The 144,179-nt window shown below is 45.2% G+C and overlaps 1 protein-coding gene across 2 annotated transcripts; it reads right to left on the bottom strand.

Annotated features, from left to right (window-relative positions):
- Positions 1-13,387: 13,387 nt before the first annotated feature.
- SNX18 (sorting nexin 18) lies at positions 13,388-84,584 on the bottom strand. 2 transcript variants are annotated; one of them, XM_069748474.1, is made up of 2 exons: positions 82,886-84,584; positions 13,388-13,646 (listed from the first exon to the last, which is right to left on the bottom strand). In XM_069748474.1, the coding sequence occupies exons 1-2, from the start codon at positions 84,339-84,341 to the stop codon at positions 13,633-13,635; spliced, it is 1,470 nt and encodes a 489-aa protein (XP_069604575.1). In that variant the 5' UTR covers positions 84,342-84,584; the 3' UTR covers positions 13,388-13,632. The 2 variants fall into 2 exon arrangements, with proteins under 2 accessions (XP_069604575.1, XP_069604567.1); XM_069748466.1 differs by lacking the exon at positions 13,388-13,646 and adding an exon at positions 46,258-52,164 and having other exon boundaries at positions 82,886-84,579.
- Between the last annotated feature and the right edge of the window lie 59,595 nt (positions 84,585-144,179).

Below are 144,179 nucleotides of genomic sequence, written 5' to 3' on the forward strand. Positions count from 1 at the left end.
CTCCTTAGGTTACTTGGCATCATTTATGCTAATAATGTAGGGTTTACCTGGAGCGCCCACTAGATATGACGTTTGCATGTCATAGCTGCTAGTTTGCCGGGTATGCGTTCCAAATACTCGATATGGGGTTCGTCATCCGGAAGTGGCATCACACGCTGGGGGAGGAATGCAGTAAATATAAAACGTGATCTCTCAATGCTCTGTCAGCAGTTCTATATTATCATTATATCATCAGACTGCTCTAAGATGCGATAAGAGGAAACACATCCTTGAGACGAAACGCGTCAGTAGTCGGGGCAGAGAGGAACCTCAGATAAATAAATATAATATATATAGATAGATATAAATAAATAATAATAATAATAAAAAGATAAACCCATACACCCAGACTGGATTGTGGATATACAGACAAGCCACAAAGAAATGGATGAGATTGTTCCTTACATATTTCTTGATGAAATTGATGGCTTACGTGGTAGAGTAATCCTTAGATAGGACACTAATTGTGTGTAACTAGGTACTTGTCATTTTTAGCTAAACTCATCTGCCTGGGTTATACATAATTGGATCATTTCTCCAGATGGATATCTGATTATTGCTGCAGTTACAATGTATAAACGTCACACACATATGGCAATACCACTTTTCTGGGTCTAATTTGGGTCATTTGGAGTTGACCATGTGTTCTAGATGGACACTGATGTATACTGCAATTCTCATAAAAAGGTCCCATCGTACGACAGTGCTAGTTTTTGGATATTAGGTGGAATGACTTTTTTCTGTATATCTAAATGAACTTAGAGTGGCATTTATTATGGTTCTGGAATATGATGCCTAAAGTATATCCTTTGAGTGTTTGGTCACGCTACCCAGCGGCAGATTATTAAGTTGGTGTTATAAACCTGGAGTAACATGATGAGAATATCTAGCTGTAATAATTTTTGTTGGGTTGGTGCTGCTATTTTTCTATATGTATACCACTCACTTTGCACGTGGTTTTTAATATATCGACTCTGCATGTGGTTAATATTTGAATTTATTAATAAAAGTTATTTTTCAACATCCTCTATTTTACTACCCAATAGTTAGTAAAGTGGGCCATACACATGAGATAACTGTTGGCCATATACTACAATCTCTCCCGACTTCCTGTACATACAAGTATGGCGAGAAAGGAAAACGCCACTACTGTACAGCTTTGGTAGGGGCTTATTTCCTGTGAAAAACAAATGTATAGTCATCTGACATAATCTGTTGCAAGATAGTTGGGAGGTCCCCATACATATCAGATGGTCATCCCTTTTCACTGAAATAAGCGGGCTCACGTGACTTTCATCCAATGTATATGGGTGTCATGCTGTGACAGAAGGTAAATAGGGAGAAGTGCCATGCACTGTCCATAGGGATGGGACCCTAAGTATCCCTGCTTCCCAAGGTATCTCTAAAAGTGAGGAAATTTGGGCCACCAGCCTTACTGTTCCACTGTTATACCCTAAGCTGTCCCCTCCTCATCTTCTGGGGGCCCGAGACAGACATTTTTGTGTATAAACACATAAGACAAACAGAGATAATAAAAGCAACTAATAAACACCAAAGGTAGAGCGGTATGTAGGGGAGGGGAGAAAAGTACAAACCAAATAGGAACAGGACAACGAGGAAAGCATACACCCAAAACAGCATGCAACAATCTCCAGCAGCAACAATAATTGCTGCACCGTGACTCCATAGAGCTAGGAAGTAAAATTATAATTGGCAAGGAAGAAGTCTGGCCAGGTTTTATAGGGAGAGGTAATGACCAGATAAGAAGCAGCTGAAATGGAGCTGCATGTTTCTTTCCAGCAGTTAAAGGGTCATTAACCTCTTCAGCACCAAAGGAAACAAAATCCATTTACTATGGGACACAAACGCATAGACTAAATGGAAGACCTATTATTCACAATACTTAGCGATATTCTAACCCCAGATCTCCCAGGCAGACGTGACACACTCGTGAGGCTTAAAGCTTTCTTTCACCTGGGGCAAAGATTCAGTTTGCTGCTTTCATATATTATCAATATTGGGCAGCACGGTGGCTCAGTGGTTAGCATTGCAGCCTTGCAGCGATGGAGTCCGGGTTCAAATCCCACCAAAGACAACATCTGCCAGCAGTTTATGTTCTCTCCGTGTTTTGTGTGGGTTTCCTCTGGGTACTCCGGTGTCCTCCCGCATTCCAAAAACATACTGATAGGCACTTTAGATTGTGAGCCCAATTGGGGACAGCGATGATAATGTATGTAGAGCGCTGCAGAATATGTTAGCGCTATATAAAAATAAAGATTATTTATTATTATTATATACCTTAGACAAGGCACAGAGGCTTATTTGGGCATCTTCACCCCATGGCACCAAGCACATGTCCTATCGCACCCTGCAGCCATGCCCTTTAATAATACTATCAAGTGCATAAAAGTGGACATAGGAAAAATACTCTGGAAGAAAGTATTAGATATGCCTGTAGCTACTGCTGATCCTCACCTTTCATATCTTGGTAGCACAATTTATCATTTGATCCATCTAAATGTTATGTTTGTCTACATATTATATGAAGCCGCTTAAAGATCATTAACATCCATTATAACAGCTGTCATAAAATAAGTGACACTCCTGCAGCCTGGCCGCATTCCCAGAACCAAAATGCATTGTGATGATTGTCGATTGGCGAATCCATTTGATATGATTTTAGCTGTGACTTTTTTTTTTCCAGGCAAATCATATTACTAGCCCGTAATAGAGAAAATGCTACTCACATGAAATGTATCGGATAAATTACATGTCCATTTGTTGCACTCATTCCTAGGTAATAGATTTATAATTAAGAAAAGATGTCGTTAAGGGTGAATTATTCTAGATCAAAGGCTTGTTAATGGAATTGTCTTTCATGATCTATTAGCAGAGTGCACTCAAGAACCAACGCTCATGGATTTAATTGACTCTTATCTCGGCTAAAACTAAGACGTTCCGAGTCACGTTGCAATGTCGAAAATAGAAAATCTCATAAAATCTATTTTTTTTAATCTGTATATAGAGCAAAGGTTGGAGATTAGCAGTGTTAATATCAGTGTTATAGCCAGAAAGCTTTCAAGAAATCTAAGCACTATGATTTTCTCCATATTAGTAAAGAGATATTTCAAGGAAAATCATGAAAAAGTTATCCTCATAAGATTATGTTGCATTTCTCTCCAAAATACGGTCTGCAAAATTTCAAAAATCAATAATGGACTAGTTAAGCCATTGTGTTTTTTACGTTGAATGAATGTTGCTCACCTTTATGGTTTTTACTATCAGTTGTAAATTATAAAACTGCAGCCCCCTGCTATCAGATTTATATTGGTTTTTTTAATCAAAAATAGAGAGGTCCCCAAGCCGTATATTTTTAATTATTTAAATCATTTTAAAAAAAATAGCATGTGGTCCCCCTCATTTTTGACAACTAGCCAAGCCAAAGCAGACAGCTGGGGGCTGGTATTCTCAAACTAGGAAGTAGCCTAGGCTTAAAATAGCAGCCCGCAGCCTCCCCAGAAAAGACGCACCTATTGTATGCGCCATTTCTGGTGCTTTTCCCTGCTCTTCCCACTTGCCCTCGAGCGGCGGCAAGTGGCGTAAGAGTATTGGGTTTGATGTCAGCTGTTTTATGGCCACTGACATCAAGCCTAGGGTTTAGTAATGACACCCCCATTACTAACCCCATAGTCATATTGTAATAAAGACACAGCCAGAATAAAGTCCTTTATTTGAAATAAACACTCCCCACCTTCTTTTACACATTCATTATTGTAAAATAGAAAATAATAAAACACCATTGTCCACAATAATCCGTTATGCAATCGCTCTCCACACCAGGTGGAAGACACCTCTCTATTACTAACCTGTGGGCTTGATGTCAGCTGACATTACAAAGCTGACAACAACCCACAACAATTACCTCACTTGCCACCGCACCAGGGCATGTGGGAAGAGTGGGGCTAAGCGACAGAATTGGCGCATCTAATGGATGCGCCATTTTTGGGGCGGCTGAGAGATGATGTTCTTACTCTGGGAGTGGGCCAATATTCATGGTCCTTTCCTAGTCTATTAATATCAGCCTGCAGCAGTCTGTTGAGCCTTTGCTGGTTATTAAATATATGGGGGCCCAAATCATTTTTGGGGGTCTCACCTATAATTGCCAGTAAAGACTAAGAAAACTGCTGTGGGCTGATATTAATAGCCTGGGATCCTTTATGGCTATAGGCTCCTTCCCAGAATATTAACCTCAGCTCCCAGCCGTCGGCTTTCCTTCTGCTGTTTATGAAAATTAAGGGGGACAGCACGCCATTACAGATTGGTGCACCACAACACTAATGTTCAGAGTTCGTACTGGACACCCTGTGCTGTGTGTGGTGCCGAACTCCGAACACGGACTTTAAACTGGAACTGCATCGGTTGCGCCTAATAAAGCTTGGTGAAAGGCTGCATTGCAGCCAATCCCCAAGCTTTGAGTGTGGGCACTTCCTGCTCAATCACAGCTATGACAAGTATTGGCATGGCTGTTATTGGGTTGTGCAGCATGTGAGACAACCTGTATAAAGGCAGGATCGCGTGTTGCCCCACCATTTTCAGCGTTGCCAGAAAGGAGAAAAGAGTGCAGTACAGCCCCTATTAATCTACTCTTTACTATCAATTACAGCATTCCAGAATTATTCACCTTCTCAGTTCTTTCATTCTGGTCAGGAGGAGACAAACAGCTTAAAAATCTGATTGCAGTGGCTATCCCACAGTAGGTTGTTCCCAGCCGCTACTACTTTTCCAGGCAGGCTATCCCTGCCCTGCATACACATATAGCAGACAAAATCAGGTGTGCACTGCACAATGCCATCAGTGGCAAGGTCCACATAATGACTGATACATGGACCAGTAAGCACAGGAGAGAGAGGACGCTGCTCAGCATAAGAACTTACACTCTGCTCTGCATAAGTGAGAGAGAGGACCCCGCTGACCATAAGAGTTTACACTTTACAGAAGAGAGAGTCTTACCCAGTGACTCTGGACATGGAAAATGACTCTGCTGTACAATCTGTGCTCCGCTGGCAACCGCTGAACTGTGATAGCTCGGTACTGACCACAACTGTACAAGGTATGATAATCCGTAATATTTCATAACTGTGTAGGAGTGGAGGAGCTGATGGTCTGCTCCCTGATACTCTAAGGGAGTTAAATGTATTTTATATTCATGCATGTTGTCAGTTGTAAAAAAAACCACTGAGGCTACAGTCTAGACTAGGCAGGGTTAACTGTAATGGCCGGCCCAGTTTCCTTCCATGTGATTGCGTGTACCAGTCTGAGAAACCTCGAGATGTACAGTACAGACCAAAAGTTTGGACACACCTTCTCATTGAAAGATTTTTCTGTATTTTCATGACTATGAAAATTATAAATTCACACTGAAGGCATCAAAACCATAAATTAACACATGTGGAATTATATACTTAACAAAAAAGTGTGAAACAACTGAAAATATGTCTTATATTCTAGGTTCTTCAAAGTAGCCACCTTTTGCTTTGATGACTGGTTTGCACACTCTTGGCATTCTCTTGATGAGCTTCAAGAGGTAGTCACCGGGAATGGTTTTCACTTCACAGGTGTGCCCTGTCAGGTTTAATAAGTGGGATTTCTTGCCTTATAAATGGGGTTGGGACCATCAGTTGTGTTGTGCAGAAGTCTGGTGGATACACAGCTGATAGTCCTACTGAATAGACTGTTAGAATTTGTGTTATGGCAAGAAAAAAGCAGCTAAGTAAAGAAAAACGAGTGGCCATCATTACTTTAAGAAATGAAGGTCAGTCAGTCTGAAAAATTGGGAAAACTTTGAAAGTGTCCCCAAGTGCAGTGGCAAAAACAATCAAGCGCTACAAAGAAACTGGCTCACATGAGGACTGCCCAAGGAAAGGAAGACCAAGAGTCACCACTGCTTCTGAGGATAAGTTTATCCGAGTCACCAGCCTCAGAAATCGTAGGTTAACAGCAGCTCAGATTAGAGACCAGGTCAATGCCACACAGAGTTCTAGCAGCACACACATCTCTATAACAACTGTTAAGAGGAGACTTTGTGCAGCAGGGCTTCTGTTATGACCTGGTGGTTAGGACAATAATGGACCAGGTGGTAAAGAGCACATGGAAAGACCTGATAGTTAATAATAATAATACAGGACAAGCTCTCGGACGTGGGAACTCTGCTGACCGCAATCCCTAATCCTATCACACACACTAGAAATAGCCGTGGATTGCTCCTAACGTTCCCTATGCAACTCGTCACAGCCTAAGGAACTAGCTAGCCCTAAAGACAGAAAAATAAAGCCTACCTTGCCTCAGAGAAATTCCCCAAAGGAAAAGGCAGCCCCCCACATATAATGACTGTGAGTTAAGATGAAAATCACAAACACAGAGATGAAATAGATTTAGCAAAGAGAGGCCCGACTTACTGAACAGACAGAGGATAGGAAAGGTGACTTTGCGGTCAGCACAAAAACTACAAAAAAAAACACGCAGAGGGCGCAAAGACCCTCCGCACCGACTCACGGTGCGGAGGCGCTCCCTCTGCGTCCCAGAGCTTCCAGCAAGCAAGACAAAAATCAAAATAGCAAGCTGGACAGAAAAATAGCAAACAAGAGAAAAACAAGCAGGAACTTAGCTTCTGTTGGAGAAGACAGGTCACAAGAACGATCCAGGAGCGAACAGACCAATACTGGAACATTGACAGGTGGCCTGGAGCAATGATCTAAGTGGAGTTAAATAGAGCAGCCAGCTAACGAATTAACCTTGTCACCTGTGGAAGGAAACTCAGAAGCCGCAGCCCCACTCACAACCACCAGAGGAAGCCCATGGACAGAACCAGCCGAACTACCATTCATGACCACAGGAGGGAGCTTGACAACAGAATTCACAACAGTACACCCCCCTTGAGGAGGGGTCACCGAACCCTCACCAGAGCCCCCAGGCCGACCAGGACGAGCCAAATGAAAGGCACGAACCAGATCGGCAGCATGAACATCAGAGGCAAAGACCCAGGAATTATCTTCCTGACCATAACCCTTTCACTTGACCAGGTACTGGAGTTTCCGTCTCGAAATACGAGAATCCAAAATCTTCTCCACCACATACTCCAACTCCCCCTCAACCAACACCGGGGCAGGAGGATCAACGGATGGAACCACAGGCGCCACGTATCTCTGCAACAACGACCTATGGAATACATTATGGATGGCAAAAGAAGCTGGAAGGGTAAAACGAAATTACACAGGATTGAGAACCTCAGAAATCTTATACGGACCAATGAAACGAGGCTTAAACTTAGGAGAGGAAAGCTTCATAGGAACATAACGAGACGACAACCAAACCAAATCCCCAACACGAAGTCGGGGACCCACACAGCGCCGGCGGTTAGCGAAACGTTGAGCCTTCTCCTGGGACAATGTCAAATTGTCCACCACATGAGTCCAAATCTGCTGCAACCTATCCACCACAGTATCTACACCAGGACAGTCCGAAGACTCAACCTGCCCTGAAGAGAAACGAGGATGGAAACCAGAATTGCAGAAAAACGGCGAAACCAAAGTAGCCGAGCTGGCCCGATTATTAAGGGCGAACTCAGCCAAAGGCAAAAAGGACACCCAATCATCCTGATCAGCAGAAACAAAGCATCTCAGATATGTTTCCAAAGTCTGATTAGTTCGTTCGGTTTGGCCATTTGTCTGAGGATGGAAAGCCGAGGAAAAAGACAAATCAATGCCCATCCTAGCGCAAAAGGATCGCCAAAACCTCGAAACAAACTGGGAACCTCTGTCCGAAACGATGTTCTCCGGAATGCCATGTAAACGAACCACATGCTGGAAAAACAACGGCACCAAATCAGAGGAGGAAGGCAATTTAGACAAGGGTACCAAATGGACCATCTTAGAGAAGCGATCACAAACCACCCAAATGACCGACATCTTTTGAGAGACAGGGAGATCCAAAATAAAATCCATAGAAATATGCGTCCAGGGCCTCTTCGGGACCGGCAAGGGCAAAAGCAACCCACTGGCACGAGAACAGCAGGGCTTAGCCCGAGCACGAGTCCCACAGGACTGCACAAAAGAACGCACATCCCGTGACAAAGACGGCCACCAAAAGGATCTAGCCACCAAATCTCTGGTACCAAAGATTCCAGGATGACCAGCCAACACCGAACAATGAACCTCAGAGATAATTCTACTAGTCCATTTATCAGGGACAAACAGTTTCTCCGCTGGGCAACGGTCAGGTCTATCAGCCTGAAATTTTTGCAGCACCCGCCGCAAATCAGGGGAGATGGCAGACAAAATTACCCCCTCTTTGAGAATACCCGCCGGCTCAGGAACACCCGGAGAGTCGGGCACAAAACTCCTTCACAGGGCATCAGCCTTTACATTCTTAGAGCCCGGAAGGTACGAAACCACAAAATCAAAACGGGAGAAAAATAGCGACCAACGAGCCTGTCTAGGATTCAACCGTTTGGCAGACTCGAGATAAGTCAAATTCTTGTGATCCGTCAAGACCACAACGCGATGCTTGGCTCCTTCAAGCCAATGACGCCACTCCTCGAATGCCCACTTCATGGCCAACAACTCTCGATTGCCAACATCATAATTGCGCTCAGCAGGCGAAAACTTTCTAGAAAAGAAGGCACATGGTTTCATCACCGAGCCATCAGAACTTCTTTGCGACAAAACAGCCCCTGCTCCAATCTCAGAAGCATCAACCTCGACCTGAAACGGGAGCGAAACATCTGGCTGGCACAACACAGGGGCAGAGGAAAAACGACGCTTCAACTCCTGAAAAGCTTCCACAGCCGCAGAAGACCAATTGACCACATCAGCACCCTTCTTGGTCAAATCAGTCAATGGTTTAGCAACACTAGAAATATTACTGATGAAGCGACGATAAAAATTAGCAAAGCCCAGGAACTTTTGCAGACTCTTCACAGATGTCGGCTGAGTCCAATCATAAATGGCCTGGACTTTAACAGGGTCCATCTCGATAGTAGAAGGGGAAAAAATGAAACCCAAAAATGAAACCTTCTGAACTCCAAAGAGACACTTTGACCCCTTCACGAACAAAGAATTAGCACGAAGGACCTGGAACACCATTCTGACCTGCTTCACGTGAGACTCCCAATCATCCGAGAAGACCAAAATATCATCCAAATATACAATCAGGAATTTATCCAGGTACTCTCGGAAGATGTCATGCATAAAGGACTGAAATACTGATGGAGCATTGGAAAGCCCGAATGGCATAACCAGGTACTCAAAATGGCCCTCGGGCGTATTAAATGCTGTTTTCCATTCATTGCCCTGTTTAATACGCACAAGATTATACGCCCCTCGAAGATCTATCTTGGCGAACCAACTAGCCCCTTTAATACGAGCAAACAAATCAGACAGCAGCGGCAAAGGATACTGAAACCTGACTGTAATTTTATTAAGAAGGCGGTAATCAATACAAGGTCTCAAAGAACCATCCTTCTTGGCCACAAAAAAGAACCCTGCTCCTAACGGTGATGACGACGGGCGAATATGACCTTTCTCCAAGGATTCCTTTATATAACTCCGCATAGCGGCGTGTTCTGGCACAGATAAATTGAACAGTCGGCCCTTAGGAAACTTACTACCAGGAATCAAATTAATAGCACAATCGTAATCCCTATGAGGAGGTAGGGCACTGGATTTGGGCTCATCAAATACATCCCGGTAATCCGACAAAAACTCCGGGACTTCAGAAGGGGTGGATGACGAAATAGACAAAAATGGAACATCACCATGTACCCCCTGACAACCCCAGCTGGACACAGACATAGATTTCCAATCCAATACTGGATTATGGACCTGTAGCCATGGCAACCCCAAAACGACCACATCATGCAGATTATGCAACACCAAAAAGCGAATATCCTCCTGATCTGCAGGAGCCATGCACATGGTCAATTGGGTCCAGTACTGAGGCTTATTCTTGGCCAAAGGCGTAGCATCAATTCCTCTCAATGGAATAGGATACTGCAAGGGCTCCAAGAAAAAACCACAGCGCCTAGCAAACTCCAAGTCCATCAAATTCAGGGCAGCGCCTGAATCCACAAATGCCATAACAGAATAGGATGACAAAGAGCAAATCAGAGTAACGGACAAAAGAAATTTCGACTGTACCGAACCAATGGTGGCAGACCTAGCGAACCGCTTAGTGCGCTTAGGACAATCGGAGATAGCATGAGTGGAATCACCATAGTAAAAACACAGCCCATTCCGACGTCTGTGTTCTTGCCGTTCAGCTTTGGTCAAAGTCCTATCACATTGCATAGGCTCAGGTCTATGCTCAGATAATACCGCCAAATGGTGCACAGCTTTACGCTCACGCAAGCGTCGATCGATCTGAATGGCCAAAGACATAGACTCATTCAGACCAGCAGGCATGGGAAATCCCACCATGACATCCTTAAGGGCTTCAGAGAGACCCTTTCTGAAAATTGCTGCCAGGGCACATTCATTCCACTGAGTGAGTACAGACCACTTCCTAAACTTCTGACAATATATCTCTACCTCATCCTGACCCTGACACAGAGCCAGCAAGATTTTCTCTGCCTGGTTCATCATAAAGCAATTCAAGCGCCAGAAAAAACGCATCAACATCACGCAATGCCGGATCTCCTGGCGCAAGGGAAAATGCCCAGTCTTGAGGGTCGCCACGTAACAAAGAAATAATGATTTTCACCTGTTGAACAGGGTCACCTGAGGAGCGAGGTTTCAAAGCAAGAAACAATTTACAATTATTTTTGAAATTCAGAAACTTAGATCTATCCCCAAAAAACAAATCAGGAATTGGAATCCTAGGCTCTGACATCGGATTCTGAACCATAAAATCTTGAATGTTTTGTACCCTTGCAGTGAGATTATCCATCCAAGAGGACAGACCTTGAATGTCCATATCCACACCTGTATCCTGAACCACCCAGAGGTCTAGGGGAAAAGAAAGGCAAAACACAGTGCAAAGAAAAAAAAATGGTCTCAGAACTTCTCTTATCCCTCTATTGAGATGCATTAATACTTTTGGCCACCTGTACTGTTATGACCTGGTGGTTAGGACAATAATGGACCAGGTGGTAAAGAGCACACGGAAAGACCTGATAGTTAATAATAATAATACAGGACAAGCTCTTGGACGTGGGAACTCTGCTGACCGCAATCCCTAATCCTATCACACACACTAGAAATAGCCGTGGATTGCTCCTAACGTTCCCTATGCAACTCGTCACAGCCTAAGGAACTAGCTAGCCCTAAAGACAGAAAAATAAAGCCTACCTTGCTTTAGAAAAATTCCCCAAAGGAAAAGGCAGCCCCCCACATATAATGACTGTGAGTTAAGATGAAAATCACAAACACAGAGATGAAATAGATTTAGCAAAGAGAGGCCCGACTTACTGAACAGACAGAGGATAGGAAAGGTGACTTTGCGGTCAGCACAAAAACTACAAAAAAAACCACGCAGAGGGTGCAAAGACCCTCCGCACCGACTCACGGTGCCGCGCAGGGCCGCGCTTAGTAACCCGATGTTTACCCTGGTTACCAGTGTAAATGTAAAAAAAAAACAAACACTACATACTTACATTCCGGTGTCTGTCCCCCGGCACTGTGCTTCTCTGCACTGTGTATAAGAGCCGGCCGGAAAGCACAGCGGTGACGTCACCGCTGTGCTCTGCTTTCCGGCTGGCGCTTACACAGTGCAGAGAAGCACAGCAGCGGGAGACAGACACCGGAATGTAAGTATGTAGTGTTTGGTTTTTTTACGTTTACGCTGGTAACCAGGATAAACATCGGGTTACTAAGCGCGGCCCTGCGCTTAGTAACCCAATGTTTACCCTGGTTACCAGGGGACTTCAGGATCATTGGTTGCTGGAGAGCTGTCTGTGTGACAGCTCTCCAGTGACCACACAGCGACGCTGCAGCGATCGGGATCGTTGTCTAGATCGCTGCAGCGTCGCTAAATGTGACGGTACCTTTAGACTCTATGAGGCAGAAAGTGATGCAATCCAGGTGCACTGCTAGTGGTGGAGAAGACTTCCTAGTGCTAGAGAAGATAGCAAGAGGGACACCCTACCAGAACCAGGGCTGAAGCTGTGTCTGGTGCCTGTGGGAAGGACAACAACCCATTGTGCCTTATCCTATATGCCCATTTGTAAAGACTGCCAACCGTCCAGCGAAAGTTTGATTGATTTAACAAAACCTGTGTTCCCTGGATTGATTGCTGTCAAGGTTCCAGAAGAGGAAAACCTTGAGTCAACGGAGGCCTGTGGGCCAGAAGTAAACACACCGGGATGGACACACGTGTTGTCTGTAGAGGGCCAGATCGAGTGGGCGCAGGATCTTGCCCAAAACTACCTCACTTGGGCACTTTACAGCTGTAGGGCATTCTAGGGAGGCCACCTGGCAATGCAAAATTATTTTTGCTCACTCTCTAATGCTTCTGCAGTGTTGGAAATAGTGCTGGGCAAGTTTTTATTTTGCAAGTCGCGAATCAAATCATAAAATGTTTGAATTTGGGTGAAACTACAAATTACAGAAAATTCAATGCAAACTCGAGCCTACGTGGATCGATCCGCTCATCTTTAGCTGAGAGTGAATAAAGTTTGTTCTAGCCTCTTTTAATTTTATTGTACTGTACCTTGTTGCAGATTGTCCGTGTGGATTCTGTAATTGAAATATTCTAACTAGTGATGAGCGAGTGTACTCGTTGCTCGGGTTTTCCCGAGCACGGTCGGGTGGTCTCCAAGTATTTATGACTGCTCGGAGATTTAGTTTTCATTGCTGCAGCTGCATGATTTACAGCTATTAGCCTGCTTGAATACATATGGGGATTCCCAAGCAACCAGGCAACCCCCACATGTACTCAGGCTGGCTAGTAGCTGTAAATCATTCAGCTGCGGTAATGAAAACTAAATCTTCGAACACTAACAAATACTCGGACACCACTCGAGCGTGCTCGGGAAAACCTGAGCAACGAGTATACTCGTTCATCACTAATTGTAACAACTCAGTGATGTGTAAATCCGGCCAAATGGAATACCGGTCTTGTGTCATCATTATCGTATGTTTTCACACTTTTTAATTTATACCTTTCATGACAGTTTTGACAAATGCCTAGAAAAATTGGTGTAAGTTAGAGAAATGTAAAAGTCGACAGTCGGTATGTGTGTGTTGTTAGTAGAAATACACATTTACACTTTTCATGAGGTGGTGTTGAGGACAGAAATATGTCTTACATTCACAGTAAATTTGACAGTTTAGCAAATTTAGCTCAATTTTTTTCCTGAATTCATGGATCTAAAGATAAATCCCCCAATCTATTTACAGTTTTCTTGCACTGGATTGGTTCTTGGATTCATAATATACCTAGAAAAGCGATGTGCACAGTCAGGAGTGTTCTGCAAAGTATCAAGAAAATCAGCTGATCAGAGCACATTCTCAGTCAGCAGGTTTCCCTTCCGTAAGAGAACCGCCCTAGATCTCAGCCAGCAGTCTCCCGTTGCTCGAGTTCAGGATGTTGATGTCATTCCTACATTGAAAGAGCTGAAAAAGAGCAAAACAAATTTGTGAATACACAAAGTTATTCTCAGAAGAAAAACACGACACGGTCTCTGACCGAGGAAATTAACCACTTCCCGGCCGGACAATTTTCCAATTTGCGCTTTCGTTATTCCTCTCCTTTTTTGAAATGGCAAAACTTTTTTATTTTCCTGTAGACAGAGTCATATGAGGGCTTGTTTTTTTGCATTGTACTTTTTGAATGTCAACATGTATTTTTTATTACGCACTGTACTGGAAAACAGGAAGAAAAATTTCCAATTGTGGCAAGATCTAAAAAAAAAAGTGAAATTCTGCAATAGTTTTGGGAGTTTTGTTTTCTCAAAGTTCATTATGCAGTAAATTAGACCTGGCAATACAATTCTATAAATAAAATATAATACATAGTTGTTTTTTTTAATTTAAGTTATGAAAACTTTTTGGGGAAATTAATAAAAAAATTATATATATATATTTGCGCTTGTATCGCAATTTTCCACCCAAAATGTTTTCAATCAATGGAGCTATGTGGGGGCTAGTTTTTTCACTTCCCTGAACTGACATTTTTATTAAAACCATTTTCAAGTATAGAGTGTTTTGCAAAAATATTCACCCCTGGTGACTTTTTACTTATTTTATTACATTGCAACCTGCGTTTAAATATTATTGTAATCCAATTTGTCAGTGATGCATCAGTACTAAATAGCATAAGTTGGTGAAGTGAAGTGAGAAAAATCTAGGCGCAAATTACATTTATGGGATAAAATAACTAAAAATTGTCACGTGCATATGTATTCACCCCTTTTGCTATGAAGCCACTATAAATTTCTGGTGCAAGCAATTATCTTCATAAGTCACATGTTTAGTAAAAGGAAGTCCACCTTTGTGCAATCTAAGTGTCACGTGGTCTGTCAGTATAGACACACATTTTCTGAAAGGCCACAGAGGCTGCAACACCAGCAAGAGGCACCACTAACCAAACAACATCATGAAGACCAAGGAGATCTCCAAACAAGTCAAGGACAAAGTTGTTGGGAAAAAGTCAGGGTTGGGTTATAAAAAAAATAAATCCCAATCTCTGATGATTCCCCGGAGCACCGTCAAAACCATTATCATCAAATGGAAAGAAATGGTACCACAACAACCCTGCCAAGAGATGGCCGCCCACCAAAACTTTCAGCCCGTGCAAGAGAGGTAACACAGAGACCAAAGGTAACCCTGAAGGAGCGGAAGAGTTCCCAAGCAGAGACTGGAGTCTCTGTCCATACAACCACAATAAGCCATACACTCCATAGAGGTGGCCTTTATGGAAGAGTGGGCAGAAGAGATCTTTTACTTACACACAAAAATTGTGCTCAGTTTCAACTGCGCATGTGTTGTGAGAAATTGTCCATGGACATATCATCATTATGAATACACATATATTGGAGAAAAGCCTGAGCAGGAAAATCATATGCATGATCTTTGGCTTGTGATCGAGTAGACAACTGGAAGAAGGAGCAAAGTGTGATGCGATCCTCCAAGAAAACAACAATCACAGGAACTGAAGTCTGAGGGGGTCCAAAAAAATTATCTGCCATATCAAGACAGAAGACCCAGTAATATAAGTGGCACATGGTAGGTGAGAGTCAGGGGAGTAACTACAATAGGTGCGGGGGTTGAAATCACACTGGGGCGCTGGAGCATAAGGGGGTCCAAAAAGTCAATTTTGCCTATAAAAAGACCAATACTATTACAGATTTGCAATACTTGTGAGCCCTGTTGGAGCTTCTGCATTTGGACCCATTAGCTTCAAGTTACGCCACTGTTGAGAGTCCTTTTACAGGTCTATCTATGGGTCCCAGAATATGCTCCAAGAAACACGAATCTGACACTGCATATTCATGACTTCACTTATCACAAAAGATGAGTGAACCCAAACTTAAAAGTTCTGAGTTCATACTGGACACTTAGTGTCCGGTGCTAAACTCCAAACACGGACTTCTCAAGAAAGTTTGTTTTGAGGTTCAGAGTTCCAACGGAAGTCCGGACAGTGAGAGACAACACTGTCAGACGACAGGAGTCAGAAAGAGAGATATTATTCAGCTCCAAAATTTGGGTCCCCATTGTTTTTATTGGGGTTCGGGTTCAGCTTCAATTTTGGGTAGAGTTCTGAACTTTAAACTAACGTTTGGGTCGCTTCCAGACCCCGAACTTCCATGGGTCTGCTCATCCCAACTTATTACGTTACAATCATAGACTTGTCTGTCACTATTGAAAAGTTTAGAAGCCCTTTCCAATGTGACACCATCATACTGTATACATGCATAGTTACCATATCTACTTATATGTGCTGGTAAATTAGGAACTTTTTTCCTGCCTTTGGCTCCTCTCCATACCTGCCAAAATGCTTATTTGTGGGTGGATTTCTAAAAACCATCCCCTTTTTGGGTCAGGATTAAACAAATATGTTGGTATTGTTTCCAGAAAAACAAAGTCCCGGCAAATCCAGGACAGTTGCGTACATAAGCCACCAACATTAGCTTTGGTAATTTAGAAATATTTTAGTCCCACCCCTGTTCTGCCAGAACACCACCAGGACCACCCATTTCTAGTCAGTGATTGAGAAACCCCAGACATTTTGGGCACCTTTGTGGCAGTTGTCATAGATGTACATGTGGACAAGTCATGGGATCAGTAGATGGACACAGATATATTGGTATGTGTGCCAAAAGCCAATACAGTCACCCCTCCATTATTTTTTATAAAAAAAATGATGAGGACCCCAAATTTGTGCAAGCAAGCAAATTAGAAAAAAATGAAAAAATAACCTCACTTCTATGTTTATTACAATTTCTCATTTCATGTCAGTGGTGACACAGTAAGGTTGTTCCTGGTCTTCTCTGGTTAATAATATGCCGTACACACTGCACTTTCTGCATGTGTACATTGAAAGCATTATGATAATTGTCCCACGTTGCATCTGACTGCACTACATGGTGATTACTCTCTTCCATTTCATACCATAATGGAATTGTCGCAATCAATCATCATGAAAGATCTGCTGCAACATAGAAGAAGCTTTAATAATTAAAGTGATCTTCCAGCCCATTGGGGGATACGTTCCATATTTTCTGGATATATGTACACTAAATGTCAGAAGCCTCTGGTTCAGAGGTTGTATACATATTATATGATATTACGGCATAAAAAGAAGTTTCCGATATGTATATATTTAATGCTAATACCTAGAAAACCTGTCCTTTCATCCTGATGGCAACCTGCAACATCTCGATTATGGTATTCAGATCGATCCAACTAATGTCTCCATCCCTCAGCCCATAGGACACAAGTACAGTGCTCAGCATAAATGAGTACATCCCATTTGAAAAGTAAAATTTTAATCAATATTCACTGAACACAAGGGCATTTTCAAAAATTTTGACAAGACTGAATTTCATAGAACTTTAAAGATGAAAGTAAGGTTAGTAATAAAACTTAATTACAAAATCTCCAGTTTTACTCAAACTAGTTGATACAAAAATGAGTACACCTCCCATCAAAAACTACTACATCTAGTATTTTCTATGTCCTCCATGACTTTTAAGGACAGCACCATGTCTTTTAGGCATGGAATTAACAAGTTGGTGACCTATTGCAACATCTATCTTTTTCCATTCTTCAAGAACGACCTCTTTTAGAGGCGGGATGGAGAGTGATGGCAACTTGTCTCTTCAGAATTCCCCATAGGAGTTAAGGTTTGGTTCAGATCAGGAGACATTTGACCACTGAATCACTTTCATCGTGTTATTCTTCAGAAATGCAACAGATGTGTTTTGGATCAATGTCATGATGGAAAAGTGCAAGTTTACCAAGGGCACGGAGTGATGGCAGCATCTTCTCTTTCACTATAGAGTAGTACATCTGTGATTTCATGATACCATTAGTGACATGTAGCCCCATGACAACAGCAGTACTCATGCAGCTCCACAAAAGGACACCGCCACCACCATGTTTCACTGTAGGCACCACGGAGGAAGCCAATACCAACTACATTTGGCAGCGACTTATCGACCAGGAGAACAAAAGGATCAGGCATTAAAATTCAATTGCCAGATCCTTACTTTCCCTGATATAATCTGTCATGGTCATGCCGACTTCAACTCAAAAATATTTCCCGGATCCGTACATTCGTCAACCAAGAATCTGCAAAAACCCTAGTTCATGCACTCATCTCCCGCCTTGACTACTGTAACCTCCTGCTCTGTGGCCTCCATTCTAACACTCTTGCACCCTTCCAATCAATTCTAAACTCTGCCGCCTGACTAATCCACTTATCCACCCTCTGTTCCCCGGCCTCTCCCCTCTGTCAATCCCTTCACTGGCTCCTCATTGCCCAGAGACTCCAGTTCAAAACCCTAACCATGGCATACAACACCGACCACAACCTGTCTCCTCCATACATCTGTGACCTCATCTCCCGGTACTTACCTACCCGCAACCTCCGATCCTCACAAGATCTCCTTCTCCTCTCATCTCCTCTTTCCACAATCGCGTACAAGATTTCTCCCACGCATGCCCCTACTCTGGAACTCTCTATTCCAACATATCAGACTCGCACGTACCGTGGAAACCTTCAAAAGGAACCTGAAGACCTACAGCCGACTCCCTGTAGTTACGTAGTGGGGAGCTTTCAATCAGCATGGCAATAGCAGAGATGCCCCGTCAACAGAGAAGAAGAGAAGATGTTACTCTTTCAACAGATCAGTTGAAGAAGGGGAGTCATCGGCCAGATCTGGGACACCACTCTGAGCTGGCAGAACAGGCAGATAGTTAGCAACTACCTGCCTGTTAGTTCTTATCCCATAAGTAAAACTAATAAAAGTCCCGGCTAACCTGTTCAGGTTGAGTCTATTGTTTTAGATTATAGAAACCTGCTTAAAGGGACAGTGTCATCAGAAAGTAATTATTATTTAAATCAGATTTTTCTATTAAATGTATTGGTAAAAAAACATTTTTACAGTGTCTTTTTTTTCAATATCATCTGTATTAAAAAACAAAATGAATATTCTTGCAAATTTCACACAGGCCACTGGGTCTATTTTAGACTCATACTTTCTGTCCTTTCTGGAAGAGTATACACTGATAACACTGAATGCACTATTCACAAAAAGTAATGTTACAGCTGTCCCTGCTCTCTTTAGGCTATGTGCCCACATTGCAGAAATGCTGCGGAAATGTCCGCAGCATTTCCGCAACTCCCTGCCCTGCAAGCGTTTTTAGCTTGCAGAATGCTTGCGTTTTCCAAGCGATTTCAAACATCGCTTGGAATAGTGATTGACAGGTTGGTCACACTTGTCAAGCATAGTGCTTGACAAGTGTGACCAACTTTTTACTATTGATGGCTATGCAGCATCAATAGTAAAAGATAGAATGTTAAAAATTATTAAAAAAATAAAATATATGGTTATTGTCACCTTCCGATGGCCCCCGATCTACTCAGCGGCGCTCCCGGTACGCTCCGTTCCCAGGGATGCTTTGTGTGAAGGAACTTTGTGACGTCACAGTCATGTGACCACAACGTCATCTCAGGTGATTCGTGCAATGCATCCCTGGGAACGGAAGTTGCCGCGTGCACCGCTGAGAGGCGGGAGGACTCTGGGGGCCATCGGAAGGTAAGTATAATCCTATTATTTATTTTAATTCTTTTTTTTAACATAAATATGGATCCCAGGGCCTGAAGGAGAGTCTCCTCTCCTCCAGATACTGGGTACCATCCGCACATGAAGCGCTCACTTTACGCATGGTGGGCATAGTCACATGCGTAAAGTGAGCATTTCAATGCAATCCTATGGCTGCAGAATTGCCGCGAATTCAGCAGAAATAATGAACATGCTGCAGATTTTACTGCTATGCGATTCCGCAGTGGGAAAATCCGCAGCATGGGCACAGCAACTGCGGAATCCCATAGGATTGCATGGGAATGCGTTTTTTAAGCGTTTTTATGCGTTTCCGCTGTGGCAAAAAAAGCGGCATAAAAAACGCAACGTGAGCACACAGCCTCAGAATGACTTTTGCACACACTCCTGAGATGCCTCAGTACAAATAGGGTCAGAATCCATCTATTGCTGCTAATGTACAGTACAAGTGAATTTCCTGAAATAACAGGAAGTTAGAGTCTAAAATAGCCCCGTGTGAAAGTGTCGAGATTTTTCATCTTTATTTTTAATGCATATAGTCATATAGGAAAAAAAATGTTGACAATTTTTTTTTAAATACATTTAACGTAAAAATCTGATTTTAACGATTGGTTCTTTTCTGATGACATATTCCCTTTAAGCGAATAATATAGAGAAGTAAAGTTAAGTGCCCATGTGCTGAACAATCCTTTTATTAGTCATTGAAATGAATTTTCAGTTTACACATTGGTGTCGGCAAGCTTCCATTTTGATTTCCAGCCACTTGGCAGGGAAGAATACACCGCTTCTGAGATATGAGCCTACTGTGTGCAGGGTGTGTAAAGAATTAAGCCAAGGAGACACATTTCCTGTTATATCCTAAAATAAATCTGCATAAGAAGAAGTGATTTAGTCATGGTCTGAATAAGTGCATCATTTCCCACATCATGGTGCCACACGTAACCACTTTTCACGCACCTCACATAGAAAATTCACATCATTATTAACATATTTATAATTTTATCTAATAAGTGTAAAAGAGATGTAACTGTGAACGAGCAAGTAACCTGGTCCTAGACATAAAGTAAAGATTGTCTCATATACAGTGCCTTGAAAAAGTATTCATACCCTGTGAATTTTTCTACATTTTTTTCACGTTACATCCACAAACTTAAATGTATTTTATTGGTATTTTATGCGACACCAATAAAAAGTAGCAAATATTCATGAAGTGAAAAGGAAATGATGCATGCTATTCTAATTATTTTAAAAATATAAATCTGCAATTTGTGATGTGCATTTGTATTCAGCCACCCTAAGTCAATATTTTGCAGGACCACCTTTCGATGAAATTACTGCTGCAAGTCTTTTGGGCTATGCCTGTATCAGCTTTGCACATATAGAGGATGACATTTTTGCCCATTCTTCTTTGCAAACTTGCTCTAACTCATTGAGATTGGATGGAGATGTTCGTGAACAGCAATTTTCAAGTCTTGCACAAATTCTCAATGGGATTTAGGTCTGGACTTTGACTGGCTGATACAAACACATGAATATGCATGAATAAAGATTATTATTATTATTATTATTATTATAGGTCATTTTCTTGTTGGAAGATGAAACTACCCAGCCTTTTGTAGCTTCTAACAGGTTTTCTTCAAGGATTGCCCTATGTTTATCTCCATGCATCTTCCATCAACTCTGACCAGCTTCTCTGTCTCTGCTGAAGAAAAGCATCCCCACAGCATGATGCTGCCGTCATCATGTTTGATGGTGGGGATGATGTTTTCAGGGTGATCTGCAATGTTAGCTTTCTCCTTTGGTTTCATCTGACCAGAGCACCTTCTTCCACATGCTAGCTGTCCCCTACATGAAATTTTGCAAATGGGACTTCTTATGGCATTGTTTCACTGTCAGATGTCAGTTTAGGTGGATGGCAATGTCTTTTTAGGTTTGCAGTTGTGCCATACTCCTTCCATAAACATGATTAAGGATTTCGCTACTTGAAACTAGTTGTTTTATCATCTATTATGGGATTTTAATTCAGCGACTAGAGTGTTTGCTATTCACACAAATAAAGAAGAGTTTGGGGATTTTCATGGAGCTGGATATTTCTTTCTTTGCAATTATTCACGTCAAAGGCACAAATGGTTCCTTTCTTCCAGGTCTTCAAATAGTACATGCGGATGAGCTGGACTCTATCTTGCTCTGTACAGTCCCTGGCACATTAGAAGTGGTATGGTCAGGAAGAGATGATGTGGGCATCAGCATTTGAGGTTAATGGCGATAGGTTGATAAGGTACTTTCATTTGATCTATCCAGATAAACCTGGCCCTTCGTAGAAGGAGGGGTACTGTCAAGAGTGGGTCATGTCAAGTGGGTCAAAAAACATCTCCAGAATCCGACCTTTTCTCACCTTTGAAACTGCTAAGACTCTTACTGTCGCTCTTATTCATTCTTGTCTGGACTACTGCAACTCTCTTCTGATCGGTCTTTCTCTTTCCAAACTTTCTCCTCTCCAATCCATCTTGAATGCGGCAGCCAGGGTCATATTTCTGTCCAGCCGCTTCACCGATGCCTCCATCTTGTGCCAGTCATTACACTGGCTACCCATTCACTACAGGGTCCAGTATAAACTCATCTCTCTCATCCACAAAGCTCTCCATAGTTCTGCACCGCCTTATATCTCCTCTCTCATCTCCATCTATCGCCCTACACGTGACCTCCATTCTACAAATGACCTAAGACTAACATCCCCCGTAATCCGAACCTCGCACCTCCATCTCCAAGACTTCTATCGTGCTGCGCCAGCTCTCTGGAATGCACTTCCCCAGACGATCAGACTGATACCTAGCCCCGACCTATTCAAGCGCGCTTTAAAAACCAATCTCTTCAAACAAGCCTACCACATCAACTACTCAGTAAACTAACTTTGCCCTGTTCCCTCCTTCCAAATATTATCTGCATGTGAATCTGCACCCTACTATTCATCTGTCTCCACACCCTCCATGCACACGATAACTGCACTTGATACTTGACTATTGCACTTAAACACACGGGCTGATGACCGGATTATGAAGCTTTATATGAAAATCCCTATTTCTTATAATTGCCAGACCTGAAATAACAAGCACTTTTCACCTATTGTGTCCCCCCATTTCCTTGTAGATTGTAAGCTTGCGAGCAGGGACCTCACTCCTAATGTCACTGTTTAAATTGTCTTAACTTGTACTGAGTTTATTGCCTGTACATGTCCCTGCTTAATTGTAAAGTGCTGCGGAATATGTTGGCGCTATATAAATAAAAATTATAATTATTATTATTAATATGTCTTCCTTGGAGATTTGGGATTAGAAAATCACTACATATTGTGGATCGCAGATCTTCCATTTAGCCTGTGTGCTTGTGTTTTAATTAAATGGATTTTATTTCATTTGATGCTGAAGAGATTAACAACCCTTTCTATGCTGGTTAGAAACTTGCAGCTCCATTTCGCAGCTGTTCCTGACCTGGTCATTTCCTCTCCCTATAAAATTGGGCCAGACCTTCTCTTCTTCGCCAGTGAAAGTTCTACTTCCTGGCTCCTTGGAGGCGCTGTGCTGAGTTGGAGATCGCTGTTGCTACTGGAGATTGTTGCATGCTGTTTTTGGGTGTATACTTTCCTCATTGTCCTATTCCCATGTGGTTTGTACTTTCCTACCCTTCCCTATATACCTCTTTACCTTTGGTGAGTGTTTTGTATGTTAGTTGCTTTTTTGCTATCCCCGTTTGTCTTTCGTGTTTATACACTAGCATTTCTGTCCCATGCCTCACAGCATGACAGAGCCCCAACTTACAGTATATATTCACCCCTGGAGGTTTCAGGTGATAGATATTGTCTACATGCTTCTTATCATGATTTTATCTTGTATAGCATTATCTATCAGATGTGAGTGAATGCGCTCTGTATTTTCCTTTGATACCATGCAGAAAATATATCTTCCATAAATATTGAATAGATGCAAACCCCAATATTCATATCTAGACAACGGAGACAGAGCGTCTAACTGCAATTGTCCATTTTTTCTTAAAGAGAGGAAGATCTTTCATTTGGAAGCGTGTACTTCCCCACCTCTGCATAAAACAATCTCAGCCTTGGTGTCTCTTTCCAGCAAATCTCCCTGCTGTTACTACCTGGTCACTGCAGGAGGCTCCTACTTGAATGAGGGTAGAAGTATCAGCTATCTTCGTAAAGTGTGCAGTCACTTTATGTAACTGTAGACTTGTGGATCCTCATACACTTTCGGCAACATTCCTATTAGACATGCATGGCATCGCTCAATACAAGTGGATTGCTACTGTAACCTCCTGCTCTGTGGCCTCCCATTTAACACTCTCGCACCCCTCCAATCTATTCTAAACTCTGCTGCCCGACTTATCCACCTGTCCCCCCTGCTATTCCTCGGCCTCTCCCCTCTGTCAATCCCTTCATTAGCTCCCCATTACCCAGAGACTCCAGTACAAAAGCCTAACCATGACATACAAAGCCATCCACAACCTGTGTCCTCCATACATCTGTGACCTCGGCTCCCGTTACTTTCCTGCATCCAACCTCCGATCCTCACAAGATCTCCTTCTCTTATCTCCTCTTCCCACAATCGCATACAAGATTTCTCTCGCGCATCACCCCAACTCTGGAATTCTCTACCACAAAATATCAGACTCTCACCTACCATCAAAACCTTCAAAAAGAACCTGAAGACTCACCTCTTCCACCAAGCCTACAACCCGCAGTAACCACCGATCGACCAAGCCACTGCATGACCAGCTCTATCCTCACCTACTGTATCCTCACCCATCCCTTGTAGATTGTGAGCCCTCGCGGGCAGGGTCCTCTCTCCTTCTGTACCAGTTGTGACTTGTATTGTTCAAGATTATTGTACCTGTTTTTATTATGTACACCCCTCCTCATGTAAAGCGCCATGGAATAAATGGCGCTATAATAATAAATAATAATAATTGCATGAGGCATTGCTCATCTACTCGGAATTTAGTCAGGAGTAGGCATATCGCATACTTGCGGCCACATGACCGCTCAATCTCACCACCATCATTGGAGAATACTTACAGCGTTTCGCTTGTTTGTCCCTTCTACTTTCAATGATGATTGGGTTATTTATTTTCACTTTTTTTTCACTGACAATGTAAAGTATGCAAACAGTCACCAACGAAAATTCAGAGTGTAACTAACTTGAATTGGGTCCTCTTTTGCCAAGGACACCATAGCATACTTATCCAGAAATGTGCTTTAGCTGCACTTTAATTAGTGACAAATTGTCAATGGTCCTTCTGGGTATTCATGCTTCTTAAGACAGGAGATAAAACAATGAATTGAAAAAAAAAAAATAAACTTACCATAATTTTAAAAGAAAGGAAAAAAGATTTTTGTTAACTTGATTAGAGCTGTAGCTCATTTTCTGACAATACGTTCGCTTTACTAAGTCTCTGAATATGTATTGTTTTATAGCGTCCATATTGTCAGTTCTGCAGATGATTGTGTTCGTAGTCACCTCAAACTTAAGAGCTTTGGAGGAATGGAATGCAATGATGAAGGAATACTTTTACCCGGCAGAATAAGAGGATATGGTGGAAGTCATATCTGCCACAGAGACGATTCACATCTTGTTTTGTTTCCACAAGCTGTTCCTGTGTGCCCTGCTCCACAAAGACTGATGACCCTGAAGAATGCCAAAAATGCTTGTAAAGTAGATTCAAGAAAACAATTACCCTAAACCCAGAAATCACTCTGTAAACTATGGTTCTAACTAGCGATCATTTAGAAAATATGAAAACCACATGTAACATATATAAAGTATAAAACCATAGAAATATAATCATATAACAAAAATCTTGGTTAACAATTGTGACCATTTAACAACATAGTAGTTATATTTTCTTTCTTGATGTCAGGCAGGGCAGGTCTATAGTATGCTGTGCATACGGATGTACAGTCTTTTAATGTTGCCACAATAATCTAGCAGAAGGAGGTCAGGCCCCTTGAGGGTGAGGGGAGGATAGAAGCGGTTTCTAACTGCTTCTGTCTTCTCCTTTTAAGTCAACACAGAACTTAAAGGGAATCTGACAGGTGAGACATGATGCCTGATCCATGGGCAGCAGATATCAGGCACTGGCTGTACGTCATGTACTTGTATGATTGACTCTGGGACCGAGCTGCACAGCAGACGAGTCAGAAATGTGGATCCTCATCAGCTTCTCCCCTGGTCATGTCATGTCCACAGAGAGAGGCCAGTCACTCACGGGGAGCGGGCAGGGAGAGACCACTGGTAACCTGCCTTTCTGACCAGCCTCCCATGTGGCTCAGTTTTCATGGATCTGGCAGCATTTGGCAGCTGCCATGATCCCCTCAATGTTAACTATGTAGTGAATAGTGGCATCAACAATGCCAGTAGTTCGATTAAACCAGTGTTTCCCAAATTTGCATCCAACAAAGCCCCAGAAAACAGTGATGTGGGGTAGCGATCATCTAACTAAAATTCTTGTCATAAGAGCTAATTATTGCTTTTTGTTAAAAAATTCTGACCAAGTATGTAATTTAGCACCTATTAATCAGACAACTTATTAATGACTGAGACCCCACAGATGCTGAGGACGCGGCTCCGCAGAGACCTGCTACAATTGGTGGAGGTTGTGCAGGAACATACTAACCCTTTGCTCAAGTATTGGGTCCCTGTGGTCAGACCTCCAGCGATCAATAAGTTATCCCCTATGGATTTGTTTCCAAACCAATTAATAAGTACAAGGTTATGCAAAAACTTTCTAAACACAGCTGCTTTGTGGGACTCAATGTAAGGAGAATCCTGAAGACATCACCTGTTTTTGGTTAGTTGAGAACAGACTGAAAACCATTACTTTATAAATCAGCTAATCCCAAAGCATGGTCTAGAGAGGTAGCAAATCCATGAATCTTTGAACTGGTTATGTCCATTATCTTTACTAACTTCACTGGGAAGAAAGTAGTGATAGGTGTAATGAAAAGTCTGACGTTATCTTTGAATACACAGTCAATATCAAAGTCAACAGTGTCCGAATTAGATAATTGAGTAAAGACATATAGACATATTAGCAAATTACTACATATAATATATGGTATCATGCACACAGCCATGCCACGTCTATAGATCCAATGATTCACATCCATTTTTAATAGTATCTTAAGGTTTGTAGTTGTCACTGCACATACGTGGCATATCAGTAAGGTCCGAAAGGTTGTGACTTATCCCTCTAGAAAAAGATCCTGGCAGTAAGTGATTGGCTCCAAAGTCACCTCCAAAAATGTCTATCTGTAGCTGGACATGCGGACCATTATTATATAAGCCTAAGCCCACCTGAGTATCCTCTCTTACTTAGATGAGCCACTTCAATCTTGCCTATAGTATGACAAATGTATCTGAATCACAGAATTGTAGGGACTTCATGTGCCACTTACGGTGCTTTTGCGCATCACTGTATTACAGAGATATTTTCCCTTAGAAATCATAGCACATACCACAGAATGAGACTAGTGCGCATTTAGACCTCAATGAAGAGGGTAACATTCAAGAGTGTCCACCTCTCCATTGACTTCACTAGGAGAGCGGTCAACCAGAATGTAGGTCACAAGATCCCTTCTCCAAATACCTGAGTAATTGACTATCTGGAATTTGAACCATATTGTTTAGATATGCTACATTTTTAAGATGGAAATACTCCTTGATGGAGTTGTGCAATCCATAGGACAGGTGACAACTTATAGATCGGTGACATCCGACCACTGGCATTTTTATCACTGTTAGAACTGGGTGACAGTGTACATGGTCGTCCATTGCCCCATTCTAATGGGGATGAAAGTGTTTCATTCGGTCTATACCAGCTGTGGATAGGTAATAGCATATCTTCACTGGACAATCCCTTCAAATTAAAAACTTTCCCTGAAAAACCTGAATGAAAAAATGGTGGTCTCAGAAAGACAACCCTTTTCCTTATCCCTTATTAGGGGCCTCTATGAGCCAGAACAGATAGGTCGATAAACACCATAGATGTCAAAAGAGTGTCCTCCTATGCATGTATACCATGAGTGTGCTGAGGACAAATCCAGGAACCGCAGATAGCACTGAGCAGTGTAGAAGCAGGAGGTGCGGGGATCTCCGAAGTAGAGACTAGAGGTAACCACAACCCTAACACAACCCTAACCATAACTCTAACCCCAACCTCATCCCTAACTGCAAAGAATGGAAAAAATAAAAAAAATCCTGGAAAAGACCATGTTGGGGGTCTGTGCCTGAACAGTAGGTGTTCAGTACAGACCCTGAACTTTACTGTTCGGGTTCGCCCATCACTAAAAATCCATAACTGTTCACAACTTTGCAATAAATGGAAATTACTTTTGTAGACATTATCTTTCACTTTTGTATTGAAAAGTCTTTTTTTTTATCTAATTATTATTTAATTGACTTTTATACATAAGACACTTAAAAAGTCCAAAGGTGAATAGTTTAGTGCAATACAGCATATGATGGTGTAAAAAGACAGACCTGATATGAAATTTATATGCGAAATCAAGGTGAAAGAATGTGAAGCTCTCCAGAACAGAGATAGCGCCTCACTGAAAAGGAAGTTATCAATAAAAATATGTGTCAGGGAAAACACAAACCTTTTTTATTATACTATCAGGTTAAACATTAGTGGACACATTGAACTAGAATTGTTATATGTATTACAGTGTCTTGAAAAAGTATTCACACCCCATGAACATTTCCATTTTTTCACATTACACCCACAAACTTAAATGTACAGTATTTTGTTTGGATTTTAGATGATATCAACAGAAAGCAGCAAGTATTTGTGAGTGAAGAATAAAGGAAATTATACATGTTTTTTTTATTTTAGTCTGAAAATTGTTACGTGCTTGTACTCAGCCTCCCTGTGTCAATATTTTGTAGGACCAACTTTCGCTGAAATTCCTGCTTAAAGTATTTTGGGGTATGTCTCTACCAGCTTTGCACATCGAAAAGATGAATTTTTTGCCCATTCTTTACAAACTAGCTCTATCTCAGTGAGATTGAAAGAACGTCTGAACAGCGATTTTCAAGTCTTGTCAAAAATGTTCAATGGGGTTAGGTCTGGACTTTGACATTCACACACATGAATGTGCTTTAATTTGCACTATTCCATTGTAGCTCTCGCGGTAAGTTGAGGGTTGTTCCATGCCTCAGTCTCAAGTCTTTTGCAGCCGCTAGCAAGTTTTCCTCCAGGATTGCCCTGTATTTAGATCCATGCATCTTCCCATCAACTCCAACCAGCTTCCCTGATCCTGCTGAAGAAAAGTATCCCCATGCATGATGTTGCCACATTGTTTTACAGTAGGGATGGTGTCTTCAGGGTGATGTTCAGTTTTAGTTTTTTGACACACAGTGTTTTACATTTGGCAAACATTCTACTTTGGTCTCATCTGACCAGAGCACCTTCTCTTACATGCTAGTTGCAAACCCTATATGGCTTTTGTAAACTGCAGACGGGACATCTTATGGCTTGATGTTAAAACTGTCTTTCTTCTGATAAATTTATATCTTCCATTTTTGCATTATACTCAGACCCAAACGCCAAAGTTTATACCAATAACCATCTTTCTAAATTGTTCACCATAACAAATGGCACAAGACAGGGGTGCCCCTTATCACCTTTGCTCTTTGCCCTGGCAATGGAGCCATTGGCTGAAAAGGTTCGATTAAATAATTCAATTACGGGATTTAATACTCCACACCGCCAGCATAAAATTACCTTATTAGCTGATGATATCTTTTTAACAATTAAGGACCCTTTAAAATCAATTACTGCCCTTAAATCAGATTTGAACTCCTTTTTGAAATTTTCATACTTTAAAATCAATCCTCAGAAATCTAAAATCCTACCTTTTTTCCTCAACCATAACTTGACCCAAAAAATTAAACAGCATACTAATTATCTATGGGATGATAAAGAGATCGCGTATTTAGGAATCACACTACCAAATAAATTCCACTTGTTAATCCCTACGAATATAGACAACCTGACTAAAACCATATCCAAAGACTTTGCCCACTTTAAATTCTTAAACTTGTCTCTATTAGGTAAAATCCTGGTGGTGAAATCCATCATTTTGCCAAAAATTCTATACTTATTTCGAACCCTTCCTCTGATGATCCATTCCTCCTCCTTAATAAAGATACAAAACTTAATAAAATCCTTTATTTGGAATAACAGAAAGGCGAGGGTAGCTAACGACGTCCTTTATAAATAGAAAAGCAGGGGAGGCATTGCCTTGCCAAATATCCTGGCCTATTACCAGGCTTCTATGATTAGGCATAGCCAAAACTGGTTTTGTGACAATTCCAGGTAGCCTGGCTGGACCTAGAAATAACTCAAAACAATAATACATCTTTACAAGACTCAATTTTTAGATATTTACTAGGACCAGCTCAAAAGGAACATCATCAACCCATTTTTCAAGCGGTCTTGTCAGCATGGAAGTCACTGACTAGGCCGGGGAGGGGAGGTTTGAGGTTAAGTCAAATTAAGAACTGTCCCATATCTTTAATAGCTATAATTTATAAAATTTCGATCCCATCTATTTGGTCAGAAGCTGGAATAAACACTGTAGGCAACATTTACAACGGTGAATCATTCTATTCACATAGCGAAATCAAACGTATTTATAACCTGCCTTCCTCCCAATTTTTATTTTATTTAATCTTAAAAGAAAATATCCAAAAATTATCATCAAGTAGATCCCTAAACTTAGACATAATTTCTTCCCTATTCGAAAACACTAACCATAAAAACAGATGGAGTCTTAAAAACATCTACAGCCACTTCAATAAAGATATTAATGAGACTAAAAATATTTATCTTCGAAGATGGGAATCTGACTTGAATAGAGTTTTTTCAACGGAAACATGGTAAAATGCTATCAAGCACACTTATGCGTCAAATATTTCCATTCCCCTCCATGAGTCCTTTTATAAACTGATCACAAGGTGGTATTTCACACCGATTCGACTTTCACACATCAATGGAGGTAACTCCCCCCTTTGTTGGAGAGGATGTGGATCACCTGCTAACTTATATCTCATTTTCTGGACGTGCCAAAAAATAAAGAAACTCTGGAAAGACGCTACACTACATATTAATTCTCTTACACATATCAAACTCATAGTTAGGCCACAAATGGCGCTCTTCTCGATAGGACTCGAGAGTGTTGACCCTTAAATTAAATATATAATTATTCATATCTTCCTGGTGGTTAAAAATTGAATTGCATTGTGGTGGAAAAAATCCCAAACACCAACATTTTCGGATATTATTAATACAATTCAACTCCACAGCGCCATTGAAAAAAGGTTCGCTTTGAACAACAATTTCCTCCATAAATACCATATAAAATGGTATTTGTGGAACGCCAAATATCTTGCATTGTAGAAAGAATTTGACCTCTGGACTCAGTCATTTTAGACTTGTAATAAATTTTCAGCTTTATATATTTATTTTGTAACATTACACTTGTTATAATTACTAATGTTCATATATGGTTATTCTTAGGCTAAATATCTAAGTAAATTGTCTGAATTCTCTATTTTTTTCTTTTAAGATACCCTGCCCTTGTCTTTCCTCTCCTTTTCCCATACTTGCCATCCTTCTATGTAACGGTTTGAAAAGTTAATAAAAATGTTTGAAAAGAAAACGGTCTTTCTTCTTGCCACTGTTCCATAAAGGCCAGATTTAATAGTTGTCTTGTGGACAGATACTCCAACCTGAGCTGAGGATCTCTGCAGCTCTTCAAGTGACCATGAGCCTCTTGGTTGCTTAGCTAATTAGTGCTCCCATTGCCTCAGATGTCAGTTTAGGTGGACGGCCAAATCTTGGTAGGTTTGCAGTTGTGCTATACTCCTTCCATTTGTAGATGATGGGTCGAACAGTACTATGTGAGATGCTTAGAGTTTGTGCTATTTTTTGTTTTATAACCTAAGGCTGCTTTACTCATCTCTACAACTTTATCCCTGACCTGTCTGGAGTGTTCCTTGGTTTTCATGATGCTGTTTTATCCCTAATGTTCTCAAACAAACATTTGAGACCTTCACAAAGCAGATGCAGTTATACTAAGAATAAATGTCATACAAGTGGACTTTATTTACTAATTTTCTGCAGGCAGTTGGACACTCAAGGTTTTTGTTAGGGTTGTTATACTACACGGGGTTGAATAGAACTGCGCATTACAATTTTTAGATTTTTTAAAAAAATAGTAAACCATGTGTCATTTACTTTGCAGTTCACAAACACTTGTGACTGTGTTGATATATCACATAAAATCATAATAAAATACATTTAAGTTTGTGAGTGTAACGTGAAAAAGGTGGAAAAGTTCACAGGTAATGAAAACTTTTTCAAGGCACTGAACATATGAATTACTTCTTGGCACTACTACGTACGTCGTTACACGTGAGAAGGTCAATTTTCGCTTGCACAACATTTATGGACAATTTGACAATACTTCTCCAAAAATAATTTTGCTGAGATTACATATCATCGGTTTCCTGGGTTATGAGATTACGGGAACTTGCTTTGTCAAAATAATGCTACCATTTCCTCCCAAGTTTTCATGACAAGAAGAGGAAGAAACAAGATAATAAGAAGTCTCTTCAGGTTGACCTTCGTTATACATAGAAAGTACAATTGTTCTATGTGACCTCTGCTACGATAACTCTTCTTGTATCACCATTTTTAGCATCACTAAACCTAAATTTTATTCATATGTATATCTTCTGTTAGGCCACATTGGTTAATATAAGCAAGTCCTCTCTTGTCAAGTTGTGGAAGAGGTTGTCTCAGAATTTCACAAATCCTTGCCGATCAATGTTTTAAGCCCTTAATTCCCCCAGCAGTGGTCACTACAGGTGGAAAATTGCATTGAATGGTCATAAACACATGGCTGGCCGAGAATGCCGGTGTGGAAGCTATTTCCGTTTAGGGATTCTTTGCTTTGACTCAGAGAAGTCTAGTGAGATTTGCTCGGTATTACTGTATGTTATTATGTCTAATACGGTCTTCATGCCCTTAGCTAGTTTTAGAAAACCACTCCCGTTTTGATGTAACACTACCAAGCTTTCCTACAATATTAAACGGCAAAACCATTTAAAGGGGTGAAAAGTAGTGATCATCTATCCACAGGATAGGTGAACACTTGTTGATTGGTTTGATTCCGGTTGCTGTGACTCACACCAATCGGCAGAACAGGGTATCTTTATCCCCATTAGAATGGAGGGGCAGTGCTTATACTTGACTGCTCCTCCATTCATTCCTAATAGGAAATTTGCACATAGGTCCATAGAGAATGAAAGGAGTGGCAGCTGGACATCGGACCTGCTGATATATTTCGTAAAAGGATCAGGTCCCTATCGATCATAAAGTTATCATCAAACTTGTGGATAGGTGATATATGCAGCAAATTGCTACCTATGTGAGGGCAAGATGTCCACCTGCTCTGTGCTTCAGTTTTAGCATAAATGGCTTTTCCATGCCTCCTCTCATCAACCACTGTCCAAACATCTTAGACTCCTCAATACACATTTATGTTCCCTCAGCTTCGCCAAGCATTCATGTGTTCTCTTACGGGAGATCGGAGTCACTGCCAGACTCAAATGGCAGCGAGACAAAAAAAGATCAGGTGCAAAAATTAAAACATCCTGATAATTCCTCTATGATATCATCTGGTTTGTGGAAAGTCAGAAAACCCTTGTGTATGTAACGCCTTAAGGACACAGCCAAGTAATTAGCATGTAAACCACTATGGTAGTGGTTGGTGAATGTCAGGGGACCTGAAACGTTCCCATTATACCATGTTCAAAATTATTATGAACATTGGACAGACGTGTGATAAAGATTTACTTTTTTGTTTTTCAAATAAACTCGTAGATGGTTTGTGTCTCAGGGATCTTTGGTTCACTGAAATAAATCTATCACATCTGTGATATTAAGCTTACCAGTTGAGCCCAATTAAATGAAAACTACTTAAGGACTTACCCGATTATTACGCAGGCCACAAGTTTCAAGCAATATGGGAAAGAAAAAGGATCTCTCTGCTGATGAAAAGCGTCAAATAGTGCAATGCCTTGGATAAGATATTAAAACATTAGATATTTCAAGAAAACTTAAGATTCATCATCGTACTGTAAAGAGATTTCTTTGATACAAAGCACAGATGGGTTTGTGCAGATAAAGGCATAATGAGGAAGGTTTCTGTCAGGCAAACTAATCGGTTTAAGGATGCAGCTGTTAAAATACAAACTAGCAAACATGTGTTTGAAGCTACTGGTGAATCTGGAGTCCAACAAACCTCAAGGTGTAGGAGCCCCCAGAGTACTGCAGTGGTGCATAATCTTACTAACTGGCCACCGTTAAACAGTGCTCACAAGCAGAAATGGATGCATTGGTCCCAGACAAATGAAGACAAACTTTAAAACAGTCTTGTTACTGCCAAGTGTCGTGCAACCCTGGATGGTGCAGATGGATGAAGTGGTGGATGGCTGCCAGTTCCCAACAAGGCTGTGATGTCAGCAAGGAAGTGGTGGAGTTATGTTTTGGGCCAGAATCATGGGGAGAGCTGATGGACGCATCAAAGTAGCAGATTTGGGAGGCTATTCTGACATCCTGCAAAGAAATTCAAGCATAAAACTATCCAAAAACTCATGAGTTCAATGGATACAAGAATTGTAAAGGCGATATCAAAGAAGGGGTCCTATGTTACATGCAACGTTACCTGTTAAGATATTTTTGATTGGTCAAGCTGTTGAATTCAGTATATGTGACCTCAATGCTGCAAATTCAACAAATAACCTTTTTCAGTTGTTTACAACCTATAAAATGTTTGGAAACTCCATTGTACATAATAATTTGGAACAACTAAATCGCGTTATCATTGGAAGGTTCATCCAATAAAATTTGATTTATACTTTAATGATTGATCATTTGAACATTACACTAACTCATTTGCATTAACTATTTAGGAAAATCAGAGAAATATAGCATTTGCATAATATTTTGGAATGTGGTATAAGGCTGAGGCTATACAGCAACACAATAGATTGTTTCAGACGACTTCTCCTACGGAAAATATTTACATGCACACAACCTGTATTAATGACATAGGCATGCATCTTGCAATTAAAAGTCAACAATGCTAGTTTTTTTTTTCCACAAAAGTTGCTGTGTGAACGCCACAGCTTGCAAGCAACCCCATTGGCAAACATGAGATGTGACACTGTGATTGTTATGTTGTGCAATTAGTGGTGTCCTATGGATGTAGCCTTAAAGGATCGTTCACCAACTTTTTCATGCTGAACTGGACAAACGATGTATTAATGGCTGCAGAGCAGAATAAAGTAAATAGGAGATATTAATCAAACAGGAGGTTAGACCAGGAGATCAGAACTCTACCCTTACATTTCACACACTGAAAAACCTAAGCTGTGGTGCGGGCGTGTTCTTTTTCTGCTGTGTTGCTATCTGCTTATGATTGGGCAATTCATACAGGGAGAATAAGTACACGCCCCCAGTGAAAAGTATCTGTTACACACCCACTTGGACGTAACAAAAGTCATTAGACGCCAAACAATTTGCTAATATCAATACAATAGAAAGGGGAAAATTTTAAAAATATATATATTTACATCTAATATATAAAGCTGAATGTGTATGTGTGTATGTATGTCCGGGATTGGCATCTGTACCGTCGCAGCTACAGCCACAAAATTTTGCACAGTCACACGTCTGGACCCCGAGAGCGTCATAGGCTATGTTGTGAGGCGAAATTTTAACCCCGCGTGTTCCAATTCACCAAACAATTTTGCCCCTATCTACATAATGAGGAAAAAAGTTAAAGGAAAAGTGTTGGAGGCGTCGCAGCTACAGCCACAACATTTTGCACAGTTACACATCTGGACCCTGAGAGCATCATAGGCTATGTTGTGAGGTGAAATTTTAACCCCGCGCTTTCCAATTCACCAAACAATTTTGCCCCTATCTACATAATGGGGAAAAGTGAAAGGAAAAGTGTTGGAGGCAAATTGACAGCTGCCAGATGTGAACAAGGGGGACTTAAAGAATGAGAGCGATGGCGCCAAAGAGTATATACCGTACAGTTGCTAAGGTGGGGCCCCGACGTGGGATACTCACCACACACGGGGATATGAACACACACACAAAATGCGCCACACACTACCACGTGCTTGAACACATATTACCCTCAGCACACATTTCACCATACATACACCAACCTCGCCACATAAAAGTCGAAACACAAAAGTCGCCGGTCAAAACTCGCCACGCGCTAAACTCGCCACATGCAAAAACTAGGCACACGCAAAACTCGCCACAAGTGCAAGACTCACCTCATGGAAAACTCGCCACACGCAAAACTTGCACACGTGGAAAAATTGCCACATGCACAAAAGTTGCAACACATGCAAAAGTTGCCTCACACAAAATTTGCACATACTCAAAAGGCACCACACATAAAACTCGCCACGCGCAAAACTCGCCATGCGCAAAACTTGCTGCACACAACTTGCTACACTAACCTGTCACATGCAACTCGACACACAAAAAGTTGCTACACGCATATTGCCACACAAAACTCATCTCACAAAAGTCGCTACATGCATGTCGCCACACGCAACTCAACACACACAACTTGACAAACGAAACTCGCCCTAAAACACACACAAGTCTGGTATTATCCTTCAAAAATAAAAATCTGATTAATAAGCAGACAAACTACAAGAGCAACAAATGTACCATATAGGAAATACGGCAGCTGTCAGTCACATGACCTGCCTATTATGTGTATGTGCGAGCTAATATATACTGCCAGGGGGGAGGGCTTCCTGTTGGCTGGGGATTTATCAGGCTGCCAATTTAGCTTACAAATACTGAGGTAAAAATACTGAGCAAATAACGTGTGAACGAGGTCTAATACAGGAGGAGATGACTTACAGATATATACTATATACAGTGGAGATGACACAGGTATATATTATATACAGGGGCGATGACACACAGGTATATACTATATACAGGAGAGATGACACACAGGTATATACTATATAGAGGAGATGACATACAGGTACATACTATATACAGGAGCAGATTACCTACAGGTATATACTATATACAGATGACATACAGGTATATGCTATATATAGATGACATACAGGTATATACTATACACAGGGGAGATGACATACAGGTATATACTATATATAGGAGATGACATACAGGTATATACTATATACAGGGGAGATGACACAGCAGGTATACACTATATACAGGGGAGATGACATACAGGTATATACTATATACAGGAGATGACATACAGGTGTATACTATATATAAGGGAGATGACAAACATGTATATACTGAGGTGAAAATGAGAGGTGTGAGGTGAAAATGAAAAGGTGTGAGTGCAAAATGAGAGGAGTGAGGGAAAATAGTGGAGTGATCGGAAAATGACAGATGTGAGGTCGAAATGACAAGTGTTAGGGGGGAATGAGAGGAGTGAGGGGGGAATGAGAGGAGTGAGGGAGAAAATGAGAGGTGTGAGGGAGAAAAAGAGATGTGAGGGGGAAAATGAAAGATGTGATTGGGAAAATGAGAGGCGTGATGGGAAAATAAGAGAAGTGAGGTGCTATAACTAACCACAGATATTTACTATGCCCAGGCAACGCCGGGCTCTTCAGCTAGTACATATATATATATATATATCTAATACTAGATGGTTGCCCGATTCTAACGCATCGGGTATTCTAGAATATGTATGTCCACGTAATATATTGCCCTGCCACGTAGTATATTGCCCATCGACGTAGTATATTGCCCAGACACGTAGTATATTGCCCAGCCACGTAGTATATTGCGCAATGACACAGTATATTGCCCATCGACGTAGTATATTGCCCAGTCACATCGTATATTGCCCAGCCACGTAGTATATTGCCCAGTGACGTAGTATATTGCCCAGCCACGTAGTAGATTGCTCAGCCACGTAGTAGATTGCCCAGTTACATTGTATGTTGCCCAGTGACGTAGTATCCAGCAGAGCCACATAGTATATTGCCCAGTTACGTAGTATATTACCCAGTGACGTAGTATATTGCTCAGTGACGTAGTATACAGCAGAGCCACGTAGCATATTGCCCAGCTATGTAGTATATTGCCCAGTCACGTATGACACAGGTTAAAAAAATAAAAAATAAACATATACTCACCTTCCGCAGGCGCGTTGTAGCTCTGTCGCCTGTGTGGGGTGCAGGCGACATCTTTCGGTCCCAGGGTGTGCTGACGTTGTGGTCACATGACCGTGTCGCGGTTACATGACCGTGACGTCACGGCAGGTCCTTGTCGTGCAGGACCTGTCATGACGTCGCGGTCACATGACCGTGACGTCACGGCAGGTCCTTTCCGCGCAGGCCTTGTGAGGACGTCGCGGTCACATGACCGTGACATCATGGCAGGTCCTTCTGCCAGACCATCCGTGCGACTGGAACGTGCCGGTTGCATCGCGAGGAGCGGGAAAGGCGGCATGGGTGAGTATATAATCATTTTTTATTATTTTTAACATTCGATGTTTTTACTATTGACGCTGCATAGGCTGCGTCAATAGTAAAAAACGTGGTCACACAGGGTTAATAGCAGCTAGAACAGACTGCATTACACCGCGGCATAACGCGGTCTGTTACCGCTGCCATTAACCCTGTGTGAGGGCAGACTGGAGGGGTGTATGCGGGCGCCGGGCAGTGACTGCGGGGAGTAGAGGGCGGCCATTTTTTTCCGGACTGTGCACGTCGCTAATTGGTCGCGGCAGCCATGACGGGCAGCTGCCGAGACCAATCAGCGAACGAATAACCGTGACAGGACAGACAGAAGGACAGACGGAAGTGACCCTTAGACAATTATGTATATAGATATTTTGTTGTGCTCTGCAGCCACTATCACTTTGTATGTACAACATAAATGTACAACATAAACATTTGGCAAAACATCGTCTTTACACATAATACAATAAAGACATCAAAAGTCCAGATTTATGAGAGGAAATAAAATGAAAAACTGCTGAACAAAGGGATAATAAATGACTGTGTCTTTGTAAGCAAAGCTGTTAAAAATAGACAGAATGATGGAAAATTCCCTTCTATAGTGTTTGCTGTTTTGTAATAAATTCATTCCTGTACATTTATAGACTCAGGATTTTTTCAGATTTTATGTTGAGGCATCACGTTTAATATGTTCCCAGAAGTTGTATACGTTCCATGGCTCTTTGCCTTACTGTGACATTCTGCTATTAGCTTATTTTAGACGCCCGTAACCATTCAAAACGTAGTTGTAAAAAGCAAATATCCTTTTAAATCGTGACGAGAGAGATCCGCTGCCTCGATTTGAGATTTTGTCTATAGAGTTATGATTTTGCCCTGCACGTGTTGGCACACATGGTCTTGGCCACTGCAGGAGCCTCTTGAGGACTTTTAATGTGCTGAACTTCTTAAGCACAACCTCCACATAAAGACTGCCAAAAGAACATACATGTGTACTATATTGTAAGGAATTCAAGACAACATTTTTGCAAATAGATCAGGAAGGAGCCTGCCAGGTAAAGCGGGCAGCCTCCAGCACCCCAACTGATTCTGTGCACTGCCCACTCAACATTTTGATGCTGATAGAACATTGGTAGCTTGTGCCCCCCTAAAGAGTGTGGGCCCCATGCTTCGGTGATAGTTACACTACTGGGCACAGTTGGAATTGGGCTGATGGTTCACTGCTTCACCATATCTGCATCTTGAAGACGTAGTTGAAATGAGTACATTTCAAAAACCTGACCGGCACATCCAAACATAGACTCAGTGTGAACAGGTGCTGAACCTAGAGTCGCCAACTCGTATATAGTTAAGTAAATAAGGCAGCACACTGCAGCGCTAAAACATACAAACTTGAAAAACGAAATTTGAACTGCATTACTGCACTAGAAATATGAAAAATGAGAGCTTTTAGCGCATAAAATTTTTTCATATTTCTAGTGCAGTAATGCAGTTCAAATTTCGTTTTTCAAGTTTGCATGTTTTAGCGCTGCAGTGTGCTGCCTTATTTACTTAACTATATACGAGTTGGCGACTCTGGGTTCAGCACCTGTTCACACTGAGTCTATGTTTGGATGTGCAGGTCAGGTTTTTGAAATGTATTCTTTAGCCTTCTGATCGTGCACTTCGCCTCCTAGCTTCAGGTGTTTTAATTACAGCAGGTCCAATACCCCTCCACAGAGATTGAGAATTTTAGTCTAGTTTTCACATGTACCCATTCAGATGGAGACGTTTATTCTCAGCGAGGTAAGGCAAGTGTAGGACCTGGTATAAGAGAGATGCTGTAAAGGGGCTACACATAAAATTGGCCATTTTTATGCGCTAAAAGCTCTCATTTTTCATATTTCTAGTGCAGTAATGCAGTTCAAATTTCGTTTTTCAAGTTTGAATGTTCTAGCGCTGTAGTTGAAATGAAGACATACCCCTGACCTCCTGGAACAGTCCAATCCAGGGATGTCTCACTGCTTATAGGACATGCAGTAGATAAGCTACATGTCTCCATTTTGGAGAAAACCATTCCTCATCTAGTAGGTGGCAGAGGAAGCCTACAGTGGCTTGCGAAAGTATACAACCCCATTGGCATTTTTGTGCTTTGCTAAGGTAAGGCAGCCTGGAATTAAAAAATTTTTTTGATGGTTTGCATCAGTTCATGTAAAGAACATAACTACAGCTGTGAACATTTTGTTTTCCAAGTCTAAAATCACAGGCTGAAACAGGTTTTGCTCAAGAATATCCCTGTATTTCGCACCATCCATCTTCCCCTCAACTCAGATCATTTTCTTTTTCTGTGTTGCCAAAAAACATTCTCACAGCCTAATGCTGCCACCATGTTTCACTGTGGGGATGGTGTTTTTGGGATGATCAGCTGTGTTGGTTTGGCGCCAGACATAGCATTTACCTTGGTGGCCAATAGGTTCAATTTTGGTCCCATCTTACCACATCACCTTCCTCCCTACAATTGGGGAGTCTCCCACACGTCTTTTAGCAAACTCAAAACGAGCCTTATAATATTTGTGTGTAAGTAAAGGCTTTTTATCCACACTCATCTATATAGGCCATCTCTACAGAGTGTATGGCTTATTGTGGTGATATGGACAGATATTCCATTTTCTGCTTGAGAACACTGCAGTTCCTTCAGGGTTATCTTTGGTCTCTGTGCTGCCTCTCTCATTAATGCCCTCCTTGAGAGTTTTGGTAGGCAGCCCTGTCTTGGCCGGTTTGTTGTGGTACCATATTCTTTCCATTTGATGATAATGGATGTGATGGTGCTCTGGGGGGTCACCAGACATTGGGATATTTTTTTACAACTCAATCATGACTTCTACTTCTCAACAGCTTTGTCCTTGACATGTTTGGATATCTCTTTGGTCTTCATGGTGGTGTTTGGTTAGTGGTGCCTCTTGCTTAATGCTGTTGAAGCCTCTAAAGGTAGAGTGTATATACTGACAGACCATGTGACAGTTAAGAAGTCCACCTGTGTGCAATCTTTCACTATGCATGTGACTTATGAAGGTAAATGCTTGCACCAGAATATGTTAGGGGCTTCATAACAAAAGGGGTGTATATGCAAATGCCAATTTTTAGCTATTAGATCCCATAAATTTATTTTCTGCCTTTATTTTTCTCATAAAAAGGCGGAGCTGACCAGAGGAGGTGCGGCGGTGGGCGGAGCTTCACTGAGGACATACGCAGCCCTCCGCAGCACCTCCATCTGCAAATGTGAAACCAGCCTAAGGCTATTTAGTGCTGAGGCATCACACACAAATCACATTACAAACATTTTTAAACACAGGTTGCAATGAAAGAAAATAGGTAAAAAAGCCAAGGGGGTGAATACTTTTTAAAGCCACTATAAGCAGTCATCATAAAAAAGCCACCATATAATACAAGCAGCTCACCTCAAAATGCTCCTAATGTTCTTTCAGCCAGATATTCAGGTGTAAAGTCCTCCATGCAACCGTACAGCTGAAGCTCTTCAAAACATGCTAAAGCCAAGTACACAAATAAAAAATGGTCCATTTTTCATCCATATTGGCAGCCATGTGCTATCTGTATGGCATTCATTTTTAAAACATCAATAGAGAATAAAATGTACAAAACCAAAACATGTTAATAATGGGTGAACAGGCCTGATGAATAACATTGGTCGGGACTACGGTCTGTTCTTTTCCACGGACAGCACTCTGACCGAAAATATGGTCGTGTGAGCGTAGCCTAAGTGTGTGTTCAGAATGTGCTTTTTGCTGCATTTACACAGCAGAAACTCTCCAAAACCACAAGTAGATCATAAACCACTCTTCTTTCTGCTCCAAAAACACAGCACAAAACTCAGCCCTGTGATACATTATTTATGCCGTTTAATCCCTTCACGACCTTATACATATCATACATCCTGGTTGGGAAATTTTGCGCACACAGGAGCTGTGCGCGATGCCGGAAAGTCGGCAAACATGACAGCCGATAACAGACTCTCACTGCCAGGACTGGTTCCTGCACCGCTCCCGGCAGTTTAACCTCCTAAATGCTGCAATCGTTATCTCGCAGCACTTACAAAGACCATGGTAACACAAGGTGGTCATGAAGTAAAAAACAATTATAAAAATATTTTTTTTTTAAAAAAAGGTCACAAAATAAAAAAAAAACCTATTGCACCCATAGATAAGTATTTTTATATTTAAAATATATATTTACATTGCAAAATTCTGTCAAGCACCTGTGGATTCAAAGTGCTCACAACTAGGGTTGAGCGAAACGGGTCGAAAATTTTCAAAAGTCGCCGACTTTTGGCAAGGTCGGGTCTCATGAAACCCGACCCGACCGCTGTGTGGGGTCGGCCATGAAGTCGGCGATCTTTTGAATCTGGAATCGGAATTCCGATACCGATTCCCGATATGTTTAAGATATCGGGAATTGGTATCGGAATTCAGATTTAAGTGTAAAATAAAGAATTAAAATAAAAAATATCGCAATACTTACCCTCTGACGCGCCCTGGTACTAACCGGGAACCTTCCTTCCTTAGAATCAGCCTTCCAGGACCTTGCGGTGACGTCGCGGCTTGTGATTGGCCGCGCGGCCGCCCATGTGACCGCTCGCGCGACCAATCACAAGCCGCGACGTCACCGAAGGTCCTGGAAGGGCTGATTCTTAGGAAGGAAGGCTGCCGGAAAGAAGCAGGGCGGGTCCGAGGGTGAGTATATACCTAACAGGAATATACTCACCCTCGGACGCGCCCTGCTTCTTTCCGGCAGCCTTCCTTCCTAAGAATCAGCCCTTCCAGGACCTTCGGTGACGTCGCGGCTTGTGATTGGTCGCGCGAGCGGTCACATGGGCGGCCAATCACAAGCCGCGACGTCACCGCAAGGTCCTGGAAGGCTGATTCTAAGGAAGGAAGGTTCCCGGTTAGTACCAGGGCGCGTCAGAGGGTAAGTATTGCGATATTTTTTATTTTCTTTATTTTACACTAAAATATGGATCGCAGGGCCTGAAGGAGAGTTTCCGCTCCTTCAGACCCTGGGAACCATGGAGACCCAATGCACTGCATTGGGTTTCAGGTTTCGAGCGACCCCGACTTTTTTATAGGATCGGCCGATTTCACTCGACCCGACTTTTGAAAAAGTCGGGTTTCGTGAAACCCGACCCGATCCTATAAAAGTAAAGGTCGCTCAACCCTACTCACAACACATCTAGATAAATTCCTTGAGGGGTCTAGTTTCCAAAATGGTGTCACTTGTGGGGGCTTTCCACTGCTTAGGCACATTTTGGGCTCTATAAATGCGAAATTATCATCCGCTCTCGATTCCAGTCATTTTTGCATTAAAAAAGTCAAACTGTGCTAATTCCCTTCCGAGCCCTACCATGCGCCCAAGCAGTAGTTTTCCCCCCACATATGGGATATCTGTGTACTCAGGAGAGATTGCACAACAAATTTTGGGGTCCAGTTACTTTTGTTACCCTTGTGAAAATAAAAAAAGATTTGCCTCAAAGTAAAATTTTTGTGAAGAAAGGTTAAACGTTCATTTTTTTCCGCATTCCATTAATTCCTGTGCAGCACTTGAAGGATTAATAAACTTCTTGAATGTGGTTTTAAGGACCTTGATGGGTGCAGTTTTTAGAACAGTGTCACTTTTGGATATTTTCTGTCATATAGGCCCTTCAAATGGGATATGGTCCCAAAAATTAAAAAAAAAAATGGTTTTGTAAATTTTGCTGGAAGAATGAGAAATTGCCGATCAACTTTTAACCCTTCTAAACTTCCTAAAAAATATATACCGTATATATTTTTCAAAATCATGAATACATAAAGTAGACATGTGGGAAATATTATGTAGTAACTATTTTGTGTGACATAACTCCCTGGTATAAGGTCATAAAAATTGAAAATTGCTCAATTTTCGTTATATTTATTTTCACAAACAAACAAGTCATATCGGACAAATTACATCAATGTCTTGAAGTACAATATATCACGAAAGAAAAACACTCAGTGGGATCCGTTTATGTGGTAATAACTCTGGAACGCTTAAAGTGACACTGGTCAGAATTGCAAAATTTGGCTTGGTCGTGCAGGTAAAAACTGGCTTATTAATAAATGTATAAGAAAACGACCCTCAAATACTAAACAAAAAAATTGAAGGCTAAATGTTGAAAATCGCATTTTTTTTTTGCATTTTTGTTACCTAAATGCCAAGGTTGGAGAAAGACGATTAAAAGAACAGTCTAGAAAATGCATAGTTGGAAATATGAGTAAAATTTCACGTGTAATGTTCAAGTTCTTTTTATCAACATTCTATGAGAACATCAATATTTCCTGTGTGAAATTTAGCTGTGAATGCAGCAATAATACTGGTACTGAGCCTATTATTTTTCGGGTAACAGTGACTATTGAGTTTGCACCGTATTCATTATGCAATGTGAGATTTTTTAATTTTTTTTCATTACCTTTACATGGCTATTTTTTTTTTTTTATTGTTTGAAAATATGGGCACAGTTTTACTTCTGCAAATATTTTAGCCTAATTCATCATTTGCAACTTTTCGAAATATAGCAAACTCTTGAGCACAAGATATGCCTAATTTTATCTCTGCCCAGAGGAGAACACATGTGCAACATTTCAAAGGATTATGTAACTTTTTTCTCCAAAGAAAGAAATAAAGTGAATCTTTGATTTTATGCGGAAAACATATCCCGTGTGTGCTATTTTGAAGAATATGACGCAAAAAAAAAATCACTTAAAAAAATGCTAATGATGAATCAGGGCTATAGGTACAGAGTCATTGGTCTTTTTCACATTTTTATATATGCACCAAATTCACTATGTGCTTGAGTCATTTTTACAAACTTTTTTTCAGCCTTTGTCTTTTTTTTTTTTGTTTACGCCACAATGTCGGTATAGTTTTTATTCTATAGATATTTTTCGGCTAATTAATTTGTTTCACATTTTTACACAATTTAATTCCAGTACCCTAGAAGTGCAAAGTTTGTCTTTTTTTTGTGCCGTTGAAGACTAACAGGCAACATTTTGAAGGGTTAAAGGGAACCGGTCACCTGATTTTGGCGGGACAGATTTGTGGTCATAGGGCGGGGTTTTCGGGTGTTTGATTCACCCTTTCCTTACCCGCTGGCCGCAATATTGGGTTGAAGTTCATGCTGAGTCCTCCGTAGTACACGCCTGCGCAAGGCAAGATTACCTTGCGCAGGCGTGTACTACGGAGGACACAGCATGAACTTCAACCCAATATTGCGGCCAGCATGCAGCCAGTGGGTAAGGAAAGGGTGAATCAAACACCCGAAAACCCCGCCCATATGACCACAAACCTGTCCCGCCAAATTCAGGTGACAGGTTCCCTTTAAGTTACACCCAATCTGTCAAACATTGTGAAACATTTTTATGTATTTGGGGCAAAATTTTTAGATACTTCAATCCCCTTGTCAATAAGTTCAGAAATTGCTGCCAAAATTATTAAAGGAGTTATCACCTATCCACTACATAGCTGACAGATCGTGGGGGTCTGACTGCTGGGGCCCCACCAATCGGCAGTACAGGGCACTTTAATGATGGTTACACATGACGGAGCAGTGCAGATGCTCGACTGCTGTTTCATTCACTCCCTTTGGTGCTGCCAGAAAACTTTTGAATGCAGCCTCAACAGCCCCGTAGACAATGAATGGATCTGTGGTCGAGCATGTGCACTGTCCCTCCATTTTAACGGCAATAAAAGTGCCCCGTTCTGCAATCGCTGGTGGTTCAAACACTCGGACTCCATCGATCTACAAGTTGTCACCAGTGATGAGTGAACATGCTGGGATAAGGTGTTATCCGAAGATGATCGGCTGCTAATCAAGTGACTTCGGCGTGCTCGAATATGTTCGAGTCCCCGAGGTTGGATGTCTCGTGGCTGTTAGGCAATCCCTGCACGTGTTGTGGCTGTCGAACAGCCGTGAGACATGCAGTGGCGGGGACTTGAACATATTTTTCGAGCACGCCAAAGACTTTCAGTTAGCACCTGAGCACGCTCGCTCATCACTAGTTGTCACCCATCTTACAGAGACGATAACTTCTTTGCACCCGAGAACTCCTTCAAGGTGTTGAATGCATCTAAGACTACGTTAAAGCTTTACCTGCAGTCCTATGTAAAATAACATCACTTATCACCATAACTTGTGCGGTAGGACAAGCTCAGCCCTGCTATATCGGTATGTAAGACAAATGAATAAGGGGGAATTTAAAAAAAAATTGTAAAAAGACACAGGGTAAGGTGCAGGAATAGGAAATTTTTTTTTTTTAATTTTCAAGAGAAATGTTATAACATGAATATATTACAAAGAGCAATGACAGATGGACATGTCAGACAGCGGACATAGACACATGCACATAGGTCATCAAGATCCCCGCTACATCCTTCTTCACATTATCAGTGGAGTCAGCCATACTAACCGGCCCGCATTCAGTACCACATCCCCTCCTGTCACTACTTTGCAGGGAATTAATGGACTGAACACACAAAATTGCCCTCAGATAGCTTAAAGGGATGTTACAGTCATCAAATAATTTTGAATTACTGACTCCTTTCCCTTTTGGGACACATTGGAGCCGATGAAATTGTCTGAGATAATGGCTGCCTGTGTTGCCCATAGCAACCAATCACATAGCTGCTTTAATTTTTTTCAAGAGAACATAAAATGAAAGCTACATTCTGGTTGGTTGCTATGGGCAACAGTGAGGTCTTTTTTACATCTTTACCAGCCTTAGAGGGGGTGTAATAAATAGTTTAATAAATGTTAGGGACACGATTATGTAACTTACTAATACCAGTATGGCAGGTTCTCCTCCTGCACTTGTTAGTGGCGCCTTCCTCACAGACGGCACCGCTCTCGTGTTGTCAAAAAGGCTACTGATGGAGGAGCATGTGACCAGACCTGGTCTAGTCACATGCTCCTCCGGTAGCAGCCATTTTTAGAGCTGGGCAGTCTGTGAGGAGGTCGTCACTAACAAGTAAAGGAGAACCTATAATATTTATAGGTTAGCAATATATTAGTAAGTGCCACAAAATCATGTCTCCGGCATACTATTTAAAAAAAAAAAAAAAGATAAGGTGGACAATACCTGTGTGTGCACTTACCCACTTCTTTATAAGTAGAGGGAATACACACAATCACTCAACTGAAAATTACTGACCCATATGTATTAATGAGATGGCTGTCGGCCAACTGATGGTTCGGTCAGCAGCCCACATACGAGAGCTCATCTGGCAGAGAGCTCCTGTACCCTCTATGAGAGGGCTGCCGCCAGCCATGTTTGGTGACGGTGCATCTCTGGGAGAACAAAAGGATCGGCAGTCCAGAATCTGGCATGCCGGATCAATAGCTCCCCCAATCAGATTGTCAGGCACCTCCATACACATTCGACTGGTGTCCAAACCCTTCAATATTGGTGGATCCGGCCATTATTAGTTTAAAGTATATGGCGGGCTTAATAATCGCACAGTCCGGGCAGTCTGAAGATATGCCAAAATGATCACACCGCTGCACGTTGTAAATTAGGGGTATTTTGCTGGACCTTGGACACTTGGTCACGTTTTTAGTCCATTAGCTTGAGTCTCACATCTTGAGCATGCCACTGATAAACGTGGCACATTTTCAGACTCACCAAATCCAATGATTGTATATAGTGTACAGACACCGGCAGAACAAACTGTATGCGTACTGGAATGTTCCTTTAAGTCTTACTGTAATCTTTGGTCTATTATCATTCAATACTAGAACTGGGAATGTGAAGAAAATGACCCCAGTGTATTTAGCAATACATTAAAGAGGTTATCTGGGACTTTTCTATTTTTTTTTTTTCTTATGGGCAAATCGTTGCCATCTACTTGTCCGACGTTGAACAACGCCAGTTGTCCTCTCATTTGACCCCACGGCAACAGAGGAGCTCTTCTTCTTCCTCTTCTGCTCTGTCGACAGGGTGTCACTGCTAACGTCCTGCTGATTGACAGCCAGCTCCCAGTAGTTAGGCAGCAGAGAGACGACTGTCAATGACAAGGACTTCGGCAGTGATGCCCCATCAACAGAGCAGAGTGAAAGAGAAGACGTTACTCTGTCAACATGACTTCACCGGAAACCACATAATTCTTGGCAGGAGCAATCTGTGACTGCTCTGATCTGGCAGAGATTGGCGCCAAGGAGGTAGGTAGCAACACCCTGATTGTAAGTTCTTAGCCCCGTAAAAAAAAAATACGAATGTCCCAGATAACCTCTAAGTGCATTCCCATCATATAACCATTGGGGGAAACTATAGATACCCACTGGCAATGGTGTTAATTTACCGACTACATTTGGTGGCTACATCTGTCCTACAAAATTCGGGGTATGAGGTTTACATTCCAATAGACGTAAATGGAAATTTACACAGCTGCTCAAAACTCGCACTTTAGCCACGGGTGAATGTCACACTGTGGTGTTGTGCAAAATTCACAGCTGCGTCAGATCACACTCACTGACTGACCCACTCGCTGTACGGCCATTCTTAACTGTATGATGTCCCTGAAGAGCTAAAGTTCTCATCTTCTAATTATGGACAGGTGTAGAAAAAAAGGCTACTTTTGCTTGGCTATCGCCCCGAAGGCCCTCGAAAGGGAGAAAACGCGATAAGATGTGTATGGTTTAAAGATCTGATTAAACAAAACTCCTCTAACATTATTACAACTTTAGTCTACGCTTTGCTTCTTGGTCAAGTGGAGGTCCAAGCCAAAATGAGTAGGTCAGAACAGACCATGGAAAGTGTAAAGGATGATACTTATAATATCTATGATAATTCTCATATTGGATGATGCTTATAATCAGTTCTGACAAATGTAGAATTATAACACTTAAGGCCCCACGGGACAACAAATCATTGGTGAGAGTCCTGTGTGAGCACCAGTTACCTTCATGTATATCAAAATGTAGAAAAATCTACAAAACTAGGTTATTCTCCCGATATTTATCCCATATATCTTGGCTTTTGACTTTGGTAATTTTTTAATCACTTACCATAAATATGGAATATTTTACTAGGCGTGGATGCCACTATTCTTCTAATTCTGGTGTACTTTTTCTTTTATTCCCGTGCCTCCTCATTTCTAAGATATAGTGCCTTCTTCCCTGTATATAAATCTAATCTTTTTTGTCAAGCAAGGCTTGGTCTTAAACTCTTCACGAAGGGAATTTTGAGGTCCACACTCACTTGGTTAAAAAGACTAGCTTTATAGACAGTGGAAGAGGAGACCATTCTAGTGCACGGAGAGGCGCAAGAACAAACAAGAAAAAAATTGGCCATATTGAATTTCAGCATACTCAACCCTGTGTCTGTAGGGGAGGTGTCGGATAGCGGTTTGGGTACTTTATTTTTACAGAGGCAAATTATCTCCTCGAAACGTAACAACTGACAATATAGAAGGTCAATTGGTGCTGGTTTAGCTTCATTTACATGGAGGAATCGTTAGCACTGTGGAAGATCATTTGTTACTATGATTTTTGATCTCAAAGTTTGCGTCATTGTCAGCAACACATCCCACTATGCAGGAGAGGGCGTATCGCCAGTAACTGATTATTATGCCAGCATACAAGATGCAATCTGCTGACATAGGAGCAGTTCCTTGAGTGAGGAAACATGGGTGAAGAAGGGGAAAGAGTGTCCATCTTCTAATTATGGGCCAGTCTAAGACTGGGCTTCAGTCTCCTTCCAATTAACATGTAGGGCATGTGTTTAGAGAGGTCAGGAGGATTCGCGGTCAACCGGTTACTGTTGACGGTGTGTGGCTAACATAAGTTACAGTCTATCTATGGACAGGAATGGCACTTTCCAAAAAAAATATAAAATATATAATTTTGGGATCTTTCTGTGCAAGAAAGTTCTTTCTTGGCATTTCACAGGACTGCATTGACCCATATGCCCAGGAGATACTGGAGATCTTGGTCTATATCTGCTCCTAGAGTCGGGTGCTGTTTAGGCTACTCTTCCTCTCTTTCGGTTCCATAATCTTCAGCCTTGGCACAGACAGTAACTCTTTCAGTAAAGTATTGTTGAACACTCTTTTTTTCATCTTTGCTCTCATTAGTCTCAGTCTGTTTCTCCTAAACCTAATCCTCTCCTAATCTTCCAGATTAGTCCTTGAAGTTGTGATGAATAATAGGCGACATCAAATGCCATAAAAAGACGTAACGGGAACAGGATACGTTTTGGCTGGAACCTCTACGAGACAGACATGTGGTATTTCAGTGACTCAATGCTTTATTCACTTGTCACACGGTTGTAAAAACCACAAAAAAAAGCCATATTCACAAATTGTGCTGTCTGAAGGGAAGGAAGTGGTAGAAAACATGCGATAGAATACTAAAATGTTCTTCTAGAAAAAAGTACTAAAAAACGCAATCATTGCAGAAGTGCAGAATAGAAAACCAACTCTGGAAACACGTCCTAAAATGTCGAGCACGGAGAAGATCTAACACTGCAAGGAAAATACTCAAGATGTAGCATCTGAACGGGATGTGGCTACATAGTAGTCAACGGGGTTGTACAAAACCTATTCACACACCGACAGGTTATCCCGAGCACTTTTATGGCTCAATCAACATATGAGGAGAAGAGAAATAAACCAGCTCACCCGTAATGCATTAGTTGAACTTCGGGAGCACGGAACCGCTGTGTCCAAACGTGTAAAGTCCAAAAGAAAAATGTCCAGCTCCACCGAATCCGTGAAGAAAAAACTTGTAACAGAGGGTACAAACTTCAGCACAAACCATGTGGGTGTTTCTGGAGACTAAGCTCCCTTAATCATGACATGTCATCATGTCATGTCATGATTAAAAGAGTTTAGTTTCCAGAAATGCGTTGAGATTCACACCCACATGGTTTGTGCTGAAGTTTGTACCCTCTATGTTACAAGTTTGTGAATAAAATTTTTTTATCTTGACGGATTCGGTGGAGCCTGGACATTTTTCTTCTTTCAATCAACATATGACCATTAGAATTGAGCTGTAATATGAGTTCACTAGTAGAGTTAGAATAACCAGACCTCAAATCAAAGGGGGTGTTCTCAAATTCGAGTGACTGCAGACTTGTAGCCTAAGGCCCAAGAACGGACAATCCCTTCAGTAACTATGGCTAAATAATAATGAAAACAGATTGATCCTTTAAGTGAAGGAGTATCCTACTGGTAATTCTACCATCAAACAAAAAAAAAGGCCTCCTTATTACCACCGAGAGGGTGACTATCTCAACCACAACCATTCCTTACTTGCTTTCCCAGTACAGATCCTTCCATATAAATACGCCTAAATGTGCCCAAACTACAGTGCTGATAGGAACAAAACAACAACGTGAGCTTAAACACAACCCTACATTTACATCAGATGCATTCCCTCCGGTGACTAAATATGAATTTATTACTATTTAAAAAAAAAAAAAAAAAAAAGATTGGGAAGGCACAAGGATTGAAGAATTGCTCAAGTAAAAAGTTCTGTAAACTGAGGATTTTTTTGTTAAATCCAAAATGTGAGAAAAAGCAAAAAAGGCAACTGATGATGTCATCTTGAAAGTTACGTAGTCCACCCGGAGTATGCGCCGTGATCTAGTTCAATGGTAAGGCAAACGGCATACTCCAGGACAAAAAGGTACAATGGTAGTGTAAGCATCGATAATATAATTAAATACAATTGCGCTATGATGGATCTATGAGTCCATTTTTTTTCTTTCTTTTTTTTTATTAATCACAGTATACTAAAAAATAAATGTACGACCATTCGTGTACCACCGCCAATTATTGGCAACAGGATCTTCCTTTTCTTAGGAGTTGTTACTAAAAAGAAAAAAAAAACCTAAAAAGTTTTAAACCTCCTTAAAACGAGGAGAACGAGTTCCGGGTTCTTGGATGGGGAGAACTAGGCTGTGTCGTATTTCTGTAGCGCCTCATCCAACTTTAGCGTCACTTTTTGGAAGAAGGTTATTTGTTGCTGCAAGAAATGTTGCATTTGTGACTTGAAGTCCCGCACACGGATTTTGTGAAAATGTTGGATTTCGGCCAAGGTGGCGTAAGATATGATGTTACAGCGTTCTTGGATTTCATTAGCCTTTTGTAGCTCCATCTTGCCCTCTTCGATGTGCTTCTTGCTCTCGCGAACTTTGGTTAGTGCCCCTGTGGAAGACCAGAGAGGAGGGTTAGTGGTCCATGTCTCAATATAGAACTTCCATTAGTGGGAAAATAAGTGTGCAGCCTGTGAAACACATTTCAAGACAAATTTCCCCTAAAATATGTACATAAGTTTCTGAGCTACTAAACGTGTTACCTGGTCTCCCAGGAACACCGTGATGATGGCCAATTTCTATGGGGTCTCCATACACATTACAATAAAATCGGCTGATCCCGCCGATATTGACAGATTCAGCCGAGGGTTTAATGTGTAATGTGGGCACCGGCCTACTGATGGTCCGGGGAGCTGTCGAATGGACATGTCTGATTTCGGACTGACGATTGCATTGTTGTCTCAGAGATAAGCCACCCAACGACGTGTCACTCAGTGGCTTTCTTGTAGAGAAGACAGAATCGTCCAAACCATCCTTTGGCAAACCACTGTCCAATGTGTATAGCCAGCTTAACAGCCCTTCAATATCAGATCTCAAGAGGTCTTACCTGACTCTTGGCACCCCCACTAGGCAGCCGATTGCAGGGTCTGGAGCACGGTTACCCTTAGCAAAGTCACTTGGTAGGCAAGCAACTTAAGACTGATAATGGTGCAGGGCTCACAACATCACTATGGCCCCAGCAAACAGCTGATGGGACCTTCATGATCAATACTGAAGTCCTAACTATAAGTTGACCATACATACAAGACGGCTATCGGCTGAATGCTCGCTTGGCAGACAGTTATGTCCACACATACACACAAATGGCCATATGACTGGATTGGTATTGACAATTGACTGATCCTGCTCTCCCAGACATGCTCTGTTGGGAGAAGCATCAAAAGGCATTACCAGAATTCGAGGGTCCAGCTGACACATCCAATGAGCCTACAATTGCACATTTCCTCCCGTCGTGCAGTGGTACATTTATAATATCAGATTACTACGCAAGACAGATATGGTTTTTGGCATTCAGATCATTGTGGGAGATCTTATGTTATGGTGACCATGTATGTTGTCACCTCTGAAAAAAAAATAGATATGACCAAAGGTGGACAAAGACACAAAAGTGCAGTTTAGGTGCTAATAATACTACAAAAATTACCACCGCGGACTCAGGATGACCTTTTTGACAGTGAGGGTGATAAATGAGTGGCACAGGCTGCCAAGTAAAGTGGTGAGTTCTCCATCAATGGAAGTCTTCAAACAGAGTCTGGACAGACATCTGTCTGAGATGGTTTAGTGACTCCTGCATTGAGCAGGGGGTTGGACACGATGACGCTGGAGGTCCCTTCCAACTCTGACATTACATGATTCTATGATATGTAATAAAATGCTGATAATCTGACATAGTCCTCAGGTTGGGAAGTATTGAACTTTAGATGGGCTGGATGGTCACACAGGAACCTACTGGATATTAACGGTTATAGATCCACACTGTCTTACAGTCATTCTACAAATAGAAGGTACAGCATGGATTCTGTTACAATTACATATTAGTCTAGGCGTCAGGGTTCTCCTTTATCGATGATACTCACATTCATTTCTCCTGGTGTAAAAGTGAATTACTATATTACTAGTGTAATGAAGACTGCAAAATGGGAAAGGCTGTAACACTCCCTCGCTGAGACATAATTTCCTTTATAGCCACAGACCTCGGATGCCCGGAATCATTGCTGAGCATAACTCCATTTAGAACACAGCAAATTGAATGAAGAACGAAAAGTCACCGAAAGCAGCGACATCAGTACGTCCGTTTGTATACAGGAGGAGGGCAATATTCTTTTTAGGGTAAATTCATGAATTTTGATCAATACAGAAAAGTCTGTAGGCAATTTTTTTCTATGTTAGTAAATCTGCAAAATTTATGAAAATATCCTAATATGAAAAAAAAGACCCCTGTATACCACCATGTTTTCATCTAAAAGCCAGCATGGCCTCAATAAAATCTATCAAGGCTGCGACCCCCATCAGGAGTTACAGTACAAGTCGTCATAATGTGGTGTTTCTACAGTGTAAATCAGAGGACTCTAGAGAGTCTGAAATGGTCAGAGTATTTTTAATTGTTTTTAGTCCTTTGGTTCTTGTATACTGACTTAGCATGCTTCACCTCACCCTCCGCCTAAACTAGATGCGCCGCACACAACGCCGCCTCTGCTTAAACGAGACTCACCTCACGCAACGCCACCTCCACCTAAACAAGACGCACCGCACACAACACCACCTCTGCTAAAACAAGACATGCCTCACACAACGCCACCTCCGCCTAAACAAGACGCACAACACACAACGCCACCTCCGCCTAAACAAGACGCGCCTCAAATGCCACCTCCACCTACACAAGACGTGAATTACACAACGCCACATCCGCCTACACAAGACGCGCCTCACACAACGCCACCTCCGCCTACACAAGACGCGCCTCACACAACGTCTCCTCCGCCTAAACAAGACGCACCACACACGCCACCTCCGCCTAAACAAGACGCGCCTCAAATGCCACCTCCAGAAGACGTGAATTACACAACGTCACCTCCGCCTACACAAGACGCGCCTCACACAACGTCACCTCCGCCTAAACAAAGATGCACCACAAACGCCACCTCCGCCTACAGAAGACGTGCCTCACACTACGCCACCTCCGCCTACACAAGACGCGCCTCACACAACGCCACCTCCGCCTACACAAGACGCGCCTCACACAACGCCACCTCCGCCTACACAAGACGCGCCTCACACGTCTCCTCCGCCTAAACAAAGACGCGCCACAAACGCCACCTCCGCCTACACAAGACGCGCCTCACACAACGCCACCTCCGCCTACACAAGACGCGTCTCACACAACGTCACCTCCGCCTAAACAAAGACGCGCCACAAACGCCACCTCCGCCTACACAAGACGCGCCTCACACAACGCCACCTCCGCCTACACAAGACGCGTCTCACACAACGTCACCTCCGCCTAAACAAAGACGCGCCACAAACGCCACCTCCGCCTACACAAGACGCGCCTCACTCAACACCACCTCGGGATCATTACTTTTCTAATAAGTAGGGTGGTAGATCTGCTCGGGATCACCGATCACCGAGACTGTGGGAAGAAGAAAGTGCAAATAGTCTTGACCTAGACAATAAGTAACAGAGTCAGATTCATCATCGTCAGCCAAGAAACGAGAAAAATAAATTGTTTTACACTTATCACAAGGGACGGAGAGCCTGGATGGCTTTCCAATGACCTGAGGACAAGATACCCATTATTGGGTCTAAAATTGACAAATCTCTTAAGAAGCACTTTCTGTATTTTTTAAAACAAAAGCCACATTTTTCCCTTACAGGGGAATTCCGGCGTCACGCACGTTCATATTGTGCAGGGTAAATGCACCCTCTCTATGCTTCCAAAACACGTCCCTTCATCAAGAATGCATGTAATCCACACATGACTACCAAAGTTTCCACAAAGCCGAATACTAGGAAGTATCAGAAACATAGCAGCTTTGTTTATAAACATGACGTACTAACAACAGACAAAAACTGCAGCAACAAAAACAAAAATAAAATGTAAAAAAAAAAAAAAATGCAATGAAAAACCCATGAGTTCCTAATTTACTTATTAGGTGCAGAAAATCTGAAACATCAAAAACTCATCGGGAGAACAGAGCCTAAAGATGTTGGCTCGAGTTTGGAGCCCCGGGTACTGTCCTATTCATTAGTTTGGCACCTAAACAATCAGTAAACTTTCGTCTAGATTTTCATACTTAACAGGCACTTGATTTACCTGCAGATTGGTGGGGGGGCCGAGACCCCTGAGAAGTGCGCAGCTCAGCAGACAGGAGGGTACAGCCCAAAACAGAGAGTACGCCAAAGACTATGATTTGTATAGAAACCATACTACTGTCTGCTGAGCTGCAGGATCGATGGCTCGGGATAGTCCCAGCATAGTAAATGAGATTTCTGAAATGCTTTTTTTTTTTTTTTTCTTGCAAATCTAGGGGGAAAAAAAAAATGTATGCAGCGTTTTTGCTGCTAAAAGTTTTTTTCATGCAGAAATGTCTGCAGCAAATCCTTATTGTGTGCACGTACCCTTACTGTAACGGACACGTCCCATCAGGGCAACCCGGACAGGATACAGATCATGGATGGCAGATTCGAGCAGTTCCGCACGTTGGAAAAATCCCTGCAGGAACAAGCCATTTTTATGTCGGTGTTGTGAAGTTCTATCTTGTGAGGGGAAAGTGTCCATGAAGACGCGTGCGGATATATTACTGATATAATGGCTATGGTACCAGCACAGTCCGCGCAGGGGCACCCGGTCTGTAAGGCTATGGTCACACGTTGCGTTTTTTCTGCTTTTTTAAATGGAAATTGCCCTATTCGTTGTACAGTATCAGCAAAGACTATGAGACTCCAGAACTCATGCGCACACCTTGGGTTTTTTGTCCTCAGTATTTTGTGAAAAGCCTTAGGTTTTGCAGAATGGAGCAGGTGACTTCTTTCAGCGTTTTTTACCCATTGAAAGCAATGGGTGGTGGAAAAAAAAAGCTGCAAAAACGCAAATAGCAGTTTTTGCGGCAAAACCTGATGAAGTGGAATCAGAATTTTTTTTTTTGCAAGATATCAGCATGCTCAAGAAACAAATGTACCTTGGCAAAAAAAAGCAACAAAAACTATGCAAAAACCTGCAAGTTTCTTACTGCCAAGAGAGCAGGTTTTGTCGTAGGGAAAAAAACGCAACGTGTGAACATAGCCTTAGACTCCCAACGTAACAGCGGATGATCACCTATGACCCCGGCTACGTCAGCCAGGTCCCATGCCATTTCCGTGGTAGTTGTCAGGGCCACGCAACAATCCGGAACACAGTTGTCGCTCATACTGATAATTAACCCCTTTCTGACATTGGACGTAATATTCCTCCCATGTAACCTGGGCCTATATGACCAAGGACGGACTATTACGTCATTGCGATCGCCCACATACACAGGGGGTGTGCGGGCGATAGTCACCGGGTGTCAGCTGATTCTGACAGCTGACACCCGCCACTAGCTGCAGGGTGCACTTTAACCACCGATATGCTGCGATAGAACACGATCGCAGCATTCCAGAGGCTGACAGCCCCTCTGCCTTTGGATCGGAGACCCCGCGGCGTTACGTGGGGTCCTGATTGTTGCCATGGTGACCCAATGTCGTCATGGTGACATCCGGGTCACTAGAGCTAGGAAACTTGGTGATCATGCCCAGTGCATGTCAGGTAGTCTCTCTGTCAGTGCAGCGCTGACAGTCTCTATAGCATCGGGCGGCGAGTACAAAGGGCAGGGACTCAACGCGAGCTTATGACCCGCACTTACTGGGAATTCCTCGTTCACGGGGAAGAATTGCCCATCACGAACGGGGTTCAGCGGGTTACCCGAACCTGTCAGCATACTATAGAAACAATCAGCCTGAAAAAAAAAAATTATTGTCCCATAGTGGGACAAAGAAAAAAAAAGTTAGAAAAAAATAAAAAAGAAAAGGAAAAAAAAAAATCAATATATATTGTATCTCTAAATAAATATTTGAATGAAAAAAAAAAATATAAACAATAAAAGTACACATACGGTATTTGGTATCACCGCATCTGCAACAACCTGACCTATGAAATGGTCCCACTAGTTAACCCCTTTAGTGAACACCATGAAAAAATATAAAATAAAAAACAACGCTTAATCATACCGCCGAACAAAAAGTGGAATAACACGCAATCAAAAAGACGGATATAAACATGGTACCGCTGAAAACATCATCTTGTCCCGTAAAAAACAAGCCGCCATACAGCATCATCAGCGGAAAAATAAAAAAAAGTTATAGCTATCAGAGTACAGTGATGCAAAAATAATTTTTTCTATAAAATAGTTTTTATTGTATAAAAGCATCAAACATAAAAAAATATATATAAATGAAGTATCAGTGTAATCGTACTAACCGAAGAATAAAACTGCCTGATCAATTTTACCACACGCGGACCACCCCTCCAAAAGAAATTCATGAATTGCTGGTTTTTGTTCATTCTGCCTCCCAAAATTCAGAATAGAAAGCGATCAAAAAAATTTCATGTGCCCGAAAATGGTACCAATAAATCCCCGCTAGCTCACAGAGCACTGTGATCTAGCGGGGACCTCACCGCCGCTCAGCCCGGCTGGGAACGGAGCTGCAGTGACCGGAGGTAACTTCTGTGATGTCACCACCGGTCACTGACGCTGCGCTCGCAGCAGCTCAGTCACGGATAGGTGATGGATACTGTTGTTTTTTATTTTTGGTTTATTACAGGAGAACGAGGGCTTTGGTGGAATAGGCGTTGAGTATAACTTACTTTTTTATTTAAAAATAACAAAACACAAAGTGTGTTTTGTTTTATTTCTAATAAAAGACTTTATTCTGGCTGTGTCTTAATTTACAATAAAACTATAGGATTAGTAATGGATAGGTGTCTTATAGACGCTTCTCGATTACTAAGACATGGGCTTGATGTCACCTGACAATACAAAGGTGACATCAACCCCACAAATATGAACCCCACTTGCCACCGCTACAGGGCAAGTGGGAAGAGGCGGGCAAAGCGTCAGAATTGATGCATCTAATAGATGTGCCTTTACTGGGTGGCTGCGGGCTGCTACTTTTAGGCTGGAGGGGTCAATATCCATGGCCCCTTACCAGCCTGAGAATACCAGCTCCCAGCTGTCAGCTTTAGCAAGGCTGGTTGTCAAAAATGGGGGGACCCCACGTCGGGTTTTTTTTTTTTAATTATTTATTTTAAATAATTTAAAAAAACCGCTGGGGACCCCTCTATTCTTGATAACCAACCTTGCTGAAGTTGACAGCTGGGGGTTGCAGCCCCCAGCTATGAGTTTTGCCTGGCTGGTTGCAGAAAATACAAATAAACGCAAGTCATCTCAAATAAATTTTACCACTATCATGAAGTACAATATGTCACGAGAAAACAAACTCAGAATCACCAGGATCTATGGAAGCGTTCCAGAGTTATTACCTCATAAAGGACAGTGGTGAGTGGCCCGGTGATTAACGTCCAAACCACCTTCGGGGTAAAGGGGTTAAAGGGATGGAGTCAGAAGGATTATAAAAGTCTCCTTAGTATCCATCTGCATCTACCAAGAGATCTCTTTTTTACAGGTTATCATGGAGACCATGTGTAGATAGAATCACCGCTCCCATCATGTGCACTCGCCCCCATCACCACGTATTGTATAGATCCGCAACGTCTCCAGGAAAACAATGAACATGACACAAGCCAGAACAGGAAATATCTGGACGGCTCAGCGGTGCGGCCTCGGGGGTCTTGGCCTATAAGGGCAAATGATCAGGTGTCAAAAAAAAAAAAAAGAGAGAGAATATCACATTGTTAACCCTGGATTGTGTTCGCTTCTTTCATCATCTTCTCTACCTCCTGAGCAGAGTTGGTCGGCAAATAAATCATGCGACAACCAAGCCCAAATCGGACTGCAAACACACAATCATCCCTGGCCCGGCGCAGCAAAAAACCCCCCCAAAACTAAACATTTCTTGTCTTCTCCCCAGACACTGCTGGATTAGCAGACTTTCATATGTCTGTGATCTGACAAACAATGATAACAGCAAAGTATAAGGGAGAGAAGCCACAGATCTGGCGGCCAGATGGACGCTCGGCACATGAGTAGAGCGGCCAGAGACCATGATCCGGGGGGACGCAGATAGAAGGCCGCAGCTCCATGCGTCAGCGGAAGAGGAGCTGTATGACGGGGTGTGGAAATTAAAGACGATCTGTCACTTGCCATAAATATGTATTTTTCCTTTACCTGGTGTAAATGTCACTTTTCTCCTGAATACGGCGTTTTGCTTTTGTTCCTGCTCCTTTCCTTTCCTGAGATATGGCCTCATCTTCCCTGTATATAAATCTAGTCTTATTTGGCAAGTGGGCGTGGTTGTCTGTAGGTTGCCCGCAGAGCGGTGATGAGGACACGCCCACTTAGCTAACAAGTCTAGACTTCCATGCAAGGAAGAGGCGGCCATATCTAATAGAGAGGGTCAGGAACAGACGAAAAGCATCGCCGGATTCAGGAGAACAGCAACATGGAAATTACATGTCATAGAGCAAAAGAAGGCGGTGGGCTTGAGGTCTACGGATACAGGCCGATAACCCTTGCACGCCCCTTTCGATCACCGCAACACATGCACATTGAGCACATGGCCGGGCGCAGCACTTTACACCAAGGTTTTGTCATGTCGGATATTTCTAGTCGCAGCCTTACAAATATAATGGGGAGACGCACAAAAGGCATGAATGTCACAGCGATGACTGGGAGACTATGGCGCTGGCACACTGATACACTGAAAACCCCTCAGGCTATGTTCACACGTTCCTGATTTCCCTCCTTTTTTTTTCAGGACTAAAAACCGCAGCTCTTGGCAGAAAACGCAGGTCCTTTTTTTGGTGCTTTTTTGGTGCGTTTTTTTATGCGTTTTTTTATGCAGTTTTCTATGCAGAGTCTGTGTTTTCTAGGAAGTTTTTTAGGGTTAAAATGGCTGAAAATACTCTAACCCTACCCCTAACCCTATTCTAACCTTAGTGGAAAAAAAAAAAATTCTTAATTTTTTTTATTGTCCCTACCTATGGGGGTGACAAAGGGGGGGGGGGTCATTTACTATTTTTTTTATTTTGATCACCGAGATATAACCCATCTCAGTGATCAAAATGCACTTTGTAATGAATCTGCCGGCCGGCAGATTCGGCGGGCGCACTTCGCATGCGCCCGCCATTTTGCAAGATGGCGGCGCCCAGGGAGAAGACGGCCAGACGGACACCGGGAGGCCGGGTAAGTATAAGGGGGGGGAGATGAGGGCACGGGGGGGGCGTCGGAGCACGGGGGGGTGGCATCGGGGCACGGGGGGGGCAGCCACACTGCAGCGGTTCTGCACCACAAACCGCAGAAAACCCGCAGATATTTTTTTCATCTGCGGGTTTTACTGCGGGTTTGACCTCACAATGGAGGTCTATGGGTGCAGAACCGCTGCAGTTCCGCAAAAAGAAGTGACATGGTACTTCTTTTTTACCGCGGCTATTCAGTGCGGCTTTTTTCGCGATTTTCCGCAATGTGGGCACAGCAGTTCCTGTTTTCCATAGGGTACATTGTAATGTACCCTGCATGGAAAACAGCTGCGGACCGCAGCGGGAAAATCGCGGCGATTCCGCATGAAAAAAAGGATGGTGTGAACATGGCCTCACACCTTCCTCCTGTCAGAGCCTGACATAAACAGAGGCTAAGGGTATGTTCACACGTTCAGGATTTCCATCCTTTTTTTTTCCTGACTGTTTTTTAAAAAACTGCAGCTCTTGGCAGAAAACGCAGGTCCTTTTTTTGGTCCTTTTTTGGTCCGTTTTTGATGCGTTTTTTGATGCGTTTTTTTGATGCAGTTTTCTAGCCAGAGTCTGTGTGTTTTCTAGGAATTTTTTTAGGGTTAAAATGGCTGAAAATACCCTAACCCTACCCCTACCCCTAACCCTACCCCTAACCCTACCCCTAACCCTAACCCTACCCCTAACCCTACCCCTAACCCTAACCCTAACCCTAACCCTAACCCTATTCTAACCTTAGTGAAAAAAAAAAAAAAAAATTCTTTATTTTTTTTATTGTCCCTACCTATGGGGGTGACAAAGGGGGGGGGGTGTCATTTACTATTTTTTTATTTTGATCACTGAGATAGGTTATATCTCAGTGATCAAAATGCACTTTGGAGCGAATCTGCCGGCCGGCAGATTCGGCGGGCGCACTGCGCATGCGCCCGCCATTTTGCAAGATGGCGGCGCCCAGGGAGAAGACGGCCGGACGGACACCGGGACGCCGGGTGAGTATAAGGGGGGGGAGATTAGGGCACGGGGGGGGCATCAGAGCACTGGGGGGGGCATCGGAGCACTGGGGGGGGCATCGGAGCACGGGGGGGCGGGATCGGAACACGGGGGGGGCAGCCACACTCCGCCCACGCACTTCCGCCCGCTCCCCGCACTTCCTGCTGCAGCGGTTCTGCACATCAAATCGCAGTAAAACCCGCAGATATATTTTTGATCTGCGGGTTTTACTGCGGTTTGGACCTCACAATGGAGGTCTATGGGTGCAGAACCGCTGCGGCTCCGGAAAAAGAATTGACATGCTCCTTCTTTTTTCCGGGAGCTATTCAGCGCGTCTTTTTTTTAACAATTTCCGGACCATGTGCACAGTGTGTCCTGTTTTCCATAGGGTACAGTGTACTGTACCCTGCATGGAAAACAGCTGCGGAACCGCAGCGGCAAAACCGCCGCGGTTCCGCGGTAAAAAACGCACTGTGTGAACATGGCCTAAACAGTCTGCAGCATGGAAAGGGCACAGAAAAGTCCGGGCCTCGTCCTCTGCTGTCAGATGTAAGTGTGCGACTGCATGGTGGTCACCCACTGATGGCCGGGATCCAACCTTTCCACACTGACCGCTTTTCCTCTTAGGGCAGTCCCACACGTCCAGATAATTCCGGTACCGGACAAATAGGTACCGGAATTATCAGTGTCCGTGTGCCCGTGCGTTTCTGTGGCACATCAGTGTGGCACACGTGCGGCACACGTGTGCCCACTGGGTACCACACGCACCGTGCAGGAGACAGCGCTACAGTAAGCGCTGTCCCCCCCCCACTGGTGCTGAAGCCGCGATTCATATCTTCTCTGCAGCAGCGTTCGCTGTAAAGAAGATATGAATAATCCTTTTTTTTTTTGTTTCTCGTGTTTAAAATAAAGGTCCATGTCCCCATGATAGACATATGGATAGTTAGGCTACTTTCACACATCAGGTTTTTGCCGCCAGGCATAATCCGGCGAGTTTTGAAAAAAACAGATCCATTTTTTTTTTGCCGTATCCGTTTTTTTCACATAGAGTTGTATTAGCGCCAGACTGTGTCTGATGGCCACACATTTCATCCGTTTTTTGGCAGATCCATAAAAAAAAATGTTTCCGGCGGACGGAGAAAACGCACAGAGGAACGTTTCTTCTGTCCAGTGAAAAAACGCACAGCGACTGATCTGGCGAAAAACGTATGAAACCGAGATGTGAAATGATGAATCCGGTTTTTTTATGCATTTTTTCCATTGAAATCATGCACATTTTCCATTCTCTCTCCCTCTCAAAAAAACGATCCGTTGCAAATAGTGAAAAACTGATGCAAATGATCTGATTTTTAGAGAGAGAGAGAGAGAACAGAAAATGAGTTCAATGGAAAAAATGAATGAAAAACCAGATTCATCATTTCACATCTCAGTTTCATACGTTTTTCGCCGGATCAGTCGCTGTGTGTTTTTTCGCCGGACAGAAGAAATGTTCCTCTGTACGTTTTCTCCGTCCGCCGTAAACAGCTTTTCTGACGGATCCGGCAAAAAACGGATGAAACGTGTGGGCCATAAGGCGCAATCCTGCGCTAGTACAACTCTAGGAGAGAAAAAACGGATCCGGCAGAAAAAAAAAGGACCCGTTTTTTTTTTCAAAACTTGCTGGATTGTGTCTGACGGCAAAAACCTGATGTGTGAAGGTAGCCAGATATATGGATAGATATATCTATGCATATGTAGATATATCTATCTATAAATATATCTATAGATAGATATAGCCATAGTTATCCATCTATAGATATAAAGATTTATCTATGGATATATCCATAGATATATCCATAGATATATAATAGCAAGGCCCATGTTTATTAATGAACGTTAAATAAAAAAAAAAAAAATGAAAAAAATGGAGTGGGCTCCTGCACAATTTTCTGCGTCAGAGGGGGAAAGCAGACGGCCGGGGGCCAATATTTGTAGCCTAGGAAGGGGGTAATACCCATGGCCCCTCCCAGGCTATGAATATCAGCCCACAGCTGTCTGCGTGGCCTTTACTGGCTATTAAAATAGGGGGACCCCCCCCAAAAAAAATGACGTGTGGTCCCCCTATATTTCATAGCCAGAAAAGCTACGCAGACAGCTGAGGGCTGATATAGTCTAGAGAGGGGCCATGGATATTGCCCCCCCCCCCCCCCCGGCTACAAATACCAGCCCCCAGCCGCCCCAGAAATGGCGCATCTTACAGATGGCACTTAGCTCCTCTCTTCCCACTCCCGAGTAGCGGTGGGATATGGGGTAATAAGGGGTTAATGTCACCTTGCTAATGTAAGGTGACATTAAGCCCGGTTAATAATGGAGAGGCATCAATAAGACACCTATCCATTACTAATCCTATAGTAGTGAAAGGGGGGAGGGAAAGAGAAAAAAAAAAAAAAAAAAAAAAAAAAAAAAAAATCGACAGCCAGAAAGAAGTATTTTAATATTCTTAATTTCACCATACTTACCTTACTCGATCGCCTCCAAAAAATTAAAATAAACCGTATACTCACTTGCTGCCGTAGTCCAATTAATAACGAGTGTCCCACGACGATCTCCCCTATAGAATAGTGACATCGGGTGATGTCACCGCTCTATAGGTCCTCCAGTGACACACTGACAGGAGACAATGGCTCTTGCAGTGCATCACTGAGGTTACATTTGTCCAGGGTCTCACTTTATGGCAATGCTGCGTGGGAATTTTCCCACAGGGCAGTGCCACAAGAGAGATTAGGGACTATTTTTTAAATTGGCGGAGGAATACATTGCGGAAGGATACCTTCCGTCATTGTATTCCTGGAGTCCCTGGAGAGCGGTCACATCAGCTGATGTGGCCGCTCTCCACGGGAGATCGTCGTGGGACACTCGTTTTAATTGGATATATGCGGATCAGGGAGTATATTGTTTGTTATTTTAATATTTTTTACAGGTGACAATGGCTTCGGAGATCAAGGTGATGGTATGTACTCTATGCTGCATGTACTGTTATATGCTGCATTTACTGTTATATGCTGCATGTACTGTTATATGCTGCATGTACTGTTATATGCTGTATGTTTTTGGTTTTTTTTCACATTCAACACATTAGCCGGATGATGGGACTACTACTGTCCCATCATTGGCTAATGTGTCAATCACTGTCACTGTAGCAGGCAGAACCTGATGGGACTTGTAGTCCCATTGGACGATGCCTGCACACACATACACACACACCCCCAAGAGCCACGCACAGACCCCCGACAGCGCCCCGGCAGCCCGCACAGAGTCCAGACAATCCGACACAGACCGACAGCCCCCCCACACAGAGTCCCGACAGCCCCGCCCAGACCCCGCCCGCACACACAGACACGCACAGTGTCCGCCCACACACTCCCTCCTCCCAATCTGCAGCGTCTCACCACAGCTAAACCGCAGATCTTTGTTATATCTGTGGTCTTGCAGCAGATGTGCCCGACTCAATGCAAATCAATGGGTGCAGAAACGCTGCAGATCCGCACAAAGAATTGACATGCTGCGGAGAAAGCAACGCTCCGTTTCCACGCGGTTTTTTTCCACAGCATGTGCACAGTGGATTGGATTTTCCGTAGGTTTACATGGTACTGTACACCGAATGGGAAACTGCTGCAGATCAGCAGGCTCAAAAACGCTACGGATCCACGGTAAAATCCGCAACGTGTGAACATGGCCTAAGCCTTTTTTTTTTTTTTAACTATAATTTAAAGGGATTGTTTTGTTGCACATCTCCCCTTTTTTCAGCTGGCCTAGTGGCCTTCATAGTATAAAATGATTTATAGCCACGGTTGGTACAGAACATACCAGACGGTGTTGCAATAAGCGAGCAGAACATTTTTGTTTGGTCTCAGAATGATTTTACGCAGGATGTAAAACATAACTTTTACACTGTCCGCTCCCTCAGATCGGGTCACAATTCAGTACTAAAGACCCCACTATGTTCCAGCATTACATCTTCACCTCTTCTAAGGTTACTCTGTCTTAAGGCGCCCATACACCTTAAAGGAAATCTGTCACCAGGTTTTTGCCAACTAAGGGTATGTGCACACAATGCGGAAAACGCAGCAGTTTCCCATAAGTTTACAGTACAATGCAAACCTATGGGAAACCAAAAACGCTGTGCACATGCTTCGGAAAAAAACGTGCGGAAACGCAGCGGTTTACATTCCGCAGCATGTCACTTCTTTCTGCGGATTCCACAGCGGTTTTACAGCTGCCCCTATAGAAAACCGCAGTTGTAAAACCGCAGAAAAACCGCGGTAAAACCGCGATAAATCCACAGCGGTTTTCCACTGCGGATTTATCAAATCCGTTGCAGAAAAATCCGCAGTGGACCTAGAATACGTGTGCACATAGCCTAAATCTGAAACCAGCGTAAAGGAAGAGACCCGGATTCCAGCGATGTGTCACTTACTGGGCTGCCTGCTGTAATTTTGATAAAATCCTAGTTTTCTCTGCTGCACATTTAGCAGTTCTCTGAATGCTGAGCTCTTTATAACCCCGCCTACACGACTGATTGGCCGCTTTCTGTCTATACTGTGCATAGGCAGAAAGCGGCAAATTAGTGGTGGGGGTGGGGGTTATACATATTGTTCTTTTGACAACTCTCTTTACAAAAATCCTGTTTTTTCAATGAGGAGAAAGCAGCTACCATACAACTGACAACCAAGTATCTGGAGAGAACAAAAGGACCGGGTGTCTGAATCAAAGATGTCGGTTCCTTCTCTTCCCCAACCATCCAATGTGTACGGGGGCCTGTGGCTTTAGTTACACACGGCGATCGGGTCACAGGTTTTTTCTTATGATTATGGCAAAATACATTTTTTTCTGCTAAGAAAGTGCCATGAGCTGCTGTGCTGCCTGAACATATGCTAGAGAGGGTCAGAAAGAGCAAAGAAATCCTGGGAACGCAGACCGCACATCTGTCACTCCTGAATGGATCTGTCAGCACGGGCATCTCCCATTACACCGCTGTAGTGTCCCTCATATAAGGCAAGAGAGGAGGAAATCTGTACAAAACCAAGGAAAAACGTCAGTCATCTCCACCCAGATCATTCCCTGGCAGATTTCAACAACCCTGCGCAGGGTGGGCGGCAGCTTCTTGGATGTGTGGTACAGACAGAAATATGCATCATCCTCCCAGCAGGGATGTAATCCAAGGACACGGACAAGAAGAAGTGAGATCCATCCGCCACACAAAGGATCGGCATCTAGTGCGTTACTGCGGACGTCAGACCAAGGGAGAGGCTGCATGGCTGCACCGCAAACTACTCCCAGACCAGGGCAGCCCAGGACATCACAGCACCTTACCAGGCAAAACCACAGGCTGGGAGACAGCCGAAATCACAAACATGACTACACAAGAAGCCATAACTAAATAGATTTATCCTGTACGGATCTGCGTTACATCCTGGAGTGGTTTCAAGTGTTTATTTCTGTTAATGTTGATGATTATGGCTTATAGCCAATGAAAACCCAAAAGTCATCTCAGTAAATAATTAACAAAAACCACCTGCAAAGGCTTCCTAAGCGTCTATAAAGGTCCCTTAGTCTGTTTCAGTAGCTCCACAATCATGGGGAAGACTGCTGACTTGACAGATGTCCAGAAGGCAGTCACTGACACACTCCACAAGGAGGGTAAGCCACAAAGGGTCATTGCTAAAGAAGCTGGCTGTTCAGAGTGCTGTATCCAAGCATATTAATGGAAAGTTGAGTGCAAGAAAAAGTGTGGTAGAAAAAGGTGCACAAGCAACCGGGATAACCGCAGCCTTGAAAGGATTGTTAAGAAAAGGCCATTAAAAAATTTGGGGGAGATTCACAAGGAGTAGACTGCTGCTGGGGTCATTGCTTCAAGAGCCACCACACAGAGACGTATCCAGGAGATGGGCTACAAGTGTCGCATTCCTTTTGTCAATCCACTCATGACCAATAGACAACGCCAGAAGCGTCTTACCTGGGCCAAGGAGAAAAAGAACTGGACTGTTGCTCAGTGGTCCAAGGTGTTGTTTTGAGATGAAAGTAAATTTTCCCATTTCATTTGGAAATCAAGGTCTCAGAGTCTGGAGGAGGAGTGGAGAGGCCACAATCCAAGCTGCTTGAGGTCTAGTGTGAAAACGCGCCTTACCTTAACCCATAGAGAATCTATGGAGTGTTGTCAAGAGGAAGATGAGAGACACCAGACCCAACAATGCAGACGAGCTGAAGGCTGCTATCAAAGCAACCTGGGCTTCCATAACCCCTCAGCAGTGCCACAGACTGATTGCCTCCATGGCACACCGCATTGATGCAGTAACTGATGCAAAAGGAGCCCCGACCAAGGACTGAGTGCATTTACTGAACATACATTTCAGTAGGCCAACATTTTGGATTTTAAAATCATTTTTCAAGCTGGTGTTGTAAAGTATTCAAATTTACTGAGATGACTTTTGGCTGTAAGCCATAATCATCAACATTATCAGAAATAAACACATGAAATAGATCACTCTGTGTAATGACTCCATATAATATATGAATTTCACTTTTTGTATTGAAGAACTGAAATTAACTTTTCATGATATTCTAATTTAGTGAGAAGCACCTGTACATCCTGCATTATACCCCAGAGCTGCACTCACTATTCTGCTGGTGCAGACACTGTGTACATACATTACTTATCCTGTACTGATCCCGAGTTACACCCTGTGTTATACCCCTTATAACGGTCTGACGCCTCTCACTCAGCCAAACCAGATCTCCGCTTTGCACTAATGAGGGGCAGTACCCCGAAACACAGCATCTGGAAATTGAGATACTGGTTTGGATTTTATCCTAAGTCATGTGACAAGGCTCGTTAAAGGGTCAACATTGACTTGTAGGATTGCAACCTTCCAATAGGTGGCACTAGAGTTCTAGCTCTCTTCCTCTCTGAAGAGGCAATTTGCATAATTAGCCTATTACCCAGAGGAGCATTGCGGCTTTAAGTCTCCTCATCTCGTCATGCTTAGCATGTCGATCTCCGCAAGGAGAAACGACACTTCTTGGACCCCAGAGCTGCACTTACTATTCTGCTGATGGAGTCACTGGGTACAGACATTACTAATCTGTACTGATCCAGTGGGTCAAGGTTTTCCTGATATACGATCTATACTCCCAGAATTTATATATCACTAGACAGAGATCTCTGCAGGCAATGAGCCAGCAGGGACTGCCAGGAGACTGGAGCTGTGGAACCTGCAGAATTGTGAATGCAGCTCCAACCCCCATTCCATGCAGTTACCCTGCACAGCTTGGCTGCCAGGGCCCACAGTGGTCCCATTATTCTCAGAATTGGTGGGGTCCCAGATGCTGGATCACATGTAAGTGTATAATGCTGGATCCTCCATGAGCCAACATCACCAATTATGATTTCTAGGCACAGAAGAGGCCGGAGGTCACCGAGGTGGAGCGTCGGGTAACCGCTGTCATTAGTCTAATAGGTGCCATCATATTACCGCTGATTGCCTGTAATACCATCCACAGCTCAGCGAGAGCGAAACTCAGCCCCAGGCAGTCATATAATCCAGGGCAGCACGAGGGGAAACATCACAGCTCCCTGCGAAGACTGGAGCTAATGCTGGACTGCTAGAATAACCATGCCCTATACAGAACTAGGCTTAGCTGCAGCTCACTCCAATTGTTAGGATTACATGCCCCCCTCATATGACTCAATTGTAGAAAGTACTGCACATGCTGCAGAAACAGCAGCATACTCCTGTAATGGACGGACGTCTGCAGCGTGTGAATATAGCCCCATCACTGCTGGCTGGCTGCAGACACTTCTAGATCAGCCTGGATTCCTTAGGTTATGTTCTCACGCTGCATTTTTTTAATGCAAATTTTAAGCACCATGTCACGTCTTTCAGAGTTTTTCACCCATAGAAAGCAATGACATCACCTAAGAATGGCTGTAAAGATTAGTACAGTTTAATTAAATTAGTGATGTACAACGTAAACATTGGCCGACCAAGGTGTGATATTGAACAATACCTGACCAACTCAAGGGCTGACCAAAGTGTGAAAGTAAACCATGTACTACAAACTCAATGCTCTGCCAAAGTCTTAGGTAAACTATTCCCGACCAATTAATCTCCCCCTACTATTATTACATTTGTAATTGTGTATTTTTTTTCATGAATTCGTGAACTTTTTTTGTTCAGAATAGTCACGATTTTTTTCAGACAAAGATCTTTTTCCAAAAAATTTGATCTAATTGCCTTTTTTTCCCAAAAAAATGTTTTATGGTTTCACATATGTCGTGCATTGCTGATCTGTGTTCTTGTTTCTATAGTGGAAGCAAAGCTGAAAAACTTAGCAAAAAAAAAAAAAACACGCAGCAAAACTAGCTCTTTGTAAGCAGGTTCTTTACTGCCAAGAAAGTAGGGTTTGCCTGCAGGGAAAAAAACGCAACGTGTGAACATAAAGCCTAAAGGGGTTTAGTTTTCCCCAAATTGAATATTATCCACTATCAATAGGATTGGAGATAACATATTGATTGCTGGGAATCCACACTCCCGAAAACGCAGTTCTGAAATGGAGCAGTGGTCGTGTACGCTCGGCCTCCACTCCACTGACTATGGGACTGCCAGATATTGGCGAATACAGCCAGCCCCATAGATAACGTATGGGGGTGCATGTATGACCTCCACTACATTTACACGGGCTCTGGAGATAGCTTGGGTCAGCCCCATCCTGGGAATACTCTGGATTCTAAAAACAAAGTACAAGGGGCCAGTCGGTGATGCGCCCTCTGCTGGATGTCCTCATATGAACTCGAGCGTGGGAAAATATTCTGAAAAGTTCCCAGGCTCGAGTTCATATGAGAACATCCAGCAGAGGGCGCATCACGGCAACTGAAGGCAACTACAGGTCATTGACCTACATTCCATTCATTCCCCGGGGTTTTACAGGCAGGAGCACAGCTGCATTAGCAGAGCATCTGCTTGTAAAATTAGTTAACCCCTTCAGAAGGATTTACAGCGTGGGACGAGACTGATCATCGGAAGGTATGGGATATTGTTGTTTTTTTATTTTACCTTTTTTACAGAACGAGGGTCTTCAGGTGGATTACCAGGATAATAAAATATTACAAAAACCTGTGTCTTTATTTCATTAAAATATTTTGTAATAATGTGTGTGTGTTTTTTAAGCATTTCATACAATTGGATTAATAATGGATAGGTGTCATAATTGACACCTCTCCATTATTAATCTGGCTTAATGTCACCTTACAATAGCAAGGTGGCATTAACCCTTCATTACCCCTATTCCACCGCTACACGGGAACGGGAAGAGAGTGGCCAAGTGCCAGAATAGGCGCATCTTCCAGATGTGCCTTTTCTGGGGTGGCTGGGGGCAGATGTTTTTAGCCGGGGGGGGGGGGGGGGGGGGGGCAATAACCATGGACCCTCTCCAGGCTATTAATATCTACCCTCAGTCACTTATATAGGGATAATGGTGTGCACTCAGGTCAGGGACAAGCAGGTGCTGGTAAAAATGGACCGTGTGGTCCAGTTAATCCAAATAGAAAAAAATTACCGCACACAATACTGGTATGATGCGAAAAAAGGTATATGCCAGGTTTTATTTAAACAAAGAATTTCAAAGTTGCCACAGATTTTGTAGACAGAAATATATACAGACAGAGACCCAACGTTTCGACCCTCCTGGGTCTTATTCATGGGGTTTTACTCTGATCCTATGATACAAATAGACAAGAGTGGCAATAGTAGAAGGTAGGCGACCAATTCCTCTAAAGCATAACCTTGTAGTAGGGCCAGTATAAGGCCTATGTGTCCAGGGTGGAGGAAGGTTGGTAACAGGAGCCGTCACACTTAAGGATGGCCTGTAAGTCCTGTATATAGGTGTGTGATCAGCGGCGCTCCCGCGCCCTGCTGCAGCGATGAACAGGAGAGTCACTGGCTTTACCGCTCTGGTGGAGAAAATTGCGCGGGAGCCCACGACAATTTTTTCCGCGATTTAACCCTTAAATATAATAGCTAGAGCGCCCAAATATTGCTAACATTAGTAGTGTGGAATATGCAAAAAAAAAAAAAGGGGGATATGAGATGGTTTACTGTATGTAATCCATGTCTCATATCATGTCGGGTTTAGGAAGGAGATAGCAAAAGCCGGCAATTGAATTACCGGCTTTTAAAGCTATCTAGCGCTGGATGAAATATTAATATATATACATATATGTGTCATATATATATATATATATACCTATATATATATATACCTATTCTATGTGTATATATCTACTCTAACCTGTCAGCGTGATTTTACTGTACACTGCACTGAATTGCCGGATTTTCAAAGGACACCGGTGCGTAAAAATCGGACAGTGTGCGTTTTTTCTCTCTCACCCATTGACTTGCATTGGCGAGTCGTCAGCAATACGCAGCATGCTGCAATTTTTCTCTCAGTCCGATTTCGGCTGATTAAAAAAAAAAATCGCAAATGGAATGTCACCTATTTATTGAATAACATTGGGCCAAGTGCAATCCGATTTTTTATCGGATTGCACTCGTCCGTTTACCTCGCAAGTGGAAAGGAGCCCTTTATAGGGATAGACCTGAAGATTTCGGCACGGCCCCCAGCTTCTCCCCACCAGCTTTAGTTGACGGAGAGGTCTTGTCAGGTCTCTGCCTATAGTCCAAAGCCGAATCTTCAAACTATGTATTTTCTGAAACGCCAGAACGTTCAGATAAGAGCAGCTGGGATCAGAGTCATGACACTCGTGGTTCGAGGAGCCAGGATCAAAGTCAAGACGCTCGTGGTTCGCAGAGCGAGAATGTAAGGACAGTTTCCCTTCTAAGCCCTACTGTAGTCATTTCATGTGGTAGAATCAAACATGTCCCTTAGACAAAGGGTAGATTAAGAGTATAGCAGAAAACCATGGCTCGGCAATGACATGCCTGGAATATAAAGTCATGAAGAATAAATACATACATATATTACACACACAACTCATACGAGTACACGTTCAGTAAGGACATGCAGCGTACACACTTGCAGAAAAGAACACCACAAGGGTCCATCTAAAAAAACATGATGTTCTTGAGATAACCACAGAAGATGGCATCCAAAAAATAGGGCTGTACCCCTTCATGAAGAAGAAATGGGGCAGACAGCAAGAAAATAAAAAAATTGGGGGGCAATGATAACACTGGGGAACACAATTTTTTAGGAGTTAGGTCAGACAACTGTTCTTAACTACCCGTATATACTCGAGTATAAGCCGACCCGAGTATAAGCCGACCCCCCTAATTTTGCCACAAAAAAGTGGGAAAACTTATTGACTCGAGTATAAGCCTAGGGTGGCAAATGCAGCAGCTACCGGTGAATTTCAAAAATAAAAATAGATGCTCCATACTGTTCATTATGGCCCCATAGCTGTGCCATATAGTGCTCTGCACCATTCATTATTTCCCCATAGATGTAACATAGAAAGCTGTGCCATATAGTGCTCTGCACCGTTCATTATTGCCCCATAGCTGTGCCATATAGTGCTCTGCACCGTTCATTATTGCCCCATAGCTGTGCCATATAGTGCTCTGCACCGTTCATTATTGCCCCATAGCTGTGCCATATAGTGCTCTGCACCGTTCATTATTGCCCCACAGCTGTACCATATAGTGCTCTGCACCGTTCATTATTGCCCCATAGCTGTGCCATATAGTGCTTTGCACCGTTCATTATTGCCCCATAGCTGTGCCATATAGTGCTTTGCACCGTTCATTATTGCCCCATAGCTGTGCCATATAGTGCTCTGCACCGTTCATTATTGCCCCATAGCTGTGCCATATAAAGCTGTGCCATTGCTGCTGCAATAAAAAAAAAAAAATGCCATACTCACCTCTCTTGCTTGCAGCTCCCCAGCGTCTCTCCGCACTGACTGATCAGGCAGAGGGCGCCGCGCACACTATATGCGTCATCGCGCCCTCTGACCTGAACAGTCAGAGCAAGAGGACGCGAAGACAGAGCGGCGCCCGGCGTGTGGAACGCGGACAGGTGAATATGCGATACTTACCTGCTCCCGACGTCCCGCTCCCTCTGCCTGTCACACGGTCTTCGGTGCCGCAGCTTCTTCCTCTATCAGCGGTCACCGGCACCGCTGATTAGAGAAATGAATATGCGGCTCCACTCCTATGGAAGGTGGAGCCGCATATTCATTTCTCTAATCAGCGGTCCCACGTGACCACTGAAGAGGGGAAGAGCTGCAGCACCGAAGACCGTGGGACGGCAGGGGGAGCGCCAGGATCGCCGGGACTAGGTGAGTATGCCTCAGCGCCCTCTCCCCCTCACCCGCCGACCCTGCTGCCCACCTTGACTCGAGTATAAGCCGAGAGGGGCACTTTCAGCCCAAAATTTTGGGCTGAAAATCTCGGCTTATACTCGAGTATATACGGTAATTTTTGGATGCTGAATCCAGAAATGATCTCAGTTTTTCTCTATCACGTCAAGTTTTTAAACTATAGGATTTTTGTCTTCTGAAAAATATGTAAACTACTGTACCTAAAAAGTGTTTTTTTTTAAAATAGTAAAAAAAGGCATTTACGACGACAGGAAGAAGGAGCAGACATGATCTGAAACAAAGGAAATATGTACATATGTAAATAAAACACTGAGATGGAAAATTACAAGCTTTGAAAACTAACATAGAAAAAAAATCATGAAAGATATATAAATTACAACTAAGGCTACGTTCACACTAGCGTTGCGCCGCCCTGCGTCGGCGACGCAACGCGCGACGCGCGCAAAAACGCGCGCGTTTTGCGACGCGTGCGTCGTTTTTTGACCAAAATCGGACGCACAGAAAAGGCAACTTGTTGCATTTTCTTGCGTCCGACGCTAGCGTCGGAAACGACGCAAGTGTCGAAAAACTCCACCCTAAAAACGCACGTGTCCCCTATGTTAAACATAGGGGCGCGTCGCCGCTGCGTCGCCGGCGCAACAGCGACGCACATTGGCGGAACGCCAATATGAACGTAGCCTAAGCGCCCAATGTAAAGAGAAAAGCTATCAGAAATCCTATTTATTCCTACTATGATAAATTTTTTGTGTAAAGATATTGATAATTATGACGTATTGGGAGCTGCACACACCTCTCACCACACTGTCTCAGTTGTGACTACTCTTACAAGTTGCCACGTAGCTCTATATGAGTCGAATTGTAATCAGATAACAAGTCTTATTACAGATATCAGTGCAATTGTGCTTCTCTGGCAGGTAAGTTGTGGAGGAAAAACTTGATGTGCTAGAAAAAAACTGACTACATTTTTGGAATCAGCATGCCAATTTTAGTATAAATCAGCTCAAAAACCTAACTCAACAGAAATTTTTTTTCAAATTGTTCCCCAGTGTAATCAGATAAACCGGTCACTAGAGCTGGCAGCCCAAGCCCAGATCTTCATCACTGCACAACAGACCTATCAAGATTACGATGCACGGCGAACTTCTCGGCTCCTGGAGTTTATCTTTAGCACAAAGTTAAAAAAAAAAAAAAAAAAATCAATATGAAGCTATATTAGTGCACACATCACCTGGGTATCTCGGCCAAGATTGTGCTGCAGCTGTGTGGCTTCCTTCAGAGAATCCGTCGTACACATACATGTTATCCACACACGACTGCGAGCAGTCACACATACAATTACATAACCTAAGCTGGAAAATTAGGGCAGCAATTCCCATGCAGACGAGTGCTCTCCGAAGCAATCAAATATTCAAGGAAAAAAAAAAAAATACAAAATGCAGGTCATCCGAACGTTAACGATTCACTACATTGTTGACCGGTGCAAGTTTGGGGGTTTTTTTGAACCGTAAAAAAAATGATAATTTCAATTTGGATTGTTTATACATTTCAGACATATTACTAGTGATGAGCGAATATACTCATTACTCGAGATTTCCCGAGCACGCTCGGGAGTCTTCCGAGTATTTTTTAGTGCTCGGAGATTTTATTTTTTATTGGGGCAGCTGAATGATTTACATCTGTTAGCCAGCATAAGTACATGTGGGGGTTGCCTGGTTGCTAGGGAATCCCCACATGTAAAGGTACCTTCACACATAACGATATAGTTAATGATATCGCTGCTTTTTGTGACGTAGCAACGATATCGTTAATGAAATCGTTCTGTGTGACAGCGACCAACGATCAGGCCCCTGCTGTGCCATCGTTGGTCGCTGAACAAAGTCCAGAACTTTATTTCGTCGCTGGATCTCCCGCGGACATCGCTGGATTGGCGTGTGTGACACCGAACCAGCGATGTTTTCACTGGTAACCAGGGTAAACATCGGGTAACTAAGCGCAGGGCCGCGCTTAGTAACCCGATGTTTACCCTGGTTACCAGCGTAAAAGTAAAAAAAACAAACACTACATACTTACATAACGCTGTCTGTCCCCGGCGCTCTACTTCTCTGCACTCCTCCTGCACTGGCTGTGAGCGTCGGTCAGCCGGAAAGCACAGCGGTGACGTCACCGCTCTGCTTTCCGGCCGCTGTGCTCAGTCAGTGCAGGAGGAGTGCAGAGAAGCAGAGCGCCGGGGACAGACAGCGTTAGGTAAGTATGTAGTGTTTGTTTTTTTTACTTTTAGGATGGTAACCAGGGTAAACATCGGGTTACTAAGCGCGGCCCTGCGCTTAGTAACCCGATGTTTACCCTGGTTACCGGCATCGTTGGTCGCTGGAGAGCTGTCTGTGTGACACCTCTCCAGCGACCAAACAGCGACGCTGCAGCGATCCGGATCGTTGTCGGTATCGCTGCAGCGTCGCTTAATGTGAAAGGGCCTTAATCAAGCTGGCTAATAGCTGTAAATCATTCAGCTGCGGTGATGAAAATGACATCTCCGAGCACTAAAAAATACTCGGAGGACACCCGAGCATGCTCGGGAAATCTCGAGTAATGAGTATATTCGCTCATCACTACATATTACATTTTAGACACATATACATGCATTATCAGAATCACTTTCCTTACGAGAGGTCTGATAAAGGCAGCACAAGAAGGATCAAGGCCATCAGCAGCCACACAGAGACCACAGAATACAATAGTATGGGTGACATGAAATGCTGCCGTACCCTTAAGGCCCTTTCACATTAAGCGACGCTGCAGCGATACCGACAACGATCCGGATCGCTGCAGCGTCGCTGTTTGGTCGCTGGAGAGCTGTCACACAGACCGCTCTCCAGCGACCAACGATGCCGGTAACCAGGGTAAACATCGGGTAACTAAGCGCAGGGCCGCTCTTAGTAACCCGATGTTTACCCTGGTTACCATCCTAAAAGTAAAAAAAACAAACAGTACATACTTACCTAACGCTGTCTGTCCTCCAGCGCTGTGCTCTGCACTCCTCCTGTACTGGCTGTGAGCACAGCGGCCGGAAAGCAGAGCGGTGACGTCACCGCTGTGCTTTCCGGCTGACCGACGCTCACAGCCAGTACAGGAGGAGTGCAGAGCACAGCGCTGGAGGACAGACAGCGGTAGGTAAGTATGTAGTGGTTGTTTTTTTTTACTTTTAGGATGGTAACCAGGGTAAACATCGGGTTACTAAGCGCGGCCCTGCGCTTAGTTACCCGATGTTTACCAGTGAAGACATCGCTGGATTGGTGTCACACACGCCGATCCAGCGATGTCCACGGGAGATCCAGCGACGAAATAAAGTTCTGGACTTTCTTCAGCGACCAACGATCTCCCAGCAGGGGCCTGATCGTTGGTCGCTGTCACACATAACGATTTTATTAACGATATCGTTGCTACGTCACAAAAAGCAACGATATCGTTAACAATATCGTTATGTGTGAAGGTACCTTTAGACCCCTCAGTGCTCACGTTTTAGAGGAACAAATGGTAAAAAGTGTTAACAAGTAATAGTGTAATGTGTGGCTGGGTGAGGTCACTCCCCGATCACATGAGGCTGCGAGAATATTTGGACAGATAACAGCAGCGCAGTGTGAAGCCATCAAAGGAATTTCACTGACCGCTGTGATCTCCGCCGCCTGCCATTGTTCAGAGACCTCTCTATGTAAAGAAATAAAACACACTGTAGTGTAACCAGACAGACCTCACATGGAAAACAAAAAGTACACAAGATTACCTTTATATCAGGGGTGTAGCTACAGGGGGTGCAGAGGTGGCCACCTCTCTACTCAGAAGGCTCCATTTGTAAGGTAGATGTGGGTCTGAGAGGTGGGACCTCCATCCATAGCACATGAACATGTCCAGGATGACAATGCCCCTTTAAGACGACGTTCACACATTCAGTACTGGTATTTGGTCGGTATTTCACAGATTTGTAAGCCAAAACCAGGAAAGGAACAATCAGAGAAAAAAGTATAATAGAAATACGTCACCGCTTCTGCTTTTATCACCCACTGCTGGTTTGGCTTACAAATACTGAGGTAAAAAAACTGACCAAATACTGAATGTGTGAACTCGACATAGTAGAAGTGAGGGCTGATGCTAGAGGGGAAAAAACCCTTTAAGGCCTCATTCACACGTAGTTATAGTTGAGGCAAACAACCACTTTTAGGAAAACGTGGTTCCTGGGGGAGAAAGCAACAGCCAGAAACAGTATTCTCCATTGCCCCCACACCCACCGGCCCCTGTGGATCCCGTCACACCAACGTTGTGATATTTGACATCTAACGACATCACATGACTGCGGACGTCAGTAGGAGGCAAGAGCTGCCACAGTGAAGCGACATCCTGATGTATGGCCAAGATGGCAATGGTGGAACAGAGGGGACGTGCGAGAATATGAAAGGAGGGTGTATTATAGAGTAATGTTTTCGGAGATAAGACCCTTTAATGCAGCCATCCAAAATACAACCTTAGGATCACATTCACATATACTTTTTTGTTGCACAGTGTAGCCAGCATATTCCATCCCAATTAAGACCAAAGAGATTTTTTTTTTGGAGAGAGGGACGACTACAATTTATTTTAAAGACGCAGAAAACTACATCTGTCTATTATTGCAGTAGTAAAGAGTCTCCACGTCACACAGAAGGGAACCTGCAGCGGTGGAAAAACAATGGGCCTGCGATTCATAAAAAATCGTTTAGCGTGCCAGTCGTGACAAAATGTGCACCAAATACCAATAAGCATAAGGCCATGTTCAAACGTTGAGTATTTGGTCAGTTTTTTACCTCAGTATTTGGAAGCCAAAACCAGGAGCGGGTGATAAATACAGAAGTGGTGCATATGTTTCTATTATACTTTTCCTCTGATTGTTCCACTTCCTGGTTTTGGCTTACAAATACTGAGGTAAAATACTGACAAAATAATGAACAAGCGAATGTGGCCTTTGCTTCTTAAATAATTTGGCGTTCTCTTTTAGCAGTCGCGCGCCACCACAAAAATGCCCTCCGATGAGGGACTTGTGGTGTAAATTACGATTCATTTGTGGGGTGCACTTTGCCATGCCTCCTCCTGGTTGAATTCCAAGCTCCTTTATAAAAAAAAAAAGGTCTGAAATGGTGAAAAACACGCTAAAAGTCACTAGAGTTTTGCGCAAAAAAATGTCCATGATTTCAAGCAGTTTTATGCCAGAAAACTGGGAGTAATCCACCTGATGTGTAACACTTCTGCATAGAAGAAGTGCACCATCGTAACCTTCCGCACACGGAGAAAGGATCTTGTTGCTACGTAGCCGGCAATGGTTTACACCTAATTCTTACTCTTCCTTGGTCAGGTCTCATCTGAAATAGTGTCCAGTTCTGGGCATCACTTTTTATAAAAGACATTGAAAAACTGGAGCAAGTTCAGAGAAGAGCGACCAGGATGGTGAGCAGACTGCAAACTATGTCCTACGAGGAACGGTTACAGGATCTGGGAATGTTTGGCTTGCAAAAAAGACTAAGAGGAGACTTAATAGCTGTCTACAAATATCTGAATGGCTGTCACAGTGTAGAAGGATCATCTTTATTCTGATTTGCACATGGAAACACGAGAAGCAATGGGAGGAAACTGAATTGAGAGGAGACACAGATTAGATATTAGAAAAACCTCTGACAGTGAGGTGATCAATGAGTGGAGCAGGCTGCCAGGAGAGGTGGTGAGTTCTCCTTCAATGGAAGCCTTCAGACAGAGGCTGGACAGACATCTGTCTGGGATGATTTTGTGAATCCTGCATTGAGCAGGGGGTTGGACACAATGACCCTGGAGGGCCCATTCTATGGGCACCATTTTTTTTTAACATACCGGCCTATATAAAACTGCCAAATATTAGACAATCGGGAGTTACCAAAAACAACAAAAATACAAGTTGTACCAAACATACACCAATTACTACTACATGTTGTCTACCTGCAAGCAGAGGAAAACTTGAGCACTATCGCAACCTCAAGGTTTCCCCGGTAAGATCACATTTCTTGTGATCTTCAAGCGACCCATTAATTGCTATGATTTTTACCACAACTCTCGAGTGACTTATTCTCACCATGGAGCCCCAAACCTTTAAAGGTATAAAACGGGGTTAAAAACTGGCTGACTATACTTGCAATAAAACAAAAACATCAAATTTCGACTCTCGACAGCCCTGGCGATCAGTTGAATATTTAGCCCACACCCCTTTCTAGAGCGCCGGAGCTCATACAATCAGCTGGGGTCCCAGGAGTTGGACTATCTAGTCTAAGAATAGGCAATTTTGTTTAAGTCGTGGCAAAATCTAATTATATGGTCCGATTAGCACATGGCATAGATTTTCCACTCTTTTTTTTCTTTATAATGCAGTGTGGCACAACTTCTCGAAATTTGTTACATACATATGTGCCTATAGATGTGTACATGTGCCAGTGATATACCATGGGGTGTGGGTGGGTTGTCCCCATTGTTTTACCAGTTACATGCACACATATACTGCAGTCTGCTAGCCGCACCACAAGGTCACAAACAAAACTGAGCCAAGTCACTTTGAGACATAAAGCTGCTGATAAGAAGAGAATAGGAGTGGAGGTGCCATAACAGCCCCCAGTGCTGGAGCTTCCTGGTGGCCTTTGCCCCATTGTTTCCCATATACGTCGGTGCCACCATTACAGCTCCCTTGGGGAAACCCTAGCTGGTGGCTGACAACTCCCCAAATGAACCAACATAATGGTTTTCACCCAGCTTACCAAGAATCAGATGATTAGGAAATAATGTCATCAGTGTGGCAAGAAGAATGCCCCAATACTTACTGACAATGTTAGGATTCGGGACAAAGAAATTATAGAACCTAAAAATGAAAAGGTCTTACCACCAAATCACCGAGGGGCTCACAACTAAAACAAAACATGACACAATCATAAAGGGTAGACTTGTGGTAAATCAACTAGAAAGGCTATAGAGGTGTAAGAAGAGGGTGCCCTAGACAGAGTTGGTGCAAATCGATTATCAGGACCCAGTCAAAATGCCATGTCAGTCATTTGTGGCCACGGGATGGTAGCCCCAAGAATGGCCCCCAACCTCCAGCCATCAGAGGCCAAGCTGGTAAATCAAAAGAAGAACCATGGATGCTAGGAGGTGGTTCCTAGGGCTTCCGGCCAGAGACTACAGATTACGGACCGCGTCGACTGAGTCCTGCAAATCAATTTCCACCAACTCCAGTCCTAGATGGTCTTACCCCCATCATACTTCAATTATACAACCTATCGATACATATCAAATATCCATGGCAGTAACACCCCCTTCAAAATCACACCGCTAATTTACATGGGCCATTAAGGGTATGTGCCCACCATCAGGAACTGCTGCAGGTTGGACACTGCGTACTTATACAGCATCAAACCAACCTGCTACAGTATAGTGGGTGGGAATTCTAGAAATGCCATGTCCACTGTGGGTCCACAGACACTGACATGCGGAGCGTCTTTCCAGACAGCGGCATGTGAATTTCACCCATAGAATGTATTGGATGGGGTAAATCCACATGGTTCAGTGATCGCATATGGATTTACCTGCGTTCAATAGAAGGGAGCGCTTTGGACACAGCGAACCTGACTCCAAACGCTGCTAGTTTCGGATCCAAAGCCACCAGGCCTATGTCCCACTAAGGCCGGGGCTACATGGTGACATGTCAGGTGACACTGAGATCGTGGTGATGCATTGTGACATCGCAGCTAATGATTTCCTATTGTGTCATATCATGTGTTGGATTTCCTGTCGCTCGTTTCAAACCACTTACGACTCACTAGCCATGGACTTCAATGAGGCGTGCATGCAAACTGTCTGTGCTTTGAGCCATTTTTATTGAAGAATCACAGTTCTAAAAGTCGGGCAACAACAAGTCGCAGAGAAGTTGCACAGATTTTTTTTGGTGAAGCCAAGATTTGCTGTCGCCGTGTCCTGTCTAAACTAAGATCAGGTCTATGGGCCAGGGTGTACAGAAGTATTCACACACAATATAGGCTGGACCGTGGTAAGAACCGACGAGACATTACAGAAGACACAAACGGAAGGCTTCCAAGAAAACCTCAACGTTCTGTGCAATCTGACACTTCTACACAACCATCACACAGAAACCTCACAGGACATGAAGATCACAATGTCGCCTCTGATTGGCAATGTGGGCACAACACAAAAACTGATGCCAAGTGTCCAGACCTGCGGGACATCTGCTTGAGCTTTGCCACATTGGACCACAAGGTTAATCGCAAACAAGTCGCATACTGATCGCACACATTTTTTTTGGTGGGGGGGGAATGCAAATTGATGTCACGTAACGTTAACCCTGGTCTTAGAGAGTTGTAACATGGGAGGTGGCACAATATTCCCCCGATGCCACCTGACCTGTAAGAGAAGAGACAAGCAGTGACGCAATGTTACCTCTCTGGACGTGGATGATGTCGGGGAAGTTGGCCAGGTGACCCTGATACGCGGCTAACAAGTCCATGATGGGGTTCAGGTCCTGGCGAGGTTGCTCTGCAAACATTTCCCCGATGGCATCATAGGCATCCGCCGTGAAAGACATGGCCTGATTCAGCCCACCAGAAAAGGCCTGCTGGTCGATCTCAAAGGCCTGTCCCAATCCCTTGAAAGCCATTCCCACCTTCTGGTACTCCTTCTTGAAGCCCGAGGCTTGCTTACGGGCAAACTCCCCTGCGGTGTGATTGAGTAAGAGGACTCCCTCATCCATCCTTTTGGCAAATGACTTGAAGGCATCCAGCTTGGCCTCCACATCTTGCGGTTCCAGGATAGCGGCCCCCGGCACGGTGCTGAGGGTCAAGAAGAAGTTGGCCCCCACCATCTCATCCTTCTCGCACTTCCGCTTGCCTTGTTTCCACGCTTTCTCATCCGAGCAGGTTAGGAAGTGCTGGAAAGCGTCGCACCGGGACAGCACCGGGTGGCTGCACATGTGATCCATCCACCACACCAGGCCTTTCCGCCGCTTAGAGATAAAGTCCTCCTCGAAGCGCCCGGTGGCTTGTTTCTCAGGGATGCGGGGCACAGAGATGACCGGGAACTTCTCCAACAGTCGGGCATAGAGCCAGTCGAAGTGCTTGTAGCGGCGGTGGACTTGCTGCCCGGTGTGGCTGGGCAGCAGGCGGTAGGAGATGTAGCTCTTCATGCCCTTAAACTTGGTCTGCTTGGTGGGCTCGTCTATGGTGCAACCAAAGGGATACGGGTTCTCCTGCCACTCCGGCCCGTGCGGACCCTGCACCACACACAGCTTGTCCCCGTCCCGCACAAACCCCGCAGCTTCCCCTAGCACGAAGGCCTCGCCGCCGCTCTTCACGAAGGCCGAGAAGCGGTTGAGGTTGCGGCTGACGGTGGCGGAGCCCTTGGCGGCCTGGGACGACACAGAGGCAGCGGTGGAGGTGGTGGTGGAGTAAGAGCCGGGGATGGACATGCGGTACCTGCTGCTGTCGTAGTCATGGAAACCGCCTCCATAGTAACCGGGAGTCGGGGCCTCATCCGCGGCGGTGGAGCTGCTGTCGTCCCACTCATCGTCCCAGTCGTCGTCGCTGGGCTGGCTGTGCTGGTAGCGGGACGAGTAGCTCGGGGGCGCCGGGGCCGGCTCGTACCCGCCGGGGGGCAGGTTAGCATAGCGGGAATCAGACGGAGGTGGTGGCGGCGGCGGCGGAGGAGCGGCGGCGTCTGCCCGGACGATCTCCACATAGGAGGCAGGGAAGAGCCCCCGCTCCCCGCGGCTGTTCACTCCCTCCAGCCAGCCCTCGATGTCCTGCTCGCTGCACAGGCTCAGCGTCTCCGCCTCCCGCAGGGACACCTCGCCCGGGTTCTCGGCTCGGAAGTCGTACAGAGCGCGGGCCCGGAGAGCCATGATGGCGGCTGTGAGGACGGGAGCGACCGCCGGACACTGAGCCGTGACCGGGGGAGACGGAGCCGAGCCGCGGCCTAACTCCTCCCCGGCCCGGCCTCCCCTGCTCCTCCCCCGGCCGGCCTCCTCTCCGGCCGGCTTCTTCTCCCGCCCCAGCCGGCCTCTCTCCGTAATCTCCCGTCCTCTCACTCAGTCACGTTTCCTGCTTTTCCTCTTCCCCCGGGTCTGGTTCTCCTACCGCAGGCGGCCTGTCCTCACCCCGGCCAGCCTCCTCTCCCTCAAGTCCCATCCTCCCCGGGGCCGGCCCCTCTCCATCATCTCCCGGCCTCTCCTCCACTGGCCGGCCTCTCTCCATCATGGCCCGTCCTCTCTACCTCCCCCGGGCCGACTTCCCCTCCCTAATCTCCCGTCCTCTCCCCCCGGCCGGCTTCTCCTCCACCGGCGGCCTCTCTCCATCAATTCATCTCCCGTCCTCCTCCTCCCCGAATATCTGTCCGCAGCTTCTCATTTCATCCCCCCAGGACAGGACGGGACCACCCTCCGGTAACACCCGGGGGCCCCTCACCCTCCGGTAACACCCGGGGGCCCCTCACCCTCCGGTAACACCCGGGGGCCCCTCACCCTCCGGTAACACCCGGGGGCCCCTCACCCTCCGGTAACACCCGGGGGCCCCCTCACCCTCCGGTAACACCCAGGGGCCCCATCACCCTCCAGTAACACCCAGGGGCCCCATCACCCTCCAGTAACACCCAGGGGCCCCTCACCCTCCGGTAACACCCAGGGGCCCCTCACCCTCCGGTAACACCCGGGGGCCCCGGCCCCATCACCCTCCAGTAACACCCAGGGGCCCCTCACCCTCCGGTAACACCCGGGGGCCCCGGCCCCATCACCCTCCAGTAACACCCGGGGGCCCCTCACCCTCCGGTAACACCCGGGGGCCCCTCACCCTCCGGTAACACCCGGGGGCCCCCTCACCCTCCGGTAACACCCAGGGGCCCCATCACCCTCCAGTAACACCCAGGGGCCCCTCACCCTCCGGTAACACCCGGGGGCCCCCTCACCCTCCGGTAACACCCGGGGGCCCCCTCACCCTCCGGTAACACCCAGGGGCCCCTCACCCTCCGGTAACACCCGGGGGCCCCGGCCCCATCACCCTCCGGTAACACCCGGGGGCCCCTCACCCTCCGGTAACACCCGGGGGCCCCCTCACCTCTTTGGCTTTGTCCTCACCTTCCCAGAGCAGTAACCTTTTTCTTTCACCCTTGGAGTTGGGCAGAATCCGGTGTCTGTACGACTTTCTTTAGGGCAATGTTCACACAGGGCGTTTTTCAGCTTTTTTCTTTCTGAAGCAAAACCTGGCCTCTTGGCAGGAAAGAAGCTGCTGCAAAAACGCAGGTTTTGCTGCTTTTTTTTTTTTTGTGCTTTTTTTTTCCTGTGGTTTTGTCGTGGTACTTTTTTTTTTTTTTGCACAATGGAGAATGTCGCTAATTTCAGAGTTTTTCACCCACTGAAAACAGAGGTATCCGGTTTTACTGCATTCTTTGTGCCAAAACTGGATTCTATAGAATAGGACTTTATTTTCAGCACTAAACCTTATCAGCATGCACAAGACACAGATCTAACATGCAAAAACTGTAAAAAAAAAAATACAAGAAAAACCTGTTTATTTTTCTGCAGCTTCTTTCCTGCCAATAGATCGGGTTTTGCTGCAGAAAAAACGTGTAGTGTGAACTTACCTTTAATCAGGTCTTGGCACAAACACAAAAAAATCTGCAAAACCTGATACCTGCATTTTTTTAATGTGTATTTTCAACATTTTTTTCACCACCCATTACTTTCAATAGGTGAAAAATGTTGAAAGAAGTGACCTGCTCTATTGTGCAAAAAACAAGCAAAGCTCAAAATACTGAGGACAAAACCCAAGCTGTGTGCATGCGATTTCTGAAATCTCATAGGCTTTGCTGGTACTGTAAAACGCAGCTGGAAATTTGCATTAAAAAGCTGCAAAAACTCCGAGTGTGAACATGGCCTAAAGGTTCGCTCACACCAGTGCTATTCTATGGGGCAGCTCAGAGCTGGGATTTTTTTCTAATGCTGGTTCGGTATGAGAGAACAATAGATTGCATCCGAGAATCGGACCACGTGCCCCATACAATTCTATGGGTGCTTAGAAAACATCAGCTCACACTCGGACCAATGTTATTCCATGGGGCTGTGCACACGTCCAACTCTGGACAGAGGCCGCCCGAGGGAAAAAAATTGTAGCATGTCCGAGTTTGACCTGATATTTGGACTGCACTGGGCCATGCAAGACAATGAGTGGGAAAACATCGAACTGCACTCGGATGACATCTGAGTGCAGTCAGAGTTCCATAGAGTGACACAATGGAGAAGATGGAGACTTTTTTTTTTTAGAGAGTGTTTTTGGAAAACTGCACGCACGCAAAACTTAATACTGTCCAGCTGTGTCTTGTCTCTACGCTAAGCAGAGCAGAAATTAAAAAAAGAATCTTGAACCAGAAGGAACAGGTCCAAGTGGAGGAGGTGGTGGAAGGCGAACGGAAGCACGGTGGCTCAGTGGTTAGCACTTCAGCCTTGCAGCGCTGGGGTCTTGGGTTCAAATCCCACCAAAGACAACATCTGCAAGGAGTTTGTATGTTCTCCCCGTGTTTGTGTGGGTTTCCTCTGGGTCTTCCAGTTGTCTCCCACACTCCAAAGACAATCTGACAGGGAAACTAGATTGTGAGCCCCAATGGGGACAGTGATGATGAGGTCTGTAAAGTGCTGTGGAATTAATGGCGCTATATAAGTGAGCAAAATAATTAGTTGAGGGAGGAATAATCCAACAGTTTTTGTTGTTTTTTTGGTATTTTTTTTTATGGAACTGGCAAAGCAACCTAGAATTTTCAAAAGTTAAACTATCTAGAACCACAAGGCACAGGTCTATGTGGATGAAGAGGTGGACTTAACGGGCTAGGTGGAAGAGTCAAGAGGAGTAATCCAACACTTTTTTTGTATATTTTTTTTTCATTTTTTTATTTTTTTTTATTTTTATTATGGAACTGACAAAAAACAACTGTGGTAGATAAGCTCACTTGGTTGGACACAAAGGTAAAAACGGAACACTGTCTCTTTAAGAACGTCCTTGGTTTATTAAGTGCATCATAAACCAAGCTAAAAAGTAAACACAGCCCTCTGGGCAAAACAAGTCCTTCTCTTAGCAGGGATCAGCCCGCTCAGGGTTAGCAAGGTCCATGGTTCAGGTCCTTTAAGGCCTCTTTCATACTTGCGTCGGTACGGGTCCGTCGATGTGTGTCGGGCCGACGTACCGATGCACGATGTGAAATTTGTGCACAACGTGGGCAGCGGATGCAGTTTTTCAACGCATCCGCTGCCCATTCTGATGTCCGGGGAGGAGGGGGTGGAGTTCCGGCCGCGCATGTGCGGTAGGAAATGGCAGACGCAATGGACAAAAAAAGTTCACTTGAACGTTTTTTCGTGCCGACGGTCCGTCAAAACACGACGGATCCGACGTGTGGCCATCCGTCGCGATCCGTCGCTAATACAAGTCCAAGGGAAAAAATGCATCCTGCGAGCACATTTGCAGGATCCGTTTTTTTCCCAAAACGACGGATGCCAAACGACGCAAGTGTGAAACACTTGCAACACTTAGGCCATGTGCACACGTTGCGGTTTTTACCGCGGCATTTTTGACGCTTTTTGAGTATCATCAAAATGTTCTCGCAAAGTGGCTGCACCAGAATCCATGAAAATTGGTCAGAAAAAATCATATTTGACCAAAATTTCTCATCTCCTGACTGAGGGACTCTTTCTGTATTATGGTGAACACAGTGATTTTTTTCATATACGGTAAATTGTTCCTCGTGGAAGGCCAAAAAGGGAACCTCAGACCCTAAATGAAAGAGGGATTGCCTGGGGGTTAATGCTATCCTCCACTAAAGATAAACTGCTCATGCCTATGTCCACTTCCTTTGATTCCATTGTGTTCATGAATCAAATGTTTATTAATTCCAGAGCAGCAAAGAATTTTTTGGACTTTTCTGGCCAAAAAGCTGTAGTTTTCTGTTATTTCTTTGCAGATGAATATGAATCTGATCTCTTTGAGTGACTTAACAGTTCCTGGTGGTCATATCCAGGACCAGACTCTACAGATTGGAGCACTATGTATGGGGGACATTTCTTTTTTCATTTCTGCACTTTTGATGCATTGGTGCTTTTGGGACTTCCATTATGACCACATAAGCGAACAGTAAAGTTTGGGGGCCGTACCAAACACCTAGTGTTTATGTGTGGACCCCAAACATGGAGTTCTCCAGGAAGTCTGTTACTATTTGGGTTAGGCACCCCGAATGTCGGCGTTTCCCACTCTGTCATCTGCATGACAGTACAACAAACACCGGCGGCTGTGATTGGCGGTAAGATCACCGCTGGTCAGAGAGCTGCGGTTCCCACCGGTCACAGGTATCAGCTGATGATAGAGTACTACTCCCATCAGTCTACACCTCCTGATTTATTACGCACAGGCGTCGACTAATGAATACTCCCATCAGTTGCACCTGCTCTCGTCAGCAGGGGTAGGCTGATGGCACTACTAATGTCTCTTCAGCTGACACCTGTGACTGTAGGTTACCTTTTTACCGCTGGTCAAAGCTCCTGGCTCATGCGGTCATCTGACAGCATGGGAACTGCAGCTCTCTGACTAGTGGTAATGATCTACCGTCGATCAGAGCCTGTGTTTGCTGCGTTGTCATGCAGATGACAGTATGGAAAGCAACGTATGTTTGGGCCCCCCATTTATCTGAATGGAGTCTGGGTTTGGGTATCGTTCTGGTACACGAACCAAACTTTTTTTTTTAGATAGTCGACCGATCCCGCCAGACCCGAACATCCACGGGTTCACCTATCGCTACTCATAAACGCTTCTGCTTCCTAACTGGACAGATTGATATCCCTGAAGTTTTAAGGGGTTTTCACAAATCCAATATCGGTATTGGATAGCTTGTTAATCACTGGGGGTGCAACTACTGGAACCAGCTACGATCTCGAGAATGGGGCTCTACAAAGACCATCCTTTAATGTAGGACCACCGCTCCATTCATTGCCTACAAGACCGAATAAAAGCTGAGCTGCGGTTCTTGGCAACGGCCACTAAACAGAGTGACAGGTTTGTGGCTTTCAGCTATGTACACCGCTTGTATTCTGCAGATGATTGGTCTGGTTGTTCGACCCCGACCCATCTGATTTTGATGATTTATCCCTGGAATAAGTCATAAATATCAAAGTGGTGGTCAACTTCTTTAAATCTGCCCTTTAGCATTACGGAGATGCCTTGCTGAACCTGTGCCAGTCCGCAAAGCAAAATTTACAAGCTTTCTGTGTCTGCTCTCTCTATATACAGTGGGGCAAAAAAGTATTTAGTCAGTCAGCAATAGTGCAAGTTCCACCACTTAAAAAGATGAGAGGCGTCTGTAATTTACATCATAGGTAGACCTCGACTATGGGAGACAAACTGAGAAAAAAAAATCCAGAAAATCACATTGTCTGTTTTTTTAACATTTTATTTGCATATTATGGTGGAAAATAAGTATTTGGTCAGTAACAAACAATCAAGATTTCTGGCTCTCACAGACCTGTAACTTCTTCTTTAAGAGTCTCCTCTTTCCTCCACTCATTACCTGTAGTAATGGCACCTGTTTAAACTTGATATCAGTATAAAAAGACACCTGTGCACACCCTCAAACAGTCTGACTCCAAACTCCAGTATGGTGAAGACCAAAGAGCTGTCAAAGGACACCAGAAACAAAATTGTAGCCCTGCACCAGGCTGGGAAGACTGAATCTGCAATAGCCAACCAGCTTGGAGTGAAGAAATCAACAGTGGGAGCAATAATTAGAAAATGGAAGACATACAAGACCACTGATAATCTCCCTCGATCTGGGGCTCCACGCAAAATCCCACCCCGTGGGGTCAGAATGATCACAAAAACGGTGAGCAAAAATCCCAGAACCACGCGGGGGGACCTAGTGAATGAACTGCAGAGAGCTGGGACCAATGTAACAAGGCCTACCATAAGTAACACACTACGCCACCATGGACTCAGATCCTGCAGTGCCAGACGTGTCCCACTGCTTAAGCCAGTACATGTCCGGGCCCGTCTGAAGTTTGCTAGAGAGCATTTGGATGATCCAGAGGAGTTTTGGGAGAATGTCCTATGGTCTGATGAAACCAAACTGGAACTGTTTGGTAGAAACACAACTTGTCGTGTTTGGAGAGGAAAAAGAATACTGAGTTGCATCCATCAAACACCATACCTACTGTAAAGCATGGTGGTGGAAACATCATGCTTTGGGGCTGTTTCTCTGCAAAGGGGCCAGGACGACTGATCCGGGTACATGAAAGAATGAATGGGGCCATGTATCGTGAGATTTTGAGTGCAAACCTCCTTCCATCAGCAAGGGTATTGAAGATGAAACGTGGCTGGGTCTTTCAACATGACAATGATCCAAAGCACACCGCCAGGGCAACGAAGGAGTGGCTTCGTAAGAAGAATTTCAAGGTCCTGGAGTGGCCTAGCCAGTCTCCAGATCTCAACCCTATAGAAAACCTTTGGAGGGAGTTGAAAGTCCGTGTTGCCAAGCGAAAAGCCAAAAACATCACTGCTCTAGAGGAGATCTGCATGGAGGAATGGGCCAACATACCAACAACAGTGTGTGGCAACCTTGTAAAGATTTACAGAAAACGTTTGACCTCTGTCATTGCCAACAAAGGATATATTACAAAGTATTGAGATGAAATTTTGTTTCTGACCAAATACTTATTTTCCACCATAATATGCAAATAAAATGTTAAAAAAACAGACAATGTGATTTTCTGGATTTTTTTTTCTCAGTTTGTCTCCCATAGTTGAGGTCTATTTATGATGTAAATTACAGACGCCTCTCATCTTTTTAAGTGGTGGAACTTGCACTATTGCTGACTGACTAAATACTTTTTTGCCCCAGTGTATATATATGAATATATACTATTCTCCCCCTCCAAAAACAATTAGAAAATTTTTAAATACTTTGACATTTTCTGATTACCATTTTACTTTTCATGGAGTATAGCCCAGTGACCTAGTTTACAGAGTGATGTAGACATTTTTAAGTGCACGTTTCTAAGAAAACCAGTGAGCAACAATGCAAAGCAACTCAGCCTAGTAATATAGGACACCACAGAAACCACTGCGGCGTCTCAGAGCAACGGAGGCTGCGGAGCTCTGCAGCTTTCCAGTATATTACTAGAGAAGCGTGCACCGAACGTCGTGGCATACAATCACACATGTTTCTGGCAGAATAATGAAGGTGTAGGGGGGGAACCTATAGCAGAGCACGGACAGAACCGCACAATAGATCCTTAGGGAGCTGGAGAATCAATAGAGCCAGACATGTTGTACAGTATGTGAGAGTGCTTACACAGTGCACACCACATTCTCAGCAAATTTTATAAATCCTTTCCAATATATATATATATATATAACACGTTAATGATCTCCAAGGAGGTATCCTCTTAGATTTTCAATCACCGTAAAGCTGTGTTCACACCATACGCAGTATGTAAGTTTGGCTTATGTGCCAAAAGTTACTCCTGGTGAATGCACCAAACCTATCAAGAGAGCCTTAAATGGATGTTCACAAGCTTAAGGGCTCATACTCATCTGCAAGGAAAACGGACAAGTGCAATCCGATAAAAAAAATCAGATTCCACTCTGACCAGTGTTAAACTATGAGTCCCTGCTCATCTGCGATTTTTTTTTCTCAGCTCAGATCATGATGAAAAAAAAAGTGCAGCATCATGAGATTGCATCTCGGACGAGACTCACAAATGCAAGTCAATAGATGTGATAAAAAAAATTGCACGGCACTTGGTTCATTCATGTGCCATCTGATTTTTACACACACATGTCCTTGAAAATCCGACATTTCAGCAGCCACGAACAGTAAAATCACAGCATGACCCAACAGAATAGAATAGAAAGAATGTATACACATACAATAGATAGAATAGATATATTCACATAGAATAGATATATAAATGTCAGCGACATGTATAATTAGTACAGTGCTTGTGTAGCTTACTGTACATCTATTTAATTAATAAATAAATCTCAGAAAAAAAATAGCGTGGAATTCCCCAGCATTTTATTCACCAGCAGAGGGAAAGTGGACAGTTGGGGGCAGATGTTTATAGCCCGGCAAGAGGGTAATACCCATGTAGCTTCCCAGGCTATTAATGTCAGCTCACAGTTGTATACTTCCTGGTTATTAAAATGGGGGACCCCCCAAAAAAAATTATGTAGGATACCCGTATAATTAATAACCATCAAAGGCTAGGCAGACAGATACAGGTTGATTTTAATAGCCTAGGAAGGGTCCATTGATATTAGCCCCCTCCCAGACTAAAAACATTAGCACTCAATCACCCAAGAAATAGTGCATCCATAAGATGCGCCAATTCTGGCACTTAGCCTTGCTCTTCCCACTTACCCAGGTGCAGTGGCAAGTGAGGTGATAGTATTGGGTTTGATGTCAATTTTGTATTGTATTACATCCATGGCCCATTCTTAGGCTATTAATATCAGCCCGCAGCTGTCTGCCTAGCCTTTGCTGATAATTAATTATAGGGGGCCTCGACGTCATTTTTGTGTAGTGGCTCTGCTCACTGTGTAGGGGCTCTGCTCACTGTGTAGGGGCTCTGCTCACTGTGTATGGGCTTTGCTCACTGTGTATGGGCTTTGCTCACTGTGTAGGGGCTTTGCTCACTGTGTAGGGGCTTTGCTCACTGTGTATGGGCTTTGCTCACTGTGTATAGGCTTTGCTCACTGTGTAGGGGCTTTGCTCACTGTGTAGGGGCTTTGCTCACTGTGTATAGGCTTTGCTCACTGTGTATGGGCTTTGCTCACTGTGTAGGGGCTCTGCTCACTGTGTATAGGCTTTGCTCACTGTGTATGGGCTTTGCTCACTGTGTAGGGGCTCTGCTCACTGTGTATAGGCTTTGCTCACTGTGTATGGGCTTTGCTCACTGTGTAGGGGCTCTGCTCACTGTGTATGGGCTTTGCTCACTGTGTAGGGGCTTTGCTCACTGTGCAATGGCTCTGCTCACTGTGTAGGGGCTTTGCTCACTGTGCAATGGCTCTGCTCACTGTGTAGGGGCTTTGCTCACTGTGTAGGGGCTCTGCTCACTGTGTATGGGCTCTGCTCACTGTGTAGGGGCTTTGCTCACTGTGTATGGGCTTTGCTCACTGTGTAGGGGCTCTGCTCACTGTGTAGGGGCTCTGCTCACTGTGTAGGGGCTCTGCTCACTGTGTAGGGGGCTCTGCTCACTGTAGGGGCTTTGCTCACTGTGTAGGGACTCTGCTCTCTGTGTAGGGGCTTTGCTCTCTGTGTAGGGGCTTTGCTCACTGTGTAGGGGCTCTGCTCACTGTGTAGGAGCTCTGCTCACTGTGTAGGGGCTTTGCTCTCTGTGTAGGGGCTCTGCTCACTGTGTAGGGGCTTTGCTCACTGTGTAGGTGCTTTGCTCACTGTGTAGGGGCTTTGCTCACTGTGTAGGGGCTCTGCTCACTGTGTAGGGGCTCTGCTCACTGTATAGGGACTCTGCTCTCTGTGTAGGGGCTTTGCTCACTGTGTAGGGGCTCTGCTCACTGTGTAGGGGCTCTGCTCACTGTGTAGGGGCTCTGCTCACTGTGTAGGGACTCTGCTCTCTGTGTAGGGGCTTTGCTCACTGTGTAGGGGCTCTGCTCACTGTGTAGGGGCTCTGCTCACTGTGTAGGGGCTTTGCTCACTGTGTAGGGGCTTTGCTCACTGTGTAGGGGCTTTGCTCACTGTGTAATGGCTCTGCTCACTGTGTAGGGACTCTGCTCTCTGTGTAGGGGCTTTGCTCACTGTGTATGGGCTTTGCTCACTGTGTATGGGCTTTGCTCACTGTGTAGGGGCTCTGCTCACTGTGTAGGGGCTCTGCTCACTGTGTAGGGACTCTGCTCACTGTGTAGGGGGCTCTGCTCACTGTGTAGGGGCTTTGCTCACTGTGTAGGGACTCTGCTCTCTGTGTAGGGGGCTCTGCTCACTGTGTAGGGGCTTTGCTCACTGTGTAGGGGGCTCTGCTCACTGTGTATGGGCTCTGTTCTCTGTGTAGGGGGCTCTGCTCACTGTGTAGGGGCTTTGCTCACTGTGTATGGGCTTTGCTCACTGTGTAGGGACTCTGCTCTCTGTGTAGGGGCTCTGCTCACTGTGTAGGGGCTCTGCTCTCTGTGTAGGGGGCTCTGCTCACTGTGTATGGGCTCTGCTCACTGTGTAGGGGCTCTGCTCACTGTGTAGGGGCTCTGCTCTCTGTGTAGGGGGCTCTGCTCACTGTGTATGGGCTCTGCTCACTGTGTAGGGGCTTTGCTCACTGTGTAGGGACTCTGCTCTCTGTGTAGGGGGCTCTGCTCACTGTGTATGGGCTCTGCTCACTGTGTAGGGGCTCTGCTCACTGTGTAGGGGCTTTGCTCACTGTGTAGGGGGCTCTGCTCACTGTGTAGGGGCTTTGCTCACTGTGTAGGGGCTTTGCTCACTGTGTAGGGGCTTTGCACACTGTGTACGGGCTCTGCTCACTGTGTAGGGGCTCTGCTCACTGTGTATGGGCTTTGCTCACTGTGTAGGGGCTCTGCTCACTGTGTAGGGGCTTTGCTCACTGTGTAGGGGCTCTGCTCACTGTGTAGGGGCTCTGCTCACTGTGTAGGGGCTTTGCACACTGTGTAGGGGCTCTGCTCACTGTGTATGGGCTCTGCTCACTGTGTAGGGGCTCTGCTCACTGTGTAGGGGCTCTGCTCACTGTGTAGGGGCTTTGCTCACTGTGTAGGGGCTTTGCTCACTGTGTATGGGCTTTGCTCACTGTGTAGGGGCTTTGCTCACTGTGTAGGGGCTTTGCTCACTGTGTAGGGGCTTTGCTCACTGTGTATGGGCTATGGGCTTTGCTCACTGTGTAGGGGCTTTGCTCACTGTGTAGGGGCTTTGCTCACTGTGTAGGGGCTTTGCTCACTGTGTAGGGGCTTTGCTCACTGTGTATGGGCTTTGCTCACTGTGTAGGGGCTCTGCTCACTGTGTAGGGGCTTTGCTCACTGTGTATGGGCTTTGCTCACTGTGTAGGGGCTCTGCTCTCTGTGTAGGGGCTTTGCTCACTGTGTAGGGGCTTTGCTCACTGTGTAGGGGCTTTGCTCACTGTGTAGGGACTCTGCTCTCTGAGTAGGGGCTCTGCTCACTGTGTAGGGGCTCTGCTCACTGTGTAGGGGCTCTGCTCACTGTGTATGGGCTCTGCTCACTGTGTAGGGGCTTTGCTCACTGTGTAGGGGCTTTGCTCACTGTGTAGGGGCTTTGCTCACTGTGTAGGGGCTCTGCTCACTGTGTAGGGGCTCTGCTCACTGTGTATGGGCTTTGCTCACTGTGTAGGGGCTCTGCTCACTGTGTAGGGGCTTTGCTCACTGTGTAGGGGCTCTGCTCACTGTGTAGGGGCTCTGCTCACTGTGTAGGGGCTTTGCACACTGTGTAGGGGCTCTGCTCACTGTGTAGGGGCTCTGCTCACTGTGTAGGGGCTCTGCTCACTGTGTAGGGGCTTTGCTCACTGTGTAGGGGCTTTACTCACTGTGTAGGGGCTTTGCTCACTGTGTATGGGCTTTGCTCACTGTGCAGGGGCTCTGCTCTCTGTGTAGGGGCTTTGCTCACTGTGTAGGGGCTTTGCTCACTGTGTATGGGCTTTGCTCACTGTGTATGGGCTTTGCTCACTGTGTAGGGGCTCTGCTCACTGTGTAGGGACTCTGCTCACTGTGTAGGGGCTTTGCTCACTGTGTAGGGGCTTTGCTCACTGTGTAGGGGCTCTGCTCTCTGTGTAGGGGGCTCTGCTCACTGTGTATGGGCTTTGCTCACTGTGTAGGGACTCTGCTCTCTGTGTAGGGGCTTTGCTCACTGTGTAGGGGCTTTGCTCACTGTGTAGGGGCTCTGCTCACTGTGTAGGGGCTTTGCTCACTGTGTAGGGGCTTTGCTCACTGTGTAATGGCTCTGCTCACTGTTTAGGGACTCTGCTCTCTGTGTAGGGGCTTTGCTCACTGTGTATGGGCTTTGCTCACTGTGTAGGGGCTCTGCTCACTGTGTAGGGACTCTGCTCACTGTGTAGGGGCTCTGCTCACTGTGTAGGGGCTTTGCTCACTGTGTAGGGGCTCTGCTCTCTGTGTAGGGGGCTCTGCTCACTGTGTATGGGCTCTGCTCACTGTGTAGGGGCTCTGCTCACTGTGTAGGGGCTCTGCTCACTGTGTAGGGGTTTTGCTCACTGTGTAGGGACTCTGCTCTCTGTGTAGGGGGCTCTGCTCACTGTGTAGGGGCTTTGCTCACTGTGTAGGGGGCTCTGCTCACTGTGTATGGGCTCTGCTCTCTGTGTAGGGGGCTCTGCTCACTGTGTAGGGGCTTTGCTCACTGTGTATGGGCTTTGCTCACTGTGTAGGTGCTTTGCTCACTGTGTAGGGGCTTTGCTCACTGTGTAGGGGCTCTGCTCACTGTGTAGGGGCTCTGCTCACTGTATAGGGACTCTGCTCTCTGTGTAGGGGCTTTGCTCACTGTGTAGGGGCTCTGCTCACTGTGTAGGGGCTCTGCTCACTGTGTAGGGGCTCTGCTCACTGTGTAGGGACTCTGCTCTCTGTGTAGGGGCTTTGCTCACTGTGTAGGGGCTCTGCTCACTGTGTAGGGGCTCTGCTCACTGTGTAGGGGCTTTGCTCACTGTGTAGGGGCTTTGCTCACTGTGTAGGGGCTTTGCTCACTGTGTAATGGCTCTGCTCACTGTGTAGGGACTCTGCTCTCTGTGTAGGGGCTTTGCTCACTGTGTAGGGGCTTTGCTCACTGTGTAGGGGCTTTGCACACTGTGTACGGGCTCTGCTCACTGTGTAGGGGCTCTGCTCACTGTGTATGGGCTTTGCTCACTGTGTAGGGGCTCTGCTCACTGTGTAGGGGCTTTGCTCACTGTGTAGGGGCTCTGCTCACTGTGTAGGGGCTCTGCTCACTGTGTAGGGGCTTTGCACACTGTGTAGGGGCTCTGCTCACTGTGTATGGGCTCTGCTCACTGTGTAGGGGCTCTGCTCACTGTGTAGGGGCTCTGCTCACTGTGTAGGGGCTTTGCTCACTGTGTAGGGGCTTTGCTCACTGTGTAGGGGCTTTGCTCACTGTGTAGGGGCTTTGCTCACTGTGTAGGGGCTCTGCTCACTGTGTAGGGGCTTTGCTCACTGTGTAGGGGCTTTGCTCACTGTGTAATGGCTCTGCTCACTGTTTAGGGACTCTGCTCTCTGTGTAGGGGCTTTGCTCACTGTGTATGGGCTTTGCTCACTGTGTAGGGGCTCTGCTCACTGTGTAGGGACTCTGCTCACTGTGTAGGGGCTCTGCTCACTGTGTAGGGGCTTTGCTCACTGTGTAGGGGCTCTGCTCTCTGTGTAGGGGGCTCTGCTCACTGTGTAGGGGCTCTGCTCACTGTGTAGGGGCTCTGCTCACTGTGTAGGGGCTCTGCTCACTGTGTAGGGGTTTTGCTCACTGTGTAGGGACTCTGCTCTCTGTGTAGGGGGCTCTGCTCACTGTGTAGGGGCTTTGCTCACTGTGTAGGGGGCTCTGCTCACTGTGTATGGGCTCTGCTCTCTGTGTAGGGGGCTCTGCTCACTGTGTAGGGGCTTTGCTCACTGTGTATGGGCTTTGCTCACTGTGTAGGGACTCTGCTCTCTGTGTAGGGGGCTCTGCTCACTGTGTAGGGGCTCTGCTCTCTGTGTAGGGGGCTCTGCTCACTGTGTATGGGCTTTGCTCACTGTGTAGGGGCTCTGCTCACTGTGTAGGGGCTCTGCTCTCTGTGTAGGGGGCTCTGCTCACTGTGTATGGGCTCTGCTCACTGTGTAGGGGCTTTGCTCACTGTGTAGGGACTCTGCTCTCTGTGTAGGGGGCTCTGCTCACTGTGTATGGGCTCTGCTCACTGTGTAGGGGCTCTGCTCACTGTGTAGGGGCTTTGCTCACTGTGTAGGGGGCTCTGCTCACTGTGTAGGGGCTTTGCTCACTGTGTAGGGGCTTTGCTCACTGTGTAGGGGCTTTGCACACTGTGTATGGGCTCTGCTCACTGTGTAGGGGCTCTGCTCACTGTGTATGGGCTTTGCTCACTGTGTAGGGGCTCTGCTCACTGTGTAGGGGCTTTGCTCACTGTGTAGGGGCTCTGCTCACTGTGTAGGGGCTCTGCTCACTGTGTAGGGGCTTTGCACACTGTGTAGGGGCTCTGCTCACTGTGTATGGGCTCTGCTCACTGTGTAGGGGCTCTGCTCACCGTGTAGGCGCTTTGCTCACCGTGTAGGGGCTTTGCTCACCGTGTATGGGCTCTGCTCACTGTGTAGGGGCTCTGCTCACTGTGTAGGGGCTTTGCTCACTGTGTATGGGCTCTGCTCACTGTGTAGGGGCTCTGCTCACTGTGTAGGGGCTTTGCTCACTGTGTAGGGGCTTTGCTCACTGTGTAGGGGCTTTGCTCACTGTGTAGGGGCTTTGCTCACTGTGTAGGGGGCTTTGCTCACTGTGTAGGGGCTTTGCTCACTGTGTAGGGACTCTGCTCACTGTGTAGGGGCTTTGCTCACTGTGTAGGGGCTCTGCTCACTGTGTAGGGGCTCTGCTCACTGTGTAGGGGCTTTGCTCACTGTGTATGGGCTTTGCTCACTGTGTAGGGGCTTTGCTCACTGTGTAGGGGCTCTGCTCACTGTGTAGGGGCTCTGCTCACTGTGTAGGGGCTTTGCTCACTGTGTAGGGGCTTTGCTCACTGTGTAGGGGCTTTACTCACTGTGTAGGGGCTTTGCTCACTGTGTATGGGCTTTGCTCACTGTGCAGGGGCTCTGCTCTCTGTGTAGGGGCTTTGCTCACTGTGTAGGGACTCTGCTCACTGTGTAGGGGCTCTGCTCACTGTGTAGGGGCTTTGCTCACTGTGTAGGGGCTCTGCTCTCTGTGTAGGGGGCTCTGCTCACTGTGTATGGGCTCTGCTCACTGTGTAGGGGCTCTGCTCACTGTGTAGGGGCTCTGCTCACTGTGTAGGGGTTTTGCTCACTGTGTAGGGACTCTGCTCTCTGTGTAGGGGGCTCTGCTCACTGTGTAGGGGCTTTGCTCACTGTGTAGGGGGCTCTGCTCACTGTGTATGGGCTCTGCTCTCTGTGTAGGGGGCTCTGCTCACTGTGTAGGGGCTTTGCTCACTGTGTATGGGCTTTGCTCACTGTGTAGGGACTCTGCTCTCTGTGTAGGGGGCTCTGCTCACTGTGTAGGGGCTCTGCTGTGTAGGGGGCTCTGCTCACTGTGTATGGGCTCTGCTCACTGTGTAGGGGCTCTGCTCACTGTGTAGGGGCTCTGCTCTCTGTGTAGGGGGCTCTGCTCACTGTGTATGGGCTCTGCTCACTGTGTAGGGGCTTTGCTCACTGTGTAGGGACTCTGCTCTCTGTGTAGGGGGCTCTGCTCACTGTGTATGGGCTCTGCTCACTGTGTAGGGGCTCTGCTCACTGTGTAGGGGCTTTGCTCACTGTGTAGGGGGCTCTGCTCACTGTGTAGGGGCTTTGCTCACTGTGTAGGGGCTTTGCTCACTGTGTAGGGGCTTTGCACACTGTGTATGGGCTCTGCTCACTGTGTAGGGGCTCTGCTCACTGTGTATGGGCTTTGCTCACTGTGTAGGGGCTCTGCTCACTGTGTAGGGGCTTTGCTCACTGTGTAGGGGCTCTGCTCACTGTGTAGGGGCTCTGCTCACTGTGTAGGGGCTTTGCACACTGTGTAGGGGCTCTGCTCACTGTGTATGGGCTCTGCTCACTGTGTAGGGGCTCTGCTCACTGTGTAGGCGCTTTGCTCACTGTGTAGGGGCTTTGCTCACCGTGTATGGGCTCTGCTCACTGTGTAGGGGCTCTGCTCACTGTGTAGGGGCTTTGCTCACTGTGTATGGGCTCTGCTCACTGTGTAGGGGCTCTGCTCACTGTGTAGGGGCTTTGCTCACTGTGTAGGGGCTTTGCTCACTGTGTAGGGGCTTTGCTCACTGTGTAGGGGCTTTGCTCACTGTGTAGGGGGCTTTGCTCACTGTGTAGGGGCTTTGCTCACTGTGTAGGGGCTCTGCTCACTGTGTAGGGGCTCTGCTCACTGTGTAGGGGCTTTGCTCACTGTGTAGGGGCTTTGCTCACTGTGTAGGGGGCTTTGCTCACTGTGTAGGGGCTTTGCTCTCTGTGTAGGGGCTTTGCTCACTGTGTAGGGGCTCTGCTCACTGTGTAGGGGCTCTGCTCACTGTGTAGGGGCTCTGCTCACTGTGTAGGGGCTTTGCTCACTGTGTAGGGGCTCTGCTCACTGTGTAGGGGCTCTGCTCACTGTGTAGGGGCTCTGCTCACTGTGTAGGAGCTATGCACACTGTGTAGGGGCTCTGCTCACTGTGTATGGGCTCTGCTCACTGTGTAGGGGCTCTGCTCACTGTGTAGGGGCTCTGCTCACTGTGTATGGGCTTTGCACACTGTGTAGGGGCTCTGCTCACTGTGTAGGGGCTCTGCTCACTGTGTATGGGCTTTGCACACTGTTTAGGGGCTCTGCTCACTGTGTAGGGGCTTTGCTCACTGTGTAGGGGCTCTGCTCTCTGTGTAGGGGCTTTGCTCACTGTGTAGGGGCTTTGCTCACTGTGTAGGGGCTCTGCTCACTGTGTAGGGGCTCTGCTCACTGTGTAGGGGCTCTGCTCACTGTGTAGGGGCTCTGCTCACTGTGTAGGGGGCTCTGCTCACTGTGTATGGGCTCTGCTCACTGTGTAGGGGGCTCTGCTCACTGTGTAGGGGGCTCTGCTCTCTGTGTAGGGGCTTTGCTCACTGTGTAGGGGGCTCTGCTCACTGTGTAGGGGCTTTGCTCACTGTGTAGGGGCTTTGCTCACTGTGTAGGGGCTCTGCTCACTGTGTAGGGGGCTCTGCTCACTGTGTAGGGGGCTCTGCTCACTGTGTAGGGGCTTTGCTCACTGTGTAGGGGCTTTGCTCACTGTGTAGGGGCTCTGCTCACTGTGTAGGGGCTTTGCTCACTGTGTAGGGGCTTTGCTCACTGTGTAGGGGCTCTGCTCACTGTGTAGGGGCTCTGCTCACTGTGTAGGGGGCTCTGCTCACTGTGTAGGGGCTTTGCTCACTGTGTATGGGCTTTGCTCACTGTGTAGGGGGCTCTGCTCACTGTGTAGGGGGCTCTGCTCACTGTGTAGGGGCTTTGCTCACTGTGTAGGGGCTTTGCTCACTGTGTAGGGGGCTCTGCTCATTGTGTAGGGGCTCTGCTCATTGTGTAGGGGGCTCTGCTCACTGTGTAGGGGCTTTGCTCACTGTGTAGGGGGCTCTGCTCACTGTGTAGGGGCTCTGCTCATTGTGTAGGGGGCTCTGCTCACTGTGTAGGGGCTTTGCTCACTGTGTAGGGGCTCTGCTCACTGTGTATGGGCTCTGCTCACTGTGTAGGGGCTTTGCTCACTGTGTAGGGGCTTTGCTCACTGTGTAGGGGCTTTGCTCACTGTGTAGGGGCTCTGCTCACTGTGTAGGGGCTTTGCTCACTGTGTAGGGGCTCTGCTCACTGTGTAGGGGCTCTGCTCACTGTAGGAGCTCTGCTCACTGTGTAATGGCTCTGCTCAGTGTTTAGGGGCTGTGCTCAGGTGCTGCAGCTCAGCTCCCATTGACTTTAACAGGAACAGAACGGCCACTACACATTGAACAGAGTATTGGTGTTCCGTCTCTATACACAATATACTTACTGCTGATCTGGAATCTGCAAGCATCTGATCGATCCATTTTGGTGCCTGGTGTATGAGCCCCCCAACAATCTGACAAGGTAGATCAGGAATAATTAAAGGGGGTGTCCTCTTTCAGAAAACATTTTCCTCTATGCACAGTTCATTGCAAAATAACAAACACATTCTGCTTTACTTACCCTTCTACAATGAACACTGTGGCAGCAGCGGAGACTCAGCGCTAGACCCAGGGAGGGTAAGTAAAGAACATTGTGTTTGGGTTTTTTTTTTACTGTGCATTTAAGAAAAATTTTCTGAAAGGGGAAGTCCCCAACAATCCCTTTAACGTTATACTGGGGAATTACTATGTAAGTAGCATAGGCTGCAAATGAGCTGAAAAGTGAATCCTCCCTTTAAGCCAAGGGCTAATTAACCTTGTCACTGCTGTACCCTGAGACATTTTCCCAGACCTGGCTCTAAATATAGGATCCCTGTTACCAGCACTGGCCGGGCCCTGAGCCGCCGGCACACTGACGTCACCAGGTACTTGCGGGCTGGATACATTTACAACCCGCTTGTTCGCTTCACATCCGCGGAGGTCATTAAGTATGTAGGAAAGAAAGATAGCACAGACTGATCTACCTATAAATAGCTGAGGCAGCCGATTATACTTTCCCCTGTGTCACCGTAACTCCCCAGCCCTCGGATTGGTGTAACGTGACCATAGATGGGTTATTCAACCTTGTTTTAGCAAATATTGTATTACACTTCTGCAGCGTCTTTTCTTATAATATTGCATTGTTCTTCTCCGTGGAACCTCCCCATGGAAAGTTATTAAATTGATAACTGCATCTTACCACTCACTTTGTGCTCAGGGGGTCACACGACCATTTTCTCTCCATCCGAGAAAATCCGTCCGATTATGCTAAACACATGCTGATCAGAGCCAGATCTGATTTTCTCGGAGGTGGAGAGAAAAAAAAAAATTCTCCGCTTTCTCTGTTATGTTGGTCCAGGAAAATCGGACCGCAATCGGATGTTATCTGAAAAAAATCAGATATGTACACGGACCCATAGAATAACATGGGACGAGTGCGTTCCTTCAAAACCACAAATAGAGCTCATCCGATTTATACAGTCGCGCACATGAGCCCTCTGAGTTACATGTGCCACTACGCTATCCCACTGTGATGCTGAGTCACTTCTCGCGGACAATCTGTGAGTCAGGGGAGTCAAGGAGTCCAAGGTCAAAAGCCAGGAGGGTAAGTCATAAACCGGGGGAAGAGAGAAAGGCATAGTCAGGTCACAATCCAGGGTCAGAATACCAGGAGAATAACGGATTAGAGCAAATGGAGCAGGCAAAACGGATGGTCAGAACGAGGTCCAAAGTGAGGCAGCAAAAAGATCCAAAAAATAGAACACCAGAAACAAAGCTGAATCTACGTCTGACAGCCTAGCTAAGTAGCAGGGCAATCACCTGGGACAAGGAACACCTGAAGGCAGCACTGAACCTCCTAGTTTCAGATTGGCCAGCTGAACTGTCAATCAAAATACTAACAGCTCAGCACGTCCCTGAAGCAGATTGAAAGGCTGAGCTGTCAGTAACTGCATCCCAGACAAACTGAGGGGTGGAATTATGACAATCTGTGGTAAAGCACCTCTTTGAAAAGGGAAACATATGGTTGTTCTTTGGTTTTGCATGTATTGCCAAGAGGAGTAACAGAGGGAACAACTAAACGATAAGTCCTAAGACACAGTGTTCCAGAATACAGATGTTAAAGGTGACTACAAGTATATACTAAGGCAGGGATGTGTCATTTGGCAAGCTTGTTAATTTTTTCCAACCTACAGAATTGATAGTTCAGCTCTGGGCAATACACGACCAGTGCGACCCATGGTCTAACCATCAGTCTTATCTCCTATACATATAATTAGACAGCAGGACATAAAGCAACTGTTTGTATATTTAGCCATGTAGATTCTTTCTTTGCGGTTTGAGTATCAGCCAGATCTGATAATGGCTTGTAAATGTTCATTCACATCTGCAGCGCTTACACGCAATCATCATGGCGCAAGCTGCTTCTATTTTAATACCACGTGACAACATCATTTTTAATCACTAGCAAATGCGATTTATAGAGGCTCAAAGCTGTTTCTTCTGTGTTTATTTGCTGCCACCTTGTGGAGAGAATGAGGTTACGCAATCATATATGGCGCAAACAGGCAATCATTTTGTAAACCGTTAGTCTCAACATGCGACATAGTCACAACTGTAAAGCACATGTAAAAATCACAACAATAGAACACACTGGCGCTACTAAATAGACAACCCAAGTGCTGCAGGTATTCAGGCAGATCCATGCACACTCTACCAAAAAAACAAATAAACCAATTGAAATAATAAATACCGCGCTACAAGGGTTAAAAGCTAGTTTAAAATCTACAGATTAGTTACTGCTGCACCTGAGCGCGACAAGCTTGGCAAAATAAAGTGAACAAACTATACTAGTGTCCACTGTCCACACAATCGTCGGCTAACACTGATTCAGCCTGCAGTTAGAGTACCTAGCAATTAATATGTGCACTATATAATATGATTGGAATAAACAAATAGTAAAGCACATACCGTGATGGTGTAACTGGTAGCTTGAACTGAGTGTACCCCCAGATACATGCGGTACTCCACAGCGGTGGACCAGAGGTTTGTAGATAAAAGTGCTCCTCAGAGCGGTGGCGGTCAGATAGGCACGCACCGGTTACCACTAGACCAGTCGGAGGACTGGGTGCCGATGAACAGTACAGAGCCAGGAATCGTCCCGGCCGGAGGCCCTGAGGAAGGAGTGCGTTACACTCCGAAACGCGTCGGTTTGGTTTTTGCCCTAGTGTGACTCCGTAGGCCTGTGACGTCACACGCTGCGCAGCAGCGTCGGCCAATTTTTCAGTACACCCAGGATCGCCTCCAGCCGGGACGATTCCTGGCTCTGTACTGTTCATCGGCACCCGGTCCTCCGACTGGTCTAGTGGTAACCGGTGCGTGCCTATCTGACCGCCACCGCTCTGAGGAGCACTTTTATCTACAAACCTCTGGTCCACCGCTGTGGAGTACCGCATGTATCTGGGGGTACACTCAGTTCAAGCTACCAGTTACACCATCACAGTATGTGCTTTACTATTTGTTTATTCCAATCATATTATATAGTGCACATATTAATTGCTAGGTACTCTAACTGCAGGCTGAATCAGTGTTAGCCGACGATTGTGTGGACACTAGTATAGTTTGTTCACTTTATTTTGCCAAGCTTGTTGCGCTCAGGTGCAGCAGTAACTAATCTGTAGATTTTAAACTAGCTTTTAACCCTTGTAGCGCGGTATTTATTATTTCAATTGGTTTACATGTAAAAATCAGCTACTTTGTAAGTCACTTCCTATTCGAAATTCTCCACGTTCTAAAGGACGTAAGGATTTTCAGTTTTATGGCTGGCTAGGTTACCGGACATGTCTGCATTCTATCAGCAGTTTCCTAGGTGAAGAGCGCAGCGCTTACAAAGTCTTTCCAGAAAGAGCTTGTAAGGGTATGTGCACACAACGTTTTTCTCAGGCTGATTCTGGGCCCCATAAAATGGAAAGAGTGCACACCAATGTCAAAACAACCTCGCTGCACACAAGAGTTATCTTATGTCACTTCTCTGAAGCGATTCACAGAAGTAACATGTTCATTCTTCCCAGCGGAAGCTGCCTGCGCTCTATAATAAAAATGTAGAACAAAAGAGCTGCTGAAAGAACGACGGTGAAGATGCTTCTGGAAAACGACCACCGACATTACATAGTTACATAGTTATTAAGGTTGAAGGAAGACTATATGTCCATCTAGTTCAACCCATAGCCTAACCTAACATGCCCTAACATGTTGATCCAGAGGAAGGCAAAAAAAACCCATGTGGCAAAGAGTAAGCTCCACATTGGGGAAAAAAAATTCCTTCCCGACTCCACATACGGCAATCAGACTAGTTCCCTGGATTAACGCCCTATCAAGGAATCTAGTGTATATACCCTGTAACATTATACTTTTCCAGAAAGGTATCCAGTCCCCTCTTAAATTTAAGTAATGAATCACTCATTACAACATCATACGGCAGAGAGTTCCATAGTCTCACTGCTCTTACAGTAAAGAATCCGCGTCTGTTATTATGCTTAAACCTTTTTTCCTCCAACCGCAGAGGATGCCCCCTTGTCCCTGTTTCAGGTCTATGATTAAAAAGATCATCAGAAAGGTCTTTGTACTGTCCCCTCATATATTTATACATTAAAATAAGATCACCCCTTAGTCTTCGCTTTTCCAAACTAAATAGCCCCAAGTGTAATAACCTATCTTGGTATTGCAGACCCCCCAGTCCTCTAATAACCTTGGTCGCTCTTCTCTGCACCCGCTCCAGTTCAGCTATGTCTTTCTTAAACACCAGAGACCAGAACTGTGCACAGTATTCTAAGTGTGGTCGAACTAGTGACTTGTATAGAGGTAAAATTATGTTCTCCTCATGAGCATCTATGCCTCTTTTAATGCATCCCATTATTTTATTTGCCTTTGCAGCCGCTGCCTGACACTGGCCACTGAATTTAAGTTTGTCATCCACCCATACACCCAGGTCTTTTTCATTGACGGTTTTGCCCAGAGTTTTAGAATTAAGCACATAATTATACATCTTATTACTTCTACCCAAGTGCATGACCTTACATTTATCCCCATTAAAGCTCATTTGCCATTTATCAGCCCAAGCTTCTAGTTTACATAAATCATCCTGTAATATAAAATTGTCCTCCTCTGTATTGATTACCCTGCAGAGTTTAGTGTCATCTGCAAATATTGAAATTCTACTCTGAATGCCCCCTACAAGGTCATTAATAAATATGTTAAAATGTAGAGGGCCCAATACTGACCCCTGTGGTACCCCACTGCTAACCGCTACCCAGTCCGAGTGTGCTCCATTAATAACCACCCTTTGTTTCCTATCCCTGAGCCAGCTCTCAACCCACTTGCACATATTTTCCCCTATCCCCATTATTCTCATTTTATGTATCAACCTTTTGTGTGGCACCGTATCAAAAGCTTTTGAAAAGTCCATATACACTACATCCACTGGGTTCCCTTGGTCCAATCCGGAACTTACCTCTTCATAGAAACTGATCAAATTAGTCTGACATGAACGGTCCCTAGTAAACCCGTGCTGATACTGGGTCATGAGGTTATTCCTCTTCAGATACTCCAGTATAGCGTCCCTTAGAATGCCCTCCAGGATTTTACCCACAGTAGAGGTTAAGCTTACTGGCCTATAATTTCCGAGTTCAGTTTTTGTTCCCTTTTTGAATATTGGCACCACATTTGCTATACGCCAGTCCTGCGGCACAGACCCTGTTATTATGGAGTCTTTAAAGATTAAAAATAATGGTCTATCAATGACTGTACTTAATTCCTGCAGTACTCGAGGGTGTATCCCATCCGGGCCCGGAGATTTGTCAATTTTAGTGATTTTTAGACGCCGCCGCACTTCCTGCTGGGTTAAGCAGGTGACATTTAATTGGGAATTTTTATCACTAGACATTTTGTCTGCCATGGGATTTTCTTGTGTAAATACTGATGAAAAAAAGTCATTTAGCATATTGGCTTTTTCCTCATCCTCATCCACCATCTCACCCAGACTATTTTTAAGGGGGCCAACACTATCATTTTTTAGTTTCTTACTATTTATGTAGTTAAAGAATATTTTAGGATTATTTTTACTCTCTCTGGCAATGAGTCTCTCTGCCTCAATCTTTGCTGCCTTGATTTGCTTTTTACAGAATTTATTTAATTTTCTGTATTTATTTAATGCCTCCTCACTACCTACTTCCTTTAATTCTCTAAATGCTTTCTTTTTGTCACTTATTGCGCCCCTTACAGCTCTATTTAGCCATATTGGTTTCCTCCTATTTCTAGTATGTTTATTCCCATACGGTATATACTGTGCACAGGTCCTATCCAGGATGCTAATAAACGTCTCCCATTTTCTTTGTGTATTTTTGTGTCTCAGGATATCGTCCCAGTTAATTGCACCAAGATCCTCTCTCATCCGTTGGAAATTTGCCCTCCTGAAGTTTAGTGTCCTTGTAACCCCTCTACTACACATCTTATTAAAGGATACATGAAAACTTATTATTTTGTGATCACTGTTCCCCAAGTGACCCCCAACCCTTATATTTGATATGCGGTCTGGCCTGTTGGTTAATATTAGGTCTAGCAGTGCCCCCCTTCTTGTTGGGTCCTGAACCAGTTGTGAAAGGTAATTGTCTCTCATAATTGTCAAAAACCGATTACCTTTGCTGGAACTGCAGGTTTCTGTTCCCCAATCTATTTCAGGGTAGTTGAAGTCCCCCATAATAATGACTTCTCCTTGAGTCGCAGCTTCATCTATTTGCTTTACGAGGATATTCTCCATTGCTTCCATTACTTTTGGAGATTTATAACAAACCCCTATCAGTAATTTATTATTTTTTCCCCCTCCCCTTATCTCCACCCACAGGGATTCTACATTTTCATTAAATTCACCTATATTATCGCGCAGGATGGGTTTTAAGGATGATTTTACATATAGACACACCCCTCCCCCTCGCTTATCTGTACGGTCATTTCTGAACAGGCTATAGCCCTGCAAGTTAACAGCCCAGTCATGGCTCTCATCCAGCCACGTTTCAGATATCCCCACCATGTCATAATTATGCTCCAACAACATTAGTTCTAATTCGTCCATTTTGTTGGCGAGGCTTCTGGCATTAGTATACATGCACTTTATGTTCCTCTCTGTACTTCTATTTCTTAAATTATTAACTGTTCTGACCCCACCCCCCATGCCACCGCCACCCCCAACTTCCTTATTTGTGCCCAGGTCTCTATCTGCACTATCTTCCCCTCCTATAAAATGAATACCCTCCCCCCCAATTCCTAGTTTAAACACTCCTCCAACCTTCTAGCCATTCTCTCCCCCAGCACAGCTGCACCCTCCCCATTGAGGTGCAGCCCGTCCCTAGCGTAGAGCCTGTAGCCAACTGAGAAGTCGGCCCAGTTCTGCAGGAACCCATTGGCTGGGAAAACAAATCGGCGCCTAATTGAAGCAATATACAGATACCCTAAAGTTACCCTGATTGCTGGATCTGGCTAACTTCAGTGCCCCTGCCCTCTGCTGCAGAGGTAAAGCCACGTTTCCCTGCAGTATTGGAGGATGCACTGTTTGGACCAGTGTCCTGAAGATCTATGTTTAGAAGAAACCTTTGTGTCTTTAGACATTGTATCTATTCTGCTATTAGTAGAAAGGAAAAGCTTGGCACTGTCAGAAAAGTCTGAGATCTCCTGAAATCTCATTCTGCGCATGCGCCGCCTCCGGTGGCCATTTTCATGGAGGCCAACTCATTACAGCAATGGCAGTGCGGGGGCTCCAGCCTTTCACAAAATGTCGGCGGAGCTCCCGTACCACCGAGCATCTACAAAAGTTTGCGCACCAACCTAGGATGGATGTGTGGGAGTTCCGGGATTTCCACAAATGCCGGCGGAGACCCCACACCACCGATCTTCTGGGAAACTGCCGCGCATCAACCTGGGATGTGTCTCCTGGTAAGTGCATCCGGCCTGTAAGACGCAACCCATCTTTCCCCCAAAATCAAGTGATGTAATTAGATCGCGCCTGCGCACAATGCCAGATTCCTAGCCCACAGTGTGAATACATCATAACACACTGCGGGGCGGGATCTGGGGCCTCCACTGTGTGCAGGCGCAATCTACTTACATCACTTGATGTATGTCCCAGGGCAGCGTGCACGGCACATGCCCGAGAAATAATTGCAGAGCGCAGGCGACGGTGACGGCACAAGACAGAGAGGTGGCGGTGCCCGGTGGGATGATGGACGGCTGCGAGGTGCTTGAGTCAGGGAGAAATCATACCTCCTGGATGCAATACAGATGTGGCGCAGAATTTATAAAAGACACACACAGACAGCTCTCCAGCGGCCAACGATGCCGAAGTCCCTGGGTAACCAGGGTAAACATCGGGTTACTAAGCGCAGGGCCGCGCTTAGTAACCCGATGTTTACCCTGGTTACCATTGTAAATGTAAAAAAAAAAAAAAAACACTACATACTTACATTCCGGTGTCTGTCACGTCCCTCGCCCTCAGATTCCCGCACTGACTGTGAGGGCCAGCCGTAAAGAACAGCGGTTACGTCACCGCTGTGCTCTGCTTTACGGCCGGCGCTCACAGTCAGTGCGGGAATCTGAGGGCGAGGGACGTGACAGACACCGGAATGTAAGTATGTAGTGGTTTGTTTTTTTTTACTTTTACAATGGTAACCAGGGTAAACATCGGGTTACTAAGCGTGACCGTGCGCTTAGTAACCCGATGTTTACCCTAGTTACCCGGGGACTCATCGCTGGATCGGCGTCACACACGCCGATCCAGAGATGACAGCGGGTGACCTGACGACAAAATAAAGTTCTGACCTTCTAGCTCCGACCAGCGATGTCACAGCAGGATCCTGATCGCTGCTGCGTGTCAAACACAACGAGATTGCTATCCAGGACTCTGCAACGTCACAGATCGCTATCGTTATCGCTCAAAAGTTGCTGAGTGTGACGGTACCTTTAGTGCTGCTGAAGGTGGCTCTTTTACCTTAATAGGCCCTGGGGGTGACAGGTTCCCTTTAAGTCCGTAAGGCTTTAGTGTATTCAACACTTTAGTCTATTCTTAGACTGTGTAGACCTGTGTGTCGTAAACAGTGCCTTCTCCCCCTCCACCATTCCCGTAATGAAAAGACCGACAAGCTTAGGTGGGTTGAACAGGTCAGTCATAGTTTATTAATTACATCAGCAGAGAAAATGCAACTACATTTCATTACGGGCGGCTCGTGCCGAGCTCTGTTGTGAGTTCTGTTTTTGGACTCCCTCTGGTGGTTACTGATGGTACTGGGTGATTTGTGTTCTGCTGTCTCTGGTGTCCACCTGTTCTATTAGGATTTGGGAGTTTCCTATTTAACCGGGCTTTCTTGTCATTTCCCCGCCGGCTATCAAGGTTATCAGAGTGTTTTGTTACCTCAGCTTCCGGCTTCAGTAATCTTCAGGACAAGCTAAGTTTTGATTTTCTTGTTCCACGTTTTGCTTTATTTTTGTCTTGTCCAGCTTGCATATAATTGTCTCTTTGCTGCTGGTTGCTTTAGTGGGCTGTAATTGCTCCTCATGTTCCATGAGTTGGAACATGAGTTCAAGTAATTACAGGATGGTTTTTTGAAGGGTTTTTTGCTGACCGCGCAGTTTACTTTTGTATCCTCTGCTATCTAGTTTTAGCGGGCCTCATTTTGCTGAATCTGTTTTCATACTGTGTATGTGCCTTCCTCTCATTTCACCGTCATTATATGTGGGGGGCTGCTATTTCTGTGGGGTATTTCTCTGGAGGCAAGAGAGGTCTGTGTTTCTTCTAATAGGGGAAGTTAGATCTTCGGCTGGTGCGAGACGTCTAGGATCAACGTAGGCACGTTCCCCGGCTATTGTTATTTGTGTGTTCAGGTTTAGGGTCGCGGTCAGCTCAGGTTCCATCACCCTAGAGCTCGTTGGTGCTTGTCCTTTTGTGATTCCCTGCCATTGGAATCATGACAGTATAGCCGGCCAAAATGTTTGGGCTGAAGTAGGAGGAAAAGTAGTCTGAGGAAGTTTTTTTTTTTTTTTCTCTCCTCTGAGGTTGCTGCCTAGCCTTAATTGCAGCCAGGCTGATTTTTTTTTTTTTTTTCCTCCTCTTAATCCTTGAATGGCTCTGACCTTAGCTGTTTATCATGGACGTCCAGAGTTTAGCTTCCAGCTTGAATAATCTTGCGGCTAAATGGTTCACTAAGATTGATCTTCGGGGTGCGTATAATCTTATACGAATAAAGCAAGGTGATGAGTGGAAAACCGCATTTAATACGCCTGAGGGCCATTTTGAGTATTTGGTAATGCCTTTCGGACTTTCTAATGCTCCTTCAGTCTTCCAGTCCTTTATGCACGATATTTTCCGTGAATATCTGGATAAATTTATGATTGTGTATTTGGATGATATTTTGGTTTTTTATGATGACTGGGAGTCTCATGTTCAGCAGGTCAGGAAGGTGTTTCAGGTCCTGCGGGCTAATTCCTTGTTTGTAAAGGGCTCAAAGTGTCTCTTTGGAGTCCAGAAGATTTCTTTCTTGGGGTATATTTTTTCCCCTTCTACTATTGAGATGGATCCCGTCAAGGTTCGGGCTATTTGTGACTGGACGCAGCCTGCATCTCTTAAGAGTCTGCAGAAGTTCTTAGGCTTTGCTAATTTCTATCGTCGTTTTATAACTAATTTTTCTAGTGTTGTTAAGCCTTTGACGGATTTGACTAAGAAGGGTGCTGATGTTGCTGATTGGTCTCCTGTGGCTGTGGAGGCCTTTCGGGAACTTAAACGCCGGTTTTCTTCTGCTCCTGTGTTGCGTCAGCCTGATGTTTCGCTTCCTTTCCAAGTTGAGGTTGATGCTTCCGAGATTGGAGCGGGGGCGGTTTTGTCACAGAGAAGCTCCGATTGCTCGGTGATGAAGCCATGTGCGTTCTTTTCTAGAAAATTTTCGCCCGCTGAGCGGAATTATGATGTGGGTAATTGGGAACTTTTGGCCATGAAGTGGGCATTTGAGGAGTGGCGTCATTGGCTGGAGGGTGCTAGACATCGTGTGGTGGTCTTGACTGATCACAAAAATCTGATTTACCTTGAGTCTGCCAGGCGTCTGAATCCTAGACAGGCTCGTTGGTCACTGTTTTTCTCTCGTTTCAATTTTGTGGTTTCATACCTGCCAGGTTCAAAGAATGTGAAGGCGGATGCTCTTTCTAGGAGTTTTGTGCCTGACTCCCCTGGAAATTCTGAGCCCACTGGTATCCTTAGGGATGGGGTGATTTTGTCGGCCGTCTTCCCAGACTTGCGACGTGCTTTGCAGGAGTTTCAGGCGGGTAAACCTGATCGTTGTCCGCCTGAGAGACTGTTTGTTCCGGATAGTTGGACCAGTAGAGTCATCTCCGAGGTCCATTCTTCTCCGTTGGCAGGTCATCCTGGAATATTTGGTACTAGAGACTTGGTGGCCAGGTCTTTTTGGTGGCCTTCCTTGTCGAGGGATGTGCGTTCTTTTGTGCAGTCTTGTGAGGTTTGTGCTCGGGCTAAGCCTTGCTGTTCTCGAGCCAGTGGATTGTTGTCACCTTTACCTATCCTGAAGAGGCCTTGGACACACATTTCCATGGACTTTATTTCGGATCTCCCTGTCTCTCAAAAAATGTCTGTCATCTGGGTTGTGTGTGACCGCTTTTCTAAAATGGTTCATCTTGTACCCTTGCCTAAGTTGCCTTCCTCCTCTGAGTTGGTCCCTCTGTTTTTCCAGAACGTGGTTCGTTTGCATGGGATTCCGGAGAACATCGTTTCTGACAGGGGATCCCAGTTTGTGTCTAGATTTTGGCGGACGTTCTGTGCTAAGATGGGCATTGATTTGTCCTTTTCGTCTGCATTCCATCCTCAGACGAATGGCCAGACGGAGCGAACTAATCAGACCTTGGAAACTTATTTGAGGTGTTTTGTTTCTGCTGATCAGGATGACTGGGTTACCTTTTTGCCGCTGGCCGAGTTTGCCCTTAATAATCGGGCTAGTTCTGCTACCTTGGTTTCTCCTTTCTTTTGTAATTCGGGGTTTCATCCTCGTTTTTCCTCTGGTCAGGTGGAGCCTTCTGATTATCCTGGAGTGGACATGGTGGTGGATGGGTTGCATCGGATTTGGAGTCATGTGGTGGACAATTTGAAGTTATCCCAGGAGAAGGCTCAGCAGTTTGCTAATCGCCGTCGCCGCGTGGGTCCTCGACTTCGTGTTGGGGACTTGGTGTGGTTGTCTTCTCGTTTTGTTCTTATGAAGGTCTCTTCTCCTAAGTTCAAGCCTCGGTTCATCGGTCCTTATGGGATCTTGGAAATTCTTAACCCTGTGTCGTTTCGTTTGGATCTCCCGGCATCGTTTGCTATTCATAATGTGTTCCATCGGTCGTTGTTGCGGAGGTATGAGGTACCTGTTGTTCCTTCGCTTGAGCCTCCTGCTCCGGTGCTGGTGGAGGGAGAATTGGAGTATGTTGTGGAGAAGATCTTGGATTCTCGTGTTTCCAGACGGAAACTCCAATATTTGGTCAAGTGGAAGGGTTATGGTCAGGAGGATAATTCTTGGGTGGTTGCCTCTGATGTTCATGCTGATGATTTGGTCCGCGCTTTTCATAGGGCTCATCCTGGTCGCCCTGGTGGTTCTCGTGAGGGTTCGGTGACCCCTCCTCAAGGGGGGGTACTGTTGTGAGTTCTGTTTTTGGGCTCCCTCTGGTGGTTACTGATGGTACTGGGTGATTTGTGTTCTGCTGTCTCTGGTGTCCACCTGTTCTATTAGGATTTGGGAGTTTCCTATTTAACCGGGCTTTCTTGTCATTTCCCCGCCGGCTATCAAGGTTATCAGAGTGTTTTGTTACCTCAGCTTCCGGCTTCAGTAATCTTCAGGACAAGCTAAGTTTTGATTTTCTTGTTCCACGTTTTGCTTTATTTTTGTCTTGTCCAGCTTGCATATAATTGTCTCTTTGCTGCTGGTTGCTTTAGTGGGCTGTAATTGCTCCTCATGTTCCATGAGTTGGAACATGAGTTCAAGTAATTACAGGATGGTTTTTTGAAGGGTTTTTTGCTGACCGCGCAGTTTACTTTTGTATCCTCTGCTATCTAGTTTTAGCGGGCCTCATTTTGCTGAATCTGTTTTCATACTGTGTATGTGCCTTCCTCTCATTTCACCGTCATTATATGTGGGGGGCTGCTATTTCTGTGGGGTATTTCTCTGGAGGCAAGAGAGGTCTGTGTTTCTTCTAATAGGGGAAGTTAGATCTTCGGCTGGTGCGAGACGTCTAGGATCAACGTAGGCACGTTCCCCGGCTATTGTTATTTGTGTGTTCAGGTTTAGGGTCGCGGTCAGCTCAGGTTCCATCACCCTAGAGCTCGTTGGTGCTTGTCCTTTTGTGATTCCCTGCCATTGGAATCATGACAGAGCTCCTCTCCACGATGGACAGGCCAAGAGCAAGTGCAGCGCCCCAGAGATCTGGTCGTTGCAGTATGACGCTCTGCCACTAAGGGGAGTGATGGTACGTCTGATGGCACTAAAGGAGTTCTCCTGACCAGGTATCACCAGAACACTTTACACTTCACACTCCGGCCACTAGGGGGAGCAAAAGGCTTTATTTATTGGGCCACTCCTCACACTGGTAAAACTAGGGGTCGGGGAGGAAGTTAGTCAGAAGCTGACTGGGTTGGATTCAGGCATCCCGTGGCAGGGGGTGTTGCAGGGAGAAGACACAGGGGGGTTCCTGTCATGCGTGGGAACCTGGCAGGTGCCTAACGAACAGAACAGAACGTAATGGAACCGCGCCTGCACTACCTTGCAGCGGTATCTTAAGAAAGAGACACGAAGGGAAGGATATTGTGGAACAGTGTAAACGAGATCAAGCACAAAGGAGAGCCAGTAGGAGTCGTGCCGTGAGACCGAGGCAACATCCTACTGAGGCGCGTAGCCGGTGGCCGGAACACTGCGGGAGTAACTGACTCTAGGCCTTACTTCGAACGCCGCAGGACAGTTAATTATAGGTTGGCTGTCTACCTTAAATTTCCTACGAAGACATATGGGGCAACAGTGGTAGAGGGGCGTCTCTAGGGTCCCGGAAGATCTCCAGGCCTTCCCGTCATACGGGTGCGTCCTAGCCATAACATATCTGGGGGACGAGAAACTAGCAACATCTGGAACTAAAGAGAGAGAGAGCTGTAGAGAACGACGTACGAGAACAGCAGTTGTGAGGACTATTCCGAATGCTCAGCAGGGTAGGATTACAACACAAACAGGCGCTAGTGGTAGGCAACGATTTCCATCTGCGAAGGAAACTCTGGAAGTGCCCATCGGACCGCCCGGTCTCAGATAGCCCTGTTAAACGTGCTCTGGATTGAGGATCCTGAAGTCTTCAGTAAAGAGGTAAAGAGACTGCAACCCTGTGTCCTCGTTATTGACTGCACCTCACACCATCACCATCCACCTTACTGGGAAGCCCTGGGGACATACTTCACCTGTGGGAAGGTATACCATCCAGCTGCCATTCCATCACCTCAGCGGACCCCACAGCAGCGTCGGTCACCCTAACCGAACACCACAGGTGGCGTCACGAACCCCTGACAGACTGCACCACCTTTATTGGATGCCCCTTAGCAGGGTCGCGGACCGGGTCTAGCCACCGTGACAGCCTCAGAACCGAACCAGAGAGGCCCGGTACTGAGAACTCGTGGCCCTGTGTCTGGGGGCACTCCAACTTGGCGTCACGAACAGGATCCTACTTAAGCCTGAGAAGCAGGTCATGTGTGCCTTGGAACTGTGATTGAAACGTGTTGGACTGTGATTTATTGCAAGGACTGTGTATTGCTATCTGTCGCAAGATTCCCGCCAAAACTGCCGCCATAGGAGCGCAAGAGAAGAAGAAGGGCGTGGAAGTGGGCGTGAGTAAGCTGGAGAGCGCAAAAGATAATGGCCGCCTAGTCTAAATATTTCTGTACATTGAGGACGTGTCCGTCAGCAGCTGAGATCCGCCTCCTGATCCTCAATGGGGGGCGGAGGAACAAGAAACAAAACCACCCACGAAGAAGAGAGCGGGAAAGAGACCCGGAGGCGATTCACGTGGAGGACGCCATGGCCGGCCGCTCAGGTCCAGACAGCGGGGTTGAAGCAGAGGGCTCCCTGTTATGATTAGGTAATTCAGAACCACAATGGACCTTGAAGTTCAGAGCACACCAAGTGACCTGACAATAACCAAAAGACATAGGACGAGCTCTGAGACGTGGGAACTCTGCTGACCGCAATCCCTAATCCTATCCAACCACACTAGAGGCAGCCGTGGATTGCGCCTAACGCTCCCTATGCAACTCGGCACAGCCTGAGAAACTAGCTAGGCCTAAGATAGAAAAACAAGCCTACCTAGCCTCAGAGAAATACCCCAAAGGAAAAGGCAGCCCCCCACATATAATGACTGTGAGTAGAGATGAAAATACAAACGCAGAGATGAAATAGATTTAGCAAAGTGAGGCCCAACTAACTGAACAGACCGAAGATAGGAAAGATAACTTTGCGGTCAACACAAAACCCTACAAACAACCACGCAGAGGGGCAAAAAGACCCTCGGCACCGACTAACGGTACGGAGGTGCTCCCTCTGCGTCCCAGAGCTTCCAGCAAGCAAGTAAAACCAATTAAGCAAGCTGGACAGAAAAAATAGCAAAACAAAAATAACACAAGCAAAACTTAGCTTATGCAGAGCAGACGGCCACAGGAACGATCCAGGAGGAAGCAAGACCAATACTAGAACATTGACTGGAGGCCAGGAGCAAAGCACTAGGTGGAGTTAAATAGAGCAGCACCTAACGACTTAACCTCATCACCTGAGGAAGGAAACTCAGAAGCCGCAGTACCACTTGTGACCACAGGAGGAAGCTCTGCCACAGAATTCACAACAGCTCCCCCAGCCACCCGGACGAGTACAACAGCCAGAGCCTTACATCCGGGACCGGACTCCTGCAGGGTGAGATGGAGGACCTGGCGGAGCAGCTGCTCCAGTGGAGGCTTGAGACCAAGGCCTCGTGTCAGGAGGCACCAGCGGATGAACTCCCGACCCCGGATCCTGTACCACCCTTGGAGTCGGCTGCAACGGAGGAAGCCGCGCCGACCGGTGAGTCCGCCGACCCTACCCTGCCAGTGGAAGACTTGTTGATAGATCCGGTCGCAGCGCCCCCTTCCCCGGGGACCCACAAGCTCCAACGCCTTCCGCAATGGGACCAGGCCACGGGCATGGAGCACAGCACTTCTTAAAGGCCCCGATCTCGCCGCTCACCATGCCAGGCGAGGTATATGCGGAGCGCACGGTGTGCCGCTGGGTGAACCCGGGATCTGACTTCATGGGGTTCCCCGGGGTGAAGACACGAGAAGGGGAGATGGTGGAGGTCCTTAGCTGGGAGGAGTACCAGTCCCAGCTGGATCGGCAGTGGGAAGAGCAGGAGAAACAGCAACAGGCCCAGCGGGAAGCTCACTATCGGCGGGATCTTGAGATAAAGGATCGGGCCTGCAGGGACCGCATTGCTCACCAGGCCCCACGCAGGCAGGGCACCGTAGTGGACTTTAAGCTCCGTGGGGGATGGGGCTTCATTAAGGAGCCGGACCTGTATTCTGAGGTGTTCGTAAACTGGAGGGATGTGGAGTCCCATCTCAAGGAAGGCCACCCGGACCGGGATCTATACAAGGGGGACGAAGTCACCTACACCCTGTACTTCGGGGAGAGGGGGTGGTTCGCCCTGAATGTGCGCAAGCGGCCAGTACCCATGACATCATCGATCAAAGCGGCGGAAAAGCCGTCCCCCATAGCGAGGGTGCCCCCTTGTGACCGGACCACGACCGTCACCAAGACCATGGTGGTGACCCCTACATGCACCATTGTGAAAACCACCACTTGCACCGTGGACACTGCTACTACAGTGGTGGCGGAGAGCTCGACCTCAGGAGTGGTTGGCGTCTCGGTTGTTGCGAGGTCCAGGACAATCACCACACAGACCCCTGACTGGAGCCCGGGATCTCCTGTGACCACACCGAGGGCCCGCGAATACCCGGCGGGGTGGCCCCGCCCACTGCTGCTGGTGGAGTTGTCACGACCACTAACGCCGAGGAAATAAACCTCGAAAATCCGAATATGTAAATAGTTGACTATTTCCTGCTTTTGCTGCTGCTTTAAACCCGACCAGGGTTATTTCTTAAAGGGGTCCCTGTTGTGAATTCTGTGGCCAAGCTCCCTCCTGTGGATGAGAGTGGTACTGCGGCTTCTGAGTTTCCTTCCTCAGGTGATGAGGTTAAGTTGTTAGGTGCTGCTCTATTTAAGTCCACCTGGTGCTTTGATCCTGGCCTCCAGTCAATGTTCTAGTATTGGTCTTGCTTCCTCCTGGATCGTTCCTGTGGCCTGTCTATCCTGCATAAGCTAAGTTTTGCTTGTGTTATTTTTGTTTGCTATTTTTTCTGTCCAGATTGCTATATTGGTTTTTCTTGCTTGCTGGAAGCTCTGAGACGCAGAGGGAGCACCTCCGTACCGTTAGTGCGTGGTTGTTTGTAGGTTTTTGTGTTGACCGCAAAGCTATCTTTCCTATCCTCGGTCTATTCAGTAAGTCGGGCCTCACTTTGCTAAATCTATTTCATCTCTGTGTTTGTGTTTTCATCTTACTCACAGTCATTATATGTGGGGGGCTGCCTTTTCCTTTGGGGAATTTCTCTGAGGCAAGGTAGGCTTATTTTTCTATCTTCAGGGCTAGTTAGTTTCTCAGGCTGTGCCGAGTTGCATAGGGAGCGTTAGGCGCAATCCACGGCTGCCTCTAGTGTGGTGTGTTAGGATTAGGGATTGCGGTCAGCAGAGTTCCCACGTCTCAGAGCTCGTCCTTTGTTTTTGGTATTTGTCAGGTCACTTTGTGTGCTCTGAACTTCAATGTCCATTGTGGTTCTGAATTACCTGTTCATAACAGGTCCCTTTGTTTACCCGGGATCCCTATTGTTTATAGTTCTTTTTCTACTTTTGCACAGAGTTATCATTGTTCGAAAGACTGCCGGATCATGGACGGTGAATGATTCAAAACTGTTTTTGTATATAGTTTGCACCTTCTTAAAGGTGCTCCCTACTGGTTTTACAAGCGAAAGAAGACTTTGCGAAGATAATGCTTCTGGACATGATGCAGAAGGTCTTGCTTTCAGTGGACTTGCAGACAGAGAGAGAATCTGCAGTACCTCCTAGAGACTTGCGTCCCTCTTAAAGGGAATGTTTACATGATTGCTTTAATAAAAGTTGACACGTTAATAATGTTGAAATTTAGAAAGTTTGATAATGTTGATAGAGACTGAGGACAGGAAAGCTTGAAAGTGAACCCGTAGGGGTTAGAGAGAGAGTCCTCCTGAGAACTGTAGAAAGATGGTCGGCACAATGACAGTAGGCCCAGCCAAGGAGCTAGGCGGTCCTGCATTGGGGAAGTAAGAACCGAAAGAAAAATTGAGTTATTTATATAGTATTTTATAGTAGGCCTTTAGTGGGTTCAGCTTATACGCCCTTAAAGGAAAAAGTTAAATTATTGTTCAAAGTTTGCTCTTGGTAGAATACCCGGCTGGGTACTGAGAGTTATTTATAGTCAACATGTTATTTAAAAATATTTAATTTTGTTTGTAACGTTCAAGTGTCCTCACCTCCCATAAAGGGAAGCATTGTTCTATTTACTTGTTTTAGCATTTCAAAATTTTGTATGTCTTTTGCTGCAATGTATTGTTGTTCTTCTTCCCAGTCCAGGAGTACTGGATTTAACCGGGGGGAGTGCAACGCCCCAGAGATCTGGTCGTTGCAGTATGACGCTCTGCCACTAAGGGGAGTGATGGTACGTCTGATGGCACTAAAGGAGTTCTCCTGACCAGGTATCACCAGAACACTTTACACTTCACACTCCGGCCACTAGGGGGAGCAAAAGGCTTTATTTATTGGGCCACTCCTCACACTGGTAAAACTAGGGGTCGGGGAGGAAGTTAGTCAGAAGCTGACTGGGTTGGATTCAGGCAACATCCCGTGGCAGGGGGTGTTGAAGGGAGAAGACACAGGGGGGTCCCTGTCAGGCGTGGGAACCTAGCAGGTGCCTAGCGAACAGAACGTAACGGAACCACGCCTGCACTACCTTGCGGCGGTATCCTAAGAAAGAGACACGAAGGGAAGGATATTGTGGAACAGTGTAAACGAGATCAAGCACAAAGGAGAGCCAGTAGGAGTCGTGCCGTGAGACCGAGGCAACATCCTACTGAGGCGCGTAGCCGGTGGCCGGAACACCGCGGGAGTAACTGACTCTAGGCCTTACTTCGAACTCCGCAGGACAGTTAATTATAGGTTGGCTGTCTACCTTAAATTTCCTACAAAGACATAGGGGGCAACAGTGGGAGAGGGGCGTCTCTAGGGTCCCGGAAGATCTCCAGGCCTTCCCGTCATACGGGTGCGTCCTAGCCATAACATATCTGGGGGACGAGAAACTAGCAACATCTGGAACTAAAGAGAGAGAGAGCTGTAGAGAACGACGTACGAGAACAGCAGTTGTGAGGACTATTCCGAATGCTCAGCAGGGTAGGATTACAACACAAACAGGCGCTAGTGGTAGGCAACGATTTCCATCTGCGAAGGAAACTCTGGAAGTGCCCATCGGACCGCCCGGTCTCAGATAGCCCTGTTAAACGTGCTCTGGATTGAGGATCCTGAAGTCTTCAGTAAAGAGGTAAAGAGACTGCAACCCTGTGTCCTCGTTATTGACTGCACCTCTCACCATCCACCTTACTGGGAAGCCCTGGGGACATACTTCACCTGTGGGAAGGTATACCATCCAGCTGCCATTCCATCACCCCAGCGGACCCCACAGCAGCGTCGGTCACCCTAACCAAACACCACAGGTGGCGTCACGAACCCCTGACAGACTGCACCACCTTTATTGGATACCCCTTAGCAGGGTCGCGGACCAGGTCTAGCCACCGTGACAGCCTCAGAACCGAACCAGAGAGGCCCGGTACCGAGAACTCGTGGCCCTGTGTCTGGGGGCACTCCAACTTGGCGTCACGAACAGGATCCTACTTAAGCCTGAGAAGCAGGTCATGTGTGCCTTGGAACTGTGATTGAAACGTGTTGGACTGTGATTTATTGCAAGGACTGTGTATTGCTATCTGTCACAAGATTCCCGCCAAAACTGCCGCCTTAGCAGGGTCGCGGACCAGGTCTAGCCACCGTGACAGCCTCAGAACCGAACCAGAGACCAGAGAAGCCTGGTACCGAGAACTTGTGGCCCTGTGTCTGGGGGCGCTCCACAGGTACGAGCCTTTGCCCTCCTCCGCTTCTCTCGCTGTGACTTAGCAACGTTAACAATAGCTAGTTATATATACACTGGATGGTGGCCCGATTCTAACGCATCGGGTATTCTAGAATATGCATGTCCACGTAGTATATTGCACAGCCCACGTAGTATATTGCCCAGCCACGTAGTATATTGCCCAGTGACGTAGTATATTGCCCACCCACGTAGTATATTGCCCAGCCACGTAGTATATTGCCCAGTCATGTAGTATATTGCCCAGTGATGTAGTATATTGCCCAGCCACCTAGTATATTGCCAAGCCACGTAGTATATAGCACAGCCACATAGTATATTGCCCAGTCACGTAGTATATTGCCCAACCACGTAGTATATTGCCTAGTCACGTAGTATATTGCCCAGTTACGTAGTATATTGCCCAGCCACGTAGTATATTGCCCAGCGACGTAGTATATTGCCCAACCACATAGTATATTGCCTAGTCACGTAGTATATTGCCCAGCCGCGTAGTATATTGCCCAGCCACATAGTATATTGCCCAGCGACGTAGTATATTGCCCAGTCACGTAGTATATTGCCCAGTGTTGTAGTATATTGCCCAGTCACGTAGTATATTGCCCAGCCACGTAGTATATTGCCCAGTGACGTAGTATATTGCCCAGTCACATAGTATATTGCCCAGTCACGTAGTATATTGCCCAGCCACGTAGTATATTGCCCAGTCACGTAGTATATTGCCCAGTCACGTAGTATATTGCCCAGTGAAGTACTATATTGCCCAGCCACGTAGTATATTGCCAAGCCACGTAGTATATAGCACAGCCACATAGTATATTGCCCAGTCACGTAGTATATTGCCCAACCACATAGTATATTGCCTAGTCACGTAGTATATTGCCCAGCCGCGTAGTATATTGCCCAGCCACATAGTATATTGCCCAGCGACGTAGTATATTGCCCAGTCACGTAGTATATTGCCCAGTGTTGTAGTATATTGCCTAGTCACGTAGTATATTGCCCAGCCACGTAGTATATTGCCCAGTGACGTAGTATATTGCCCAGCCACATAGTATATTGCCCAGCCACGTTTGCCTAGCTACGTAGTATATTGCCTAGCCACGTAGTATATTGCCCAGTCACGTAGTATATTGCCCAGTCACGTAGTATATTGCCCAGCCACATAGTATATTGCCCAGACACGTAGTATATTGCCCAGCCACGTAGTATATTGCCCAGTTCCGTAGTATATTGCCCAGTGACGTAGTATACAGCACAGAGCCATGTAGTATATTGCACAGCGACGTAGTATACAGCACAGAGCCACATAGTATATTGCCCAACCACATAGTATATTGCTCAGCCACGTAGTATATTGGCCAGTCACGTATGTCACAGGCTAAAAAATAAAAAATAAACATACTCACCTTCCGAGGGAGCATTTGTAGTCATGTCGCCTGTGTGCGGTGCACTCGGCAGCTTCCGGTCCCAGGGTTGGTAGCGCAGGACCCGTGATCATGTCGCGGTCACATGACCGTGACGTCATGGCAGGTCCTTCTTGCGGAGGCATGCAGGACCTGTGATGAGGTCGCGGTCACATGACCGTGACGTCATGGGTGGTCCTTGTCGCATACAATCCTTGCCACCGGAACCTGCCGCTTGCATGGAGTGGTTACCGGAGCGTCGCGAGGAGCAGGAAAGGCGGCGGAAGGTGAGTATATAATTATTTTTTTTTTATTATTATTTTTAACATTAGATCCTTTTACTATTGATGCTGCATAGGCAGCATCAATAGTAAAAACTTGGTCACACAGGGTTAATAGCGCCGGTAACGCTGTCCGTTACCGCTGGCATTAACCCTGTGTGAGCGGTGACTGCAGGGAGTATGGAGCGGGCGCCGGGCATTGACTGCAGGGGAGTAGGGAGGGACTAATTGGACTGTGGCCGTCGCTGATTGGTCGCGGCAGCCATGACAGGCAGCTGGCAAGACCAATCAGCGACTTGGATTCCATGACAGACAGAGGCCGCGACCAATGAATATCCGTGACAGAAAGAAAGACAGACAGAAGGACAGACAGAAGGACAGACAGCAGTGACCCTTAGACAATTATATAGTAGATAATCGTTAAGTTGTTTTGTTTTTTAAATACGCATCTACATCTATCCGCCAGTCAGTTTGGCAATTCACACCCCATTGACATCTATAAGGGAGGGAGGGTGGTTCAAAAGCTTCCAGGTGTCCACCGGGGGAAAGAGGAAGTTACTGGCTCGGACACCTGGATTTAACCCCTGTAGGTGTGGCCGTAGGAACCTTCCCCTTTAAGAACCATTGGCCGGCTGGGCTTCCCAATTAGTGCATCACCAAGGGGAGTGGGTGCGAAGGAGGGACTGTGCACTGACAGTATTTTATTGGCGTTTTGTCATATGGGCTCCACAGTCAGAGGCACATTCCGTATGTAGTACCGTGCCTGCCAATCCATTGTAGTTCTTTAATTTTTAACATTCTGAATTGGTCTCCACCTCTTCTAGGTGGTGGTACATGATTAATAATCCTAAATTTTAAGTTTTTTTTCCAGGTGTCCACTTTCTGTGAAATGTTTCGACACCAGCAAATCTAGCCACTTTTTATGTATCGTATATCTGTGGTGATTTATTCTAGTCTTGAAGTCCCAGTCCCATAATGTTAGGACCATAAATACAGCTTAAGCATGGGTAACAACCAGTTCTGTTTTTACCAGTCAGTGATGTTTGAATGGAAGATTTACGAGAACCTACATCTGAACGAACTATCCCATCCCGCATATTTCTGGCTCGTTTGTATGAGATCAATGTTAGGCATCCATATTCTATCTCGGGGAGACATTTTCCCAGCATCGGCCAATGTCATGTGATTCTACTTGTAATTTCCTTACTCTCTTCACAAGAAGTGGTTACTATTGGCAACCTCTTTAGAGTTTTGTCTTTTTTAGTAATTTTATTCAATAGGGTAGAACGTTCTAAACTAACCACCTTATCTTTACAATCGTTCAGTAAAGTTTTGGGATATTTTAGATGCAAAAAATTTTGGGGGAAGAAAAAGAAATATAGTGGAGCCAGTGTAAACAGGTTTATAGCTGCTGCGAATCTAGATACCAACCACAAGGAAATCAAAAAGGTTATAAATGTTATTAGTGAAAGACTGGCGCTGAAAAAAACAAGAAGTGGGAGAAAAGCTAATACTTATTCATAAAACAAACATTTAATGGATAAAACCTAATAGAAGTAAAAGATAAATTGCAGTTGGCCCGATAGAAGGGATAACATTTTTCAATTTTCATCCCTACTATCGGGCCTACTGCAATTTATCTTTTACTTCTATTAGGTTTTATCCATTAATTGTTTGTTTTATGAATACGTATTAGCTTTTCTCCCACTTCTTGTTTTTTTCAGCGCAAATCCTTCACTAATAATATTCCCCAAATTTTTTTTTGTCATCCCTTCCAATGATCTATCTAATGTGATATCATCACTGACAATCCTCCTTGCCTGTAAATATTGGCTGAATGATAATTATGTATTTACCATCCTATGTAGATGATGACTATCGAATCTTAATATAATGTTCTTATCGGTGGGTTTCAAAAATAATGCGGCACTTAGCTTTTCATTGTTATTTTAAACAAATACATCGAAAAACTGTATCTCTGCCTCTGAATGTGTTAGGGTAAACTTTATGTCCTGATCCAAACCATTCAAGAAGTTATGGAAGTCCATTAGTTCTTCTACAGAGCCCATCCACAGAAGGAAGACATCATCTATGTATCTCCACCACCACAAAACCTTGCTGAAGTGGTGGGACACATAAATGACGTCCTCCTCCATGGCCATCATTGCATTGAGCAAGCGGGCGCCATATTTGTGCCCATTGTGGTCCCGCATTTTTGCATGTAAAAGGTGTCACCAAATAAGAAATAGTTATATTTCAAAACTATTTTCAATAATTTTAAAATTATTTCAACCATTTTAGATGCGTAGTTTGTTTTGCAGAGTTTTCTCTGTACCGCTACCAAACCTGTATCATGATTTATTGAAGTATACAAAGATGCTACATCAAATGATGCTAAAATGATTTCAGTGTTTTACTTTTGTGGCCTCCAATTTAATCAAGAAATCAGAAGTATCCTTGATAAAAGAGGCAGCTTGTTTGGCAAGTGGGCCTAATATTTTATCCCGGAAAATGTCAATATGACTAGGTATTGAGTCACTCCCCGAGACTATGGGACGTCTCGGTGGGTTTTCTAATGACTTATCTATATTAGGTAGTATGTATATAACCGGAGTAACCCAATTGTTGATATGTAAATATTTATATAATTAATAATCAATTATATCATAATGTTTCCCTACCTCATATATGCCTGCAATCTATCAAAAGTGGTTACAAAAAAAAAATTAATGCCAAAATTCATGAACCGTGTGCACCACTTTGATTATTTTGGTGCACAAAACTTCAGTGAATATCATCACATAAAAAAAACGCAAATGATGAACCGGGCTCGATATGTTCAGTAAGTACGCTGCTTTGGAAAGGTTCAGACTATGGACTTTAATGTCGCCACGTAACCACGCCATCAGTAACAATCATGAAAAGAATGAACAATTGGAAGCTTTTAAAAAGACCAGGACCAGGATGGTGAGTGCAGATCATTACCAGCAGGGGGTGGAATGGGAATGTCTTCACATTACTATGGAGAATCGTCCCCATGCACAGTGTGTTATGTAACCAGCGCTCTGCCAGAACACTATGGAATATCAGTTGTTGCTTTTATATAAAGTGAACTACGTATTAGGAAAACATCTGGGAAGGAAACATTCTGCGTGCAGCGATTTATTCACATTAGACCGGCAAGTAAAATATAGTCTCATTAGGGCAGATTTATAAATTCCGCCTAATTCTTACACAGTGTGACTGCAGGGCCTGATTCATTAATGCATTTACTCCTGTGTTTGTTTAGATTTTTTTTCTTTTTTGCCTGACTTTCATTTGCTCTTAATTGTTCTTTTAATTGTTAATTTAATTTTTTAAAGGGCATCTCTCAGTAGCATCAAGCCTCAACCCTCATCAAGCCATCTATATGGGATATAGGTAATAGAAAGTTGAATACAATGGTACCTTAATATCTGCGATCCAATGTCTTAAATCCAAGTTTTTCTTAATATGTAAATGAGCTGTTAAGATCTATGGGCCGGACTTAGATCTCCCTGAGAATCTGCCTCCAGAGGTTATTGTAAATGAAAGGGGAAGTTACCAGTGTGACTTGTAATGACTGACAGTCTGCTCTCCTGATCTACATGTCTGACACCGATAATACCCCCTTTCATGTAAAATAAACTCTGGAATACCTCGGCCTGAAACTGGAAGCACAGGTCGTCTTCTCATCTATTCTCCCAGTGGTTGGACATGGACCAAGGAGATTGCCAGTTGTTCACCTGTAGAATCCTTTTCAATGTCAATGGTACCATGAGCAATGTTTTGGGTTTCTTAACCATGGAGTGAATTACCTGTATGATCGACTCCTTGGTAGAGCTGGGTTGCATCTTACGGAAACAGGAAAACACATATTTGGTAGATGCCTTGCTACACTTATCAGGAGAGCTTTAAACTAGAGCAATATGGTATGGGAAGTATACTGCCAGGAAATAATATGCTGCTAATTAATTATTTTGAGAACCCTGCTATAAGAAGTGGAATAGAGGAGCAAGAGAAACCAACTAGAAACTTAAATGTGTCGATACAAATGCACAGGGCATGAGGGGAAAAAGGAGAATTGGAGTTGCTAACGCAGGAAGAGAGATATGATGTCATAGGCATCGCTGAAAATTGGTGGGATGAAAATACGTGGGCACATAGCCTTAGGGTTAGGGTTGGAATTAGGGTTGTGGTTAGGGTTGTGATTAGGTAAGTAAATAAGGCAGCACACTGCAGCGCTAGAACATACAAACTTGAAAAACGAAATTTGAACTGCATTACTGCACTAGAAATATGAAAAATGAGAGCTTTTAGCGCATAAAAATGGCCAATTTTATGTGTACCTGGTAGCCCCGTTACGGCATCTCTCTTATACCAGGTCCTAAACTAGCCTTACCTCGCTGAGAATAAACGTCTCCATCTGAATGGGTACATGTGAAAACCTCTTACTAGACTAAAATTCTCTCTCTCTGTGGAGGGGTATTGGACCTGCTGTAATTAAAACACCTGAAGCTAGGAGGCGGAGTGCACGATCAGAAGGCTAAAGAATACATTTCAAAAACCTGACCGGCACATCCAAACATAGACTCAGTGTGAACAGGTGCTGAACCTAGAGTCGCCAACTCGTATATAGTTAAGTAAATAAGGCAGCACACTGCAGCGCTAGAACATACAAACTTGAAAAACGAAATTTGAACTGCATTACTGCACTAGAAATATGAAAAATGAAAGCTTTTAGCGCATAAAAATGGCCAATTTTATGTGTACCTGGTAGCCCCGTTACGGCATCTCTCTTATACCAGGTCCTAAACTTGCCGTACCTCGCTGAGAATAAACGTCTCCATCTGAATGGGTACATGTGAAAGGGTAATTTCTCCTATTACCCTTGGCAAAATAGGAAATTCCAGGCTAAAAAATCATTTTTAAGGAAAGAAAAATTATTTTTTATTTTCATGGCTCTGCGTTATAAACTTCTGTGAAGCACCTGGGGGTTTAAAGTGCTCAATATGCATCTAGATAAGTTCCTTGGGGGTCAAGTTTCCAAAATGGGGTCACTTGTGGGGGAGCTCCAATGTTTAGGCACACAGGGGCTCTCCAAACGCGACATGGTGTCCGCTAACAATTGGAGCTAATTTTCCATTCAAAAATTCAAATGGCACGCCTTCCCTTCCGAGCCCTGCCGTGTGCCCAAACAGTGGTTTACCCCACATATGAGGTATCAGCGTACTCGGGAGAAGTTGCCCAACAAATTTTAGGATCCATTTTATCCTATTGCCCATGTGAAAATGAAATAATTGAGGCGAAAAGAAATTTTTTGTGAAAAAAAGTACTTTTTCATTTTTACGGATCAATTTGTGAAGCACCTGAGGGTTTAAAGTGCTCACTAGGAATCTAGATAAGTTCCTTGGGGGGTCCAGTTTCCAAAATGGGGTCACTTGTTGGGGAGCTCCAATGTTTAGGCACACATGGGCTCTCCAAACGCGACATGGTGTCCGCTAACGATGGAGATAATTTTTCATTCAAAAAGTCAAATGGCGCTCCTTCCCTTCCAAGCCCTGCCGTGCGCCCAAACAGTGGTTTACCCCCACATATGAGGTATCAGCATACTCAAGTCAAATTGGACAACAACTTTCGTGGTTCAGTTTCTCCTTTTACCATTGGGAAAATAAAAAAATTGTTGCTAAAAGATCATTTTTGTGACTAAAAAGTTAAATGTTCATTTTTTCCATCCATGTTGCTTCTGCTGCTGTGAAGCACCTGAAGGGTTAATAAACTTCTTGAATGTGATTTTGTGCACCTTGAGGGGTGCAGTTTTTAGAATGGTGTCACTTTTGGGTATTTTCAGCCATATAGACCTCTCAAACTGACTTCAAATGTGAGGTGGCCCCTAAAAAAAATGGTTTTGTAAATTTCGTTGTAAAAATGAGAAATCGCTGGTCAAATTTTAACCCTTATAACTTCCTAGCAAAAAAAAATGTTGTTTCCAAAATTGTGCTGATGTAAAGTATACGTGCGGGAAATGTTATTGATTAACTATTTTGTGTCACGTAACTCTGGTTTAACAGAATAAAAATTCAAAATGTGAAAATTGCGAAATTTTCAAAATTTTCGCCATATTTCCGTTTTTATCACAAATAAACGCAGAATTTATTAACCTAAATTTACCACTAACATGAAGCCCAATATGTCACGAAAAAACAATCTCAGAACCACTAAGATCCGTTGAAGCGTTCCTGAGTTATTACCTCATAAAGGGACACTGGTCAGAATTGCAAAAAACGGCCAGGTCATTAAGGTCAAAATAGGCTGGATCATGAAGGGGTTAAAGCCTATTGTATATGTGTTGACCTGATTTTTTTTATGTTCACCAATGTAGGCAGAGTATGGGGTTTCCAGATTTTTCAGCTGATTCCTCAATTGCGACTTTTTGAAAAGTGGGAAAATTTGGCGCAAATATATTCTAGTTTCCTCCTGGAGTGCAATTTTTTGTGCTAAAAAGTCCACAAACAGGTCAAAGACAAAAATAAAGACTATTTACTAGTGTTGAGCGATACCTTCCGATATCCTGAAATATCGGATTGGATCGGAAGGATACCCAAAAAGTATCGGGTATCGCCGATTCCGATACCGGAAACTAATGCAAGTCAATGGGACAAAAATATCGGAATGAAAATAAACTCTTTCTTTCCTTGCACATCCAGTTCCGGAGGAAGGAAGAGTGTGGGCGGTGCGTGGGTGGAGACTACGTGTCTGTTTTTGTGCAGGCGGGGTCTGTGCGGGACCGTGGGGGGTCTGTGTGGGCCTGCCGGGGGTCTGTGCGGGCCTCTCGAGGGTCTGTGCGGGCTGTGGAAGGTCTGTGCGGGCCTCTCAGGGGTCTCTGCGGGCTGCCGGGGGTCTGTGCGGGCCTTCGGGGGTCTGGGCGGGGTGCCGGGGGTCTGTGCGGGCCTGCCGGGGGTCTGTGCGGGCCTCTCGGGGGTCTGTGCGGGCCTGCCGGGGGTCTGTACGGGCCTCTCGGGGGTCTGTACGGGCCTCTCGGGGGTCTCTGTGTCTGTGTGCAGGCATCGTCCGATGGGACTACAAATCCCATCGGGCTATGCCTGCTTCAATGACAGTGATTGACACATTAGCCAATGATGGGACATTAGTAGTCCCATCATCCGGCTAATGTGTTGAATGTAAAAAAAAAACAAACACAAACATACATATGGTACTACATAGTACATACATACAACATACTATATACTACATACATACTACATACATACATGCAACATACAACATACCACATACATACATACTACATACATACTACATACATACAACTTACAACATACTACATACATACAACATACCACATACATTTTACATACATACTACATACATACATACATACTACATACATCATACATACATACAATATACTACATACATACTACATAGAATACATTCATACATTACATACAATACATACATAAAGACATACAGTACATACATTACATATAACAGAGTACATACTCACCATCACTTGTCATCTGTAAAAAATATTAAAATAACAAACAAACAATATACCCCCTGATTTATTGAGAGACTGTTATTGTGAATTGCCGTGAAAACTGCCGCCATTATAGCGCCATGAGGAGCTGTAGAAAAGAAAAGTGCACCATTGTGGGTGGGGACTAGCTGCGCGGCGTGAAAACAATGGCCGCCCACTCCAAATACTTTTGCATCATGAGGACATGCCCATCAGCAACAGAGATCCACCTCCTGATCCTGAATAGCGAGAGAAAGAAGAAGAAGAAGCTCCACCCCCACAGGAGAGAGCGGGAACCAGACGAGGACGCAGCAAGGACCCGAAGCGTGGGGTGGAAGCTGGGGACTCCCCCAGCCACCAGGATGGAAGCCGCGGCGAGCCGTCACCAACAGTCCCAGAGTTCCTGCAAGAAGAAGTGGAGGAGCTCAGTGACCAACTCCTGCGAATGCAGCTGAGAACCGAGAACAAGTGGAAGGCGGCGCTGGGAGTGAAGCTGCAAGTGCAGCACCTTATCCGGAGGCCCCTGATGCCAGCGTAGTAGACCGGAACCGTAGGCACCGCAGCGGCAGGTAAGGTGACCGACCCTGCCCCGGTAGCCGAGGAACTCCTAGTGGTCCCACTAGCTGCACCACCATGCTATGGATCCGGACAGATTCAGATCCTGGGGGAATGGGACCAGGCCATGGAGATGGAAAGCCTTATGACAGCCCCGATCCAACCCACCAATATGCCAGGTGAAATATACGACGAAAAGACTGTAAACCGCTGGGTGAGCCTGGGACAGATCTGATTGGGTTCCCTGGGGCAGAAAGACAGGAAGGAGAAGTAATGGAGGTCCTTAGCTGGGAAGAGTACCAGCAGCAGCTTGCTTCTAAGTGGAAGGACAAAGAGTACCAGGCCTAGCGCAAAGCCTTTGATGAAAAGGATCTATGCGCTAAAGCTCAGGCCTGCAAGGACAAACAAACAAACCAGGCCCCGCTGAGGCAGGGCACTGTAGCGGCCTTCAAGCTAAAAAGAGGCTAGGGGTTTATTAAGGAGCCAGGCTTGTACGCTGAGGTATTTGTCAACCGGAGAGATGTAGAATCTCACCTCAGAGAAGGACACCGGGACAGGGACCTGTAAGCAGGGGAAACTGTAACCTTTACTTCGCACTTTGGTGACAAGGGTGGTATGCCTTAAATGTAAGAAAACTCAGAGACACTGCTCCAAAATTAAAGGATACCAGACCAAAGACACCAGCAGTGCCACCTAGTGCCAAAGTGGTCACCACTGCCGCTCCAGTTGCAACACCATCCCCTAAAGCCATCACCAAGACCACAGTGTGTACCATAACCACAACTGAAACAGCAGTGGCTACAGCACCAGTGATCACGCGTACCCAGGCCACGTAAACTCTTATTGCAGGACATGACTTGACTGTACACGAGTACATGACACATGATGTCTATCTGTCATCAGGTGTAACCTTGACTTATGATCTTCCCAGGCCAGGAAGTAACCAGTGCCAAGTGTTGCCTTGGAAGCAGCCAAAATAGATAAGCTTGCATATGATTGTGAATAAGTTGACTGTATGAAAGTTCATTTTACCTGGACAAGGTTTTTGCACTAAAAATTTCAATTGTTTAAATGACATTCGGATCATGGACAGTGAATGATTCACAGATTTTATTCTACATAGTTGGCACCTATTAAGGTGCTTCCTACTAGTTTTATAAAGAAGCTTTAAAACAACTTTTTCAAATGTTGCCCCAAATTTTGATTTGTTTACAGAGACCTGAAGAAAAACACGTTTGGAGCGGCAGAATTGCGGTCTGGATGCACGCCTTGTAGACCACCGAAGGTCTACTTTGGGGGTTCATGACTGGTCCCTCGCATTGTTGCTGCTGTTTAAAGTTATTAATTGACTTCAGTATTAATTGTACAATTAAATGCACTACCTCCGTACAGAAAAATGTTTGCACCCTTAAAAGGAATGTTGATTTGCTGCACTTTATTAAAGTGATGTTTGATAGTGTCAGAGAAGTTAGTTAAAACTGTATTTTATATGTCAGATAGTGTTGCACTTTTGAATTAAGCGGATCTGATGCAGTATACCCGTAGGGGTAGTCGCCGTTTGTAAGAAAGGTTCTGCACTTTGAAAATAAAAAAATGACGTTTGTTTTGCACTAAGAAGCCTTAAAGATAGTATACCCTTAGAGGGTAATTGCATTTCATAGTCAGTTGTAGTAAGTATGCATACTATGTAAATATGTTCTTGTAACGTTCAAGCATCAATTCCTCCCATAATGGGAAACCAAAGTTTACACTAATTAACTTGTTTTACATGTTTACAGCATTTAAAAATGTGTATGTCTTTTTGCTAATTTGCATTGTTGATCTTCTTTTCCCTGTCCGGGAGTACTGGATTTAACAGTGGGGGGGAGTGTGACGCCCCAGAATCATGGTCATCACAGAGCCAATGCTTTCCTCATGGGGAGAGTGATGTCACGCTTGGAAGCGATGAAGGATAACTCTCACCAGGTAACACAAACATGCAACATGTTCACACTCCAGGCCACAAGCGGGAGCTTTTGATCTTATTTTTATGGGACTCCCCTGATATATATTGTGGTTTGGAGGGAAAGTTAGTAAGATAGTGCCAGACAGCAGACTGGAGCAGTCTGAGGCAGGAAGAACGTATGAGGAGCTGTGCAGCCATAAGAAAGTGCTGCAGCTCCTGGACAGAGATAATATTGAAAGCAGAACAAATTGCAGTTAGCGTGCAGGAGAGCGAAGCACAGGAGAGTGATACCAGTGGAGCAGAGCAGTGAACTAGCTACCTCCCTGGCTGGCGCAGATTACCAGTAGCCAGAACACCGAGGTTGTGAGGGGCTCTAAGACTGACAGCAGAAACCAGCAGGACAGCTGGATTACATATCACCTGTTCGCCCTAATACCCAGGAGGCACAGTGACACATAGAGCCCGGGTCATGATAGAGACCCTGTAAAAAGGCTCGAGTCACCTGTCATACGGGTTTGTGCCCCACCTTTATGGAGGACAGAGAGAACTGTGAGGACCTTATCAGAAGCCATAGGCAGTAAGGGGCTACAACACCTCCGCGCTATTAGGAAGGCTTTTAACTCCACCTAGTAAAGGGGACTCTGAATTTGCTTCCAAGCCGGCCGGACCCTGCCTGTCCTGTGATCTGGTGCCCTGGACTGTGGCTGCCTGAAGTCTTCAGTAAACCAGGTAGAGAGACTGCAAAACCTGTGTCCTTGTTCTTTACAGCACCATTCACAATCTTCCATCTACACACCGGGAGCCCTGGGAATAAATTTCACCTGTGGAAAGTCATACCATCTAGCTTCCATAACATCACCCCAGAGGACCCCTTAAAGCAGCATCGGTCCCCACTGACCGAATACCACATGTGGCGTCACAAACATAAACTTTATTCAATAATTCCTTTTACATGGGCGCCCAGGGCCACGGACTGGGTCGCCACCGTGACATCCCCCTGTGAATACCGGACCCGGTACCGGGTACCCCACGACCCTGTCGGGCGACTCATGTGCACATTCTAAGACTTTGTATACTCCTCCTTCAGGGGCTCTCCAACCGTTGGAGACTCCCAGCAGACCTTGGACTCATTTGTCGGTCGATTTTATTACGGATCTACCTGTGTCTGCAGGGAACACTGTAATCCTGGTGGTGGTGGTGGTGGTGGTGGAGAGGTTTAGTAAAATGTCTCATTTTATCATTTCATTGCTTTACCAGCTTTGCCTATTGCCAAATCTCTGGCAAAAATTTTCATCAGGGAAATAATTAGACCGCATGGGATTCCTACCGATATGGTCTCTGATCGTGGGGTGCAGTTTATCTCCAAATTCTTGAGGGCCTTTTGCACCCGTCTGGGGATCAATTTGTCTTTTTCTTCTGCTGTTCACTCACAGTCTAATGGGCAGACTGAATGGGTTAACCCCTTAATCCCATATGACGTACTATACCGTCGAGGTGGGGTGGGCTTTAATTCCCACCGACGGTATAGTACGTCATAGGCGATCGGCCGCGCTCACGGGGGGAGCGCGGCCGATCGCGGCCGGGTGTCAGCTGCCTATCGCAGCTGACATCCGGCACTATGTGCCAGGAGCGGTCACGGACCGCCCCCGGCACATTAACCCCTGGCACACCGCGATCAAACATGATCGCGATCTGCCGGCGGTATAGGGAAGCATCGCGCAGGGAGGGGGCTCCCTGCGGGCTTCCCTGAGCACCCCGCAGCAACGCGATGTGATCGGGTTGCTATGAGGGTCTCCTACCTCCTTCCTCCTTGCTGGACCCGGATCCAAGATGGCCGCGGCATCCGGGTCCTGCAGGGAGGGAGGTGGCTTCACAGAGCCTGCTCAGAGCAGGCACTGTGAAGCCTGCAGTGCTGCATGTCAGATCGGTGATCTGACAGAGTGCTGTGCAAACTATCAGATCATCGATCTGTGATGTCCCCCCCTGGGACAAAGTAAAAAAGTAAAAAAAAAATTTCCAAATGTATAAAAAAAAAAAATATTCCTAAATAATGCTAAAAAAAAAAATATTATTCCCATAAATACATTTCTTTATCTAAATAATAAAAAAAACAATAAAAGTACACATATTTAGTATTGCCGCGTCCGTAACGACCCGACCTATAAAACTGGCCCACTAGTTAACCCCTTCAGTAAACACCGTAAGAAAAAAAAAACGAGGCAAAAAACAACGCTTTATTATCATACCGCCGAACAAAAAGTGGAATAACACGCGATCAAAAAGACAGATATAAATAACCATGGTAGCGCTGAAAGCGTCATCTTGTCCCGCAAAAAATGAGCCGCTACACAGCATCATCAGCAAAAAAATAAAAAAGTTATAGTCCTGAGAATAAAGCGATGCAAAAATAATTATTTTTTCTATAAAATAGTTTTTATCGTATAAAAGCGCCAAAACATAAAAAAATTATTTAAATGAGGTATCGCTTTAATCGTACTGACCCAAAGAATAAAACTGCTTTATCAATTTTACCAAACGCGGAACGGTATAAACGCCTCCCCCAAAAGAAATTCATGAACAGCTGGTTTTTGGTCATTCTGCCTCACAAAAATCATAATAAAAAGCGATCTAAAAATGTCACGTGCCCGAAAATGTTACCAATAAAAACGTCAACTCGTCTCGCAAAAAACAAGACCTCACATGACTCTGTGGACCAAAATATGGAAAAATTATAGCTCTCAAGATGTGGTAACTAGTGTTGAGCATTCCGATACCGCAAGTATCGGGTATCGGCCGATACTTGCGGTATCGGAATTCCGATACCGAGATCCGATATTTTTGTGATATCGGGTATCGGTATCGGAAGTGTAAAATAAAGAATTAAAATAAAAAATATTGTTATATTCACCTCTCCGGCGGCCCCTGGACATCTGCGCGAGGAACCGGCGTCCGGCACGGCTTCTTTCTTCAAAATGCGTGCCTTTAGGACCTGTGGTATGACGTCCCGGCTTCTGATTGGTCGCGTGCCGCCCATGTGACCGCCACGCGACCAATCAGAAGCCGCGACGTCATTCCTCAGCTAAAGTCCTAGAATGAGCGCCTTTTAGGACCTGAGGAATGACGTCGCGGCTTCTGATTGGTCGCGTGGCGGTCACATGGGCGGCACGCGACCAATCAGAAGCCGGGACGTCATTCCACAGGTCCTAAAGGCGCGCATTTTGAAGAAAGAAGCCGTGCCGGACGCCGGATCCTCCCGCTGATGTCCAGGGGCCGCCGGAGAGGTGAATATAACAATATTTTTTATTTTAATTCTTTATTTTACACTTTAATATGGATCCCAGGGCCTGAAGGAGAGTTTCCTCTCCTTCAGACCCTGGGATCCATGAGGATACATTCCGATACTTGATGTCCCATTGACTTGTATTGGTATCGGATATCGGTATCGGCGATATCCGATATTTTTCGGGTATCGGCCGATACTATCCGATACCGATACTTTCAAGTATCGGACGGTATCGCTCAACACTAGTGGTAACGCAAAAAATATTTTTTGCAATGAAAAGCGTCTTTCAGTGTGTGACGGCTGCCAATCATAAAAATCCGCTAAAAAAACCGCTATAAAAGTAAATCAAACCCCCCTTCATCACCCCCTTAGTTAGGGAAAAATTAAAAAAATGTATTTATTTCCATTTTCCCATTAGGGTTAGGGCTAGGGTTTCTACTGTTTAGGTACATTAGGGGCTCTGCAAACGCAATGTGACACCTGCAGACCATTCCATCTAAGTCTGCATTCCAAATGGCGCTCCTTCCCTTCCGAGCCCTTCCATGCGGCCAAACAGTGGTTCCCCCCCACATATGGGGTATCAGCGCACTCAGGACAAATTGGACAACAACTTTTGGGGACGAATTTCTCTTCTTACCCTCGGGAAAATACAAAACTGGGGGCTAAAAAATAATTTTTGTGGGAAAAAATTTTTGTTTTATTTTTACGGCTCTGCATTATAAACTTCTGTGAAACCCTTGGTGGGTCAAATCGCTCAAAACACATCTAGATAAATTCCTTTTGGGGTCGAATTTCTCCTCTTACCCTCGGGAAAATACAAAACTGGGGGCTAAAAAATAATTTTTTGGGGAAAATGTTTTTTTTATTATTTTCACGGCTCTGCGTTACAAACTGTAGTGAAACACTTGGGGGTTCAAAGCTCTCACAACACATCTAGATGAGTTCCTTAGGGGGTCTACTTTCCAAAATGGTGTCACTTGTGGGGGGTTTCTACTGTTTAGGTACATTAGGGGCTCTGCAAACGCAATGTGACACCTGCAGACCATTCCATCTAAGTCTGCATTCCAAATGGCGCTCCTTCCCTTCCGAGCCCTCCCATGCGGCCAAACAGTGGTTCCCCCCCACATATGGGGTATCAGCGCACTCAGGACAAATTGGACAACAACTTTTGGGGTCGAATTTCTCTTCTTACCCTCGGGAAAATACAAAACTGGGGGCTAAAAAAAATTTGGGGGGGAAAATTTTTTTATTTTTATTTTTACGGCTCTGCGTTACAAACTGTAGTGAAACACTTGGGGGTTCAAAGCTCTCACAACACATCTAGATGAGTTCCTTAGGGGGTCTACTTTCCAAAATGGTGTCACTTGTGGGGGGTTTCTACTGTTTAGGTACATTAGGGGCTCTGCAAACGCAATGTGACACCTGCAGACCATTCCATCTAAGTCTGCATTCCAAATGGCGCTCCTTCCCTTCCGAGCTTTCCCATGCGGCCAAACAGTGGTTCCCCCCCACATATGGGGTATCAGCGCACTCAGGACAAATTGGACAACAACTTTTGGGGTCGAATTTCTCTTCTTACCCTCGGGAAAATACAAAACTGGGGGCTAAAAAATAATTTTTGTGGGAAAAAATTTTTGTCTTATTTTTACGGCTCTGCATTATAAACTTCTGTGAAACCCTTGGTGGGTCAAAGCGCTCAAAACACATCTAGATAAATTCCTTAGGGGGTCTACTTTCCAAAATGGTGTCACTTGTGGGGGGTTTCAATGTTTAGGCACATCAGTGGCTCTCCAAACGCAACATGGCGTCCCATCTCAATTCCTGTCAATTTTGCATTGAAAAGTCAAACGGCGCTCCTTGCCTTCTGAGCTCTCCCATGCGCCCAAACAGTGGTTTACCCCCACATATGGGGTATCATCGTACTCAGGACAAATTGTACAACAACTTTTGGGGTCCAATTTCTTCTCTTACCCTTGGGAAAATAAAAAATTGGGGGCGAAAAGATAATTTTTGTGAAAAAATATGATTTTTTATTTTTACGGTTCTGTATTATAAACTTCTGTGAAACACTTGGTGGGTCAAAGTGCTCACCACACCTCTAGATAAGTTCCTTAGGGGGTCTACTTTTCAAAATGGTGTCACTTGTGGGGGGTTTCAATGTTTAGGCACATCAGGGGCTCTCCAAACGCTACATGGTGTTCCATCTCGATTCCAGTCAATTTTGCATTGAAAAGTCAAATGGCGCTCCTTCGCTTCCGAGCTCTGTCATGCGCCCAAACAGTGGTTTACCCCCAGATATGGGGTATCGGTGTACTCAGGACAAATTGTACAACAACTTTTGGGGTCCATTTTCTCCTGTTACCCTTGGTAAAATAAAACAAATTGGAGCTGAAGTAAATTTTTTGTGAAAAAAAGTTAAATGTTCATTTTTATTTAAACATTCCAAAAATTCCTGTGAAGCACCAGAAGGGTTAATAAACTTCTTGAATATGGTTTTGAGCACCTTGAGGGGTGCAGTTTTTAGAATGGTGTCACACTTGGGTATTTTCTATCATATAGACCCCTCAAAATGACTTCAAATGAGATGTGGTCCCTAAAAAAAAATGGTGTTGTAAAAATGAGAAATTTCTGGTCAACTTTTAACCCTTATAACTCCCTAACAAAAAAAAATTTTGGTTCCAAAATTGTGCTGATGTAAAGTAGACATGTGGGAAATGTTACTTATTAAGTATTTTGTGTGACATATCTCTGTGATTTAATTGCAGAAAAATTCAAAGTTGGAAAATTGCGAAATTTTCATAATTTTTGCAAAATTTCCGTTTTTTTCACAAACAAACGCAGGTACTATCAAAGAATTTTTACCACTATCATGAAGTACAATATGTCCTGAGAAAACAATGTCAGAATCACTGGGATCTGTTGAAGTGTTCCAGAGTTATAACCTCATAAAGGGACAGTGGTCAGAATTGTAAAAATTGGCCCGGTCATTAACGTACAAACCACCCTCGGGGCTTAAGGGATTAATCAGAATTTAGAGACATATCTCAGATGTTTTGTGTCTGAGAATCAGGAGGACTGTGTTACCTACTTACCATTAGCTGAATTTGCTGTAAATAATCGTTGTGAGGAATCAACCGGTAAGTCACGTTTTTTTGCGGCATATGGGCTCCATTATTATTATTATTTATTATTATAGCGCCATTTATTCCATGGCGCTTTACATGTGAGGAGGGGTATACATAATAAACAAGTACAATAATCTTGAACAATACAAGTCACAACTGGTACAGGAGGAGAGAGGACCCTGCCCGCGAGGGCTCACAATCTACAAGGGATGGGTGAGGATACAGTAGGTAGGGTAGAGCTGGCCGTGCAGCGGTTTCCATCCACAGTTTAGTTCTTTCAATGGTAATCACCCTTCCTGATTACCAGAGGAAGAATGGTTTTCATCTTCCATTTCTACCATATGGCAGGGGGTGACTAATAGTTTGCGAAAGATGGGTTCCAAGTATAAGCGTGTGGCTGATCAGAGACGTTTGGTGGGTCCGGACCTGTGTGTTGGTAACTTGGTATGGCTGTTACACCCGGTCTGTTTACTGTACCTCCAGGGGGTCTCTGTCAGGACTCTCACTCTGTGCTGGCTTCAAGCTGTCTGGACACAGCCCCCACCCCTCCTTCCTCTCCTGCTTCCTGGCGTGCAGCCAGCAGGTTCCCTGGCAGGGTTCTTAGGTCGCACGCGCGCTCGCTCCCGGTCTCTTAAAAAGACAGTGTGCATTCTCCAAATGTTGCCTCTAACCAATGGCGTGTGTTTGTCTATTATTTCTAGCCCTTCCACCATAGGGAGGGCGCCGGACCAACAAGTGTCTACTGTTGCTAACTTCCGGTTCCTGTTACTCTGCGCTTCTGTTTCTGAAGTATCTGCAAGGAACTCCGCTCATTCTGTCTGTTTCCACAGATCTTCTGCTACCAGTTACCTGGCTAATCTGGACTGCATCTGCAGTATATACTCTGGACCCTTCTAGTCCTGCCAGTCCGCCAGCTGAAGGTAGCACCCGTGTCCTCCAGGCATTCCATTCTGTCCCTGTTTCAGGGGACTTACTATGGGTGTCTGGAGCTCACGCAGTAACGCCCCCTTCGGAGCCCCCCAGACTGTGGTCTAGTGGTTCCACAAACCTTAATAAATACGAATGTGAACTTCTACATCTGTGTCTCCGTTTCCATTAGTTACAGATTGCTCCGGCCATGGAACCCGCTGGATCCCAGAAGTCACCAGTCATGGAGTTACGTCAGGAGATCTCCCAGCTGAAGGAGCAACAGGATAAGATCATGCCTTTCCTGCACAATGTATCTGCTCGCCTGGATAGTCTGGCTTCTTCGATTGCACCTGCTCCTGCCACCTGTGTCCAGGTATTGAACTGCACAGCAAGTAAGGATTCTCGCTTAGCGGCCCCCACCCGCTTCCGAGGCGACCCCATTTTGTGTCGAGGGTTCATAAATCGGTGCACACTGCACTTCGAACTATTGGGGCATAGGTTTGCTTCTGATTTGGCCAAAGTTGGCTTCATCATGTCCCACCTTGATGGAGAGGCGCTCGCCTGGATGAATCCGCTGTGGGAGTGGGTGGATCCGTTGGTTACTAATCTCCAGTCTTTCCTAGAGGCATTTCACAAGACCTTTGACGAACCTGGTCATACTACGTCGACAGCTTCTGCTCTGCTTCGACTACGACAGGAGACTCTTACGGTGGCTTAGTATGCAGTGCAGTTCCGTACTCTTTCATCTGAACTTTCCTGGAACAATGAGGCTTTGGTGGCTAGTGCAGCGCCCCAGAGTCCTGGTCGTTGCAGTAATGTCGTTCTTCCACCAGGGGGAGCGATGTTACGTCTGATGGCACCAAAGGAGTTCACCCTGCCAGGTATCACAGCCACACACACACTTCGCCGATCCACCAGGGGAAGCTAAGGGTTCTATGTACTAGGCCACTCCTCACAAAGGGTAAAACTTGTGGGTTGGTTAGAAAATCAGGCAGTTGGAGTCAGGAGAAGGAGAGGGAGAGAAGCAGACTGGGCTCGGCCCAGGGAATCCCTGTCAGGCAGACAGGGGGGAAAAGGAAGGAACATCAGCGGCTCAGTGGGAAAGAAGGACACGGAGCTGCGCCTGCAACCCATGCGGCAGTCTCCTAAGAAAGGACACGAAAGGAAGTGTGCCATAGTGAGTGAGCACAGAAGTTATAGCAACAGGAGTGAAACATCAGTGGGAGACCAGTTAGAACCAGGCTGCCTCCATCTGAGCGCAGATCCGGTGGCTGGAACAATAGTAATAGACTCTACGCTTTACTTCAGAGACCGGCAGGGCAGTCGATTCCAAGTTGGCTGTCCGACCTAAACACCTAAGCAGACAAGGTGGCAACGTGGAGGAGGGGTGACACTAGGTTCCCTATAAAATAGCCTCAGGCCACCACCATCATACGGGTTTGTCCTATCCATCTGGGGGACAGAGAGCGAGAAGTAACAAGAGTAAGTACCTTATGGTAGCTATGGCAAGTAGGGACCTACTACGTTACTGTGCGCAAGGGGAAGGCTACTGATTTCCACCTGGATAAGTGGACTCTGGAATTGCCATCAGACCGGCCGCACTCTGCCTACCCTGTCATCCGGCACTCTGGACTGTGGATGCTGAAGCCTTCAGTAAAGGTAAAGAGACTGCACCCATTGTGTCCTCGTTATTCACCGCGCCTTGCATCATCCACCATCACATCTACACTTCTGGGAAGCCCTGGGGATATACTTCACCTGTGGGAAGGTATACCATCTAGCTGCCATTCTATCACCCCAGCGGACCCCTAAGCAGCGTCGGTCACCCTGACCGAATGCCACAGGTTGTGTCATGAACACTACCATTTTCTACAAACTCTGCCTTTTATTGGGCGCCCCTCATAGGGCCACCGTCTGGGTCGGGCCACCGTGACATCCTCGCTGAGGGAACTGAAGGACCCGGTACCGAGTACCCCATTGCCCTTACGTGGGGACGATCCACTACCTTCTGGCAGGGACTCTCTGGACGAGTTAAGGATGAGTTGGCGGGACGAGACTTGCCTACGGTTCTGGATGACCTGATTTCCCTGGCAGTCTGGGTTGATCTACGGTTTCAGGAATGCTCCAACGAGATCAGACGTGAAAAAGAATCCAATCACCAGGTTGCTTGTGCTCTTAAATCTGCGTACTCTCCAACTTTGTCTTCCGCTCCCGTGGCTATGGAGGTGGATCGTGTAAATCTGGTCAACCGTCGCCAGGAGGCGCGTCGCCTGGAGGGGAGCTGTTTCTACATGGCAGTGCCAAGCATTATATTCGCTCCTGTCCTAAGAGACCAGGAAACTCCAGTGCCTAGGGTCTGTAGGAAAGGCTACCCTAGGTAAGGATCATCTCTCTCCAGCTTTGCAAATAAGTCTCTGTGGCCATCGGCAAAACAAGGTTTTCGGAGTTCTGTCACCTGGATTCTGGTGCCGCTGGGAACCTTATTCGGCAGGCGGTTGTGGATTATTATCAGATTCCAGTCCAGCGTTTATCGGAACCGTTGCAAGTGACATCTGTGGATAGCAGACCTCTGTCAGAGTCCATATGGTTCCAGACTGTGCCTTTGGAACTCCGGGTAGGTCTAACCCATGCTGAAAGAATCTGTTTTTATGTGTTGCCAGATTTGTCTCACCCCTTGCTTCTAGGTCTACCCTGGTTCCGGATGCATGAACCTGTTTTAAATTGGAGGACAGGAGAGATTCTGCGCTGGGGAGATTCTTGCTTTGATCGATGTATCATTCCAGTTCGTCCTGCTCTTCCTCCAGTACAACCTAAAACCCTGCCGGTTTGCCGTCACCTTACTGGTCATTCGCTGATGTCTTTGGGAAAAAAGAGGCAGAGAGATTACCTCCACACAGGTTGCATGATTGCCCCATTGATCTGCTTCCCGGGGCATCTCCTCCACGTGGACGGATTTATCCTCTTTCTCAAGCAGAGACTCAGTCTAT

The sequence above is a fragment of the Ranitomeya imitator genome, chromosome 1 (genome assembly GCF_032444005.1).
Source record: "Ranitomeya imitator isolate aRanImi1 chromosome 1, aRanImi1.pri, whole genome shotgun sequence".
NCBI classification, from domain to species: Eukaryota; Metazoa; Chordata; class Amphibia; order Anura; family Dendrobatidae; genus Ranitomeya; species Ranitomeya imitator.

What these genes read in the sequence shown, in the direction of transcription:
- SNX18 (XM_069748466.1), bottom strand. Translation starts at nt 84,341, where the DNA reads ATGGCTCTCCGGGCCCGCGCTCTGTACGACTTCCGAGCCGAGAACCCG. An exon ending in CATCATCCACGTCCAGAGAG is followed by an intron (nt 52,165 to 82,885) that starts GTAACATTGCGT and finishes GGTCTTCCACAG; the next exon opens with GGGCACTAACCAAAGTTCGC.